The sequence below is a fragment of the Leucopleurus acutus genome, assembly GCF_964270905.1.
Source record: "Leucopleurus acutus genome assembly, chromosome: 17".
Lineage (NCBI taxonomy): Eukaryota > Metazoa > Chordata > Mammalia > Artiodactyla > Delphinidae > Leucopleurus > Leucopleurus acutus.
Window position 1 is genome coordinate 26,101,603 of NC_139159.1, and position 144,179 is coordinate 26,245,781.

The window sequence follows — 144,179 nt, forward strand, 5'->3', positions numbered from 1 at the left end:
AAAGTGTTCGGTGTTAAAGATTAATAAAATGTATATGCTTCTCTGTAGCTACATATGTCACAGCTTTTTCCTTTTCACAAGTTTTATGAAACACAATTCACAAGTTTAAATCTATTCAACTGGGTGTAGATTTGTTTCTACAATGTCATGGAAATGACAAACTGTACATGTTTTTCTAAGGTCAACACATGAAATATATATGGAATTGTGGATTCAAAATAATACCTTCTGTTTCTCATAAAGTGACAGTTTGTCATATGGTAACATGAATGCAACTAATCTTCTACTCCTCCCTCAAGAATGACTTGCTATTGGGAATATAGAATTTGGCAGCCACAGAAAATGTTGCCTTATATCTATGCTCTTTTCCTTCCCACACTGAAATTTTATTTTCACATGACTTTAAATGGTGGAAAATATTCAGTAAAAATGAAACAGGATAATGTGGAAGGAATTGGGATAATCCATTGCTAGTCACCATGCTGTATTTTATCAGTGGTAACAGATGATCCTAAACTTTGAAGGCCAGAGAAAAGTGCATATCAGTTTTTTGTCTTTTTTCTTCCAAGCTCATACACTTTAAAATCTTTGGGAAGTGCTTTTGTAGATAACATAAAGAAGGCCACTCATATATTTCTGCTTTTATACCAAACTCAGTTCTGCATTTTATTAATACAGAAGTAAAAAGTGAACTCCTTAATTATAAATTTGTTACTTTGTTAACTCTAAAACCCCTGATATAAATTATATATTTGACATTTCATATATAGTTTTTATTTTCAGTGGGAGATATTTATAAATACAATTTGGCAATTCATTTAATTGTTTTCAGTGAAAACAATGTGTGATGTCAAGATTTTAATTATAAAGAGAAGAAATTATATAAATATACAACTTAGGTCCTGAAAATCCCAGAGAACAAAACATAGGAATGCCTCACTTCCATATTATCTGTAAGTCTGAAGGAAAAAATAAGCTTTGAAATTCTGAAGGTGTAAGTGGCTGATGAAAACAAAATTGTAAGTGAGTTAGTTAACGATTATCATATAGCAAACATTAAGGAAAACCTGAAGACAAACTATAAGCCAGAAATCAAAAACCCCTAATGCACACCTCAAAGCATTAAGAACCACTAAAATGTCCTTAGATTCATGACAATTTTCTGAAATGCAGTAAACTCCCACTAAAGTAAGCAATGTATTCAGAAGAGGAGCATCCAACTAAATCAACCCTGAGAATTGGGAATATCCTTTCTGCTTTGCTATTACCTGTTATGTGTTACTTGGAGTAGCCCATCTGTTTGTAACAGATGCCTAGTCCCTTCACAGAGAATGGTGTGTTCTGCAGTCATCTGCAGTGGGACCAAGGGAAAGGAACAGTGACCTGGCTTGTCAGAAGAGGATTATTGGTCCCAGTAAAGCATCAGGAAAGGAAAACAGCTTTGATTGTCTTCAGCAGGGTATTTTAGAAGATGACTAATAACACCCGTTCCATCTCCCTTGGTGCTACATGGACCCAGCTTTCAAGCAGCATCTCTTTAAGGTACCTCTTAACCAAACTTATTCTAATTCAGTAGGTATGAGGAATAGTGAGGCTATTTTATATGTCAGATCTGGAATTACTGGTGAAACACTCCAGCTGTGTTTGACATGAAGAATCAATATCCTACATAAGCTCATTCTGTTCATGGCAAAAATGCTTTCATGACTCTCTTGACTGTGTAAGATGCTTTTATGAAAATTACTAATATTGACTCAGTAGAAAAGGATACAAAAAGCCATTTGCTTAAGCGTTTTGGCAAAGTGCCCGTGAAACGTTTTGAAGAATACTGTTAAATCCTTCCATTCTACTTCTTATTGCATTACAATTCAAAAATGTATACATATGCTTCCTGCTGGTTTATCAAGAATATGTGTTCATAACCATTTTATAGATGGTTGTTTAAAAATTTGTATACATCACCTAGGGAGGGATTACCATCAAAAATATTCTGAACTTTTCCATTAAATTACTGTGTGATTTAAAATTGTCCTCAAAAGAGACAGGATGAATAGACAAAAAAAAAAAACACAAAAAAAACTATATTTGGAAACATGAAGTATGACATGTGTTTGAGTTGATAATATAGCAGGGAGAGGGAAAAGGAATATAAAGTGAAGAAATCACTGAAAAATCAAAACAGTTTCAAGGTTTAAAGATTAACATTAAAAGGTCATTTAACCAACAAAAAATTTCTGAATACCTACTATGTGACTATAAATAGAAATTTAGTATAAATTCATAAAAGTGTCAGTTTCTCCTGACCTCCTAAAGCTTGCAATCTAGTTAGGAAATTCAATATAAACAATGGACTTTAATAGACTCACATATGAAGTGAGGCTATAAAATCATTTTATCATGCATTGTAACTGAGGAAGCAAACATTAATTTTAAATTTTGTAAGTTTGATTGATTGTAGAGCCATTTTTTAAAACAACTTTGATTTCATTTAATGCTTCCAAAATACATGGGTATAATAGAAATGTGTTAGAACTATATACATCTCAGAGACTTAAACCATTTACTTAGAAGCATAATTTTTTTTTTAACATCTTTATTGGAGTATAATTGCTTTACAATGGTATGTTAGTTTCAGCTTCACAACAAAATGAATCAGTTATATATATACATATATTCCCATATCTCTTCCCGCTTGCGTCTCCCTCCCTCCCACCCTCCCTATCCCACCCCTCCAGGCGGTCACAAAGCACCGAGCTGATCTCCCTGTGCTATGCGGCTGCTTCCCACTAGCTATCTACCTTACGTCTGGTAGTGTATATATGTCCATGTCTCTTTATCGCTTTGTCACCGTTTACCCTTCCCCCTCCCCATAGCCTCAAGTCCATTCTCTAGTAAGTCTGTGTCTTTATTCCTGTTTCACCCCTAGGTTTTTCATGACATTTTTTTTTTAAATTCCATATATATGTGTTAGCATACGGTATTTGTCTCTCTCTTTCTGACTTACTTCACTCTGTATGACAGACTCTAGGTCTATCCACCTCATTACAAATAGCTCAATTTCGTCTCTTTTTATGGCTGAGTAATATTCCATTGTATATATGTGCCACATCTTCTTTATCCATTCATCCGATGATGGACACTTAGGTTGTTTCCATCTCTGGGCTATTGTAAATAGAGCTGCAATGAACATTTTGGTACATGACTCTTTTTGAATTATGGTTTTCTCAGGGTATATGCCCAGTAGTGGAATTGCTGGGTCATATGGTAGTTCTATTTGTAGCTTTTTAAGGAACCTCCATACTGTTCTCCACAGTGGCTGTATCAATTTACATTCCCACCAACAGTGTAAGAGGGTTCCCTTTTCTCCACACCCTCTCCAGCATTTATTGTTTCTAGATTTTTTGTTGATGGCCATTCTGACTGGTGTGAGATGATATCTCATTGTAGTTTTGATTTGCATTTCTCTCATGATTAGTGATGTTGAGCATTCTTTCATGTGATTGTTGGCACTCTGTATATCTTCTTTGGAGAAATGTCTATTTAGGTCTTCTGCCCATTTTTGGATTGGGTTGTTTGTTTTTTTGTTATTAAGCTGCATGAGCTGCTTATAAATTTTGGAGATCAATCCTTTGTCAGTTGCTTCATTTGCAAATATTTTCTCCCATTCTGAGGGTTGTCTTTTGGTCTTCTTTATGGTTTCCTTTGCTGCGCAAAAGCTTTTAAGTTTCATTAGGTCCCATTTGTTTACTCTTCTTTTTATTTCCATTTCTCTAGGAGGTGGGTCAAAAAGGACCTTGCTGTGATTTATGTCATAGAGTGTTCTGCCTATGTTTTCCTCTAAGAGTTTGATAGTTTCTGGCCTTACATTTAGGTCTTTAATCCATTTTGAGCTTATTTTTGTGTACGGTGTTAGGGAGTGATCTAATTTCATACTTTTACATGTAGCTGTCCAGTTTTCCCAGCACCACTTATTGAATAGGCTGTCCTTTCTCCACTGTACATTTCTGCCTCCTTTGTCAAAGATAAGGTGACCATATGTGCGTGGGTTTATCTCTGGGCTTTCTATCCTGTTCCATTGATCTATCTTTCTGTTTTTGTGCCAGTACCATACCGTCTTGATAACTGTAGCTTTGTAGTATAGTCTGAAGTCAGGGAGCCTGATTCCTCCAGTTCCTTCTTTCGTTCTCAAGATTGCTTTGGCTATTCGGGGTCTTTTGTGTTTCCATACAAATTGCAAAATTTTTTGTTCTAGTTCTGTGAAAAATGCCAGTGGTAGTTTGATAGGGATTGCATTGAATCTATAGATTGCTTTCGGTAGTAAAGTCATTTTCACAATGTTGATTCTTCCAATCCAAGAACATGGTATATCTCTCCATCTATTTGTATCATCTTTAATTTCTTTCATCAGTGTCTTATAATTTTCTGCATACAGATCTTTTGTCTCCTTAGGTAGGTTTATTCCTAGATATTTTATTCTTTTTGTTGCAATGGTAAATGGGAGTGTTTTCTTGGTTTCACTTTCAGATTTTTCATCATTAGTATATAGGAATGCCAGAGATTTCTGTGCATTAATTTTGTATCCTGCCACTTTACCAAATTCATTGATTAGCTCTAGTAGTTTTCTGGTAGCATCTTTAGGGTTCTCTATGTATAGGATCATGTCATCTGCAAACAGTGACAGCTTTACTTCTTCTTTTCCGATTTGGATTCCTTTTATTTCCTTTTCTTCTCTGATTGCTGTGGCTAAAACTTCCAAAACTATGTTGAATAAGAGTGGTGAGAGTGGGCAACCTTGTCTTGTTCCTGATCTTAGTGGAAATGCTTTCAGTTTTTCACCATTGAGGATGATGTTTGCTGTGGGCTTGTCATATATGGCCTTTATTATGTTGAGGAAAGTTCCCTCTATGCCTACTTTCTGCAGGGTTTTTATCATAAATGGGTGTTGAATTTTGTCAAAAGCTTTCTCTGCATCTATTGAGATGATCATATGGTTTTTCTCCTTCAGTTTGTTAATATGGTTTATCACATTGATAGATTTGCGTATATTGAAGAATCCTTGCATTCCTGGAATAAACCCCACTTGATCATGGTGTATGATCTTTTTAATGTGCTGTTGGATTCTGTTTGCTAGTATTTTGTTGAGGATTTTTGCATCTATGTTCATCAGTGATATTGGCCTGTAGTTTTCTTTCTTTGTGACATCCTTGTCTGGTTTTGGTATCAAGGTGATGGTGGCCTCGTAGAAGGAGTTTGGGAGTGTTCCTCCCTCTGCTATATTTTGGAAGAGTTTGAGAAGGATAGGTGTTAGCTCTTCTCTAAATGTTTGATAGAATTCGCCTGTGAAGCCATCTGGTCCTGGGCTTTTCTTTGTTGGAAGATTTTTAATCACAGTTTCAATTTCAGTGCTTGTGATTGGTCTGTTCATATTTTCTATTTCTTCCTGATTCAGTCTTGGCAGGTTGTGCCTCTCTAAGAATTTGTCCATTTCTTCCAGATTGTCCATTTTATTGGCATAGAGTTGCTTGTAGTAATCTCTCATGATCTCTTTTATTTCTGCAGTGTCAGTTGTTACCTCTCCTTTTTCATTTCTAATTCTATTGATTTGGGTCTTCTCCCTTTTTTTCTTGATGAGTCTGGCTAGTGGTTTATCTATTTTGTTTATCTTCTCAAAGAACCAGCTTTTAGTTTTATTGATCTTTGCTATTGTTTCCTTCATTTCTTTTTCATTTATTTCTGATCTGATTTTTATGATTTCTTTCCTTCTGCTAGCTTTGGGGTTTTTTTGTTCTTCTTTCTCTAATTGCTTGAGGTGCAAGGTTAGGTTGTTTGTTCGAGATGCTTCCTGCTTCTTAAGGTGGGCTTGTATTGCTATAAACTTCCCCCTTAGAACTGCTTTTGCTGCATCCCACAGGTTTTGGGTCGTTGTGTCTCCATTGTCATTTGTTTCTAGGTATTTTTTGATTTCCTCTTTGATTTCTTCAGTGATATCTTCATTATTAAGTAGTGTATTGTTTAGCCTCCATGTGTTTGTATTTTTTACAGATCTTTTCCTGTAATTGATATCTAGTCTCATGGCGTTGTGGTCAGAAAAGATACTTGATACAATTTCAATTTTCTTAAATTTACCAAGGCTTGATTTGTGACCCAAGATATGATCTATCCTGGAGAATGTTCCATGAGCACTTGAGAAAAATGTGTATTCTGTTGTTTTTGGATGGAATGTCCTATAAATATCAATTAACTCCATCTCGTTTAATGTATCATTTAAAGCTTGTGTTTCCTTATTTATTTTCATTTTGGATGATCTGTCCATTGGTGAAAGTGGGGTGTTAAAGTCCCCTACTATGAATGTGTTACTGTCGATTTCCCCTTTTATGGTTGTCAGTATTTGCCTTATGTATTGAGGTGCACCTATGTTGGGTGCATAAATATTTACAATTGTTATATCTTCCTCTTGGATTGATCCCTTGATCATTATGTAGTGTCCTTCTTTGTCTCTTCTAATAGTCTTTGTTTTAAAGTCTATTTTGTCTGATATGAGAATTGCTACTCCAGCTTTCTTTTGGTTTCCACTTGCATGAAATACCTTTTTCCATCCCCTTACTTTCAGTCTGTATGTGTCTCTAGGTCTGAAGTGGGTCTCTTGTAGACAGCAAATATATGGGTCTTGTTTTTGTATCCATTCAGCCAATCTGTGTCTTTTGGTGGGAGCATTTAGTCCATTTACATTTAAGGTAATTATCGATATGTGTGTTCCTATTCCCATTTTCTTCATTGTTTTGGGTTTGTTATTGTAGGTCCTTTCCTTCTTTTGTGTTTCTTGCCTAGAGAAGTTCCTTTAGCAGTTGTTGTAGAGGTGGTTTGGTGGTGCTGAACTCTCTCAGCTTTTGCTTGTCTGTAAAGGTTTTAATTTCTCCATCAAATCTGAATGAGATCCTTGCTGGGTAGAGTAATCTTGGTTGCAGGTTTTTCTCCTTCAACACTTTCAATATGTCCTGCCACTCCCTTCTGGCTTGCAGAGTTTCTGCTGAAAGATCAGCTGTTAACCTTATGGGGATTCCCTTGTGTGTTATTTGTTGTTTTTCCCTTGCTGCTTTTAATATGTTTTCTTTGTATTTAATTTTTGACAGTTTGATTAATATGTGTCTTGGCGTATTTCTCCTTGGATTTATCCTGTATGGGACTCTCTGTGCTTCCTGGACTTGATTAACTATTTCCTTTCCCATATTAGGGAAGTTTTCAACTATAATCTCTTCAAATATTTTCTCAGTCCCTTTCTTTTTCTCTTCTTCTTCTGGAACCCCTATAATTCGAATGTTGGTGCGTTTAATGTTGTCCCAGAGGTCTCTGAGACTGTCCTCAGTTCTTTTCATTCTTTTTTCTTTATTCTGCTCTGCAGTAGTTATTTCCACTATTTTATCTTCCAGGTCACTTATCCGTTCTTCTGCCTCAGTTATTCTGCTATTGATCCCATCTAGAGTACTTTTAATTTCATTTATTGTGTTGTTCATCGTTGCTTGTTTCATCTTTAGTTCTTCTAGGTCCTTGTTAACTGATTCTTGCAATTTGTCCATTCTATTGTCCATTCTATCTCCAAGATTTCGGATCAACCTTACTATCATTATTCTGAATTCTTTTTCAGGTAGACTGCCTATTTCCTCTTCATTTGTTAGGTCTGGTGGCTTTTTATCTTGCTCCTTCATCTGCTGTGTGTTTTTCTGTCTTCTCATTTTGCTTATCTTACTGTGTTTGGGGTCTCCTTTTTTTTTTTTTTTTGCAGGCTGAAGGTTCGTAGTTCCTGTTGTTTTTTGAGTCTGTCCCCAGTGGCTAAGGTTGGTTCAGTGGGTTGTGTAGGCTTCCTGGTGGAGGGTACTAGTGCCTGTGTTCTGGTGGATGAGGCTGGATCTTGTCTTTCTGGTGGGCAGGTCCACGTCTGGTGGTGTGTTTTGGGGTGTCTGTAGACTTATTATGATTTTGGGCAGCCTCTCTGCTAATGGGTGGGGTTGTGTTCCTGTCTTGCTAGTTGTTTGGCATAGGATGTCCAGCACTGTAGCTTGCTGGTCGTTGAGTGAAGCTGGGTGCTGGCGTTGAGATGGAGATCTCTTGGAGATTTTTGCTGTTTGATATTATGTGCAGCTGGGAGGCCTCTTGTGGACCAGTGTCCTGAAGTTGGCTCTCCCACCTCAGAGGCACAGCACTGAGTCCTGGCTGCAGCACCAAGAGCCTTTCATCCACAGGGCTCCTTAATTTGGGATGATTCGTTGTCTATTCAGGTATTCCACAGATGCAGGGTATATCAAGTTGATTGTGGAGCTTTAATCCGCTGCTTCTGAGGCTGCTGGAAGAGATTTCCCTTTCTCTTCTTTGTTCTCACAGCTCCCAGGGGCTCAGCTTTGGATTTGGCCCCGCCTGTGCGTGTAGGTCGCTGGAGGGCGTCTGTTCTTTGCTCAGACAGGACGGGGTTAAAGGAGCCGCTGATTCGGAGGCTCTGGCTCACCCAGGCCGGGGGGTAGGGAGGGTCACAGAGTGCAGGGCGGGCCTGCAGCGGCAGAGGCCGGCATGACGCTGCAGCCTGAGGCGCGCCGTGCGCTCTCCCGGGGGAGCCGTCCCCGGATCCCGGGACCCCGGCAGCGGCGGGCTGCACAGGCTCCCCGGAAGGGCGTGTGGCTAGTGACCTGCGCTCGCACACAGGCCTCCTGGCGGCGGCAGCAGCGGCCTTAGCGTCCCATGTCCGTCTCTGGGCTCCGCACTCTTAGCCGCGGCTCGCGCCCGTCTCCGGAGCTCTCCCAAGCAGCGTTCCCAATCCCCCCTCCTCGTGCACCAGGAAACAAAGAGGGACGTAAAAGTCTCTTGCCTCTTCGGCAGGTCCAGACCCCTCCCCAGACTCTCTCCCGGCCAGCCGCGGCGCACCAACGCCCTGCAGGCTGTGTTCACGCCGCCAACCTCAGTCCTCTCCCGGCGCTCCGACAAAAGCCGGAGCCTCAGCTCCCAGTCCCGCCCGCCCCGGCGGGCGAGCAGACAAGCCTCTCGGCTGGTGAGTGCCGGTCGGCCCGATCCTCTGCGCTGGAATCTCTCCGCTTTGCCCTCCGCACCCCTGTTGCTGTGCTCTCCTCCGCGGCTCCCAAGCTCCCCCACTCCGCCTCCCGAAGTCTCCACCCGCGAAGGGGCTCCTAGTGTGTGGACACTTTTCCTCCTTCACAGCTCTCTCCCGCTGGTGCAGGACCCGTCCCTATTCTTTTGTCTCTGTTTAGTTTTTTCTTTTGCCCTAACCAGGTACGTGGGGGGTTCCTTGCCTTTTGGGAGGTCTGAGGTCTTCTGCCAGCGTTCAGTAGGTGCTCCGTAGGAGTTGTTCCACGCGTAGATGTATTTCTGGTGTATCTGTGGAGAGGAAGGTGATCTCTGCGTCTTACTCTTCCGCCATCTTCCCGGAACTCAATATCTACATTTAGGGTAGTTCCTGGGGCCACATGCTGTGGAGTTACTATATGTCAACAATTCTCCCAAAGATGTTATTCATCTCAAGTTCAATTGCATATCACCTGAGCACCTGAGCGCGGAGCCGCTATCGCTTCGGGTGCGGCGCCGGCACAGCCCGACGGTCCCAGTGTAACGGCGAAAGCGTCCTACTTGCGACCAATCCTGGTGCTGAAGCCGGTGCTATGTCTGGTGCCGCGCTCCCCTCCCTCCTCACGCTCGCGGCTCCTCAAAAAACCCGGAGCGACGGAGTTCCGGCCGCCGGCGCCTCAGCGTCGAGGAAGGTGAGACGCGTGACGGAGACTCAGAAGCATAATTTTTGAAAATAGAACTATCTTTATTTCAAAACCCCAGCCTGGGGACTTCCCTGGTGGTGCAGTGGTTAAGAGTCTGCCTGCCAATTCAGGGGACATGGGTTCGATCCCTGGCTCGGGAGGATCCCACATGCTGCGGATCACCTAAGCCCGTGTGCCACAACTACTGAGCCTGCTCTCTAGAGCCCGGGAGCCACAATTGCTGAAGCCTGCACACCTAGAGCCCATGCTCTGCAGCAAGAGAAGCCACTGCAATGAAGAGTAGCCCCTGCTCTCTGTAACTAGAGAAAGTCCATCAGCAGCAACGAAGACCCAACACAGCCATAAATAAATAAATAAATAGATAAATTTATTAAAAAAAAAATAGCCTGACAACTTGTTACTGTAGTACATTTTCTGGTTGGCAACCATGCCTAGCTCGCAGTAGCTACTACATGTAGCTATACTTGCTGCATAGACTTATAATTTTATTATTCTATAAAACAAAATAAAATCATAATATAATATAAATATGATTCATTTTTATATTTTCAAATTCCTAATTAAGGTTCCTAATAACTTCCTTTGTCTCAGTTCATTTCACCCTAAGTATATTTGAAGACCAACTTTAAAATGTGAAAGAGTGCTTTCATTTAATATTGAAGGTACTTCCCTTGTCAGATCTCTATTCCAGTATAGCAACAACAAAATAAAGGGAGGTGGAGGGCTTTCATGGTAAATCTGTGTTACTAGTTAGGAGATGAAAAAAAAATCTAAGGGAATTTCTGCAAGTCTGAGTTGAGAGCTGTTGGTAAAACTGACTTGTTTTGTGGTAACTTTCTTTTTGGTTTTAAGCCTGAGCTAGGTATAATATGAAAAATTAAGAGGTGAGTGGGAGCCTAAACTAATAGTCTCAGATATTGGTTGGTTTTAAAATGCTCTTATCTATAAAATAAAAGTTGGAAATGTATGCCGGTATCCTGCATTAACATTCTTTGAGGGGCTCCTGATTTCCAAATGTACGAGGATCATGGATTTATAGATGAGAAAATCCAGACACATTAAGTGAATTTTATGATTTAAAATAACCAGTAGAAATAGTGTAAGGCTTAAGTCTCTGAATTTGGCAAAAGTAATTCTTGAATTATTACATTTTAAAGTGCAACCCAGTGATACTGAATATGAACAAAAACCACCCTCCAGGAAATGCATTTACTTTGAATACACCTAAAGAGAAAGCATAGCCCATAAAGCCCATTTGTATGTTAGAATCCACAAGGAGGAGAAGTTGCTTTTGGCTTCCAATGAATACAAGAAAAAGGATATTACTGAACTTTTTCTGAGTCTACATGTGAATTTCTCCTTTCACTTTCCTTTCTTACCTAGCCTGTCATCAGACATGTTGAAGTATTGGCACTGCAACAGCTGGGCTCCTTTTGGAAGCACCTGAGCTTTCCTGTCAAGTTTTGTCTTTGTCACAGCATCTGGTCTTGCCTATGTGTTTAATTTAGTGTTGAGATTCTTCAGGTTGCTCTTCTTTCAAACTGCTATTAACATTGTCCAGAGACTGAAAAACAAGACGTTTATTCATTAGCACCAATTATTTTTCAACTCATCACGTGTTATCTCTTTAGATAAAGAACAGCACAAGGTAGACTCAAAGACGATTTAATTTGCTTTGGATGAAGCATCGTGTTTTGGAAATGACAGAGACAACTGAAAACATTAGATAGGAAGATTGTCCTAAGGGAAGGGTAATGCTCTAAAGAAAACATCAATTGGTCAGTTCACTCTGAGATAATTGCTCTTTTATTAACAAATGCATCCTAATAGGTATAATTTTAAAATCCTGTAGAAAATATCATGTGTGCATACAAGAGCTTTTTCAGTCCATCCTATCAATAATGGAAGTCTCTTGGTAAGACCTCAACCCCTCGCAGGACCTGTAACAATCCTGTCCATTGTGCCAACTTTTCAGTGAATCATATCTTAAGGTATTTTTTATGACACTTTTCTGATACTAAATGTACACAAAAGCATCTCAAATTTTCTTATACAGCACACATATCACATTCTCTTTTTCTCATCTTCAACTATTATGACTGGCACAGTTCCTTAGTGGTTATAGCTTACCCTCCTGTCCACTGGAGAGTTCTATTGTGAATTGCAGACTCCTTGGCCTGGAGCACAAACAAGCAAGTGGGATCATGAAACCTTCTAACTTGGAGGAATGAATCCTTTCTTATTGTACACAATCTATGATTAGAACCAACCTATGAATTATCTATGGCCAGATTACAGTATAGTGCAACAGATTTACCTGATTTTAATTAATAGCCAATATAATCTGTCTCAGCATATGGAAGTTCTGAATTAGACTTTGACTACAGGGTGGAGTGCAGGAACAGGCTTTTTCCTGTGTCTCCATGCAAGGAGTTACTAATTATAGTAACTTTTTTAAAGTTACTTTATTTTATATAGAATTAGAATTAAGAGGATTAAGTGCTTCTAAATAGATACATTTCTTAGACACATGTTTTGTTTGTTTGTTTGTTTTTTGTGGTACGTAGGCCTCGCACTGTTGTGGCCTCTCCTGTTGCGGAGCACAGACTCCGGACGCGCAGGCTCAGCAGCCATGGCTCACGGGCCTAGCTGCTCCGCAGCATGTCGGATCTTCCCAGACCGGGGCACGAACCCAAGACACATGTTTTGAAACAAAGAGGTAAGTCTGCTACCACTCAAAGCAAACAGTCAAGTTTGTTTGCAAATACGTCTTTCCTGAATAAATTTCATATTTTATTTTTACATCTTAAGATTCATTTTATACTGCATGTTATGTGCTTTTATAAGGTTTATAATGCTATTTCATTGCAATATATTCAAACCATCCTTGTATGCCGTTGCAAATGCTGTTGGTAATGTAACTAACTTATTCCAACAGACCTAAGGACACAGTAGCGACTGCAATCAGAAGTACACAGTTTCCCGACTTTGAAGTTTTTAACAAGTTGCTCTACAGAAAAGAAAACCTGCAGATCAGAGTGAGTGTCCTGTCAGTTTTTTAGAGACATCTCCTTTACAATTGCTTGTCCAATATTTCTGAATACTCTGGCTAATTTCCTGCTTTCTCATCAGGGGCAAATAACTGGTAATAACCTTAGAACATTTAGTACTTACTATAAAATGGAGAAATTTACATGGCATACCATCCCCTTAGCAAGCCCAAGTTTCAGACCTTCAGATATATTTTTATACCTTAATAATAACACTTTTATTAACTTTTTATAGGAATATAACATGCAGAGAATAAAAATACACAGATCTTAATATTTATGTATAAGTATGTATGTATAATGTATATGTATGTATAATGTATAAATCAGTTAAATTCTTCAGAGTGAACATATCTGTAACAGCACATAGATAAACAATTAGAGAATTACCAGAACCCCAGAAGGATCCCTCTCACCACTTTCCATTCACTAACCCTGAGGATAAACTATCCAGAGATCCAAAACTTAAATTATTTTGCCTTTTTTTGAACTCTATATGATGAAGGTTATATAAAATTGGCTCTTTTATGTGTATCTTTCATCTTTTTTTAACTTAATGTGTTTATGAGATTCATCCTGTATTTTTGTAGAGTAGTTTGTTAATTCTCAATACTTCAGTATCACATTGTAGAAATAAACTACTTTATTCAATCATTCTCATGCTGATGAAAAATTTGTTTTATTTCTAGTTTTTGGCTCTAAAGAAAGGTTCTGGAATGACTATCACTATACATGTCTTCTAGAGAACATGTATAGCCACCTTTGTTGGGTATATACATGAGTGAAATTATTCGATCATGGAGTTAAGTTCATCTTCAAAAGAAAAAGCAAAACCTTTTTATCATTCAATTTACACTCCTTCCAACTTCCAGAGAGAGATTGGGCATTCAGGTTTCTCCACATCTCTTCCAAATCTTGGGATTGTCTACATTTTTATTTGGTGGAATAGTGTCTTATGGTTTTAACTGACATTTACCTAAACAACTAGTCATTTTTAAGTAACTTTTAATATGTTTTTAGCTGATGCAGAACATCTTATATGAAGTGCTTGTTACAGTTTTTATTCATTGTCTATTTCTTTGACTTTCATTTTATTATTAATTTGTAGATTTTACACACACATACACACACACACACACACACACACACACACACACACACACATACCCTGGAAACATTATTTTTTAGCCAGGTATATACTTTGTGAATATTTTTTTCCACTCTGTGTTTGTTTTTCTCTCTGTTACTGTATTTTGCAGAGCAAAACCCTTAATGTTAATGCCTAACTTATTAATTTCTTACTTAGGGTCAGTGCTTTTTTGCTTAGTATTTCTTTACCTACCATAGAAAATAATAATAGCCTCTAATTTTTTTTCTTTTAACAGCTTTATTGTTTGCAGTTCACAGTTAGATGTACAATACATCAGAAAGCAATTTTTGTTTATAACGTGATACATTTTTTTTCTCATAAAATATTCAATAGACCCAGCATTCTTATTGAACATACCATTATTTTCCTAATGCATCACAGTGTCATTTTGTTATATATCAGGCAATGACCAATTAGGGTCATTTCTTAACTTTATTTGGTTCCAATGATCCATTATTTCCAACTTTGTAACAATACCATATTGTTTTTTTATCTTTATATAGATCTTGATAACTTTGACACCTCATGGATTGATCTTTCTTTGATACTTCATGTATCAATCTTGATCTTTGATATCTTATGGATTCTTAACTTTTGTCCTTCTTGAGAATATAATTGGCCATTCTTGTCCTTTTGATTTACATATAAATCTAGTATATCAATTTCTTCTAAAAGCTATCTTTTAATGTTATAATAATTAGACTTATTAAACCACTAATTATAGTTCTTTCTATTCACATATCTTGATAGATTGTATCAGTTGATTTTTTTTAAAGGCTTTAAAGGTACATCTTTCTAGCTAGATGGTGACAAATATGTATTTTTAGGATATGTATCCCAGTAAAAGATAGTTATTATCTTATATAAAATTCTAGACCACTGGTACTAATTGAAATGTAAGAGAAAAGCGTGTCCCTTTTGTATATGTGTATGTTTGTGATATAGAAAGAATGTATTCTTGAATACATTTGGAAATAAATTAAAGACTAGATTATAGGCTTACCATGTTCCAAAAATGAATATATTAAGATTTTATTATCAATTATTATCATAGTCCACTGACTTGATTTATTAACAGTCTTCTCCTGGGTTTTCACCTTATTAGATGACTGATGAAATTACTAATACTAAGAAACAAAGGCTGAATAAGACCACAATTGTTCACTGATTTCGGGTTTTTTTTTTTTGAGTGCCTTAATTTACTATTTTCTATTTATCTAATTAAGGTGGTAACTGCTAATTGAATACATGGCTACACATGGCAACAATAAAATAGCACATGTCTCATAGGGCTTTCAGTGTATTAAATAAAGTGAAGAAGCTAAAGCTTAGTACCGAACAAAGCATTGCTACTAAATAAATATTAATTCACATTCCCTTGAAAATAAATCAGCCATCTTGTAGACCATGGTGGACTGTGCATTAGTTCACATGTCATTCTTATAGTAAAATTGTGTATGTATTTGTAGATTCTAGAGATGGAGTAGATTAGTTTTGAAAAATGAAATATTATTACTAAGACTATTAATCCTCCTCTAATAATAAAATAGTCTTTAATTATTTGGATAATTAAGCCAAACCCTTGACTTTAGTTTTAATCAGAAATAGATATGTTTTGTTAATTTAGGAAGACAAAATTGTTATATATTTGGAAAGAGAAATATCAGAAATAGAATGAAGTGCACACAATAAAAACAAAAACTTTTCAATAAAGACATAAATATTGCAAGATTAATGTATTTTTTAAAGTTCAACCTAATGACCCATATGTCTATCCATGTAAGCATAGAACACAGAGTTTTAAATACAGCAGGATTTTTAATATGTATGAATTTTTGTATTAATGACACTTGCCAAGCAGTGTGTTGTGATAAGAAGCCCACATATATGAGAAAAGATTCTAAAGGTTTTCTATTTATGCGTGACAGTCAGAATGTGAAGTTCTGTTAAACTTTTACAGTTTTATGCACTCATAATTTCCTTCTTAATGGTTTTACTTAAAGAGTATAATTATTTAGGGAAAATATTCTTCCCTTTATCTAGTTACAAATAAATATGTCAAACTTTCCATTTTTTATTTCCAGTTTGAGTCAAAAACAATGGGCAAAGTACGACAGTGTGTTAATTCAAGATGTAGATCAACCAGAGAGAAAGGTAGCTTGCAACATTTTATAACACTTTTAAGTATTTTGCATTATTTATTATACTCTATCCCAAATCACTCCTGTTAAGCAGCCAAATGATTGTCTTCTAAAGACTTGACTCTATTGTGTTTGGTAAAGGAAACACCACAGGTTTTGAAATTTACCTTAGCTGAGCATAAATATCAACCTTTCTGCTTACTAACTGAGTAACACAGTATAGGGTAATTTCTTCACCTCTCTGCCTCTTATTTACTTCCTCTAGGAAATAGGAATCACACTCCTAATGATCTAGCTGTATTAAGAATAAAATAAATAAAATAATTAATGCACAGCATTCACACTGTTTTGGCAAAGTAGGAAGTCAACAAACATTAGATCCATTATTCTTAGTTGTTCATTTATAGTTAAATCAAAAATTATATTCCAAACCTGAAGCTCAGTAAAGTACATGATAATCCAAAATATGACTTAAAAATACATATGAGTTTAAACTGTAAACCTGACTTAAAATGGCTATTGACAGTACAACTAATGAAATACTGTTACAGATCATATCAACACAATTTTATGCATATACTCTTTGTTCAAACTAGCTTTTAGGTTGCGTGTTTGTTATAGCACTTCGTTATTTAGTAGGAAAATCCATTTTCTGACAATGTATCAAGACTTTATGTTTATTTTAACCTACCTAACTTTTTTCTCAAGATTTATCATTATCTCCAAATTAATAAAAATTGAAATGATCATTCTGATAGCTCATGGATATATTATAAACATTTATTAAGTCTCTGAATTCAATTCTATTTTTTCAACTGTAATTTTCTGAGTTGTTTGGGAAAAAAAAAAGAAGTTCTAAACAATCACCAAGTCTGCTTAAGATACTTGGATGGTAGAAAATATTGGACCAAATCTATTTCAATGTAGAATTTTTCCACTGCATCATTTATTCTGCACCTCACCAAGCCCGGATAACATTGAGAGTCACATGTATCTGCTTATATTTACATAATATTTTTACTTGACTATTTTACTGCTTTATGAATTTATTGTTTATGGAATAATGAGAGTGATATTGATGATTAAATATTTTGAGAGAGACAGAGTATTCAGAAAATGGAATTACTGCCATGCCACTGAGTTTTGGGGATAATAAGGATAAGCAAGATCCCTGGCATTATCGTTGAATAGGTACCTATAAATGCATGGGAGAGAGTAGAGCTCTGTTATCTGTACTGAGTAGAGTTGAACAGAAAGCACAGCTGGTGACATTAGTTCTAATAGACCAGCTAAAAGATACTTTGAAAAGCTGTCTCTCAGCTCTCAGAAATACAGCAGAAATCTCAAGTTTCTTGCTGAAAACCTGATATTATAAGCCTGGGTGTCATAGGTTTTAGTCAGTTCTGATTTGAACCTTGTGAGCTTCACATTATGAATTTAGAATCACATTGTGACCCAAAGGAAATTAAATAATTTTTAGTAAAGCAGCATATAGACAATGTTAGGATAGTCCAAATTTTCTCTGAAATTTGTTTCACATAGGCAAGTAGAACTTTAATAGGTCCTTAATATAAATCAGTAACTATATTGCAAATAGCTTTGAGATTTTAAACAATAATTTTATAAAACAACAAAACTGGTTTTAAAAGTTTAAAATGTATAGCAGCCACTGGTTTTTGGATTGCCTGTTTTTCACTTATTATTTAATAGGAGTTCATTATATGTTCTGGATATGAATCCTTTGTCACATGTAAGTATTGCAAGTATCTTCTACTATGCTTTTTATTTTTTTTTAATTTTTAATCTCTTAATGGTTTGTTTTCATGAACAAAAGTTTTTAGTTTTAAGGTAGTTTAATTTATTGATTTGTTTTCCTCTATGGTGCACTGTTTAAGAAAGCATTGCTTATTGCAAAGTTTTGAAAACATTTAGTAATGTTTTCTCCTAAAAATTTTATTGTTTTAATATTTATTTTTAGATATACATCTGTCTGTAGTTAATTTTTTATATTTTTATGATTTAGAGGTTTAAATTTATTTTTTAATATTGATACTCAACTGAACAAACACAATTTAATTAAAAATGATCATTTTTCCATCACTAATCTACACTGAGATTTTGTAATAGATCAGGTAACCATATAAGTATAGTATTTCTGGACTCTCTGTTGTGTAATATTGGTCTGTATGTCTACCCTATCAGTAAAACATTATCTTAATTAGTATAGCTTATAATGTGTCTTGATCTCTAGCTTTCTTCTTTTTATCCTTATTTTTTCTTTCTTTTCCTTCTCTTCTCCTTTTTTCTCTTCCTTTCTTTCCTAGTTTGTGGGGATTGCTTTGATTCATCTTGCCACTTAAATGTACATATTAATTTTAGAATCAGTTTGTCAATTTTACAAAATGTCTTCAAGAATATTTCACCAAAGAGGATATCTAAATGGCTAAGAGTCATAAGAAAAACATGCCCTGGGAAATGCATCAAAATGCTTGTGATAATTATCTCTGGAGGGTGGGAATTATGGGTGATTGTTAATCTTTACTTTATGCATTTATGTATTTCTAGTTGTCTGCAGTGAACATGTATTCCTTGTACAACTAGAAAGAAAACAATATATGCCATTAAAATTTTAAAAAAAATCACTCCATTTCATTGAGCACCAAAGAAATGCAAATTAAAATCATAGTGTAATACTACTACAAACCCACACACTGCTCAGTTAAGCTTAGATTAGTACAACCACTTTGGAAAGCAGGCAGTATGTAATAAATCTGAGCATATATTTATCCTACACCAAATATTTCAGAATTTGTATAGTGTCACTATTCATACTAGATCTCAAAAAAACCCAAAAATAAAGAAGCAAAATATCCATCAACAGTAGAGTGGGTAAAGAAAGTGTGGTATGTTTATACAGTTGAATAGTAAACAACAAAGTAAATGAATTAACTACATTTACACGCAACAAGGTGGTGTAAAGTAAAAGAAGCCAGGGATATGCACTGTATATCCATTTACATACTACTTGGTATCTTCAAAAATACTCAGAATTAATCCATGGGGACAGAAGTCAGGACAATGTTTTGCCTTAGTGGAAAGGAAGTGACTGTCATAAAAGAGCTCTGGCACTCCTGTAAAAATCTGCTTCTTGAACTTTGTGATTATTATACAGGGTTGTTCATTCTTTGAAAATTCCTCAAGCTCTACACTTAAGATTTCTGCACTTTACTGTATGTATATTATACAGCAATAAAATTCCAAATAAGTTATTAAAGGAGAAACACAGAATTGTGCAAGAGAAATTAGACACAGTAAGAACAGACAACTCTTAAAATCTGTGCTCTAAAAAGGAGTTAAAAATGTTACAGCACATATAGATTGAATGCTTCCTCTGCTTTCCATAAAACATGTCTGAAAGGAAATGTACAATGATCTCATTTACCTGGATTATGAGAGTTTATATATTTTCATTTTAAAAAATAAAGAAAATATTATATGTACCTATGATATATGGTAGAATCAGATGCAAAGAATATATCCCTAAATTATACAAACAAGGAAATTTGAAATGGTGATAGTTTATAAATATCAAGTTACTTTTCAAATATTGTAATAACTGTGTGTAAACTCATAGTATATAGGTATTTATATACATCTATATTACATATGTGAATGAAAAATATTTACTTTTATGCACTAACTATACTACTCTTGCTTTAAGCTACAAAATGGTAGTTTGAAACAGCAGCATGATTAAATTCTATCATCTAATAGTACTGTAACTATAAATATTCGTTTTACCTAATTTTATTTGAATTCTGAAACAAACAGTAAGATTCTTTTGTCCAAATTTTTTCTTACCAAGTGAAATAGGAAATAGTCCAACAACATAATAATGTGTTCTTATACTAAATAACAAAGTTTTATCAAATATTCAATAGCTTTACCTGAGAGTTAGCTTTTTTTCTTGTATTTGTAAGGCAAAATATCAGAAAGTGCTCTATATTACACATACAAAAGTAATTCTAATCAATAAAATATTCTCACATAGATTTCTTTATTGTTCCAATAACTGAAAAAAAATGCAGCGTTTGGTGTCTTACATGTTGTAGATGATCAAATGTTTTTGATAAATATCTAATAATGATAAATATTCTTTATTTGTATCCATTCAAACTGTTCTTGCTTAAGTATTAATTTATAACCAATTTATAAATGCAATTTATGTTATGATTATTTCATATAACAAGTCTATCTAGAAAATTCTTTAATCACCAAGAAGATGATTCATAAATGATGTCCAATAACTAAGAAATGGGAGAAATTTATCATCTTAGGTTATAAATAATGCTAAGAAACAATAAAATTAATACATTTTTGTAAGGGAGGAATATATGTGGTAAAGAAATATATGAATTGATGTATTTATTACAAAAAGAATAAACATTTAATCAATAGTACATAGATACAATAAAATTCTAGCCTATGAGGAGCAGAAGATAAAGTTAGTAGCAAAATTTATGGAAACTAAAATATTTATGTGCGAAAGTACATTTTGTTTAATACCGTTATGTACTGCTTATTGAAATGGTGAAGTGTGTGATACTAATTTAATATCATCGGAATATTAGTTTTGTGTAGACTTTCAGTAAATAGATAGAATATTTATTTTGATAATTAGGTGTATATTGATAGTCAAACCTGATGTAAAATGTTGTATTAAGAATATAAGCTACAGAAATTTGGGACACTTAAAGAAAAATACTGGTTCAGAAAAATCATGAGTATATACATGTATACTCATGTAAGTATATATGAGTATATAGATAGATATAATATACTACAGTGTATATTAAATACACACTCATATATATATATACATTATTTTTCAATGTGGTCAATGCACTTTAAATCTTAGTTCACTAAAGTAAGTTGGGTTACATCCAGAAGAAGACCTAGAATCAGAATTTTAGGGCAAGTGGATTGTTTGGGCTATGATCCCAAGAAACCCATGAGAGGAGTGGAAAGATGAGACAGGAAAGAGAAGAAAACCTGTTCAGGGTGTAATGTTAATAATGAAGTTATCTCTGTGGACATCTAGTGTTCAACATCTTTAAAAATTCAGGAAGATTGTATGAAACATTGATTATTTATATTTGACGACCACATAAGTGTTAGTATTTGTAGTTTAACTCCCATTCATCATTCACTGAGAGCAGCAAATGAGGGTGCTAACTCCTAGGAATTCTAGTCTACCCAATAAGTGGACCTAAATATAGAAACCTGGCAGAAAAAGTACTTGCTGTAGGACACTATCTGCAGGTAGTAGAATAATGGTGAATTCTGAGAGATATGAGAGGGGCATTGAGAGTGTCTACAACAAGAGGCAATCAGAGTGTGGCAGACAGAATTCTAAACTAGCCAGCAAGATCATCAACTTTTGGGGAAAAGGCCTTGTATAATTCCATCCCTTGGATTCACAGAGATCTTGTGAGTAAGGTGGTTCTCACCCCATGCTTATGTTACATGGCAAAAGGAATTTTACTATGTAATTAAAATGACAAATCATTTGATTTGGAGTTAATCAAAAGGGATATTAACTAGATAGTCTGATTTAATCAGCTGAGATTCCTTAAAAAAAAAAGAAGATATTCAAAGAATAATTGAGATTTTCTCCTGTTCATCTTGAAGATATGGAAGTTGCCATGAGTTTTATAGATGTAAGGGACTGAATTCTGCTAACTAATTTAATGAGCTCATGTGAGACCCCAAGACCTGGTCAACACCTCACCTTAAGCCTGAGACACCCTGGGCAGAGAACCAATTTAAGTTGTGCCTGGACTTCTGAACTACAGAAACAGTGAGATAAATTTGTGCTAAGCTGCTAAGTTTGTGGCAGATTTTTTTTTATCCAGCAATAGAACAGTAATACAAATAGGCATATGACACACACACATATAAATCTTATATATTTGGTGTAAAAATCAAAGGCCTTGAAGTTTCTTTTCTCTCCAGCTCAGACTGATTTAATACTCCTGTATACCAATTCTAAATATTCATTTCACTGGCAATGATGCTTTTACTAAATACATGTGTATATGCTTGCACAATGTTGGTGGTTTCCCAAACTCAACTTTTAAATACTCAATCATTTTTTCAAGGCTAGAGCCACCTTTTTTCTTTGTTGTAATATTAGTATTACTGTTTTGCTTTGATTGCGACTATTTTATAAACTGCTATCTACATCAACAAAATTCCAATCACCATCCTCTCCACTGTAACATTTAGCATCCTCCTCTGATTTTTTTAGATTTTTAAAAATTTTTAATTTTATATAATTTTAAAGGTTACACTCCATTTACAATCATTACAAAATGTTGGATATATTCCCTGTGTTGTAGAATACATCCTTGTAACCTACCCAAGAGTTTGTACCTCCTACTCCCTCACTCTGATATTGCCCACTCAACTGGTAATTACTAGTTTGTTCTATTTGTGAGCCTGCTTCTTTTTTTGTTATAGTCATTATTGTTGTATTTTTTAGATTCCATATATAAGTAACATCATAGAGTATTTCTCTTTCTCTGACTTATTTCACTTAACATAATGCTTTCCAAACCCACTCAGTTGCTGCAAAATGGCAAAATTTTGTTCTTTTTTCTGGCTGAATAGTATTCCGTTGTAAATATATGGTACATCTTTATCCATTCATCTGCTGATGAACAGTTAGGTTGCTTCCATATTTTGGCTATTATAAATAATGCTGTTATGAACATTGGGGTGCATGTATCTTTTCAAATTTAGTGTTTTTGTTTTTATCAAATATGTACCAGGAATGGAATTACTGGATCATATGGTAGCCAGCCACTGTGGAAAACAGTATAAAGGTCTCTCAAAGAACTAAAAATGGAACTATCATATGACTCCTCCACTTTTTCTTGATAACCACTTCCATTATTTTCTTTACTCTCTTTGTCCACTCCAACACAGTAATCTATAATATATATTAACTCTCTTGATGATAAGTGCTTTAGTTCCTTCTCTGTCTAGAGCAACTAAATCTCCACAAAATACTATATGTAACACATACACATACAAACGTAAACACTCATACATACATACTACACGGTTGATATTATTGATGAATGTATTAATCTGTTCAAGATGACATATGAATAAATACATTAATGTGTACACATGTAAGAGGATGATTACATAAGACAAAAGAGAGCTAGTTTATCTGAGAATCCAATTCATCTACTCTGATCTCCCCTCAGGAAAGATCAACATTATGTTTCTAAGTCCTTTGAAGAAAAAATAGATAGAATTTTCCAGATTGGAAAATGATAGAGGGAAGTTAATGGAAGACTAAATGTAGATACCTCCTTGAAAAATGGTTGGTTTTCAGGTATGCAGCAAGAATTTAGAATAATCCACAACTTTGTATATATTTTGAGCAATGAGTCCCATAAACCCTACTCCCATGCAGAATCTCATAGAGAAAAAAGATCTCAGAGAAAAATTTCACCTGGAGAAGCTGGCCTCTAGACCCTAGTGCTTCAGGTATCAGTAAAACTTCCCACTCCCTATTAGCACAGTCTATGAGGCTTCCTTCCTTTTAAAAGGATCATGTAGGCTTATATAGCTAGCCTATCAACAGTGACTGCTTGAAACAAGAGAGTTCTAATCAAATATTCTAGATGGAAATATAACTCCTGGAAGCTCTAATGACTTTAGGGCTGGGTTCACAATGAATGGAATGGGAGCTCTCTACCATTTCAACTTAAGTGAGAAAAAATAATTACTATATGTATTTATTTATATTTTATTTTAATAGTTGAATAATAGTCATGTAATTTTACACTCATTCATAGAAAGATAGATAAATCATAGATTGATCAATCATTTATCAAACATATGGATAATTAGTAGACAGATGAGATACTAGTTAATCAGGGGAGTTAAAAAGGTAGATGAATAAATTGATAAACAGATATAGAATATGCAATTAGATAATTTTCCTAAGTATAGCTATTTTTAAAAAATCCTTATAGTGATTACAAGAATAAGGCATAAGCCCTTGCACATCTCTTTACCCATCACTGAATAATGGTTAATTCAGGGATGCCTATTTAACAGTCCTTTAAGGAAAGCTACAAAACATATTTAACCAACCAAAGCTTCAGGCTAAATTTGGGCAGGGAGTTCATAATTACACAATTAAAAACAGGCCAAGATGATGAAGTTAATGTCTCTCCCAAATGAAGGAAAAAGTTAGTCAACTAGTGCAAAACTAGAAAATAACTTAAGCTACTAATTAACAATAGTCTCAAAATGTCTTTAATGCTAAAGAATCATTTAACTCTTACTGAGTGACTCTAACCACATCAAATCATTTTAATACACACTGAGTAAACTATTAAGACATGATTTCTACCCTTATCCATCAGAGTAAAAAGATAATGAATTCATGTGCACAAATAGTTTTACTATAAAGCAGAATATAATAAAGGATTAAAATAAATACAAATCAAATTATACAAAGGACACCAGTGTAAATATTTTATTGTGGCTGAGAAGCTTTGTAGTTGATGTGACAGAAGATAGCTCAAAGACCTTGACAATTAGTTTCATCTTTATGATTTTAGGCAAGTTACTTAATTCTTTATGAACCTTTATTTCCTCACATTGAACATGGTTTTAAGAATGCCGTGTATCACATGGGGTTACAGAGAGGATTTAAAAAGATAATCTGAGTAAAGCAGTTAAAATTTAAGATCATTTAATACTGTTAGGATTTCCATGACTTTATCTACTTTATCAAAATTATGGAAGATATTTTGACAGAAAATATTTTAAGGCAAGAAGTCTTGATTGTTCAATAGGGAAAGTAAGATGGAATGAGTTTCTATTTTAAGACAGTGTCATTGGAAATATAATTAAAATAGTAGATATAACAGATACTTCAGAATTTGAATAAAATTTTTGAGTGTGTTAATTACTCTAAGCTTGGTGTGTGGAAAAGTGGAATTGTAGGAGTTATTGAATATGACAGCCCCTAAGAAAGCTGATGAATAGATGTTTGGAGTAGAGAAGGGAGTTATATGAGTTAAAGAGATGGACAGTTTGAGTTAGTTAGGTCAGTAAAAGGGTTTTGATGGCAAATGAATGACCATTTTAATGATACGAGTGCAGGGGTAAAGTGAGCACGGTAGGAAACTGAAATGAAGAGATGTAGACCACTGGATTTGAGGTGGATTAAAGAAAAAGTTGAGTAATGTGCTAGAAAGTTTGTCAGTGAATTATCTCTATTTGAGGCAGTTTATGGGATAGAAAAAAAATAGTCAAAAACAGAAAAAAAATACTCAAAAGTGGTATAAAATCCCACAGAGAAGGAAATGTAAGCACATAAAATTCTAAAATGCCTATGAAGTTTTATTTTCCCTTAGTAGATCATATATATTAAGATTGAAAAAAAAAGTTTGTGTTTTTTTAAAAAAAAACTAAATTATATATATTAAAGTCGAAGGAAAGATGAAATTATCACTTAACAGCAAAATGTATGTTACGTTTAGTTGTGAAATTTCCCAACTTCTCCACATATAGGTTGTCAAGAAAATATAAAAATGAGCAAACTAAAAGACATGCAACTCTACTGAAGGCTAGATAAATAACTTTATGGAACAGAAGCAGAATGTTACTTGAGGTTGAATTTGCATGACTGTTGGTCTCTGGGATCCAACAGAGATATTTAAGCAATTTCATTCTCTTAGGTAACAGGAATTAAATGTTCTAAATGACATAGACAAATAGAACCGGAAAGGCTTTATGAAATTGGAGCATAGAATGAGTTTCCCACATCCATAAAATGAAGACAAATAAAACACTGGCACTGACTTGTGTCTGGAAGTTCTTTAGTGAGGGCACTAGGGAAAGTAGACACATTTTTTAAATGAAAGGATGAGTCAAATTTCCCACTGGCATTTGGTCTTTCTCCCTTCCTTTCTTCTCCTTGGCTCCATCCCTCATCCCTTTTCTATTTTTCTTTCTTTCTTTCTTTCTTCCCTTCTTCCTCTCTTCCTCTCTTTCTCTCTTTCTCTCTTTCTCTCTTTCTCTCTTTCTTTCTTTCTTTCTTTCTTTCTTTCTTTCTTTCTTTCTTTCTTGTTTTCATTCTTTCTCTTTCTTTTTCGTTCCTTTTTCCTTTTTATAAATCACCTATATTAGCAAGGTACAGAAACAATTATCCACCCATATACTACCTGCTTTGGGACTGTGTCTTATGGAAGGACAGAATATGTCAACAAAATTTCCTCTCTATATAATTTAAGAAAAGCAAAAAGAGGTAAAGAAGGAGAGGAAAAGCTATAGGGAAATATACAGAGAGAGACAGTGACAGAGAGAAACAGAGACAGAGAGACTGAGAGAGAGAAAACTATCAAATACAGTTAAACCTATTTTAAAATACATGGAGATAAACTTCTGGCATGAAAGCATAAGAAGTTCTGCTGACTGATCACTCAGTGAAACTGGTGTAAACTCTGGAAAAACAATAATTTAAGCCTCTGGAAGTGGTTTTAAGAGCAGCTGGTTAGTGAAGAAACATCTAATCAAGAAAATCTATGAAAACTTGGTAAGAAAGATAAGAGTCTGTGGTAGCTGAACAAAGAATAATCTTCTCCTCCCCACCTCCTTGGCCAGGGAGGCACAGCATCCACTCCTGACTGCTGTAGACAAGAACACAGAGCTCCCTATCTCCCCATTTCTCAATTGTCTTATCTGTTGCTGAGGCTAAATTCCAGTGAATACAATGGAGAAGCAGGGCTAACTTTTTCTGCCCAGCCACCACTCATGGAATGGAAGCCCTATTTTAGGCATTTCACCATTTTGAATACTGGGACCCTGATCATCCTTGCCTCAGCTCATGAGACAGTGATCCCACGTCAAGGGAGATAAGCTGAGAGGCTTCCCACTTCAACCCCCCATCAAGTGCTTTGCTTCTAGCAGGTGGGCATCACTCAGTGAGAAGTTTGCCATTGTCTCCATGCCAAGCTCCAGAGCCTTGGATGTAGGGGGAAAGCACGTCATGAAATACATAGTTCCCAATGTCCTCCCAAAGGAACTATCATCATTTGTGGAATTTAGCAGGTGAACGCAGTCAGGGAAAGAAAAGAAGAGATCCCTACCAAAATCACTGTTATCTCAGGATGACTGTGAGCATACCCAAAACTGTGCCCTACTAAGGATCAACTCTGTGTGAAGAGAAATAGACTTCATCAAAATAATCCAGTGAGTCACTAATATAATAAACAAAACAATAACAAGACTGGAGGAATGGTGGGGCCAGTACCCAGAGTTGCTAAAATATATATCTAAAATGTTTAGTTTCTAACAAAAAAATATGAGACATGCTAAGAAACAGGAATATTTAACCTATATGCTGTAAAGGTAACAGAAATATCCTATGAGCATAAGCAGATGTCCAGATTTATTAGAAAAAAAAATCTTCAAGATGACTATTATAAGCCATTTTATGGAATTAATGGAACTATGATTAAATAAATAAATCAAAGTATGATGACAGTGTCACATAAAATGGCGAATATCAATAAAGAAATTGAAATCAGAAAAAAAGAACATGAAATTCTGGAGTTGAAAAGTAAATAACTGAAATGAAAAATAAAATCACTGGGAGGCTTTTAAGTAGCTATTAATTGACAGAAGAAAGAGTAAGTGAACTGAAGATACAAAAAAATGATGGGAAAAAAATGAATGAAGATAAATGAGGAGAGCCTCAGGGAAATTTGGGACACCATTAAGCATGCCAAAATACACGCAATGGTAGTATCAGAAAGAGAGGAGAGAGACAGAAAGAGAAGAAAAATATTCAAAGAAACAATAGCTGAAAACTACCCAAATTTATTGAAAAATAATTTACATATCTAAGAAGCTCATCAAACTCCAAGAAGGATAGCTCAAAGATCCATGTAAATGAAGGCGAAATAAAGACTTCCCCAGATAAACAAAAGGTGAGAGGATCTGTTACTAGTTGAATTTGTCTTACAAGAAATACAAAAGGAAGTTTATCAAGCTGAAAACAGCTGGCACCAGACAGTAATTCAAATACACACACACACACACACACACACGAAGTGTCAATAAATATAATTATATAAATAATTACAAGAAAACAGTAGGATTCCATATTTTTTCACCTTTTCTCTTGACTAATTTAAAAAGTAATCACATAAAGCAATGTGAATAAACTTGAACAGGTTTATAAAAGTGTGGTTAACAGAACAATGCCCCCTCACCCAAGAATTTCACATTTTGATTCTTACAACCTGTTAATATGTGCCTCCTTCTACCTAGATTACAGTATAATGACAAAGATGGCAAGAAAATATCATAAATCGGTGGAAAATCATGGACTATTCTGTGAGTGACACTCAGATAATTGGCTACTCATGGAAAATTAGATTAGATTATTACCATATTCCATAAACAAAAATGCACAGAAGTTATCACTAAAGTGCTATATGTATCTCTAAACCATAATTATTTTCTTTACATCTCTCCCTGTTCCAACAGGTTTATAAAAAAGACATATCCAAAATTCATCACGGAGACAAGAAAATGTGTTATGTCTGGGGCATCTAGTTTTAATAGTAAGCCAAATTTCTGTCTTTCTTTTGTTCAGTTTTTCACTTATATGCCAGATGTAGAAAAGTATCTGTATTTGGGGAACCATGTCTAAAACATTCTGAGACAACATTTGACTGATGCCATCTTTTAGAGAATTTTCTATGATAGGAACATTTGTACAATCTTCAGTTTTGTATTCCTACCAAACTTAGGGCTCAAGGGAATGGCCAGAAAGGCTGTGATTCAAAATTAAGAGGGATATATCGGATGACAAAATCATGATGCCAAAAAATCTGAACAGTCTGGATAAATGGGTTCAATCTAACTAGATACAATTTAATACGAATAAACAATTTAATACGAATATTCTGTTTTTAAGGTTTAATGATTTAAATGCAGAAAAACAGTATGAGGACAATATAAAATATTAGGCTTTTAAGTTGAACTTATAATTACATGTGTCAGTAATATAATATGATCTAGGTGATTAGAAAGTTAATATGTCTTAAATTTCATTAAAAGACAATGTATAGTCCAGAAGGAGTGAATTTTAAGGCATATTCTACTCTTCTCTGCAAGAGTAACTCTCAGTACAATGGATGCAAAAATACGTTTTTCAGAGGCAAATTGTTAAGGAACAATAATATTGGAGTAAGCAGAATGTTGAGAGATAAAAGCCATTGACTCAAGACATTTACCACCATGTTCCAAGTATAATATTTGGCAATGTCTATAGAAGCAAATAATTAAAGAAACTAAAGGTTGCATATTTTCTTATTGCTCCCAATTATTATTATTATTTTTTTTACCTCTCCTTGTGAAGTGATTAAACTTCATATTCCATTTACTCCAGAATTGATCATTTGGCTCTGAAAGCAACTTGTGCAAGTGACAAGTGCTAACCCTGAGCAAAAACGTCAAAACCTGTGTGTGCTTCCCCAATATTTTTGTCTTTCATCCATACAGTCCCTAAAGGGTTTCTCTTTCATTGAAAAAGACCTATGCATCAGAGCCACTGCCACCCTACAGCCAAACTGACAGGTGCTGGGAGAGAAATAAATTTTTGTAGTTGCAAACACTGAAATTTGGGAGTTGTTTGTTATGACAACATCATTTAGCAGATCTGACTATTGTTTTAACATTGCTTATCTAGAACATGACACTTAGGGAGGTCATTGTCCCCAATTACCTGACCGAACCCCACATGGAAAAATTATTAGACTTCATTTCTGAGGTTCCAGCAAATGCCTTAGGCAAGAGATTGTAGGATAGGTTAGGATATGCTCAGATATGCTACAACAGCAAAAAGCCTGAAAGTCTCAGTAGCTTAACCCAAAAAAATGATTAATTGATCCTAATACTTGTCAGTTCGTGTCTATGAGGGCTCTGCTCCATGTGGTCATTCAAGTACTCCTGCTGATAGATGCTCTCTACCATTTTGTAGACACCCGTCTGAAACATGTGATCTTTAGGTGCCTAGAACAGAGGAAGAGAGTTGGAAAATCATGCTCTGACTCTTCCATGCATTGGCCCAAAAGGGACACACTATTTTTTTTCTGCCCACAGCTCATTAGCCAGAGTAGCCACAGAGCTATATCAAACTTTGAGGACACTAGGAAATGTTAACTATGGAGTGCCATATTTGGTAAGAACTATATCTGTGTCATAGGAGAGAATGGCATTAGAAGACAGAGTTGAACTCTATATATTAACGAACTTTATCATGATTTTAGAAGACACTGAAGTGGAACGAATTATCTTGTTGACATAAATTTCCTGAGGGATTAATCAAGAGGGTTTATGGTCATAAATAAGAAATGTGACAGAAGATATTTAGGGTCTACATCCCTTCTAGTGTTTAGGTTATATAATCCTAAAGTTGAAGATTTCATAGGCTTAAATGAGATAATCACAGAATAAGCATCCTGCATTAATTTTTGTTAATACTGCAATAGGTAATAAAAAAGTTTCACATTGTACTAGATCATTATAATTCATCTCTTTAGTTCATCTCATTCTGTGTTATTGGGAAGACTTAGCTTTCTCTCTAAATTTTAAACATCTTACTCTTTAATTTTTCTTTTATTTATAAACACTATTCTAGTCTCATATTTCTATGTAAATATGAGATTATATACAGAAGCATTCTAATTTTCCTATCTTTTCATAGATCATTTTAGAGTCAAAAATCTTCACAATGCTTTCATGAGGTGACGATTTTCTGGTTGTGTTTCAAATGCTGTTTATGGAGGGATTGACTCTATTGTATGTGATCGTTAAGAGTTGTTTTCTGATTAGAAACATTCATATGACTCACCAATCTTGACTCACAACCTAACTATTGATAGATTTAGAAGAAGTCTTCTGTATAATCATTTTGTCTGGCTTGAATTAAAGGCTAAATATTTTGAAGCAGAACATCAATTCTTTACACAATCTTACAGGTTTTAATGAAGCAAATATGTCAAAGAAAAATTTAGGAAGTTGATATACTTCTGTTATTAAAGGAAGGATCATTCTGCAGTTTATGGAACATCAGAATATATCATTATCCTTGGGTCAGAGTAAGATAATATTTATCTACAAGATTTTTAGGATTCATTTAAAATATTTAACTCTATTCTCTTCTTCAGGGAGCATGAACATCAGTGCAATGAAAATAAACACTTTAACTTTTGAATTAAAATCTTTGCTCATCAAATTTAATTAAACTAAATAGAAATGTTTATAATAAAAGTGTGTTAAAATTAATTGATGATGTTTATGGTAAAAAATATTTTTTGGTAATTTATGCTTACCATGTGCTTGCCATGATATTGAATATGCCACATGATATAAAAATTAAAGTCATTGTAAAATATTATAAAAACTTTTTACTCTAATATTCAGTGAGGGCTTATTTTGTAAAACCCTAAATAAGAGTAAATCTAAATTTACAGAGACAAATTGAATTCAAGGTGAAGTCATTCCATGCTAAAATTTGAATGATCTGCAATCAAGTTTGCAAAAAATATGTTTTATTTATTGGCCCACACAGTAACAAAAATAGAGAGAATTCTAATGTCTACAGTTTTAGTCAGTGTGGTATTAGGAGACACCTGTAAGATTAAACCACCTCTTCACTCCCCAAAGCTCACAGATTTGTAATAATGGCATCAATGAGAATATATTTTTCATTATGAATCATATGGCTTATCAATAAAGACACAAATTGATTAGTATTAAAAGAAAGACTGTATCATATTATTTGTAACATAAATTACCGTGTAGTTGGATAGTATTCTGCGAATCAGTGTTTGACAGTTATTTATGAGGTTTCAGTAGACCTTCTGTGGTCAATAGCAGAAAGAAATCAATGATCTAACTTTGGCTAATAGTTAATATTTTATTCTTCACATGTGACAGAAGAGCTTTATGTTTCAATGGTCTTTATTTCAGACATTATAAACTCCGAAAAACCTCTGCTGCCATATTGTTAAAGCATAACTATATAAATCACGGCTTATTTATTCCTTCATTTATTTATATGTTAAGCATCCAAACCATTCTGGTCACTGTGTTAAATCTGAAGATATAAAAGCAGGTAGAATGACCTGCAAGAATGAAAATTCCTTAAATAAAAGAAATGAATCAATAATGCTAAGTATATGACAATTAATTTTGAAGAATTTACTGTTTTTTAACAAAATGAAAACCCAAACATCCAAACTATTTAAACTATTGTACATTTAAATATTATGATGGGAGATGGTGAGAGGCTTATTGGGACTTTAGAAAATGTAAGAGATATTCAAAGAATACATTTTCTCACTAGATCACAACATTGAGAATAATACTATTAATAGCTTATTGTTTAACAAATACATACTATTGGGGTAAACCTATCTTGACCTTAAATGTAGTTTTAAAATAAATTCTAATGTATTTACAGGAAATACAATTAGAGAAACTAGAAGGAAGTCTGAACTCAACTCTGCTGAAAGGACAAAGTACAGTGAGTGTTAAACTCTGGGATGAGAGGGAGACCACTGGGCATCCAGTTTTGCTAATTGGATTTACCTAAAGGAAAAGTAAACTGTCTTCTGTTGTTATGATAGGTGATGGTTTTACAAGTTGGAGTAGGACTCTAAAAGAAATTAGACTTTTACCATCCCAGAGAGACTGGGAAACAGGGAAGCCATCTTTAATAACTACCTTTCAAATAGATGGCTACCAGGTCCTTGAAAGACATCCTTGGGTTGTAAAACTGACAAGAGGCTTTTAAAAAATTTACATTTCAAAGATGCAGAAAAATAATTTACAAGCTTTTTAAGGTAAATGTCTAAGAAAAGTAGAGTCAAGGTCTAGAGGCAGGAAGACTGTACAAAGTTTAGTCAATCTGAGGGAAACATTAAGGACCTCTTGGTCATAGGGCAGATTAAAATCTGAATAGTATTAACAATAAAATGTCCTTTAACAGTGAAATGGCAAGGATCATTCTGATTCCATTATTGATTCTCTACATAATTACCCTTCTATTTTAAGCCTGCCACTCCTGTGTACAATTTATTAACAATTTGGACTACAACAATTTAGCCACTTTGAAAAAAGAGGTTTCCAATGTCAATCATTATTTTCCCAAACTGACTTTGTAAATTTAGTCATTATTTTAAATTATTTTATTTGCTTAGTTTTTACAACACTTAAAATAGTTCCTGATGCCATAGTCTATTTCATGTGATATGGTATTAAGTGTACAGGAAATAAAATTTAGCGACAAAAGGGAAAATGTGTTAAATTAAACACAAAAATGAAACAGAATTTTTAAATTGTTGGATTATTCTTCCAGTTTCACTAAATCATATCACTGTAAAGGGACTTAAGTGGTGTCTAGACAACTATGTGTCTATCATAGGCAAAATGTCAAGTAATTTCTACAAAATGTCTACCAGTGTAATGCTGAAGAATCAGCAGTGCTGTTCACCAATCTTTCTGGTTTTCTACTTCAATACACAACCTGGGGTTGGAATTTCCTGAACCTTTAGAGTTAAGCATGGCCATATGACATGCTTTAGCCAATGAAATATGAGAAATATAAGTAATATTTGTCACTTTTGAGTGAAATCATTTAAGAAGTGAATAATTTTCCATCATTTTTTTCCTTTGCTGAGGAAGTCATTATAGCATGTGTTGACATAGGGACTTTATCTGCCTACCCTTTAAGTGGTTAAGATAAGCAGATGCCCCAACCAACCAGCATTGCCTATGTAGTTATAAAACCTGTTTTAAGCCATTGAGCTTCTGATTGTGTATTATTACATCATCACCTAACTTATCCATTAATAACTTTATCTTAATTATGTGTTCTTGAAAGCCAGAAACAATGCTACAATATCTGTGTTCTGAATGGAATAAGCCACCCGATATATAAAATCAAATCCTCTGTAATCAACCTATAGGTACATGTGCAAAGTCCAAGTCATCAGGTCAGAACATGTCTTTTGTCCTGATCAGTTACACTTTAGTGCTCTTTGTGTTCATTCCTTCTAGGAGAATTTTATCACAAGACTCATGTTTTTTTCTGAAAGATTTTTTTATTAACTTTAAATTCTAGAAAGCAAGGGTTATGTTACTGCCCTTTCTCTCTTAGAAGGCCATTGTTTTCCTTAATCAAATCATCTATTTTCTCTGTAATCCACTGGACCTTGGAGAACTACAGCCTTCATAAAATTACAAAAGATTTGGTTTCAACATTTAAATAACATAATGGGACATTCCTTTATTTTACTTTTGTTTAGTTAAGAGAAACATTTACATGATCCTTCTCGTAGTAAAGAATATCTACTCAAAGGTGGATTTTTTTTCTCCTCTGTATATATTTAGCAGCAGTAATTTTGTCTTAATTCTTCACCAAACAGCAGGAATATAGCACTCATATAGGTGTAGACATTATCAGGGGTATTTTGGAAGACATGTTGCATTATACCATTCAGGATAATTCCAAAAATAATTACCTTGGTAAAATCATGAGGATACACAGAATATGTTTGTATCAAAAAAGTCCTTCCCAAAATTACTATATCAAGTGTTCTCAAGACAGAAATTTCACTTCCTTATAAGTCTGTTTTATAATGTTATTTTTAATTAGACTATGTAGTATAAACACTAATCAATAACAATAATAAAGAATAGGGACATAAAATTTTAACATTAGGAAAATATAAACAAAGAGTGAATAACAGATGCCCTGAGGTGAGCTACATGCACAGGCAGGGCCAAATCCAAAGTTGAATCCCAGGACCTGTGAGAACAAAGAAGAGAAAGGGAAATCTCTCCCAGCAGCCTCAGGAGCAGCGGATTAAATCTCCACAATCACTTGATGTACCCTGCGTCTGTGGAATACCAGAATAGACAATGAATCATCCCAAATTGAGGAGGTGGACTTTGGGAGCAAAGATATATATATTTTTTCCCCTTTTCTCTTTTAGTGAGTGTGTATGCATATGCTTCTGTGTGTAATTTTGTCTGTATAGATTTCCTTTTACCATTTGTCTTAGTGTTCTGTCTGTCCATTTTTTCTTTGTTTATTTTGGTATTTTTTATTATAGTTTTAAGTGCTTGTTATCATTGGTGGATTTGTTTTTTGGTTTGGTTGTTCTCATTTTTCTTTCTTTTTTTTTTAATTACTTAAAATGTATTTTAATAGGCATAAGGGGAATGGTGCAGGATGAGAAGTATAATAATCTTGCAGACGCTGTCATTTCTGTCAGTGGGATTAACCAAGATGTCACTTCAGGTGACCGTGGAGATTAATTCTAGCTGCTGCTTCCAGGGACCTACACTGTCACTGCCACAGCACCCAGGTTTGATCCAGAGACAATGAGTGTGACCGTGGGTCCTGGGGAACCCAAACTGTTTAATTTCCAACTCAAGAGAAGCACCCCTCAAACAGCCCCTAGGAGGAGAGGCCCCAACTCAGGGCATAGAGGCAGAGACTTACCAAAGAAAGTGCAGCCCCAGGCAGCTAGGAAAAAATGAATGATGACAACAGTCCCAGAGAGTCCCTGCCAGAAATCCACAGTGCCCGGGGCAACAATTTAGAAAGACTTTGTTCCCACTTTGGCACCAGATGAAGCATTCTTTCTATTTTATTATCTGAGACATATTTAAATATAAACATATTCAGAACAACAACAACAAAAAAAACCCCAAAACAAAACAAAAACAAAAACAATGCCTCTGGTTGGAAATAACATAACTTTTTGGGTCAATGAAAAATTTATAGAAAGGGAAGATAGTAGGTGATCTATAGATTTAAATAAATAAAATAAACAAAGCACACACTTTCTAACATATAATCAACAGGAAAGGGGGAAAAACCACAATCTTATGGATAATATTTTTCTTATCCATAGTAGAAAGGTAAAAATATCCATAGTAGAAAGGTAGAAATATGGAAGAGACAACATGTATTTTAAAAAGACCAGGCAAATTGTTTGTAGGAGAAAATAAATTTTATAAAAAAGAACAATGAAAAAATTAAATTGAAAGCAATAATGTAGATTCCTGGGTTTATTAGAATTACTTGTGGCAGAAGAAAATTATAATACATAAAATATTTCATTATAACAATAGGATAAAACATTTATTTGAAATGGAAATGCTTTTAAAGTTTTAATTCTGTTCAAATACAAGAATTTATTATTCTTATTGTCACAAATGGATTCCTTTTAAATTGCAGTTACAGCACTATAGATGTCAAATACTTTGGGGAATGAAAATGAGTAATAAAACAAAATGAAAAAGCCTAAGGAAAGTGTAATATTCCAGGCAAGTTTTGCAAGATATTAGTTGGCATATAACATATCAGAAATAATTGAAATACCAAACCACCCAAATGCATGACAGAAAAAAGTAAAATGAAATTCTATGTATTTATTTCTGGAAATGTTTAAACAGCATTAGTAATTTTCATATTTTACAAACCCCATGAAAATAAAAAATAAATGAGATTTTTTAAACTTGCAAACATGTTTACTCTCTTTTGATTCTATGCCAATTTAGTCATTAATTTGAAAATTTAAAAAATATATTAATATCCCTCAACTCTAATATTGTTAAGGGGTGTGTGTGTGTGTGTGTGTGTGTGTGTGTGTGTGTGTGTGTATTGGTTCTCTAACATCTACATTTAATAAAAACTAACCTGCCTTAAGTCATTACATTCACATTAAAAACTTCTAGTGCATTGACTGCATTGAATCCAGAAAAAAACATTTAATAACATTGTTTTATGCCACTGTAGTCCATTTTGGTCTTCTGAATTTAAATTTTTGAAAGTTGTAATTATAAACTTTTATTTCAAGCTCTTGAAGTTATTTAATAGAGAAGGACTTTTATCCAACGTTTGATATTCCCCATATATTTTTCCTTCTTCAACACCAAATGTCATCCAATTCTTGATTTTAATGATATCCAGCTTCAAATTTAATGATTCTCAGTAAGATAAATTATTTGTCAATAAACTTGACCTTGTGATACAGCAAAATATCAACCAGACAAAATTAGTTTCAGTGAACTGTATTATTCCTGTGTAGAAAGGGAAGAGCATTTAATTCAAAGATCATCTGCCTTTGATATACTTGCTGATAGCTTAATTTACTTAATTCTTAATGGTGCTATCATTTATTAATATTAGACTGCATTCTTTTAGTTCTATAATGGAAGAACTGGGTGAGGTAAATTATGCAATGAATATATTACATATTTTACCTCATTTGATTTTGACCTTAAGATAACAAAGCCCAGATATAATTTTTGTCTCGATTTTAAAAATAAGTAAGTGGAATTGAATTATTTTAGTTCAGACCAGAAATCCTAAATCTGGTTTTGTATATGATGAAGTGTTGAATATTGGTTAAGGAGAAGTAAGTAGAATACAGCGAGAGTCCCAGATACCCATAAAGCTACTCTTACTTTTGAATCAGGCACAGTTATCTTTACTAACCAAAGCATATTAAGGTCATTAATACATCACCGTGAGTGCTGGATATCCTTGTCTACCACCCCTAGATCCACTCTCCACCTTTTCCTCTCCCTACTTTGTGCCATGAGATATTGATCTATAAGAATTACATAGGTGAACTTCTTTGCCCTCTGGTTCTTCACTGGGTTCAGCCTTGGGGAGGAAGGAGAGTGAGATCTGGAAATGTATTTCTCCAATTCCTGCAAGCAGGCAAGATTGCAGTAGCCTGACTGAGTCCCCTGGTGAGTAGGAAAAGCTTCAGGCCAGGCAGCCCTCTCTACACAGCTCTCCCTGACTGTGGATTCCAGTTGCTGCTTCTCTCCTTACCCTGGCTTGAAGCCTAGCAGGTTAGTGACTTCTGGGTTTCAATGTATTACTTCTTGTAGATTCCCTCCACCTTGCCCAAACCTGTGTAAATAGTAATTTTCTTAAATTTTCCTCCAAATAGCCATTTTTAGCTTATATCAATCAGGACTCTGAGTGATACACAGTAGAGGAAAAATGAAATGACTCTTCTAGGCTCTTCAATAGTCTATAAACTCCTTAAGGACAGAAAGTATGCATTTTTGTCTTTGAGGATTAGCCTTTGTCTAGAACACAAGAAATCAATATATTTTCTTTCTGTTCAAATGTTTTTGGTTTAAGTGGAATGCTTAAAAGTTCAAAGGATAGAGAGTAAACCTGTTAAAACAAGTTCATCAAGACCATGATATCATTATAATCTTTATGTAAATAATATAAAATGAACATTTTATAACTATACATATCAAGATTCCAAATAACACTTTTAAGCACCTTATGAACATTACACTTGAATCATAACATAAATATCATCTGATCATTAAATCGATACATTGCAAGGTTAATGCCTTTTTTATACTAGTATCATGGAGCTTTTTAGAGTAGGTCTTTTGAACCTTTTAATGCCTCTACAGCTTCTAAGATAGGGTTGGGCAAAATAAGTAGAATATTCATCTGAACATTGTCTTACTTGTTTTGTTCTATTAATATTCTAGCATGGAAATGGAAACATAATAATTTTCAGGTGTATTTTGAAAGAAAATGTACTTGAATTTGGTATGTATTAGATTAGGGTAAGTTTAAAGTACAAACTTTCACATCTTTCAAACTACCATTATATTTATTAATAATACTTTGGAAAAGCATCATAATATTTACATACTTTTAAAAGAAGTTCAAATATTTTCAATTCAGTACAGTAAATTATTTTCCCCATTTCTATCTTTTTTAAAAAACTGGTAAATTCAATTCACCAAGATCAACCTTCTTTTTCTTTTATTTACAGACACAGAAGAGGAATACTTCCTGAAACTCACAAATGAATGTCTTTTTTTGTTTTTTTTAAACTTTTTTTGTTTTATTCAAACAGAAAGTCACAAAAATTATAATCATCCTCATCAGTTCACTCAGTCCAATGAAATTAATATTTCTTTTATCTTGATCTTTTGTTAGCACTTTTATAAATTCATTAGTTTTCCATTAGAGTTCTGAAAATGCTTATTCATTCAGTTCAGCAGTAGAGTCAGTTACCAGAAACCCGTACTTGTCAGAGTCTTTTCCATGAATTCCTTGAAGATGTAACCCTTTTACAGGAACATTTTTGCAAAAGCATCAGAGTACACCCAGAACTGTCTGTAAATGACAAAAGACTTAAAAATGACCACAGATAAAGATTTGATGAAAGTTCATAATAATGCAATTGACAAAGAAATTTAGTTATTTCTGATATACATTTTAAAATAATAACTAGAATTATGACTTATAACATTATACCAGAACATATAAGATTTTTACAAATTTCATGTAATGTCTGAAACATTTATATTAACATATTTCCATACAAATAACCCAAAGAAAGTTTAATATTAGTTTAGTTTAGTTTTGTTTTTCTATACAGCAGGTTCTTATTAGTCATCTATTTTATACACATCTGTGTATACATGTCAATCCCAATCGCCCAATTCAGCACACCATCCCTACCCCACCCCACCTCGGTTTTCCCCCCTTGGTGTCCATACATTTGTTTTCTACATCTGTGTCTCAACTTCTGCCTTGCAAACCTGTTCATCTGTACCATTTTCCTAGGTTCCACATACATGCGTTAATATACGATATTTGTTTTTCTCTTTCTGACTTACTTCACTCTGTATGACAGTCTCTAGATCCATCCATGTCTCAACAAATGACTGAATTCCATTCCTTTTAATGGCTGAGTAATATTCCATTGTATATATGTACCACAACTTCTTTATGCATTTGTCTGTGAAAAGGCATTTAGGCTTCTTCCATGACCTGGCTATTATAAATAGTGTTGCAAAAACACAGGGGTGCACGTGTCTTTTTGAATATGGTTTTCTCTGGGTATATGCCCAGTAGTGGGATTGCTGGATCATATGGTAATACTATGTTTAGTTTTATAAGGAACCTCCATACTGTTCTCCAAAGTCACTGTATCAATTTACGTTTCCACCAATAGTGCAAGACAGTTCCCTTTTCTCCACACCATCTCCAGCATTTGTTGTTGGTAGATTTTCTAAAGATGCCCATTCTAACTGGTGTGAGGTGATACCTCATTGTAGTTTTGATTTGCATTAGTGATGTTGAGCAGCTTATCATGTGCTTCTTGGCCATCTGTATGTCTTCTTTGGAGAAATCTCTATTTAGGTCTTCTGCCCATTTTTGTATTGGGTTGTTTGTTTCTTTACTATTGAGCTGCATGAGCTGTTTATGTATTTTGGAGATTAATCCTTTGTCTGTTGATTCATTTGCAAATATTTTCTCCCATTATGAGGGTTGTTTTTTTCATCTTGTTTATGGTTTCCTTTGCTGTGCAAAAGCTTTTAAGTTTCATTAGGTCCCATTTGTTTATTTTTTGTTTTTTTTTCCATTACTCTAGGAGATGGACCAAAAAAGATCTTGCTGTGATTTATGTCAAGGAGTGTTCTTCCAATGTTTTCCTCTAAGAGTTTTATAGTGTCCAGTCTTACATTTAGGTCACAAATCCATTTTCAGTTTATTTTTGTGTATGGTGTTAGGGAGTGTTCTAATTTCATTCTTTTACATGTAGCTGTCCAGTTTTCCCAGTACCACTTACTGAAGAGACTGTCTTTTCTCCATTGTATATCTTTGCCTCCTTTGTCATAGGTTAGTTGACCATAGGTGTGTGGGTTTATCTCTGGGCTTTCTATCTTGTTCCATTGATCTATGTTTCTGTTTTTGTTCCAGTACAGTATTGTCTTGATTACTGTAGCTTTGTAGTATAGTCTGAAGTCAGGAAGTCTGATTCCTCCAGCTCCATTTGTTTCCCTCAAGACTGCTTTGGCTATTCAGGGTCTTTTGTGTCTCCATACAAATTGCAAGGTGATTTGTTCTAGTTCGGTAAAAAATGCCATTGGTAATTTGATATGGATTGCATTGAATCTGTAGATTGCTTTGGGTTGTATAGTCATTTCACAATATTGATTCTTCCAATCCAAGAACATGGCATATGTCTCCATCTGTTGGTATCATCTTCAATTTCTTTCATCAGTGTCTTATAGTTTTCTGCATACAGGGCTTTTGTCTCCCTAGGTAGGTTTATTCCTAGGTATTTTATTCTTTTTGTTGCAATGGTCAATGGGAGTGTTTCCATAACTTCCCTTTCAGATTTTTCATCATTAGTGTATAGGAATGCAAGAGATTTCTGTGCATTAATTTTGTATCTTTCAACTTTACCAAATTCATTGATTAGCTCTAGTAGTGCTCTGGTGGCATTTTTAGGATTCTCTTTGTAGAGTATCATGTCATCTGCAAACAGTGACAGTTTTACTTCTTCTTTTCCATTGTGTTCCTTTTATTTTTTTTTCTTCTCTGATTGCCATGGCTAAGACTTCCAAATCTATGTTGAATAATAGTGGTGATAGTGGACATCCTTGTCTCGTTCCTGATGTTATAGGAAATGCTTTCAGTTTTTCACCATTGAGAATGATGTTTGCTGTGCGTTTGTTGTATATAACCTTTATTATGTTGAGGTAGGTTCACTCTACGCCCACTTTCTGGAGAGTTTTTATCATAAATGGTGTTAAATTTTGTCAAAAGCTTTTTCTGCATCTATTGAGATGATCATATGGATTTTATTCTTCAATTTGTTAATATGGTGTATCACATTGATTGATTTACATATATTGAAGAATCCTTGCATCGCTGGGATAAATCCCACTTGATCATGGTGTATGATCCTTTTAATGTATTCTTGGATTCTGTCTGCTAGTATTTTGTTGAGGATTTTTGCATCTATATTCATCAGTGATATTGGTCTGTAATTTTCCTTTTTTGTAGTATCTTTGTCTGGTTTCGGAATGAGGGTGATGGTGGCCTCATAGAATGAGTTTGGGAGTGTTCCTTCCTCTGCAATTTTTTGGAAGAGTTTGAGAAGAATAGGTTTTAGCTCTTCTCTAATATTTGGTAGAATTCACCTGTGAAGCCATCTGTTCCTAGACTTCTGTTTGTTGGAAGATTTTTAATAACAGTTTCAATTCCATTACTTGTGATTGGTCTGTTCATATTTTCTGTTTCTTCCTGGTTCAGACTTGGAAGGTTTTACCTTTCTAAGAATTTGTCCATTTCTTCCAAGTTGTCCATTTTATTGGCATAGAGTTGCTTGTAGTAGTCTCTTAGGATGCTTTGTATTTCTGCTGTGTCTGTTGTAACTTCTCCTTTTCATTTCTGATTTTATTGATTTGAGTCCTCTCCCTCTTTTTCTTAATGAGTCTGGCTAATGGTTTATCAATTTTGTTTATCTTCTTTAAGAACCAGCTTTTAGATTTATTGATCTTTGCTATTGTTTTCTTTGTTTCTATTTCATTTATTTCTGCTCTGATCTTTATGATTTCTTTCCTTCTGCTAACTTTGGGTTTTGTTTATTCTTCTTTCTCTAGTTCCTTTATGTGTAAGGTTAGATTGTTTAATTGGGATTTTTCTTGTTTCTTGAGGTAGGCTTGTATAGCTATAAATTTCCTTCTTAGAACTGCTTTCGCTGCATCCCATAGGTTTTTGATCGTCATGTTTTCATTGTCAGTTTTCTCATGTATTTTTTATTTCCTCTTTGATTTCTTCAGTGATCTCTTGGTTATTTAGTAACGTATTGTTTAGCCTCCATGTTTCTTTTTTATGTTTTTTTCCCTGTAATTCATTTCTAATCTCATAGCATTGTGGTCAGAAAAGATGCTTGATTTGATTTCAATTTTCTTAAATTTACTGAGGCTTGATTTGTGACCCAAGATGTGATCTACCCTGGAGAATGTTCTGTGCATACTTGAGAAGAAAGTGTTTTATGCTGTTTTCGGATGGAATGTCCTATAGTTATCAATTAAATCTATCTGTTCTATTGTGTCATTTAAAGCTTGTGTTTCCTTATTTATTTTCATTTTGGATGATCTGTCTATTGCTGTAAGTGAGGTATTAAAGCCCCCCATTATTATTGTGTTACTGTCAATTTCCTATTTTATAGCTGTTAACAGTTGCCTTATGTATTGAGGTGCTCCTATGTTGGGTGCATATATATTTATAATTGTTATATCTTCTTCTTGGATTGATCCCTTGATCATAATGTAGTGTCCTTCCTTGTCTCTTGTAACATACTTTATTTTAAAGTCTATTTTGTCTGATATGAGTATAGCTACTCCAGCTTTCTTTTGATTTCCATTTTCATGGAATATCTTTTTCCACCTCCTCACTTTCAGTCTGTATGTGTCCTTAGGCTGAAGTGGGTCTCTTGTCGACAGCATATATATGGGTCTTGTTTTTGTGTCCATTCAGCAAGCCTGTGTCTTTTGGTTGGAGCATTTAATCCATTCATTTTTAAGGTAATTATCGATATATATATTCCTGTGACCATTTTTAAAATCGTTTTGGGTTTGTTTTTGTAGGTCCTTTTCTTCTCTTGTGTTTCCCACTTAGAGAAGTTCATTTAGCATTTGTTGTAGAGCTGGTTTGGTTGTTCTGAATTCTCTTAGCTTTTGCTTGTCTGTAAAGCTTTTGATTTCTCCATTGAATCTGAATGAGATCCTTGCTGGGTAGTGTAATCTTGGTGGTAGGTTTTTCCCTTTCATCACTTTAAGTATATCATGCCACCCCCTTGTGGCTTGTAGAGTTTCTGCTGAGAAATCAGCTGTTAACCTTATGGGAGTTCCCTTGTATGTTATTTGACATTTTTCCCTTGCTTGTTATTTGTCATTTTTCCCTTGCTGCTTTCAATAATTATTCTTTGTCTTTAATTTTTGTCAATTTGATTACTATGTGTGTCAGTGTGTTTCTCCTTGGGTTTATCCTGTATGGGACTCACTGTGCTTCCTGGACTTGGGTGGCTATTTCCTTTCCCATGTTTAGGAAATTTTCGACTATAATCCTTCAAATATTTTCTCTGGTCCTTTCTCTCTCTCTTCTCCTTCTATGACCCCTATAATGTGAATATTGTTGTGTTTAATGTTGCCCCAGAAGTCTGTTTGCTGTCTTCACTTCTTTTCATTCTTTTTTTCTTTATTCTGTTCCCCAGCAGTGAATTCCACCATTCTGTCTTCCACATCACTTATCCATTATTCTGCCTCAGTTATTCTGCTATTGATTCTTCTAGTGTAGTTTTCATTTCAGTTATTGTATTTTTCATCTCTCTTTGTTTTTTCTTTATTTCTTCTACGTCTTTCTTAAACGTTTTTTGCATCTTCTCAATCTTTGCCTCCATTCTTTTTCCGAGGTCCTGGATCATCTTCTCTATCATTATTCTGAATTCTTTTTCTGGAAGCTTGCCTATCTCCCCTTCATTTAGTTGTTTTTCTGTGGGTTTATCTTGTTCCTTCCTCTGGTACATAGCCCTCTGACTTTTCATCTTGTCTATCTGTCTGTGAATGTGTTTTTTTGTTTTGTTTTGTTTTGTTTTTTCCCACAGGCTGCAGGATTGTAATTCTTCTTGCTTCTGCTCTCTGCCCTCTGGTGGATTACAAATGAATGTTTTAACCATTTTTGATTGGAATATTTATCATGAATTTGACATGAGTTCTTGAAACTTTGTATGGGAAATTGAGAATTTTTATGATATATCTCTATCATAAATTTATAGCAACAATAAAGTATAATTTCCAAATAAAGCTGAGAAAAATAGGAAAAAATATAGTATCCTAACCTCAGTGACAAGTAGTCATATCCTTGGAAGTTTATTTGCTCTAACTTCAATTGTATAAGAAATAATTCACGTAAAATAAGTTCATAGCTGTCCAAATCCAGCAATCTACAGGTCTACAATAATGTGGGGAAAATCTTATTACAGACACCTGACATGATGAATAAGATAGAACAAAAACTATTTTAAATACATAGCTGAATTAAAGACATATGAGATAAAGCTACATGTCTCAGAGAGAAGAATGATGTAACAATTAGACAAACAGACACCTTGTTGGAACCTGTGGCTGAATTGGATATGTATTTGGGAGGAACGGCAAACTTTACCTATTCCTATTGCACAAGATACATGTTTTCACAGCAGGCACATAAAGGAGACATGGTTTTATATATTTTTCTTAATCTTGAGATAATTTTAAATTCACATGCACAAAATGTAATTTCACAAGAGGGATATTGAAAGGGTACAGTCAAGATACACAATATTTCCATTACCATAAAGGTGTTTTATGTTGCCTTTAATACTCTTTTTCATCCTGCTTCTATCTCCTCTAAACCCTGATATCCACAAAATTGTCATCCATTTCTATAATTTTATCGTTTCAAGAATCTTACATGAATGGAATCATATAGTATGTAACCCTTTGAGACTGGCTTTTTACACTTAACATGATTCTTTGGAGTTTCAGCCAGGATGTTGCAGGTATCAATAGTTCACTCATTTTTATTGTTGAATAGTATTCTATGGTTTGACATATCATAGTTTGTTTAATCATTACCCTGTTAAAGGACAGTTGAATTGTTTTCAGTTTTTAATTATTATGAATAAAATAGCTATAAACATTCATGCACAGATATTTGTGTGAGTCTAAGTCTTTAATTGGGATAAATGCTTAATAGTGCATTTGTTGGATTGCATAGTAGTAGTATATTAATTTCATTAAAAGCTCCCTATAATTAACAATAAGATATTGTGCACTTAACTTTTCTTTAAGAGGGTAGATCTCATGTTAAATGCTCTTACCACACACACACACACAAAGCAACAAAGACAACCCCAAAACCCCAAAGGTATACAAGGAAACTTTTGGAAGTAATGGATATGTTTATTACCTTGATTGTGGTGATGGTAATAAGAATTTATACATATGATCAAACTCACCAAACTATTTACATTAATCACATGCTGTATTTGGTTAAACAGTAAATCCTCAATAAAACTGAAGAAAAATAAAGAAACTGCCAAACTGTTTTACTGGAGTGGCTGCACTATACAGCATACATTAGCAAAAGCATTCATAATCTAGTTTCTTTGCATCTTTGCCATCACTTTTTTTTTAATCCATCCTGATAGTTATGTAGTGATATCTCATTTTGGTGTTTATTTTGCATTTCTCTAATTGCTAATAAAGATGAACCTCTTTTATGTGCTTTATTTTCATCTGTATGTCTTCTTCAAGGAAATATCTTTTCATATCTTGTTTCTAATTTTAAAGATTTTTTTTGCTTTTTTCCTTTTATACTAGTGAGTTTTGAAAGGTCTTAACATGTTCTTGACACTAGTCTTTTGTCAAATATGTGTTTTGCAAATATCTGCTTCTTCCACTGTGTATCTTCTCTTTTCATTCTAAGAGGTCTTCTTCCATTTTTATAGTGATATAATTGACACACATCACTGTAAAAGATTGAAGTGTACAGTATAATGATATGACTTACATACATCATGAAATGAGTGCCACATTAAGTTTACTGAACATTGATCACGTCATATAGATACAATTTTAAGATAAAGAAAATATATTATGTGAACTCTTAGGATTTACTCTCCTAACAGCTTTCATATATAACATGCAGCAGTGTTAACTTTTTTAATCATGTTGCACATTACACCTCTACTACTTGTTTATTTTATAACAGAAATTTTGTACCTTTTGACCACCATCATCACCATACAATATTATGTAATATTGAACAATATTCCACACAATGTACATTTTGCCTCTTTGATTCATTTATTTTATAACTAGAAATTGTACCTGTTAATTCCCCTCACCTATTTTACTCATCCCCCCACATCCCTCCTCTCTAACAACCGACTGTTTGTTCCCTGTAACTAGAATTCTGTTTTTGTTTTGTTATGTTTGTTAATTTAAAAAAATATATTGTTTACTTAGATTCCATATATAAGTGAAATTTTACAGTATTTGTCTTTCTCTCTATCAGACTCATTTCACTTAACACAGTATCCCCTAGGTCCACCCATGTTGTCACAAAAGGCAAAATTCCATTTTTTTTATGGCTGAGAAATATTCAATTGCATATATATAATAAACATAAGAGTGCATATATATTTTCAAATTAGTGTTTTAATTTTCTTCAGATAAATACACAGAAGTGGAATTGCTGAATTGTATAATAGTTCTATTTTCATTTCTTTGAAGAGCTCCCATAGTGTATATCACAGTGGCTGCACCAATTCACATACCAAGAAACAGTGCATAAGTATTCCCTTCTTTCTATATCATCATCAACACTTGTTATTTATTGTCTCTTTGAGGATATCCATTCTGACAGGTGTGAGGTAATATTTCATTGTGTTTTGATTTGTATTTCCATTATGATTAGTGATGTTGAACACCTTTTCATATGTCTGTTGACCATCCATATATCTTCTTTGGAAAAATGTCTATTCAAATCCCCTGCTCATTTTTCAATGGGTTTTTGTTGTTATCTATTTGTTTATTTTTTGATACTGAGTTGTAGGAATTATTTGTATATTTTGGATCTTAACCCCTTATCAGATATATCGTCTGCAAATATCTTCTCTCATACAAAGTAGATGACCATTTCATTTTGTTGATAATTTGCTGTCAAGAGCTTTTTAGTTTGATGTAATTACATTTGTTTAATTTTGCTTTTTATTCCTTTCCTGATGACACATATCCAAATAAAATACTGCTAAGACCAAAGTAAAAGAGCATAGTGCCTATGTTTTCCTCTGCAACATTTTTGATTTCAGATCTTCCATTTAAGCCTTTAATCCATATCAAGTTTATTTTTGAACATGCTGTGATAAAGCAGTCTAGTTTAATTCTTCTGCATGTAGCTGCCCAGTTTTCTCAATATCATTTATTGAAGATGCTGTCTTTTCCCCATTGTATATTCTTGCCTCCTTTTTTGAAAATTAATTGACCATATAAGTGTGTGTTCATTTCTGGGCTCTCTGTTCTGTTCCATTGACTATGTATTTGTTTTTGTTCTGGTACCATACTGTTTTGATTACAGTGGCTTTGTGGTATAGTTTGAAATCAGGGACAGTGTTACCTCCAACTTTGTTCTCCTTTCTCAAGATTGTATTGGCAATTCAGTGTCCTGTAATTCCACACAAAGTTTAGGATTATTTGTTCTAGTTCTGTGAAAAATGCCATTGTCATTTTGATAGGAATTACATTGAATCTGTAGATTGCCTTGAGTAGCATGGTTATTAATTAATTTAAAATATTAATTCTTCATTTCATGAGCATGATATATCTTTCCATTTTTATTTATTGTTTCCAATTTCATTCATCAGAGACATAGATTTCTGAGTACAGGTCTTTCACCTCCTTAGTTAGATTCATTCTTAGGTTGTTGGGTTTGTTTTTGGATGCAGTTGGAAATGAGACTGTTTTCTTGATTTCCTTTTCTGATCATTTGTTGTTAGAGTATGGAAACAAAACAGATTTGTGTATGTTAATTTTGTATCCTGCAACTTTACTGAATTCATTATGAGTTTTAAGAAGTTTTTTGGTGGTGTCTTCAGGATTTTCTATATATAATATCATGTTATATGCAAACAGTGACATTTTAATTTCTTCCTTAACAGTTTGGATTTATTTTATTTATTTTTCTTGCCTGATTGTTGTGGCCAGAACTTCTAATAATATGTTGACTAAAAGTGACAAGAGTGGGCATACCTGTTTTGTTTCTGATCTTAGAGAAAATGGTTTCAGCTGTTCACCATTGAATATGATGTTGGCTGTAAGTTTGTCATATATGGCCTTTATTATGTTATGTTCCTTCTATATCCACTTTGTGGAGAGTTTTTTATCATAAATGGATGTTGAACTTTTTCATAACATATCTACTGAGATAATCATGTGATTTTTATTCTTTAGTTTATTAATGTGGTGTATCATATTGATTGATTTGTGGATAGTAAAAAATTCTTGCATCCCTGGGATAAACCCTACTTGATCATGATGCATAATTCTTTCACTGTATTGTTGAAGTTGGTTTTCTAATATTTTGTTGAGTATTTCAGCATCTATGTTTATGAGTGATATTGGCCAGTAATATTTCTTTTTTATGGTGTCTTTGTCTTGTTTTGATATCAGGTTGATATTGGCCTTATAGAATGAGTTAGGAAGCATCATATGTACATGCTGAACAGCCAAATGTAAAATGGAAAAGGACAAGTGTTCCTCCATTTTATGACATTCCCAAAACAATCCCACTTCCATTTCTATATTTCTATATGTATACATCTAACATAAGGGAGTGGGAAAAGTATTATTTCCAGCCAATGTAAATATATCCAACTAAATATTGTAGTTTATTATTCTGTTATAAGGGAAGAGAAGGGAGTAAATATTTTGAAGAGCTAGCATAATTTCTGCTATAATATTTTTGGAGAATTAAATTCTGAGGGGATTATTTTATTTGTCCAATAGGCAATTCAATAGCATTACCTTTTCCAATATGTAAAATTTCAATATTGCTGAATCATAAAATTTAATTTAAAAATACATGCAATAATACTAATTACTAACTACATTAACCTGTAATATGCATTGTGTTATCTTTTACCTATAACTAAAATGATTTAAACTACAGTTTCCAAGAAATGGCAGGTGTTCTTCTTTGCCTAAAGATTAAAGAAAATATGAATCCCAGAAGCATATTATTGGTCCTATTGATTTTGTTTATGCACTTGTTTTTTCAAAAACCCCATCCACCAAAAAACAGTCATGCATCTAATACAAAGGTATTTTTTATTAGTTTTGAATAACTTTTCCTGTAAAAATATTGGCACTGTTGTGTGAAAGTCCTATAGTTATGTATGTTTATGAAACAGATGACTTTAAGAATATAGATGAAAATAAATGAATTTTATATGTTTTTACAATCTATCAATAGGTCAAATATGCTATAATTTAAGGGAGAATTAATTTTGGAATCAGACAAACCTAAATTTGAAATAAAGTTCTACATGTACTATCTGTGTGAACATGACCACTTAAAGCCTTATGCTCTTCATTTCTAAAGTGGGGGCAATAGAACTTACCTCATAGGTTGTTGTAATAATTAAATAAGATAATTTATGTAAAGCATCTAGTACAATACTTGGGATGTCATCCTTCCCCTAATTCTAATAATTTAATTAGGAAAACAAATCAGAGTAAGGAACATTTACTTTGGTGCTATAGTTTAGTCAAGTATCAGGTATGAGTAATATCTTTGTTGACTTCTTTTTGAAGAAATGATTAAGAAAACAGCTTTATGGTAAAACATCCATACATTCATTGGTATTGCTGGCTTTTAATACCTAACTCACACACACAAAAAAGAAAAAAAATACATGACTAATTTAAATATATGTGTCAACATCAAAGTGTATATTTAAAATATATTCATCTAAATTAAGAACCCCTATCAATCTAACCTCCTGAAGGTTGGAAGAAAAGTGTTAAAATTGCAGTGATTCTTGTCACTGGTTTCACCTCAGACACCAGTATCTATATCCTTAAAAAGAAATAATAGAGTGTTTCTGCTGGCTAAGATGGATTACTAATGATTGGATATTCCCTCCTGTCTCAAACAACCAAAACAAAAAATATATAAAACAATGGTTTTCAAGACATCGGAACTAAGTCAATGAAAGTTGGTGATTTCTGAAGTATGAAAAACAAATGAGAGGATGAGTATGATTGCCACAGTTTGCTGCCTTGAGAGGGTTTCCAGGCCATGACATAGGACGGTCAAACCAAAAAGAGCATGGCAGACTCCCTGAGTTGAAGAGACAGAGCAGAAAGTCTGGGGAGACTAAATTGTCTAGAGTTTAGAGGATGTATTATGGTTTAGGAGAGAACCAAGCAGAGAAAGAACTTGAAGTCTACAAAGCTGTCCTCCTCCCTCCAGGGTTAACCCTATCTGAAAAGGTGCTTAGTGCTCACACAGGGTTGGGAAAAATGTCTATTCCCTTCAAATAGGCTAGAAAATCTCATGATTCACAGGACATTACCGAGAACATTCAGAAAGAAAATAATGAGCTCTAGGATGAGCTCTGCTCTGTCCTGCCTTCAACATAACAATTCCTCCCTCAACTAACAAATCTTAAAAGGAAGACATAAAAAGATAACTGTTTCCAAGTAAGGTAAAATCATTCCACAACAAACTCAATAATATAAAAATTTTTAAAAAATATAACACCAATAGTGGTAAAATTCACAAAGTCTGCAAAACAAAACAAAAAAATGACAAGGCAGGCAAAGGTAAGGGAAAATAATACCTGTAATGAGGAACAAACTTAGTCAATCTACTGATAAATCAAACCTAGAACTGACACAAAATTTAGACTTAATAGAAAAGAGCATTAAAATTATTATTATAACTTACATAGTATGTTCTAAATTTTAGCAGAGGCATGGAAAATAGTAAAATGTTCCAAATCAATTGTCTCAAATGAAAACAATGAGTATGATACAGCATACACTGATGGAATTAACAGTAGATTAGACATTTTAAAGATTAACAAACTTGAACCCACAGGTCAAAAAAAATCAGAAGATATATTAGAAAGTATTTTAAATTGAAGGAAGATGAAGCATCCAAATTTATGAAATGCAATGAAAGAAATAGTAAGAGGAAAATCAAAAACTTTAAATGTATCTCTTATAGAAAAGAAGAAAGGTATTAAATCAACATCTAAACAGCCCCTTAAGGACTTTGAAGACAAGAGCAAAGTAAAACCAAAGCAAACAGACAGAAGGAAATAATAAGGGTCAAAATAAACAAACAGAAAACAGAAAAATTATATAGAAACTATGAAGACACAATGAAACTAAAGTTTTATCCTTGGAAATACTCAACAAAATCAGTAATCATTCAGCTAGAATAATCAACAAAAAGTATGATACATGTTTAAAAAATGAGGAATGAGATAATATCTCTACCTAATTTATAGTAATTAAAATTATCATAAGAAAATATTATGGACAGATTTATGCTAAATAGACAACTTAACCAAAGTAGAAAAATTCCTAGAAAGAAACAAATCATTAAAACTAAAAAATGAACAGAAAATTTGAATAGACATAAAAAATAATGGAATTGAATTTAAAATATTCCTACAAATAAGAGCTTGAGCCCAAGTGGCTTCACTGTTAATTCAATGAAGAAATTATACAGATTATATACAAATTCTTTCAGAAAATATAGACACAGTAAACACTCTTTGTCTTAAACAGTTTGGGCTGCTGTAACAGAATTCCATAGACTGGATGGCTTAAAAGGTCAATATTTATTTCTCACAGTTCTGGGGGATAAGAAGTCCAAAATTAAGCCACAGGCAGATTTGTTATCTGATGAAAAGCCCACTTTCTGACTCATAGATGGCTATCTTCTCACTGTGTCCTCACATGGTAGAAGGGCCAAGAGAGCTCTCTGGGGCCCTTTATAAGGGCACTAATCTCATTCATTAGGGTTTCATCCTCCTGAGATAATCACCTCCCAAAGGCCTCTTCTAAATACCACCACATTGGGGGTTAGGATTTCTACATGGGAAGACAAACATTCAGCCCACAACACCATCTTATTCTGTGAATCTAGTGTTACTCTGATACCAAAACAAGGAAAAAAGACAACAAAAAAAACAAGCACCTCAAGGGAAAAAGAAAACTACCTCTCATGAATATAAAAACAAAAATTCTTAACAAAATATTGACACACTGAATATAGGAACTTATAAAAACTATTATATGCTTCTCACAGAAGAATTTCCAATAGTGTGTGTATATATCCCCTCAGCCAGGGCCTGGGCTTATCTGCCTGCACTCTCTTGAGGCTGAGTTTGACTTTGTGGCTCAGTTTCAAAGAAGAGAGTAGGGAAAGGGAAAAAGAGTAACTTTACAGCAGAGAAACCTAGTAAACACTACCTTAACCAAGTGATGATAGTTAAGCTGTTTGCAATGTCATATGTGTGTGTATGTATATATATATATATATATATATATATATATATATATATATATATATACACACCATGTACCCTCTGATATTATGCAACAAGAATAGCCATTGATATTGTATAAGAAAACAGTTAACAGTGAGCTTGTAAAATATTTCATCTGGCTAATTGCTTTTCTTTATTAGTGATTACAAGAGACCTTTGGCTACTTTAACAACCCTGAAAATTTCAATAGCCTAACACAAAGATATTAATTTATATTCAAGGAAAGTCTACTGTAATTACAAAAATTTTTCCATAGCAACTATTCTTTATGCAGAAACTCAGGCCCCACTGATCTTGTGGTACTATCATCCATCAAGAATCTTTTCTGATTTTTGCAGAAGTGAAGGAAATAATAAGAATATTTTACTAGCAATTACATGTTTTATAAAAACAACCCATTGGCCACATACATTTACAATGGGAAGAGTAAATGTTTTCTTCCTGTGTTCCCATAAAAGAGAGGACACCCGTATCTACTAAAAGTGTCCTTAAAATTCTGTAAACAAATGACCAGATAAAATGTGTCTGGTATTTAGTTGTCTCATAGAAACCTTTCCTGGCCAATTTTCTTCTTCCTCTACATAGCATTGTTTTAGCAGTACCTTTTGTTTGAGTTCTAACTGTTTTAAAATGTTATTCTGGTTCTTAGGTGGAGGTATTTGGCACTCTCGGAATCCCTCTGGGATTCTGTATCAAATCCAGTTTATTGTTAATCTGGCCTTGACTTCACACTCCATTTTTTAGATTTGAATGTCCCTTTTGTCCTTACACCCATTTTGAGAGGATGACTGCATTAATTGTTCTCAATATCTCAGGTAACACTGTATTCATCCTCTTTAGTATTGGCCTACCACATTTTCTCTGGGATTGGCCATATGTGTTGGCAAATGGGACAATAACAAAATTGACACAAGTAGCAGCTTTAATAAGCACTTATGAGTATCTGCTTCCACTCTTGGATCTCTGCCATTAACACAAAAATAAATCTGGGATTGTTTGCTGGAGGGGTCTAAGAAAACCTCTCATGGAAAAATGTCAAATTGTCCTAGGTGAGGCCATTCCAGACCAGCTAGCCCTCAGCCTGTCTGCCAGCTGACTACAGGTACATGAAAGAGCCTGTTTGAAATCAGCTGAGACAGGCTCAGATGTGTAGAACTGCTCAATCAACACATAAATATGTAAGCAACAATAAATTGTTGTTTTAAACTGCTGGGTTTCAGGAGTGGTTTATTATATACTGATAGCTACCTAATATACACAGCCACCTCTTATATATCAGCACTAATAATAAAACTTCTCACTATGTTGTTGCCTGTATAGGTATTTCTTCTTTATATAGAGAGTTCCTGTTTGATTGTGGTCTTTTCTTCTTAACCCTCCTTAGGAACTGTACTCTTTTTTTCACTTCAAATTAAATGTCTAGAAACTGCCACTTCCTTATAGAGTCCTGATACCTGTCTACCTAACCACATTTTTTTCTATGTTTAGATTTTTTTTTCTTTATCTATCAGTGATTTTTAGGATGCATACTCACTCCCATATTATGAACACTATGATCTCTTCCCACTACCCTCTTTAGAGATATTTATAAGGATGGAATTCCACTTAGTAATTTTAGCAGAGTTTCATCCTTGTCTTTTAGTTTCCTCATACATCCAACATAGATTGAAGTGCACATCTCATTCTCTCAAAATACCCCCTTTTTGTAAAATATTTGGATTATATTAGGTACAATAGTAGGCAATAAACTTAATAAAATGTAACACTTTTGAAGAAATACTAACTTGTGTCTCAGTCTTAACACAGTGTTGATAAGAGACTCCACTTCAAAAATGAAAAATATTAAAACAATATACACTCTTACAAAAGACTTTGAATAAAATGCCAAAGTGTGATGTCATTTAATAACATGAAAGAGAATTTATTTAAAATTTTATTTTATTTAAAATTTTCTCTAGTATCTTTCTTTGGTTAGAAATAGGTATATGAGAAAGATAAATCAAGATTAGACAGAAGCAAAACATAAATAAGAGATACAAAAAAGCCAAGATTTACAGTAAAGTCTACTCATCATTTGATAAAATGATTATGAATATGTCCTAAGTGATTTGTGCCTTTCATTTTATTGAAACATCTTACCATACTGAATGTGATCCTAGTATTGAAAAATTGGCATTATTCACACAATTTTAAATTCTAGCTGTTTTAACAGGTACACATGTTGAAAAATTATGTTCCCTTTCAATATTGGAGGGAAACTTCAGGGCATTTGGATTTAAGAGGTGATTTTCATCCTCCAATGTTATAACTTAACAAGAAATATATAAAAGGTATTTAGACTCTACATAATGTTGCATTATAGATTGACTTCTGAAGTGAACATCAAATGAGAGGCAATAAAATGTGTGTGTGCATGTGTGTGTGTGTGTGTGTGTGTGTGATCTGCCTTGAAGAGCATTTTCTTCCCAATTCTCCCCAAATATTCCAAATATCTAAAATATCTTCCTCCTTATCATCTGTATTGTATCTTCCTTCAGGTAATTTTCTGCCCTTTTTTAATGTGACTATGTGTAGCTATTTTTAGACCATCGCATTGTTTTTCTGCCCATTAATGTTATTTTGCTAAATAAAGATCCAAAGACTTTATCTGCAGAGCCAGGATTCTATATAGCTGACAGCGTCAGGAGAGAGGACATAAATACTAATTTGATAATATAATTTTTAACTTTCAGAAATCCAAATTCCTTGAAAGTTGTTTACATTTCAATTCTGTTGGCAAAGTTCATTTTTATCTTTTTCAACTTAACGAACCTCATTCCTCATTTATTTAATATAGCCTTGTTTTTGCCAAAGGTTATAAGATAACTTTTCAAAATATTGACTATTTTCTTATACCCTTGTAGTTTCTCAAATTAAGTACCTGGTTTAAAATGCATGCAGTCAGTTTTGTTATTCAATATTGAATATAAATCACACATGACTCATTTTTCATGTTACCACACTCTCTGATGATTGAATTCATCATGTTCCCTTTTGTTTGATTTTGCATAAAGTCAAAAAGCCGCTGAAAGTAAAATCCACCTGCATGATTACTGTCACAAATAGAATGCATTCTGAGAATAAAATATAGTCACTTCACACTTATTTAGTTCTCTTTTAAGAGTAACGGTGTGTAAAAGCAGGTTAATCTCCTCAGTAATTCCAGATAATGGGTGAACTGAGCTATTCATGAGGAAAATAATACTATAATTTTGATGGCCTAAATGACAACCAACATCACAGAGTGAATGAAGACATGGTTATCAGAGCACTAGGGTCACAGGATTCTCAGAGCTCACTGAATCAGGAGAGAAATAGGTATGCTGGTTAAGCCTGAGTACTTAACGTTATTGCCAAGGTAACACCACTCATCTTTTAGTAGAATGAATATGAATACATGTATATATAATATAGTTGCATATATAGGTTCCCAGCAACAGAAGTAAGGAGGTATAAGGCAAATCTGGATTAGTAAAATCTGGATCATGTAAGTGAAGCTTCTAGAATTCTCTCTTGGTCCAACAAGATGTGCTTTGTCTCCAGATAATAGGTCATTCAGATAAGTGCATAAATTTATCAGCCAAAGCTCAAGTTATTGAGGGGTCATTTATACTGCAAAACCAGGCAGTGTGACTAGATATAATAAAACGAATATTAACATCAATCTACACATTTTGAGTAGACAATGTTAACAAGCTGGTAGAAAAAACATCCTAGGGTGTTTCAGTATTTAAATAGAACATTATGAATCACCAGTTAATATTTTTCATTCCTGTTATGTGCAAAGTTTAGTATCATGGCAACAATCATCACTGGAAACTAGCACAGAGTCCCCATAGACCAATAGTGAGGTAACCCTTACCTTATACACAAGCTGTCTTTTATAAACGGGATCTTCACCCCATTCTATCGCTGATGATATCGACTTCTTGTAAGCAGTTCAGTTAGTAGCTTTTGCCTGTCCATTACATTCTAAAAAGTCAAGTTTTACAGCTCACACAGGGAAGAAAAAGCACAATATTTTATGCTTCACACAGGAATTCTATTTTATAGCCCCATTCTGCATCTAATACTAAGAAAGTATTTGATTTTAATTGGCTCCTAGATGAGAAGCAATTGGCAATACTGATGCTTAGGTTGGGCTCCAAATGGCATTCTCTGTGTAAGGTTAATATGGTTTGAATTGAATGAATGCTTTCTGTTATAGGAATTCATTTGAAAAAGAGTTACAAATCACCTACTATATGCCAGATATAACGTTAGGTACTAAGGATGCGAACACAATAAAGAAACAAGTAGAAAGTTAACACATATATCTAAACATATACACACATACAGAGGGAGACAGAGAGGAAAACTGGAAGGTCTGCTAAGGCTATATTACAAGTCTCTTGAGCCACGTTGAAGAACCTTGAATTTATTCTGGGAAAATATTCAAAAATTTTAAAGTCTAAAATGAGATGAATAGAGTACGTGTCAGAAAAATAACTCCAGAAGCAATGCAGAAAGTGGATTGGGGGACTTCCCTAGTGGTGCAGTGGTTAAGAATCTGCTGGCCAACGCAGGGGACCTGGGTTTGAGCCCTGGTCTGGGAAGATCCCACATGCCACAGAGAAACTAAGCCCCTGAGCCACAGCTACTAAGCCTGTGCTCTAGAGCCCATGAGCCACAACTACTGAGCCTGCTTGCCACAACTACTGAAACCCGGACACCTAGAGCCCGTGCTCCACAACAAGAAAGGCCTCCACTCACTGCAACTAGAGAAAGCTCACGTGAAGCAACAAAAGACCCAACACAGCCAAAAATAAATAAATTATTATTTTTTTAAAAAAAGGAAAGTGGATTGGAGTAATAAGAAAAAGAACACAGTAGAGGAACTTACAAAAACATATCTCTTTGTCATCAATTTTGACCAGGTGCTGCTTGCACAATGATCAATAATAAAACATAGTTATTAATATGAGGAATTTTTTTTTTTTTTTGTGGTACGCGGACCTCTCACTGTTGTGGCCTCTCCTGTTGCAGAGCACAGGCTCCGGACACGCAGGCTCGGCAGCCATGGCTCACGGGCCCAGCCGCTCCGCGGCATGTGGGATCTTCCCGGACTGGGGTACTTTCCCATGTCCCCTGCATCAGCAGGAGGACTCTCAACCACTGCGCCCCCAGGGAAGCCTGAGGAAGTATTTTTATTTTGAAAAATAAAGTGGTTTAACACCTTAGATAATTTCTCTAAATGAAGTATAAATAGAAATGTATAAATAGAATTATAAATAGACCTAGGATCATATATGTGGGAGTTAGATATCATTGAACCAAATTGGTTCTGAAAATACAACAGATTTTATATTTTGTATTCCTGTGTAAGAAAACAAACTGAAAACTGTTAAATATAAATGTAATGTGCTGTATATTTTAAAAATTGGGCAAGAAGAAGTCATTTTTCTCAGAGAAGAATAACTTTGGAATCAGAGTAGCTTTATTTATATTTGAAAGCTCTGCTACTTACTTGGTGTGTGATCATGAGTAGCTATTTTACCTCTATAAATCTCACTTTCTGCATATATAAAATAGGATAATAATCTTACTTAAGAAGATTAATGAGATAATCCATGTAAAGCTATTACCACTGGATCTGGCACATAGAAATTTTTTTAACAAACACCATGGTTACATCAGTTATGATCTTTAGTAGTAAGTTTCTTAGTTCTTGATTAGAAGTGGCTTAAGTAATAAAGTTTGTTTGGTTTTATTTAATTGTAAATAATAAATTCAGAAGTAATCTTTGTCAGAGATGGTTAATTCTGTGGAATAGCAAAATTATCACATACCTTAACACTTTACCTTTTTCTGTCCTGACACCTTCAGGGTGTTTTCCTTTTCTCTCATGATAATCTTAAAGTGCCTGTAACAATTCTTAACTAGAATTTTTATCCCCTCCTCTTGGGATTACATACCTAAACATAAAAGGAAGTGTTCCTGTTTTTGTCTTCTTCAGAGTAGGGAAAAAACACTTTCAGTAAGTTATCTGGTAGACTTCCCCTAACAAATTGTTACCCAGAGTAAGATCACAGACCTATGCCTAGACAACCAATGGCAAAAGGAACAGAATTACCATGATCGGTATATTACAACCATCTTACACTTGCCAGCATTCACCCCTTAGGACTAGGGATAGACTCACCTTCTATGAGGGTATTGACCCCTGAGAACTGAGCAAAATTGAGATTCATTAGGTATAGAAGAAATGAGAATGGCTCTTGTGTAGGTAGATAATGGTGTTTTAGATGATAATTATAATAATGTAGATGCTGATGCTCATGTTAGTATTTAATCCCCAATTGTGTCACCAAAAATCTTAGGATGTACATAGAAATATGGCAGTATCACCTGATATCCCTTCAGATCTTTATGGCATGCATTTTTTCATTGTTCTTAACTTTTAAAGATATATGCATATTTTAATCTGTTCCATCTAATAAGGTAATAGGACTAATATAGGAAGTGTATGTATACATATATATATACATCCACATATATATTCACTTATACTAACTATAGATATTATAAACATTAAGGTAAGTTGCATTACTTTAGTGTCACAATGTCCTGAAGTACCTTTATTTTCTAATCTTACACTACTACTCTACACTTTCCTAAGTGTAACATTCATAAAGTTATATGATAATTGTTTTAAACATACCAACTGTGGAGTGCTCTAAGGTCTTAACTAATTAATAATGATTAGAATAGTTAAACATGAGTAATTACAATTTTAATAGTAATATAAATAGAATCCCATGAATTGGTATTATAACTACTTTCAAATAATAAGATAAAATTAATTTTAAGCTAATACATTTTAAAAAGCTTCCTATTTTATTTTATTTTTTTAACTTTTAATTTTATATTAGAATATAGTTGATTAACAGTGTTGTGTTAGTTTCAGGTGTACAGCAAAGTGATTCAGTTATACATATACATGTATCTATATGTTTTTGAAATTCTTTTCCCATTTAGGCTGTTACATAATATTGAGAAGAGTTCCCTGTGCTATACAGTAGGTCCTGGTTTGTGACACATTTTAAATATAGTAGTGTGAGCATGTCAATTCCAAACTCCCTAACTATCCCTCCCCACACACCTCGCCCCTGGTAAACATAAGTTCATTCTCTAAGTGTGTGAGTCTGTTTCTGTTTTGTAAATTGTTTCATTTTTATCATTTTTTTTAGATTCCATATATTAGCGATATCATATGATAATTCTTTTTCTCTGTCTGACTTACTTCACTCAGTATGACAATTTCTAGGTCCATCCATGTTGCTACAAGTGGCATTATTTCATTCTTTTTAAGGACTGAGTAGTATTCCATTGTATATATGTACCACATCTTCTTTACCCATTCTTATGTAAATAGATATTTAGGCTGCTTCCATGTCTTGGCTCTTGTAAACAGTGCTGCATTGAACACTAGGGTACATGTATCCTTTCTGACCATGTTTTTCTCTGGATACCTGCCCAAGAGTGGGATTGTGGAATCATATGGTAGCTCTATTATTAGTTTTTAAAGGAAGCTCCATACTGTTCTCCATAGAGGTTATACCAATTTACTTTCCCTCCAACAGTGTAGAAGGGTTCACTTCTCTCCACACCCTCTCCAGCATTTATTGTTTGTGGATTTTTTGATGATAGTCATTCTGACTGGTGTGAGGTGATATCTCATTGTAGTTTTCACTTGCATTTTTCTAATAATTAGTGATGTTTAATACCTTTTCATGTGCCCCTTGGCCATCTGTATGTCTTCTTTGGAGAAATGTTTATTTAGGCTTCTGCCCATTATCTGATTGGGTTGTTTGTTTTGATGATATTAAGCTGAATGAGTTGTTTGTAAATTTTGGAGACTAACTCCTTGTCAGTCACATCATTTGCAAATATTTTCTCCTATTCTGTAGGTTGTCTTTTCATTTTGTTTATGGTTTCATTTGCTGTGCAAAAGCTTTTGAGTTTAATTAGGTCTCATTTGTTTGCTTTTGTTTTATTTCCAGTACTCTGGGAGATGGATCAAAAAATATATTGCTGCAATTTATGTCAAAGAGTGTTCTGCCTATGTGTTCCTCTAAGTGTTTTATAGTGTCTGGTCTCACATTTAGGTCTTTAATCCATTTTGAGTTTATTTTTGTGTATGGTGTAAAAGAATGTTCTAATTTCATTGTTATACATGTCACTGTCCAGTTTTCCCAACACCACTTATTGAAGAGACTGTCTTTCCTCCATTTTATAGTCTTGCCTTTTTTGTCATAGATTAATTGACCATAGGTGCATGGGTTTTTTTCTGGCCTTTCTATCTATTTCATTGATCTATATTTCTATTTTTGTACAAGTACCATACTGTTTTGATGACAATATCTTTGTAGTATAGTCTGAGGACAGGGAGCTGGATTCCTCCAGCTCCACTTTTCTTTCTCAAGATTGCTTTGGCTATTCAAGGTCTTTTGTGTCTCCAACTTTTAAGATTTTTTGTTCTAGTTCTGTGAAAAATGCTATTGGTAATTTGATACATATTGCATTGAATCTGTATTTGCCTTGGGTAGTATAGTCATTTTGACAATATTGATTCTTCCAATCCAAGAATATGGTATATCTTTCCATCTGAAAACATTTCCTCTAAGATCAGGAACAAGACAAGAATGTCTACTCTCACCACTTTTATTCAACATAGTTTTGGAAGTCCTAGCTATGGCAATCAGAGAAGAGAAGGAAATAAAAGGAATCCAAACTGGAAAAGAAGAAGTTAAACTGTCTCCATTTGCTGATGACATGATACTATACGTAGAAAATCCTAAAGATGCTACCAGAAAACTACTAGAGCTCATCAATGAATTTGGTAAAGTTGCAGGTTACAAAATTAATACACAGAAATCTATTGCATTTCTATACACTAACAATGAAAGATGAGAAAGAGAAATTCAAGAAACAATCCCATTTACCATCACATCCAAAAGAATAAAATGCCTAGGAATAAACCTACCTAAGGAGACAAAAGACCTGTACTCCAAAATCTATAAGACATTGTTGAAAGAAATCAAAGATGACACAAATAGATGGAAAAAGTTTCCTATTTTAATCTCAGTCATGCTGTACTTCTCTCTTTGCAACACATCACATTTTTGTAACACTTTTTGTAATGCTAATAACACAGTACTTAAATATCATCTGTCAGTCCAACTCCAAGCGGGCAAAGGCCAATTTTATTGTATTTACTGTTTTGGATGCAATAACAAGAATGCATCCTGACATGGTAGAGAAATAATACATGGACTATAGTAGTAAATTTGTGAGAAGAAAAGAGAATTTCTGATTAATCAAAAATAATCACAACATAACTTCTTACTTAAGAATATTTCTCTACAGAAATAACATTATCTTCAGCTTTCTTAGAAATAAGATACCAGTCAAAAAGTTACTTTGAATGAAGGTTCAATGATTACAGATACATCTTCAAAGACTTTAGTCATTATCTAGAAGCCACTTGAGTACAGAGAATTATTCAGCAATATATGAAGATATGAACCCACTGTAAATGGATATATGTAAGTTTTACACTATCTTAGGATTCAGTTAAATCTTAACAATATGTAGTTAAAAATCTATATACAGTGTACCCATTCCACAAGAGAATAGCTCCTAATGATCACTTTAAACATTTAGTGCTATTAGGTCTACCATACAAAGCATTCCACCCTCTACCCACTGACCATATTAATCAGTCTGGGAGTTGATAAATGTCTCAAGTTAGTCCAGAGACCATTTTTGTGATTTCAAAAATCAGAACTAAATTAAGAAAGATGTCCTTCTCTGATGGTGGAACTGTGAAGGAACCTAGCCTCTGAGAATGATGCTGACATCCAGAGAGAAACATGCAAGAGAGATGGAGAGTGAGGAGGATGGAGATGTCCAATTCTCTTGGTTCAGGTTCATGCAACCTATTCTTCTTGTTGGAGAAAGTATTCCAGCATCCTTCCAATAATTTATTCTTCCTAGAACTAAGCCAATTCACATTATGTTTGACATGTGAAGCAAGGGCCCACAGACCGTATTTATTCTTTTCAAAAACCTATTCTCATTTTTCTAGATTTCTATTGTTACATGTTGCCTAGTATATACCCCTTGCACTCAGCTCCAGCCCCATTGAAATTTGTTATTTTCTGAACCTGCCAGACATGTCCCTGCCTCAGGACTTCACTTTCTGGTTTTTCTGTCTGGAAATCTCTTTTCCTGGACAATTGCAGAGCTCCTTTCCTTGTCTTCATCAGGTCTTTTCTCAAATGTCACCTTCTCAGCAAGGTCTTCCTTGACCATGATAGAAAAAATTGTAAAACATACACTAAACCCACAAAGAAAATAAACAAAAAAACAGCATCTCTCCCTTTCACTGTGTATTAACCATTGTTTATTTGGCTTCTCTTTCACTAAAATATAAGATATAGGAGGTCAGGGATTTTTATGTTTGTTCTTTAGTGTAAATAGCACCTAGAATAGTGTCTGGCACATAACCAGCACCCTAGTGAATAAAAAATAAATAAATAAATAAACAAATGAATAAATTAAAAAATAAATAAACTTATCCCTAGTAGAAAATAAAAAATAAAATTGGCGTGTAGTTGTCAGTCTCTTCCATGTTAAATATTGATATTGAGTTCTCCCAAAGAAGTAGGTTTATCTTTATTTATTACTGCACATCTAGAAAAATTAAAATCATCAGCTGGGGAGGGAGAGAACTTCTGTAAATAATTGACTAATTATTGCAAGGGGTCCATTATTAAGTTACCACTTAAAAGTATATTATACACATACAGTAACAATTTGGGGAATATAATAGAATAAAATATTCAATTCAAAATATGTTCAAAAGCATAAAGATTTAGCAATAAAACTGAATGAGAACCATGAAGCAATTTAGAGGGGAAAAAACTTTAAAGCTCTACTGATGGAAATGAAATAAAACTTGAATAAATGTAGAACTATATCCACTTATTCAGGAGGTAGGAAAAATATTATGTACTAGTAATTTATCCTTATATTGATCAATATATTGAAAGAGAGACCTCTGGTGTTCCTGACAAAATGGTGATTTATTGTATATTGATGGCTCTCTTCGTCAAATCCAAGTCAAGGGAAATAATGAAAAACAAGAGGATTGTTGCAACCAAGATTGATGGAGATGAGCTTACTTTAATACTGTGAAGAGCCCTAAAGGCATGGAGGTGGTTGATTCCTAGTGTGGTAGAGAAATAGCAGCCCAGATCAGAAAGGGGAAGGGTATTCAGGGAAGAAGGGTGTTTGTTTTGCCTCTGGGTAAAGAAGTCTGAAAGAGTCGCGTCAGAGAAGGATTAGGTTTCTTTTTCATTGTTTAGTGCTTATTCTGTTAGACTATTACTAAAATCCATGTGTGGATTCGTTTTTCAATTGCAAATAAAATATAGGTTAAATATTCTAAAACATAGACATAGTTTTGTGATCTTTCTCACTTTTTTTTAAATTATCCTTTGTTGTGAAAATTTTGTTTTTGTTTTGTTGTTTTTTCAGTCCCTTTACATGTGGCTCAAGGTAAAATTTTATTAAGTTCTTGGGTTATTGCAGAATTGAAACAAAACACAAGCACTGCTGTTACCTTATATTTTAAGGTAACTATTAACTGAGGATGATATGACCGGATTTAACATTTGTTTAAGCACAGAAGCCTTCTTCCTCAGTTTGGTAAACTTTCATTTTCACACCCCTGATCTACAGCTTGCTAACCAAAAAAAACGCTCAAGGGAAGAAAAAAAATACAATAAATCGTTCTTATATTATAGTTATAGACTCAGGTTACTCATTATATTTCATTCTCTGCTAGGAATCCTCTCTCCAATGTCTGAACACTTCATTTAAAATTAGAGATTTCTCAGTGTGGGCCTATTTGCTTGCTTATAAGAGGATGCATTTTCTCCCTTACTGAAAATATTTAAAAATCAGATTTAAATTTTTGCATCTATCTTGAAATGAATTTCCTTAAGTAGTCTAAATTATTTAAAATAAAAATCACTAGCTCTATATTAATTTTCATTGTCTTAAGAACTTGTCAGTTTTATCCTTCAAACAGACAACAAACCAGACAGGAGCTTTTCCTGATATCTGGATAAGATCATGAAGTCCCTTACTGAAGGCAGAACACATTCTGATGTCTAGATCTAATTGCAGATATTTTAATTAAAAAATCATTTTTTCCCATAAGAAATATAGTATTATCTTTGAGAAAGAGCTTTAGGGACATTAATACTTAACTTGTTAGGAAAATGACATTATCTATGACAAGTGGATAAACAGAACAGCAAGCCATATTCTGTCCCTGAGTCCCACATTGTATTGTTCTGAAGCTATTTTGCTTACTTTCACTGATTTTTGCAGAATGCACATTATTTCACAATTGCTGGATATGTTATCTTTCAAGTTCTGCAAAAAGTCTTCATTAACACAGTGACAGAGTCCATTTTTGCTGTCAGGTTTGCATTATTAAACTAAAAATTCACAATTACAGCTCTCTGAAACTCTACCAATAATGGCAAAAGAGAAGATATAACTTTATACGTTACACTGGTATTATATGTACTCAGCTGTAAAGAATAAAGTCAAAGCTTTTTTTCTTTAATAATCAGTCCTTCGTTTTCTCATAGTTAGCTGTATCCTTAATTATTTCATAATATTAAGGAAATGAGAAATTCATTAATATGTATCACCTCATTTTTTCCAAATAGAAATCAGCCACGCTGCAAACTCCTTTAAAAACACACACACCCAAGTCAAATAATTACAAGTCAAACATTTGCCACCTTATTCCAATTAAAACATTTCCTAACATTATTTACCATAACCACCACTGCATTCACATGTGTAAGATCCCTCGTATATACCATATATGTGCATCTATATATACATAATTTTGTGTTATAGACTTTCTGAATCATTATTCTTTTACATATATTAAGGTAAACTATAAGTTATAGAGCAAAATTGAAGGGAGAGTTCTATTCAGCAATAAAAGAAAAATGAATTATAGAGGGAAAATGAACTGGATTTAAGGAGAAATAAATCAATTTGCATTTGGCTTCATAATTTGCTTTACATTCTTTTTTTTAAGACTTTTTTTAACAGCATTTTTAGGTTTACAACAAAATTGGGAGGAATGTATGAAGATTTCCCATATAACCTCTGCCTACATACATGCCTAGCCTCGCCCATTATCAACATCATTCAACAGAAAGGTACATTTTTTACCAAAGATGAAGCTATAGTAACACATCATGTTAACCATAGTCCATAGTTAATGACTGCAGAATTGTTCAGAAATATAATAGTCTGTCAAGAGGGAGATCCCTTTATATTTCTCCTTTCTCCGGTCTTTTAAATCAATGATCACCTTAATTCTTTTCTCTGTTTCTGCCCTTGGTCACCTGCCTGAAACTGAAATCATGCTTTCCCTTCCTGGTGCTAGAGTTCTCCCTGTGATTCCTGGTTAAGTATTGAGGTCAGGGAGACCCATTGCCTGATGCTGAGACCCCAACTGCTGACCTGAGCAGCACCTATTACTAGATTTTACCCCTTAACTGTAAGACTGCTTTGTGTCATGAGACCTGCCTTCTGATATCACATGCTACACATTGCTTGCAGCACCTACAGCTAAGGGCATCACCATAACCCTGACACTGCTTTCAAAGTGGGCATTTGGGGTTTCATATCATGGAATCCACCAATGCCTTTTACTCTTCTGCCTCCACACATGGGCCGCATAATGCTTCACACTAATCTGCAATAACCACACAGTCTGAATTTTGATGCAATCATGATTTCAAATATTTTGTGTGTTGCCAAACTATGTATCAGTCTGTTTGATCAATTTGAAAATATATTTCCAATATATTAGTATAGTTCAATAAAAGTTGGCCACATTTAAGGAAAATTTTGCTTATAGAATATTTTTTTAAGTCTGCATCTTATAAGTCTTAGGCTCTTTGGCATATAAATAATAATGGTTAAAGTGAAATTTCTTTTTTCTTCTTTTAAATATATCTCCCTATTTATTCTTCTGTTTGAATCCTCTCTTATATAACATAAATTGCAGAGTTAAAAAAGGTTGTTATTTCTACAAAAAATTCTATTCATATTCACTCTATTCATCCAGAAAGCAGCTCACACACAGTGAAATTGCTTTTTTGTAGCACATCAGAATATTTTATCATAATTATATTAAGTGAAGAAAAAAGAGAACTGTGATATTCACTTCGATTGATTTATTTCATTTGTTGATAATAACATCAATTACCAGTTCCAGGTTGCTTTACTAGAATAAGACGTATTAGAAGGCATTGACTGACTCAACATGTGCACTGCATGTGAAAATGAAAATGTTATTAAGAACATGTAAGAGCTTAATATTCTGAATATGTACATCAATCACTGAAAGACGATTAGAATTCACTGTACATTTTGCTAATCTGCATCTTTAAATTGCTAACAGAACTTTTATTGGATTTCATTCTAATTTAATTGTTAACACAAATCAAAAATGTTTACTTAAATATGAGCATTCAAGAGATTTGATGGTCAAGTAATGGATTCTACTTAAACTATTAATTAGACATAAGTCCCTGGTTTCTAGGGACTAAAATTCTGTTCGGAATACTATACTGCTGAATAAATTTGAAAAATATTTTTTCTAGTCTGGCAAGTGAAATCATTTTATTCATTAGAATGGTGCTGTTCAATGAAAAATAATCAGAGGGAAAGTTAAAATTACACTAGTCTATTTTATACAACAGTCTCCAAACAAGAATTGAAGACAAAGTAAAACTTAATAATTTAATTCCCATCCCCTTTTTTTTTTCTGAAGACATAATCAATTTTATTTAGGTGGCTATAAAACTTTGTCTAGCTTTTTTTGTTTTTCTCCTTTGTAGTCTAAGGATCTATTTTTACAATCTTATTAACAAATTCCTTAAAGGTAATAAGTAAACAAATCTTACTGGGTATTCTGCCTATTCAAGTCAGCTTATTTAAAACAATACATTAATATGAATTTATATATTTAAATCTTACCAAATCAGCTTTCTTATTTTCCAGAATCTATTCATCTCTCAATTACAACTGATAAGTTTACCTAAGAATTTCGAAGTATACACTATTCCAGCTACAAAATTTCTCCCCTTTGAACATATTTTTTGTAATATTAAAACTTCACCAGAAATGTTGACCCAGAAATTTATAAAAATGATGCTATAATTAGGAAACAATAATTATATTATTGAGGAAAATTAAATTCATAATTTCAACAACACAACTCTTAAAATAGCACTTTCCTATTTTATAGATGAGAAAACTGAACCTAAAAAAAGTTAAACATGTCTAAGCTTATGAAGCTGATGCAATAACTACCCCATCAGACCCTGGCCATGTTCCAGAGTAAGTTCATTTTATTATGTGGAACAAATAAGCAAGGATGTTTCCTTATGAATTATGAGCTAGTCCACATAAGTAACAGAAACTACCAATAATCTCTATCATAAACTGACAGTTTCAGTAATGGTGGTTAGTATTGCTGTTTCAGCAGTTTGGAATTTTTTTCTTTCCTTTTAGTAACTTCCAGTCTCCTGATGCATTATTCAGGTACATACCGCTGACAGTGTTTATGATCTGTGCCATTTAAGAGGAAAGTGCCTAAGCAAGGCAGAAAGGTAACAGAATAGTTCAGGATGCATTTGGCATTTCACTGCTGGTTTTGTTCTGAGATCAGGTATACTATATCTTTCACTATTGTTTATTTAAGCAAATTTAGGCATTCAGATTCTGCAAAATAGTTAGGTATGTTCTCCAAAGTAAAGCAGTTAAAACTTTGCCTAGTCTAAGGTTGATAACCATGGTCGCCATTCAGTCACTCTGCTTTGAGGAAAACAATACAAACAAACAAAAAAAAGTATTACAAAAGTACAGCCCACCCCAGATAACATACAAACATTCACAACTTAATAAGCTTTTGAAAAAAAAATGTGTACCAGATAGAAATTCATAGCCAAATAGTTTATGCATGAGAAAAACATAAAATCTCTAATTTTTTAATGTCCCAATCCTTTCTTGAAGCTAACATTCTGCCTAGTTGTAAATTACCGAGTCTCTAAGCTCTTGAAAGGAAATTATATCAGAATGTGGTGGTTTTTCTGTCATTTCAGTCAAATGAAGATTCCTCTGTCACTATTTATCAGGGAAGTACCTGGTTCACAGCCATCTTATGCTGACACCTGCCAAAATTTACAGTGCTCTTCTCTGGCTATCATTCATCAGAATACACTCATGCTGGAATCTACAGGAGTCAGAATCTCAGTGCACTGCAATCTGGATGAAGAAGCCTTGTCCTCATGTGACATTCAGTTCTCATGTTCTATTTGATTGGATCATCCTTGTCACACTGTGGGACACATTTTCCAGTCAACTTCTTTGCCTTTATTTGGGGCAAAAAGAAAATGTCTGACTAGCAGCTTGGGAGCACAAATTTCTATGAGGATACCTCAAGCCCCTCTGTCTAGATAATTCATTAGTCACTGTTATGTGAATGTTCTGGAGCAATGCTGGGCCCATTGTTTGGTCAGTGGGCTTGCTGTTCCCTGAATCTCCTGTTAGTAAACAGGCCCAAACCCCTCTACCTACCTAGGGTAGGCACCTACCTACCAAATCCCAATTCCCTGCCTACCTAGGGGTACAGTCAAAGAGCCACTTTTCAGGCATGAAAAAATATGAATCTCTCTAGCAAGTCTCTTATTGTCTTGCCTCTCTTATCCCAGGGAACTCATAGAGTTCCCTGGACAAGAGAATGTTAGAAATGGAGGATTTAACCTTCTTACACTCTATTGTATATGTTAGGACTTCACTCATTTATACTCACAAAGTGTTTTCACACAACACTAATAATTACAGGCTGAACTGTGTTCCCTCCAAATCCATGTGTTGAAGTCTGAGGTATCCCTAGTACCTCAGAATGCAGCTATATTTGGAGATAGAGCCTTAAAAGAGGTAACTAGGTGAAATGAAGTTGTACGGTAGTCCCTAATCCAGTCTGACTGGTGTTCTTGTACAAGGAGGAGAACTGAACACAAAGAAACACCTGGTGGTTTTTTTTTGTTTTTTTTAATTTTTGGCTATGTTGTGTCTTTGTTGTTGCGCTCAGGCTTTCTCTAATTGTGGAATGCAGGGGCTACTCTTCGTTGTGGTGCACAAGCTTCTCATTGTGGTGGCTCTTGTTGCAGAGCACGGGCTCTAGGCACACAGGCTTCAGTAGTTGTGACTCATAGGCTCAGTAGCTGTGTCTCGTGGGCTCTAGAGCACAGGCTCAGTAGCTGTGGTGCACAGGCTTAGTTGCTCCACGACATGTGGGATCTTCCTGGACCAGGGCTCGAACCCATGTCCCCTGCATTGGCAGGAAGATTCTTAACCACTGCACCACCAGGGTTTCTTTATGTAAGAACATAAAGTAAAGGCCATGCGAGGACAGCCAGAGGGTGGCCGTCCGCAAGCCAAGGAGAGGTCTCAGGAGAGACCAAACCAGCCACACCTTGATCTTGGACTTCTAGACTCTAGAAACAAATTTCTGTTGTTTCAGCCACACAGGCTGTGATATTTTGTTATAGGCCCACTATCAAACTAACAAACTAATATTTCATTCTTGGATTTCCTGAATCTAATTTGAACCATAAAAACTGAGCATTGACAGTCTCTTTCTTCAAATGTCTGATATATCATTCTTAAGCCTCTACGAATCTGTAAATTCTTCTAAATAAATAAGGACTAGATTATATACCAGGAAATGGGAAAACATAAAATAACTATCATTTAATATTTTATTTCAACACATTACCAATTATGTACAATAGAGTTTTTATAAGTAAAAATTTGCAGTTGAATGTTGAGTTTTAAATATTAAACCAAATTCTGTAACCAAAAAGGAGTATTCTGTTTATAGGACTAAATTTATAACAGGATTAGAAATTCAACAGGATTTAAGTTAGCAATAAAATTTTGGGGTACTGAATAAAATTTACTAATAATCTAGCAAACACCACCTCATCAAGATTGTAAAACAATATGCTGGGCTCACATTCCTGCCTCTATAGTACCCCAACTAACATATAAAGTAAGCAGAAGAGAATGAGGCAGCATTCAAATGCAAATCGATAAAGAAGGAAGAGCCATCTGTGAAGATTAAACACTAGAGAAATATTTAAATTATGTTGAAGAGATAGAAATACAGAAGACTTTAGAGGGAAGTTTCATATATTATTTGATCTGTCCAGTAGTTTTTAGGGATTATGTTTTGGCTTCGTAATTTTGACTCTTCTGTACTCACACATGAACTTCATCTCAAAGAAACCATATTTGGTAATTTTAACAAATCATATCTGGTTAGCCTCTATGAGCATGCTGACACTTGTTACATGACATTGTGCCCTAAAATACAGCTTTAATATTTATACTGTTTTGTTTATTTTTTTTAATTTTTGAATTTGGAAGCATAGAATATTGTACTCCAAGGAAACAAGTTACATCTAAAAGTGGCCTTGCGGCTTGACCAGGAATCTCAGCCTTTAAGGAATGACTGCCCTTAGTGTAGCATTGGAGGTTATTGAAAAGCAGCCTTTAGAAATTCATCTCTCATTAACATGGAGGTAATTTTTATGAGGTCAAATATAAGCACTTGCAGGGAGCACTGCACCATTAAAAAATAACAAGAAAAAATATTTTAAAGGAGCAAACTTGATTTTTAGGTATTTTCCCAACAGAAATGTGTTTCTTTCATCTCATGTTTGATTTAATTACACTCTAGAAATGTGATTTTCTCAAATGAAACACAAGATCAAATCATTTTTAGTCTAAATGAGTAGCAGTGAGTAACAAAGTGAGACAAAGCAGATTTTTCTGGGTTTTACTTTTTGAAAATAGAGATAATAGCTGCCTTACTTCAAATAGAAGGTTAAAAGGATGATTTTTAATGACTGAACGCTCCAAGAAAGCTGAGTAATTTTGCATTACTAAAAGTAAAAGCAATCTAGAAAATGATAATCATTGGTATACTTATAATTCAGTTTTTCTGTACAAAGAATATATGCTGTAGGAATAATGTGATAATATTTAATATAAACCCTTGACTTTCAATTACCATAAGATAATTATTATAAATGCAAATAACCGGACCTATAATAAAATCCTGTCATACAGGATCCATTAACTATAGATTCACTATTAAAACCTAAAGAAACTTGAAACAGAAATTTAAAATTTCCTAATAATGCAAAATTATGAAAAAGGTTGAATAGGAAGGGGCCTATATATTTTCAGCAAAAATATTTTTTAAATAATTTGTGAAAATATTGGATGCTATGAAAAGATAAAAACAAGAATTAATTTTAAGGGTACTGTGGTTGCCCTTTTTCAATTTAGAGTCACCTCAACTCTATCACCTAATATAGGGCTTATCCTATTTTTTACATATACATATCTATATTTATATACATAGGTATATGCATGTACGTATTTGATCTTTCATCTCATGTCTGAACATGTCAAGCATGAGAGAAACAGGACTAGAAACCACAGATTTGGGTAAAAGTCATGAATCTAAAAATGAACAATTACAATACACTGAGATAAATGATATAAAGGAGGATAGCAAGGGATTCTTTATAACAGGGTTCCCCAATCCCTGGGCCACTTCCCATTGCTCTGCATCGCTCTCATTACTGCCTGAACCATCATGCTCCACCCCGTCTGTGAAAAAATTGTCTTCCAGGAAACCGGTTCCTGGTGCCAAAAAGGTTGGGGACCTTTTTGGTAGAAGAATGAAGAAGGACATCAAGTTTAGACTAAAAGAAACAAGAAAAACTGCTTGGAAAAAGCATAGAGACATGTAAGATTAGCTATATAAACAGGTGAATCATTCCACTTTGAGTAGCAGCAAATGGGAAAGCTCAAAGGCGAGAAGGAGTAGGAACTGTAGGTGAAGACACCCTTGGGCTTTAAATATTTACCACTTAGAGTTTGACTAGAATGTATTTCTGAGCAAACCCAAAGATCTCCAGATGAAAAACTCTCCTAGTGTCTAACACTGTAGATTAGTTTTGCCTGTTATTGGAATTCACATAAGTGAAATCATAAAGCATATACCCCTTTGGATTTGGATTCTTTTGCTTTAGAATTTATCCATGTTGTTGCATGTAGCAGGCTGTTGGCTCTCATTGCTGTACAGTATTCCATTGGGGGCACATACTAGTTTATTTACCCTTTCTAATGTTGATGGACAGTTGGGTTATTTGCAGATTTGGGCTATTATAAATAATGATAATATAAGCATTCTTATACATTTATAGTGAGAACATGTTATTAAAGTGTTTCTTAAAGAAGAATTACATTGTTGGGTATAAGATAAATAATGAAAGTGCCTAATGCTAATTTTGATATTGTATTATGATCCTGGTGAATCACACCTAATTTGTGACCTACTGTCAGGAATCTTTTTCTAGATGAGTGACATTGAGAATTCAAGAATAGTACATATTTTATTTCATAGCACTCAATGTGTAAGTTTTAATCTAGTCCAGTATGACTTAAGTATTAAACTAAATGGGAAGACTTTCAAAACAAGAGAAAAGACAAAAATAATATCAAAATCATACAGATCTCTGACTATGTGAAAGGTTTGGGCTATATCTTCAGTGATTTGTAGTATATCTTTGGACATTGCCATAAACAACCATACTTTTTAAAACTATTGTTTAATGGATGTGGGAGATAAACTGAAGGATATGCCAAGAAGTGTTTCACTAGCTCTGGAGAGAACTGAGTAAAGAAGGGCAGAGAAGTAAATAGTCATCAGTGGTTCAGAAAAATTTGTGGATTTCTCAATAATTTGAAAATTTCATGACACTATAAACTCTTATCCAGGAACATACTCATAGAAGTAGAAATAAATTTTACACACTGTCAAGGGGATCAAGACCTTATGAAATTCACCAATAAACCCTAGGTTCAGAACCTCTAGATTGCATCAGCATAAATTAATATTAATGGAATTTGAGACAAATGGGAGAGAGGGAGGTGTCAATATGCTGTTTGGCTTTTAGCAATAATAATTATTCACACCTTTCTTTCTCTTCTCTGGCTTTAAAACTAATAGAGAAATAAAACATTATAAGCATATTTAAATGTCAATTATTGAAATGTCAAGTATTTGCAAATAAACTGTTTGGAAAATGAAACATGGATAAGAGGTCACACTTCGATTCCTTAATACTGTCATTGCATTAAACTTAACTACTTGGTCACAGGAAAAACACAGACTTTCTAAGCATAGACAACACAATTTTGTGTCATTTTGCACATAAAAATCTGTATGTCTTATTGACAACTACCTCTGGAAAAAAATTCTATTTCTAGAAAGAACTCAATTGAAAAATGCTTAGTTCTTCCTTTCAAACTCGGAAATCAGAAATTTTCTTGGGGCTATGGAAAGGCTATTCTTCCTAGTACTCAGAAAGTGAAGGTGCTCTTAATTTATGTGCCGAGGTAGAAACACTATTAGAAAAATAATATGCCCTATTAGAAGCCTCCATCATCTTTCTTAAAGAGGCAACTGGGAAAGGGCAGTCAAGAGAAGAATTTCTTCTGGGAAGAACATTGTGAAAAGAAAAAGATAAGTCTAGTTTTAAGTTTAGTTTTAATTAAAGTTGCTGGATTTAGCACATAAAAATACATGATATCGAAATAAATTTGAAGTTCAAACAACAAATCGATTATTTAGTGTAAGTATATCGCATGCACTATTTGGTACATATTTAAAGAGTAGGTTTTTGTAAAATTTGAAATTCAGATTTAACTGGGTGTCCTGTATTATATCTGGCAAACCTAGATTAAGAGGTAGATAGTCATAGAAAAACTGGGTACTTGACAGAAAACAAATAACATAATGGGTATTGACATCAGATTTGATGCTTAATTTGATGTAAACCCTTCTGTAGTGGGTAGATTTTCTAATGTGGACCATTCTTCAAGATGGCATGTGTGCTTGCCAGGCCGTGTCTTATCAAGGGGACCTTGCTTACAAAAGAGAATCTTAGCAAGCTTAACCTCTAGGGAATCACCTGTGTTTAGAAAAATAAACACTAGAACCCCCAGGATAAGTCCACGTAGAAGTTTAATGGGAGTATATCAACTATGTTATGAAAAGAGTTTCTGTTTGGTTTCTGTTGCTAAGGGAGCTAATATCTAAAATCCTTTCTAATTCTCAGATTCTATGATGCAAAACTAGAGATAATTCCACCAAACTCTTCACTTTAAAATGGTTAATTTCATGCTATGTCTCCTCAAAAAATTATTATTATTTTTTAATAAGTTTATTTTATTTATTTTTGGCTGCGTTGGGTCTTCTTTGTTGCACATGGGCTTTTCTCTGGTTGAGGCGAGCAGGGGCCACTCTCCATTGCAGTGCATGGGCTTCTCATTGCAGTGGCTTCTCTTGTTGCAGAACACGGGCTCTAGGCTTGAGGACTTCAGTAGTTGAGGCACGAGGGTTCAGTAGTTGTGGCACATGGGCTTAGTTTCTTCACGGCATGTGGAATCCTCCCGGAACAGGGCTCGAACCCACATCCCCTGCATTGGCAGGCAGACTCCTAACCACTGTGCTACCAGGGAAGCCCCTTCAATAAATTATTAAATAGATATGAAAAGTCTTTCTCAGTCTTCATTCTGTGAGTATGGCCACTATGACTGATCTTTTCCTCAAATGCCCTTTCCCCAAGGATATCGATAACATTTGTGGTTTTTTTTTCTTTTTAACTTTATGATTTGTAATTCAGTTTTTCTCATCATGTGCTCCTACTTTTATCCCCTATATACTGTGGTTTCCTATTATTCATCCTTAGGATGTTTTGTTCTCTCATTTTTATGTTCTGTCCTTTGGAAATATTTGCTTGCTCTATTTGAATTTTAAAAATGTATTTTATAAAAATATTGACACTGATATAATTTAACTTGGTGTATACTTATAAAAATGTTTAGTAAACTTGTCATTGTCATTAATAGCTCTCTTAAGAAGATAAGAAAAAGAGAGGCAGTGTCAACTTGTGTATGGAGTTTTGTGGAAATCTGTGTGGCATTAACTGAGAGTTACAATGAATATATTAACATAGATGCACTGAATATATCTTGACTTGATAATGTTTAGTCAATCAGATTTAACTATTATGGGAATTTCTGGCTATAAAATTCTTTAAAACAAAACATTTGTATACTTTGTTTTCATAAGTAAAATATAGTATTAGTACCAATATTATAATACAGTAGTTTGCTCCTTAAAATAAAACAGTAAACGCTATGCCTTCTGCTTCTGTTGGAACGACTTAGAGCAAAAGAGCCAGTAGAACTGAGGCATCGCTCTGATGAATGGGAGCCTGACTCAGGAGGAACTATATACAGTGCTTCAGTAGGAATATCACATTCATCCTATTTTTGCAATGCACTGGGAGACTCAGAAGTACTCTTTAAGCTCTCCCTGGGAAATAAAGTTGAAATCATTTGCAATGATGCACAGCAGTCAGCAACACCATATAGGACATCAATCGCAATCATTCAGGTAGAAAGAATGCCCTGACTTCTGGGGTTGGGGATGAATAAGTGGGGTGGGTTATGTCACTTCCCCTTTTGTTTGTAGATCTCCAACAGTGTCTTTCTTTATATGTGCCTGTTAATAAGTGCTTGGTTTATTTAGTATATTGTGGCTGTGTGAGTATTAAAATCTCCCTTTCTCCTAAAAATTCTGCTCTTTAAATTGGAAGGCACTTTTGAACAGGCTCACAGTCATCTGCTCCAAGGATTGTATCTGGAAAGATCCAGACATATATCCCATTTTTCCACATAAACACTGTAGCTCAGGCAAACTTCTGTTTCATTCTTTAGGGCAGCAGTCCCCAACATTTTTGGCACCAGGGACTGCTTTGGAGGAAGACAATTTTTCCACAGATGGGGGTGGGGGATGGTTCAGGCGGTAATGCAAATGATGGGGAGCAGCAGGTGAAGCTTCGCTCGCTGGCCCGTCACTCACCTCCTGCCATGCAGCCTGGTTCCTAACAAGCCGTGGACCATTACTGGGTCTTCAGCCTGGGAGTTGGGGACCCCTGCTTTAGGGGGAAACATCTCAGCAGGCTTTCGCTGTCACCACCCACATCCTCTACTGTTCCAATTTCAACCCTTCTTCAAGACCCCTCAATGCCATTTGTTTTCAGGTAACCTAATTCAGATGACCCTCGTCTGGAGTGATCATTTTTTCCTCAGAAATTTTAGGAGAATATGGCAGATAAATTTCTGAGATACTTAATAATTAGCTTCAATGTGATAGATCTTTGGAAATTTTCTCCAGAAAAGAGGTATATTTGCTGCTGCCTTTAAAAAAGGAAAAAGAAGAGTTTGCTGAATATAGTTGTGTTGAGACTATTTCATACCAACCTTTTGTATAATTGATATTATTTTTAGTGTTTGTCAAAGTTGATTACAAAAATGTTTGAATTTCTGCTTCGCTGGTTATTGCTTTTGTCGCAGATTAAAACATTTGAGGCAGTAATGAGGAAGTCTCTGGGGTTCTGCCTATTCCCTGTCCTCTTTTTCTTGGCCATTCCTATGTCAAGATGTTGCCCCATCCTCAACTCCTTTCTGTCCTTTAAACACCTCCATCTTGTTTCTCTCTCTGGGTCTTTGCATTCAATATCCTTTCTCTTTAGAATGCTCTCCCCATGGCTGTTTCGATTGATTCAAGTCTCAGTTCAGAGAAAAATTCCCTTACCATTATTAGCTAAAATAGTTCTCCATTCTCTTTCATTGCTTGGCTTTATCTTCTTCATAGAATTTATCTTTCCCACCCTCCCTTCCTCCCTCCATCCGTCTCTTCTTCCTTTCCTTCTTTTTCTACATCCATAGATTGGAAGCAAAGTGAAAGCAGGGACTCTATCTTAGTCAACATTTCACTCTCAGCTTCTAGAACAGTGCTGGGTGTCTGATAAATGTTTTAAAATATTGGCTGGATAGCTGATAGAATGAATAACTGACCCAATGATTCTGAGGCAAAAATCAGCCAATGATAAGCAAAATCTTTTTGTGATATAACAGCTTTGTCAAGAACATGTTAGTGAAGTACAGGCCCTTCTTTATGGATTTGTTTAAGGAATAAATTGGTGTCTGGCAGGTCTATAATAGGGCTGAGGCAGGAGAGTCAAGGGAAAGCAATAGATCATTGAATATATTATCTGTAGAGATGACACTTTGAAACTTCACCCCTTTGACTCCTCCTATAGTGTAAATTTTGGGGTTTCTAGGAGCTACTGTTTATAACACAAAGTAGACAGAACCTAAGTGTTTGTCATTAGTAATGTGTATGCTACTTTATGGGCAAATAAATCCTCTTTTGGATAGTGTTTTTTGTGTGTACATGTGTGTGGTTATGATTCTTTAAGATTCTAAAAGTCACTCTCAGCTAGGATACATATAAAACCAGGCTACAAGCTAGAATAAGCCCAAAGGTCATACTTTGTTGACAATTTGATCTACCTCATTCTTCAGTTCTTGAAATGGGATTACTGTATTGATACCTGATTCTCATTTGAACTTATAAACTCTCTGGTACACCAATACCTCTTGGATTACTCACTGCTTTATTTATTTATTTTTTTAATTCTAGAATTCCTTCTTTCTGTTGTCCAACAACCTATCTTGTTCTTTGCTTATCTTCTCATTTTCTGTCCTCTAGCAAATAAATATCAAAAGTTAAAATAGTGAACAATGTTTCTCAAAACTTGAAGCCTTGTTGACAACTTTTTCCAGGATTCTGCTGTCTACTGAATTCCAATAATCAGGTTAATCAGCATTGAGGACAGGTTGATTATCCATGTTAGACCCATGAAAAGGCTATGGCTGTCCTAAACTTACTCTTTGTTTACATGTTGTTTTGTTACCGCATTCTGGCTTCCAAACTTGGCTTCTTCCAAATACATGTAGATGAATCTGTAACTTTCTTGCCTGCCTTCTCACTATTGGTGGGTTTTTTTCCAGACAGTGTTTCCTTCTTGCCTTACCATCTCATTTCATGCCACAGTGTCTTGCCAGTATGCACCTTGACATATTGTATAATCTTCATTTCTCTACTCTTAACATTGATCTAATCTTGAGATCCTGGGACTATATTCCTTCCTTGATTATAAACTTATTTTCTCCTGTCTTCATTTTCATCACTATGATTGATCCTTTCATATCTATTTACAAATATAGTCACATCTTCTTTATTAAAAAAATACACAATATATCTTCCCTTTATAAAGCTATGCCCTCAAGTTCCCAATAAATATCTTTCAACTCTAGCTAAAGTTGTCAAAAATATTGATAGGTATTGGTGAGTTCAAATTAATTTGTATCCTTCCATTCTATCCAGCGATTCCTTAACTTTGTCAATATAAAACTTGCATGCTTACTCTCATCTTACCTAGACCCCCAAAAAACTTTAAATAATAAAATCTTCCTCTGAATTTCCAAATCATTGGATACTGATCAATTATCTAGATATAGCCATTCAAATATTTTCCATAGCTTAAAATCACATCCAAAATATACTTATAATACTCAAATGCAAACTAAGTTTTGTTACTAGAAATATTTGCAATATAGAATAGAATATTTTCTTTTAATTAAAGTAGATATACCAAAAATTCTCTGCCAAGAGAACTATAGGTAAGTAGTCTCTAAATTTTTATTTAAATCTTATACAACTTACAGTTTCATTCAGTTAACATGCACCAACCCAATGCCTACCATGTTATAAGAGCATATTTTATATATATATATCAGCACTCCTAAACTACTGTATGCTAAATTCAAACATCCATAAAAAAGTGATTCTTAGTTATTCCTTAGTGACAATCCTTCCCAGGCAATACTTTAATTGATTTGAATTATGTTTGGATACCCAACAGTGTTTATAAAATATTTGCAAGTTTTGGTTTGGTGTACCATTTCTACTAAAAGGAATCAAGTCTTTTTTAGAATGATAAGCAAAATCTAGGTCTGGAGAAGAGAAAGCATAAAGTATAATACCTTAACATGCCAGAAAACAAGAAGGTGTTGGAGAGAAAGATAGAAAGAGAGAGACAGAGACAGAGACAGATGGAGACAAAGACAGAAAGGGAAGTGGGGAGGAGGTGGAATTGAAGAAAAGAAGAAATAATAAAATGGAGGGGGGAAGGAAGGGAGGGAGAGAGGGAGATTTTGAAAGATAAAAGCACCAACTTGAATATATTCCCAGTGAACAATTTTGGAAAATTAAAGTACCACAATGAATATTAAGAATGGATTTTACAACACTGTATTGTTGCGAGAGAATTCTCCATGAGTCACTTGCATTTTTGCACACCTTTGAATAAAGGCAATGACAGCTTTTATTCAGAACTATCTTTTTAAGAATATTTGTATAGCAAACTGCTTTGGACAATAAAGACAATTCTTCCCTCTGAGGCAGAAGAAACGTTTGTTTCCTGACCAAAATAAAAAGATATAATCTCATTCTAGAGGAAAGTTATACAGATTTACCAGCAGCCCCCTTATAATGTTTGAGGTTTTCTAAGCTTGAGATTCCTCAGCTGTGAGGCTCGTGCTATCAAATGTGCTGTGTTTTTTGTCTTTGGACTAGGATTTTCCTGGTTTTTGCCAATATCTATGAAATTGTGGATCTTACATAGTTTTTAGCAGGATACAAAAGAACTCATGAATTCTCAATGATACTCAAAAAGTAAGGGAGAGGCACTTCTTTACTTAAGAAATTTTGCATAATAAGACCTACTAGAGAATGGACTTGAGGATATGGGGAGGGGAAAGGTTAATCTGGGACAAAGTGAGAGAGTTACATGGACATATATACACTATAAAATGTAAAATAGGTAGCTAGTGGGAAGCAGCCGCAAAGTACAGGGAGATCAGCTAGGTGCTTTGTGACTACCTAGAGGGGTGGGATAGGGAGGGTGGGAGGGAGAGATATGCAAGAGGGAAGAGATATGGGGATATATGTATATGTATAGCTGATTCACTTTGTTATAAAGCAGAAACTAACACACCATTGTAAAGCAATTATACTCCCATAAAGATGTCAAAAAAAAAGAAAAAGAAATATATAGAAAAAAAAAAAGAAGCTATAAAAAAAGTAACTAGGAAAGCATCAGGACCAAAAGAGTTGGATTGCCTTGGGAGCCAGAAACTGGGTATGGGGAGGGCTAAAGCAAGAAAATTGCTGTGTATTAGAAGCCTAATAAAACGATTTAACTTAAAAAAATAAATAAATAAAGTTTGCATAATAAATCTAAAAGCAATGACAAAACTAGAAAGTCACAATTTTGCAACCCAAAAGTGGTAACAGTTTCCAGCAAGGAAAACTAATAGATGGTAAAATCATTGAATGAAAGTTCATTAGGGAAAAGGATATTCACATACTCATAAACACAAAGAAAAAATCACAAGATTTCTCATCTCTTAATTACAAGAGGAAAAAAGATATATTTCTAGTGGAGAGGTGTTACAGATGCACCCTTATCCAGTTGTTCAAACTTAGGATCACTAAAAATGGAACAAACTAACATTATGAACCCTCTGATGAGATGCAATAGAAAGTACACAAATCTCCCTGGTTATATTATTTCCCAAAATTTCTACCCTGAATCATATTGTAAGATAATAATCAGGGGATACAGATTTGACACATTCTACAAGAGAACTGATTTGGGCCTTTCAAAAATATTGATATGATATTAAAAAAAAAAAAAACTTGGGGGCTTCCCTGGTGGTGCAGTGGTTGAGAGTCCACCTGCTTATTCAGGGGACACGGGTTCATGCCCTGGTCCGGGAAGATCCCACATGCCGCGGAGTGGCCGGGCCTGTGAGCCATGGCCGCTGAGCCTGCGCGTCCGGAGCCTGTGCTCCACAAAGGGAGAGGCCACAACAGTGAGAGGCCCGCGTACTGAAAAAAAAATTTAAAAAAATAAAAAACTAAAAAACTTGGGGACTCTTCCACACTAAAGGAGATTAAAGATACATGGCAACCAAATGTCACTGCTCATATTTGATTAAGTTTTAAGTTAAAAATATGCCTAAGAACACCTTTTGGAATATATGTGTAAATTAAAATTATGGATTTTAAAATACATTGTATTGTCATATTATTGTTAAATCTCTGCATTGCAATAATGATACTATGATAAGAGATAAAACAAATGAGACAGACTGTTAACCATTGGTGAATCAAGGTACAGGGTATGTGGGTGTCCCTAGTACAACTTTTTGTTATAGATTTTTCAAAATAGAACACAGGGGACATTCTCTAGTTTTAAGAAGTTTTGTCATCATATTTTTATAATTTGTCAATTATTAAATTAGGTATTTTGGCTGAAAAACTCACATCTGTATTGTGAATATGTATAAAATTAAAACATATATATATATATATATATATATATACAAACATAATCACTCTTAATAGTAGAAGCTTATCCAAAATATAATTCAACATAACATTTCTCTATTACCATAGGAACTTGCTCAGCCTAAGTTTAGGAACCACCAGGCTCCAGAACTAGAGAAAAAATAAACCATTTTCTGAGTCCATAATATGAAGATACACATTCTACCTCAGATCCCCCTTAGGATTGAACCTCAGTTTTCCACAGTGACAACCCACTCATCAATGTGCCCTTTGTTGGTCTTTCTCCCTACCTTGTCTCTTCTTCTCTACTTCCTCACTTGTGACTCCTGGGATTTGGTCCCTGATAAATTACCAACACCTGGAACTTGCCTCAGGCTTTGCTTTTAGGGGAACTCAAATCAAGACCATTTTGACAAAATACCAGGAATTTCTAATAATTTATGTAAGAAATGATGCTGTTATTGTAATTTATTAATATGGAAAGTATATTGTTATAAATGAAATGCTGACGTGATAAGCCTACCCACAACCGAAGTCATATCCTACAGAAGTAAATGCTCTTGCAGAATTCCTGAGTGTAAAATTTAAGTGTTCTTACTTCTTTTCTAGCTAGGGAAGTTTTGTCATGCATGTTAACGAGGAACTCAGTGGTTATGAACTTAGGCTCATGTCAAGCACAGATGGAGCATTGTAATTAATACATTAAAAATGATTTCTGTGGAAAATTTTATTCCCCACAATAACAGTTTTATTATTTTTCTATCAAACTGTCCACTTCAATTCCCCACCTTATTTTTTTCTTAAATATATTTCAGGTATTGATCCTACATTTCTCTAGCACCAAGCAAGTGCTTTATCAAAATATTTTTATTAATAAAAGATAGTTGTTTATGTTTTTAAATCAAATATTTGCCACTGTAATAGGATTCTTGCAAAGATTTTTTCTATGTTTTTTAAAAAACTTAACTACCAATGTTTTCTGATATTTACTTTCATTACTACATGCATGCACAAGAAAGAAAATTGAAAACAAAAAGATGGACAAATTGTAATCAAAAGAGCAGGAGGAAGAAGTAAATATAATAATAACAGTTCTTTAGTGTGAAAAATTTGGCTCAATTTTTTTTTTTTTTTTGCGGTACGCGGGCCTCTCACTGTTGTGGCCTCTCCCGTTGCGGAGCACAGGCTCCGGACGCGCAGCCTCAGCGGCCATGGCTCACGGGCCCAGCCACTCCGCGGCATGTGGGATCTTCCCGGATCGGGGTACGAACCCATGTCCCCCACATCGGCAGGTGGACTCTCAACCACTGCGCCACCAGGGAAGCCCTGGCTCAATTTTTAATACAGCTTTTCTGTACATGAATTACAGAAGGGAGAAAATTCTGATATATGGATTTAAGTCAAAGTAAAGCCTATATTGACATAAAATATTTGTTCTAATGTAATTTCTAATTTATTATAATTTTTTTCTTTAACAAAATTGTAGATATCCAAATGTTTAAATTTACTACCTTCAGTCCATGGTAATAAATATACATCTGGAGATGGGAGATAGAAAGTTTTTCCTTCGGCAGAAAACAATGAGTTTAAAATTGGGGAAAGCCTTCAGATTTTAAACTCTTCTTCAAGAGACAGTGGGAAAAAAATAAAATATTCAAGCCAGAAATAAAGCTTTCCACCAAGCTGCATGACCGTTGCCAAGAATTATCTGTGAAAAAACTGAGATGGACAATATAACTTGTTATTAAAAGAAAATTTGATGGTGCTATAATCAAAACTTCCTCCTACTATGGGAAGAAAATATTAGCACTTTGCCAGTTTCATTTTTACTCTTCTTTTACATGTCCCTTAATTCATATAAATAACTTGTTATGCAAGATACTGTAGCTTTCATTTCCTTGGATCCTCCTCTCACTTTAAAGCTAAGTTGTGAATGAAGTTCTAGATAGTATATTTGAGATTTTACAGTACACTCTGACAAGCTATATTTATATTACAAGAAAAACTGAAAATATGCTTTTAATAACTACATACTCTATAAAAGCTATAACTGCTCATAGTTTATATTTTCTCCAGTGAATAAAATTAAATATATATAGGTATTATTTAAAAAGTAAAACCATCTATATTTTTTTAAAATTATGACAGTAAAATATGTCATATTATAAGGCTATTTTTTTTCCAAAAAGCAATATTGTACATTTTGAGTAGATGCCTGTTTGTATAATTTTGAATACATTAAATTCAAAATAAATCTGAAGAATTACACTTCCAGGAATATAGAATAAAAAAATATATAAATGAATACACATCTTACATACTTACTCAGATTTCCTTGCTGCTCCAAGCATGCATTTTTAAAACAGCCTGGTGATTTTGAAGTTCTAGACTGAGAAATTGAATAACTAAGATTTTGGAATATCACTTAAAGACCCAACTCCTTTAGTGAAATAATTTGAAATATTTAAAATGCTGCCTAAGTTTATATTTTTATATAATCACAAATTTTCTTCCAAATACACAAAAGGATCACTGTAAACTACTAACCAAGAGAAACAACTATTTCTTATAATGCTGCTGGAGACTTCTGTAGTAGAGAAAGGGATTTCAGCTAATAATTTACCTCCTCAGTGTAGCCTGAATCCTGTCTGCTGCTCCCTTATAATATGATTTGACAGTATGGAAAGAAGTGCTGGAAAATTAAGGAGGAAACCTACTGCCGTTCTTCAACTATTGACATGTAGGTGGAAAGGGAGAACAGTGGCTCAGTCACCAGTGAGTTTGAAAAATATACCTAGCCATGACTGAGAAATGATACTATTGTGATAAAGAGTAAAGAAAGGTGAGATAAAATGGGATTTGGTAGAAGAGATACTAAAAGATATTTGGTAACTAAAGGAAAATCATTTTTTCAGATTCTGAAGCCACAGAAATACCTCTGAGCCAAACAAAGTAAAAAATACAATATAATTTTTAATAGCCTAATTTTTCATGGGTCGCATGGAATCTGGTCCATTTATAACTTTCATTTGTAAATTCTCAACTTTTCGAATAATTGTTTGTTTAAAATAGATTTTCCTATACTTTAAATTTCCTCATAATGTGATTAAATAGTTTATATTAGAAAACAAAGAAACATTGCTATATGTTCCTAATTTGCAACATTTGATAATAAAGTGTTCCATTGTTCTAAATTTAAACTTTTAAAAAGCATTTTAATAAATATTATCCACTTTTCCCTCATGAGTTTTTAAGGCAGTTATCTACATTTACAGTCCATTATTTTCCATCCACGTATTTATGGAGTGCCTATTCCATACCAGGCACAGTGATAGGTTTTGTTGGTATATTTTTTGCTAGAGGGAGACTTTCACTCTAGCTTGAAAATTGGGCAATTACACAGCAACAGCTATCAAGAGTGTACCAGCCCTTCCCCATCTCAACGTAATCTCTATCAGAGAAACATATTTATTTTCTCCTCCCACTTCTCCACCTCGTCCTGTCTCTCCTCTTTCTCTTCCTCCTTGTCCTGCTGCAGGACCTCCTTCTCCTCCCATTTTTCTTCCTGTCTCCTCCTTTTCTTCCTCCTCTTCCTTTTCCTCCTATTCAAATTTTCCAGTAGGATCAAGCTCAATTAAATTAGGGACTACTTTTTTATTTTTTCTGATGTAATTATAAAAACCTTTAAGATGTTACAGAGAGCCAGATGCTGATTATTGATACATAGGAACCAAAATAATTAGTAGTCATTTTAACAACTTTCTGAGTTATGTACCTATCAGGTAGTAATAATATAATGTGAAGGGAACTAATCTCTGAATTTAGACAGAAAAGCATTTCAAGTATAAAGAAATATAAGAACAAATCATGCGTGTGTATATGTGTGTGTGTGTCTTCCTTTAGGGATCTCTGGCTTTGTGATATAATTTCCTTCACCTTGCTACCTCCTCAAAGAAACTCATGAAATTATAGCACCAACTGTCCTCAGAGGAATCTCTTCACATTTATTTCAGTATATTTTTTGGATTTCAGTTATCTCTCTATCTTGCTCTCATTCTTTATCTGTTTTGTGTGATTTTGTTTTGTTTTTCTTGGTTTCCTTTATTCAGTGGTTAGTAATGTATTAAACAGTATGTTTTAAACAGACCTAGTAATTTTATAGAGAAACAGCCTTTCAGAATATTTGGAATATTTAGTTTGCCAAAAAGATAAGTTGAAATTCTAACCCCTCAGTCCCTGCGCATGTGACATTATTTGAAAATAGGGTGGACCCTCATCCAATATGGTTGATGCCGGGTAAAAGGAGAAGAGACACTGAGATGCAGTCTCACATGCAGGATACCCTATGAAGACAAAGGCAGAGATTGGAGCAATATGTCAACAAGACAAGGATGGTCAATGCCTTATCTTCTGCCTACAGCACCAGAAGCTAAGAGAAAGGCCTAGGCGAGTTATTTTCTTAGAGTCTTGAGAGAGATCATGGCCCTAGTTTTAGACTTCTACCCTCCAGGACTGTGAAAGAATGAATTTCTGTTGTTTTAGGCCATCTAGTTTGTGGTATATTTTTACAGCAGCCCTATAAAATTCATACAGCTGGCCTCTGGTAGCTCAGTTAACTAAAATGGAGTGAAAACATCTGAATTGGAAAATCAAGATGTCCCTCTACTCATATATATATATATATTTTTTTTCTTTTGCGGTATGTGGGCCTCTCACTGTTGTGGCCTCTCCCGTTGTGGAGCACAGGCTCTGGACGTGCAGGATCAGCGGCCATGGCTCACAGGCCCAGACGCTCTGCGGCATGTGGGATCTTCCCGGACCAGGGCACGAATCTGTGTCCCCTGCAAGGGAAGCCCCTACTCATATATATTTAATATATTTAATATATTATATATATTTAATTTAATATTTATTTAATCTATATATTTAATCTAAATATATTTATCTAAATATATTTAATCTAAAATTTGTGGGTTTGAAAAAAAGATTTAATCTAAAATTTATGGGTTTGAAAAAAAGATTTAGAAAACTTGAGACTGTTATCCTTATAAAGGCCTACTTGCAAAGTTGGCCTACATCTGGCATTTGGAAACTTGGCTCTTGGAGTGTTCCCAGGCAACATTTAACTAGAAAATATTGATGAACGTGGCTCACTCTGCCGATTCTGTTTGTGTAAACAATATGGTTAATGGTGAACATATGGCTTATTCCAAATGCCTGCTTTATTCTGGAAATCTGGAATTTTGGTACCTGCTAGACAGTGGGTGCCTATGTGACCAGACCTCAGTCAAAACCTTGACAGCTGAATCTCTAAAGGTCTTCCACGAGTATAGCTACTGTACATATGTTGCTGCATTTTTGTTGTTGGAAGAAAAATGTACTCTATGTGACTCCTCATGGGAGGGAGGGATGAAGCATAAGGAAGCCTTCAAATAGATTTCTCCAGACTTCACCTTTGTCTTTTTCTCTTATGAACTGGATGTGTGTCCTTAAACTATCCCTATAGTAAATCTTAGCCACACATATAGCTATATTCTGAATCCCTTGAATTATTCTAGCAAATCTCTGAACATAGGGATTCTTGTGGGAAGCCTAGACACCATGAGACATGAAAAAATTTTAAAACACACTCTTCTATTTTATCTCAAGAAGCACCCATTTAATTGTCTATCACATATAACCCAAAATATAGTTATGTGCCTGTAAGTTTAAATGAGTATTTAGAGTTTTGTTAAAACTACAAGTTGCTTTTGGTTAAATTCTATTATATGTCGTTTAGTTGTCTGTTCAGTTTATTTATTTTCTAATTTTAATATAATCTGAATAATGATTAATTAAAGGATATATGACTTTTAATATTTGAATCCTAATAAGAATATTTAAAAAGTCCTTTAATATATAATTAGCCAGTAACAGCAAAAATTAGCATAAGGTGTATTTGTGGAGAATAAAATTGCTTTCAAAGGATAATCATATTAAAACTAATGTAAAAATACATTTCTTTTAAATTCCCACAAGTAAAAGTCAGTTGAAAACTAGTGCATTGAGATCCTATTAGATTACAAAGTCACCCATGATCCATTCATTTCCTGACCCTCAATTTTATATATGATGCCATTCATGCTTCAGCAATCTTGAATGCTTTCATGGTATATAAATCTCCTTGTTATTTGCTGTAGTCAAAACTTTGTCAGTTCTTTTGGTCCCTTCTCCTCTCCTATCTCAACCCCACTTTTGGGTATATTGCCACAAGGAATATACTCCATGTTGTACTGAACTTGAGTTGGCCTGGTAGACTACCTACTGTGTAACTTGGGAAGATTTTTTTTCTGTTTGTTTTCTCATTATATTTAAGACTTAAGTTAGCATCTTTCTGTTGGCTTGACAGCATAATGTTTTCTCCACTCTGTTAATTTGTAATTAAAAAGACAAAAATAATATCAACCAAAACCCATTTAATTCCTTGTGATAATTTATTTTCATTTTATAAATGTTAATATTTTCATTTAAAAATATTTTTTTAATTAAAGCTCTCTTTGTAGTTCTAGGTTCTTCTATGACTTGAATGTTTTTTTGTGGTTTTTTTTGGTTGTTGTTTCTGTTTGTCTGTCTGTTTTGCTTTGCGTTATATTTTCCAAAATTATTAATAAAATTATATAAAATTAATGAACAATTAAGAATTAACAAATAGACAAATACATTATTTTTAAGCAATATTTCTAAAGACACACATCACCATTTCATCTTGATTAGCTCCACCATGGTTATTCTAAGTATAGATACGAGGATAATAGTAAGTAAAGAAGCAGGTAAAGAAAAGAGAATGTTTTGACAAATAAGGTAATAAAGGGCATATTTGAGGAAGAAGAAATTTCCTTATTTGAGTAACAGTCAAAAATACATTAATGAAAAGAGTGTTGTGATTAGATGAACTGGTCAATATGAGGTAAGATACTCTCTAATTAATTATTTTATAATAACATACACTAATTGGGAGGAAAAAGGGGAAGCATTGAATAGTTTAATACAAAAGTTCTCTTACAAGCTGGCCTGTAATTTTATGAAAAGCCTAAATTAAACCCTTCCCTGATGTTTGCTCTTACAGGTTAATTCTTTCCCAAACATTTTACTGTCAGTACCATTTGGCTTTGCCAGTGTGATAAAATTTGAAAAACTAAGCCTGTATCACTATATAAATACTGAATTATGTTTTTGTTTGTTTTTTTGTTTGTTTGTTTGTTTTTGGTTTGGTTATCACCTACTCTGCAGTGAGCAGTGACATTACATAGTTGAAGAAATTTATCTGGTATAAAGATAAAAATGGAACTTCTGTTTTTACTTTTTATGTTTGAAGTTCAAGTTAGAATAGAGATTATTATGAAATAATTACAGCTAAAAAACTTGTGAAATTCTACCTCAAAACTTTCTCTATTGGGCTTCCCTGGTGGCACAGTGGTTGAGAGTCCACCTGCTGATGCAGGGGACACAGGTTCGTGCCCCGGTCCGGGAAGATCCCACATGCCACGGAGTGGCTGGGCCCGTGAGCCACGGCTGCCGAGCCTGCGTATCCGGAGCCTGTGCTCTGCAATGGGAGAGGCCACAACAGTGAGAGGCCCACGTAATGCAATAAACAAACAAACAAAAAAAAAACTCCCAAAACTTTCTCTATTCATTGGTTTTGAATTTAATTTGATCTCTTCTCTGTTACATTGCATGATCTCCTTGACAGAAAAGAAGGGGGGAAGGTAGACACTTCAGTTTAGTTTTGACAGTTTATGTTAGTATGATCATTTGTAGCTCAGGTAAAAGCCCTGGAAAGTTTGCAACTTTCAAGGGACGAGTGTTTAGCATCTGAGAAAAGAAGGTGACCAAATTCAAAAGAAGTGAAATGGTTTGTGAAATGAATTGGGAAAATGTTCAAAAAATTAGGAAGAGGTGATTTTATGTATATCAAGAGGTTTCTTTCAGAGAGAATGGAGGGTTATACTGTAGAAAGCCACATAAAGTTTATGTCAGAGTTATACTGAAACACAGATCATCATTGACAGAAAGTCATATCTAAAAGCCATTTTTTGGTGGATGAGTCAGAAAAGAAAGGTAGACTACTATCATATCAAAGGCAGCTGTGATTGGAAAGATACAACTAAAGCCACAAGTAGGTGTGGGAACAGGTTAAAGGATATTATTATTCTATTTTCTTTTGTTTGCTCTTAGCAGGACAAAGACTTAAGCATGTTTATAGATTGAAAAAATATGTAGAAATAAGGTTTTCTGTGGTTAAATATATAAACCTGAAAAGTTAATCAACAGAGAAGGCTCTGTGGTAGATAAAGGTGTTAAGGTCAGCACTTATATAAGAATCTATTCTTCTACCCAAAGAGCAGTGATATTTATTTCTCTGAAAATGCAAGACTACTATAAAACAGATATGGAAAGGAATTTACAAAGAGTTTCAAATCTGGTCTGATCTTATGCCTCAATATTTTGCTCAAAATGTATAGTTGTCATAGACACAGCTCAGTGGAGTAAAATCTTCCAAAAATATATTTTAATTTTTTCCCATTTGGTGTAGTAAACACATTTAAAAGCTAAATAGTGAAGCTATAGACCTTTGAATAATGGCTCTAAAAGCATGTGTGTTTGTACCACTCAGATAATATGTAGTGTGTAAAGTTATTATGAACATTAGAAGTACTTTTCCTTTGTAAGAATAATGCTGGCACATAGGAGCAATTAAGCACATGACTCTTATCATGATCTATTTCTAGAGAAATATAATGTGATGGTGATATTTCTTTTGGGTACACTAATAATGTGTCCAACCCTCTCCTGTTTCAATGGTCTGCTGGCTCTTCCTCTCCACTTTCTACCTTCCTCAGACATAAGAATTATCATATAACTTCATAGTCAGGGTAGTATTTAAATATCCTCAAAAAGATCAAAGCTCCATTATTTGTATCCAAGTTATAATTTATTGAAAACAATACTTTGCTTTGAATAATCCTCGACTGTCTTTCTCTGCACCCACTTCATTTTATTCTTATATCTGTTCTCCACTAGAGATAATTCAGAAATCCCCTGTCCCACTCTAAACCACATCTTATTCTCAATCTTATTAATATTATGAATTCATAACAATATAGAAATAAAATTAAAATAATAAAACATTAATTGGATATTAATATTTAACTTTTGAAATACTTTCTCTAATTTAAATTAATATTTTAATAATCTAATTTTACTATTTTAAAATGAAACAAGCTATTTTGAAAATTTTCTAAGTGGTTTTAATTCTCTTCAAAAATCAGTTATTTTCTCAAATCAATTCCCTAGATTCAATATTCTACTGAACATTTACTGCAAGTTTTTGATAGTCATACATACTTATATAATTGTATACCATACTTAACTATCCCTGTAAAAGGATTTGCTTTTGTTTCAAATGTCACATCTTCTACTATATAGTAAGCTGCTAGCTTGGAGTTGTCTGTTCATATTTGTTTGCCCAGGTCATAGTCAAATGACAAGCACGTAATAGGCACTTAATTAAATATGTTAAATAAAACACTAGACTCAGTACTTTTGTAATAATTTAATTGTGTTAATTTAACTCTTTTTCCCAATGAATATTGTCAAAATTCTTCTCTTCCTTATACTCTTTTATATATCTTATATACCAAATGAGTATTAATATCACTTTCCTTTCTTTTTTGTTGGTTTCACCTTTTGTTTATTATCACTTATATATCATAATGATGATATATAAGTGATAAATAAAACTAAACTTTTAAATAAAAACTAAAGAGAAACAAAGAAGTTTTTTTTTTAATAGAAAAAATAAAAAACAAAATCAAGAGAAGAGGGGAAGGTGGAGGTGTGCATAGTGCTTCTCCACACAGGTGCAAAGAACCAACACCCCAAAGCTCCCAGGGCAGCTATGCCAACCACTGAGTCAGAGCTGTGGAACCCCAATACCAAGTGGGCCACCATCCAAGGGCCAGAAACCTAAATCCTTTGATTTTCCCATCCTCCAGCCATGTGGCTGATGGGGTCTCAGTGCTCTGTCTGGGTGTCAGGCCTGAGTCTCTGAGGTGGGAGAACTGAGTTCAAGACATTGGACACCCAGAGACCTCCCTCTATGTAATATCAATCAGCAAGAGTTCTCCCAGGGATCTCCATCTCAATGCTAGAACCCAGCTCAGCAAGCTCTGGTGCTGAACATCCCATGACAAACATCTAGCAAGACAGGAACACAACCCTACCCATTAGCAGAGAGGCTGCCTAAAATCATAATAAGTTCACAGACACCTCAAAACACACCACTGGACATGGTCCTGCCCACCAGAAAGACAAGATCCAGCCTCATTCACCAGAACACAGGCACCAGTCCCCTCCACCAGGAAGCCTACATCACCCACTGAACCAACTTACCCACTGGGGGCAGACACTGAAAACAATGGGAACTACAAACCAGCAGCCTGCAAAAATGAGACTCCAAAACACAGTAAGTTAAGTAAAATGAGAAGACAGAGAAATGCACAGCAGATGAAGGAGGAAGGTAAAAAGAAACCAGACCAAACAAATGAAGAAGAAGTAGGAAGTCTACCTGAAAAGGAATTCAGAGTAGAGTAAAGGTGATCCAAAATCTTGGAAATAGAATGGAGAAAATACAAGAAGCATTTAACAAGGAACTAGAAGAACTAAAGAGCAAACAAACAACAATGAACAACACAATAAATGAAATTGAAACTTCTCTAGAAGGAATCAATAGCAGAATAACTGAGGCAGAAGAACGGATAAGTGATCTGGAAGATAAAATAGTGGAAATAACTACCTCAGAGCAGAATAAAGAAAAAAAAAATGACAAGAATTGAGGACAGTCACATAGACCTCTGAGAAAACATTAAACACACCAACATTCGACTTATAGGGGTCCCAGAAGAAGAAGAGAAAAATAAAGGGTCTGAGAAAATATTTGAAGAGATTATATTCGAAAATTTCCCTAATACGGGAAAATAAATAGTCAGTCAAGTCCAGGAAGCACAGAGAGTCCAATACAGGATAAATCCAAGGAGAAATATGCCAAGACACATATTAATCAAACTATCAATAATTAAATACAAAGAAAAAATATTAAAAGTGGCAAGTGAAAAGCAACAAATAACATACAAGGGAATACCCATAAGGTTAACAGCTGATCTTTTAGCAGAAACTACAAGCAAGAAGGGAGTGGCAGGACATATGATGAAAAGGAAAAATCTACAACCAAGATTACTCTAAAGAGCAAGGATCTCATTCAGATTCAGTGGAGAACTTAAAACCTTTACAGACAAGCAAAAGCTAAGAGAATTCAGCACCACAAAATCAGCTTTACAACAAACGCTAAGAGAACTTCTCTAGTCAGGAAACGCAAGAGAAGGAAAAGACCTACAATAATAATTCCAAAACAATTAAGAAAATGTTAATAGAAACATACATATTGATAATTACCTTAAATATAAATGGATTAAATGCTCCAACCAAAAGACATAGACTGACTGAATGAATAGAAAAACAAGACCTGTATATATGCTGTCTGCAAGAGACCCAGTTCAGACCTAGGGACACATACAGACTGAAAGTGAGGGGATGGAAAAACATATTCCATTCAAATGGAGATCAAAAGAAAGCTGGAGAAGCAATTCTCATATCAGACAAAACAGACTTTAAAATAGACTATAGCAAGAGACAAAGAATGACACTACAGAATGATCAAGGGATCAATCCAAAAAGAAGATATAACAATTGTAAATATTTATGCACCCAACATAGGAGCATCTCAATACATAAGGCAACTGCTAACAGCCATAAAAGGGGAAATCAACAGTAACACAATCATAGTAGGGGACTTCAACACCCTACTTTCACCAATGGGCAAATCATCCAAACTGAAAATAAATAAGAAAACAGAAGCTTTAAATGACACATTAAACAAGATGGACTTAATTGATATTTATAAGACATTCCATCCAAAACAACAGAATACACTTTCTTCTAAAGTGCTCATGGAACATTCTCCAGGATAGATCATATCTTGGGTCACAAATCAAGCCTTGGTAAAAGGACTTTTCATAGTGGAAATTTTTAATAAATAATACAGAATTTCACATTAAAATTATGTTCATGTAAACCTTGCTTAAATAGATTATATTGTGAATAATTATTTATACAGTGAAAGAATAAGGAAGAAAAGACTCATTAATGAATGAGGAGAAACTGGTTCAAACTGTACTTTCAATATAGTGAAGAAAATAACCAAATACCTGTTTTGTCAATTTTGCTGAGATTTATATATATATATATATATATATATATATATATATTCTTTATTGCCATTCTTCTGTAACAGGATAGAAATAGATTTCAAATGGAGAACAATTACAATAATACAGTCTTTGGTATTTGAAACAGCTTTTCAAGTAAATCATTCAGTGGGTCCCAAATTTCCATTTTGTTTTGCAGTAATTTTCTATTCACTTATTTCAATTATTGAAGTCTTGTGATTTTGAAGATAGATATTAGAATAATTGTGAAAGTTATTGATCTATGTCATCCATGCCTTTCTTCTAACAAGACATGGAAGCAGGAAGTTTCTTAGGACTTTTTTCCATCTGATTTGATCACTGTCACATTGTAAATAAATAAATATCAATGGCTAATATGTAAAAAATTCATTTTTATCTAATTTAGTACAGTACTAAATTTGTGTATTTTGCTGAACTAAAATGTTTTACACTTTAAATATATTTATGTGTTATTTCATTAATATCTAATTCTTGAATAAATATTCATATATGCATTTTACATTGATTATGAAAAAATCATTTTTCCATAGACAGAAGAAAGAGAAAACTATCTAAAATTTTTTTCACCATTGGATAATACCATGCCTTAATTGAGGAGGAAATTAGGGCATTTACAACTGAAAATGTTTTATTTCCTATCTTAAAAGTTTTCAAAATATGTGACATATAATTTAAATAATAGTTTAAATAATTTAAATTTATTAGAAACCTACTGTCATCATTATGACTATAGTAAATTGTAGTCTAACAAAATTCCTTATTTGATTAAAGTGGTATCTACATTGCTGACAGGCTAAATTTCTATAGACTACTGTAAAATTTTCTATAAATGCCTATAGCTGCTATTCACGAAATTCATCCTTGCTGCCCATGCCTAATTTGACTTGTTAAGGGAAGTGAAGGGGAAATATCAGAATCATTATTTTTGTGGCTAGAGGTTGAGAATGGGGAACTTGTAGGAGAGAAATGTGTTATTTGTTGTTTCCAAAATTCTATTTAGTATTATACTTTAGAAAATAAAAGATTTCAAAGCTTTTCTGTAATAGGGAAGAACTTTTGCATTCTATTACAAGTTAATCACTAAAGGTTTGCTGCCTATATCATACATAATGGCCCATCTCTGGGAACCCTGCCTCCCAGGTAATGAGCGTTAAGCTAAAATACTTTTGTTTAGCTCACAGGAAACATCCTGATCAGGCCTACCCCTGAATGGATGCAGGAAGGAAAAAATTAACACATACTTTCTAGAGTCTGGCTGGAACCAGAACTTTACCTCCTCACTTTTCAATATCAAAGAAGGCTGGATTCTGACTCAGGGAAGATGGTTCTTTAGGACATTAATCCACCATCTTCTTTGTCTGCTGGCTTTCCAATAAAGTTCATCTTCCTTGCCCCAACAACTTGTCTCTGTCTTGTGGCAAGCAGTATGTACCTGGACTTGTAAACATTTTTATCTTGAAGTACACAGAAGCATGATTTTCAGTCCGCAATTGGAAAGCTAATATTACTTCCAAAGAGTTGAGTAACATTTTTCTTATATGATATTCACTACAACCTATACAGAAAGATAATAAAATAAGTAATAAACATAGAGGAATTACATTTGCAAAATTATAAATCCAAATTTGAAACTCTAGGATTCAGATTCAGGTCTAAAGATAATAAAACATTTATAACCATTAAGTTTTATAATATTTTTCTCTTTTATTTTAGAAAATTATCTCTTATATACATGTGCCATTTTCCAGAGATCTAAGCAACCAAGACTTAAAATTTGCTATTATTCTATTTTTTTAAACTTCTACTTTTCTTTGGTGATTACATATTTGTCCTACATTACTTTTTCTATGTTTATTGAAATTATGACTAAATGGTCAGTTTCACTGGTAGCATGTTTTATTTAGTGTATGTTTTATCTAGTGTCTCTTCCAGGTATGCAAGGTACTCAACCAGACCTGGGAGCTTTGTTGCACTAACATGGAGGACTGCCCATTTATTGTTTATATTTGTGTGCCAATGAAGTATCATATTACACATACACACTGTAGGCTACAAAAAAGATACACGTATCTCTTCTATAGGCCACCATTTCCCCTAGCTTTGAACTTCCCTGCACTCTAGGAAATGTTATTGTAAATTGGCCCATATTACTGACATTCTTCAATGAGGATCCACTTTACCATATTTAATAAAATTTCCTCATAAAGTCAAATGTACTTCAGTAATGATTATAGAATTTATTTATTTATTTTTATATTTTATTTATTTTTTTGCAGTACACGGAACTCTCACTGCTGTGGCCTTTCCCGTTGCAGAGCACAGGCTCTGGACATGCAGGCTCAGCGGCCATGGCTCATGGGCCCAGCCACGCTGTGGCACACGGGATCTTCCCAGACTGGGGCACAAACCCACATCCCCTGCATTGGTAGGCAGACTCTCAACCACTGTGTCACCAGGGGAGCCCTATAGCATTTATTTTTCTTTCATCTTCATAGTTTCAGTCAACTTTTAGAAATAAAGGTAGGAGTGTTACTATTATATTTTCACTCATCTCATACTCTTTAAGTTTTAAGTACTCAACTTGAGAAAGATTCTAAACATAAAATCTCTTCCATTCTAATTTATTTATGTGTTACAAATTACAAACTCAGCCATCTATGTAAGAGTAATCTTATTACAAAAGCAAAATAAACATTTAGGAAGGAGTAAATTAGTTTGTAATTTATTTTCTTCTTTCCAGAAGGTTGCCCTAATCTAGTTAGCCCCTTGGTGATCTGTGAGATCTCTGATGAAAGAGGCAAAAAACAGATTTGTCTTATTTTGACTTTTATTTAGTTAATTTTACAAAGAGTTGCAAAATAAGACTATTCTTTTTATATCCAATACTGAATCTTTATTTTAAATTAATAATGCAAATTGTTACTGAGATAAATGGAAGATTATTATCATCTATTAAGTATTACAACTTTTTAAGAGCTATACAAAAGATATTCATAACAGCCTGGAAATACATCATCAAGTTTTACTTCATTGGTTCAAACTGCTGCTTAATTCAATGATTTAATAGTAATTAACATCTTTGGCAACTTATAACTGTGTGTTTTTATTAAATTTATCTCTGTTGATGTTATATTCATGTCCCTTCTTTTTGCTCATTCAATTCTTATGACTCCATACAAACTGGACTGAATTTTCTATGTGTTTTATGTAAAATGATGCTCCACTGAGATCCCCTATTTTGGGCCAACACACTCATCTGCCAGCTGCTGGGAATGTCAACTGGTGATTAGTCAAGGCTTAGCTCCTCATTAGGCATTATTCTGGGATTCAGGGAACTGCTTCACCTAAGGTTTCTACTCATCCTAAGAGATGGCCTGCAGCTGAGGGCTGGTTAATGAGAGATTTAAAAGTCCCAGCCTTTGCTTCAATTGTGGAAAATTTTGAAGGGTCACCACAGCTTCAGAGTTCTCAGTAGGAAATGCTGAGGTCTAAGCTGCAACAACAATGTGAATCAACATTCCTCTCTGTCTAATTCTACTTTCGTTGCATTTTTATAGGTATATCTCCTCAAAGCACTTCCCAGTAAACCTTTTGCATGCAACCCTCTGTATTTTGCCAGGAAACCTAACTAGACAGTCGCTACCAAAAGTCATCCTGGGAAGCAGATTCCACAGTGGGATTTTACAGAGAGATCCCTTGATGGCTGAAAATGAGGGTTTTATCACCAGTCACAGGTGGACCACTGATAATCCTTGTAAAACTGTAATAGAACATCTGTTAAAATTTTCATTGGTGGAAGTGAAAACACTGACTGATGCAGTACTTTTGACCCCTAGGATATATAGGAATTGGTAACTCTAAGGACAACAGAATTGCACGATTATTTTTAGTGTCATCAATTCATTAATGAAAGATAATAACAGGCTGAGCAAAATTAATCACAAATTCAAGGCAAAATGTTAAAGCCAAAAGACTTCCTTGGTAACTATTAGTAAACTTTTGTCTGCAGCCAGAGGGCAGACAGAAGAAAAGACCAGCCTTGGGAAGTAACAGAAAAAGTAGCAGTAGAGAAGGTTGAAATCTCAGGCCATGTAGCTTTCCTATGCCAAGGTAAGGGCACCAATAGGGAAGAAGACAGATAATAAGACTTAGTAAGAAAATATCTGAGTAGATGCAGAAAGAACATGAACTCCCAGGTTCTTCTGTACCTCCTTGGTCTGCAAATGTAGACATTCACCCTTATGAAGAGATAAAATCTGGCCAACAAAGGTTAAATTCCAAAACATCCAGAATGAGGAAGTTCTAGACCTACTAAGGAAGAAGAGAGATTATATGCCAAAGAAACAGCAGAATCTGGTTAGAAGGTACTAGCAGATGGGAAAGTAAAGATGAGACAGAATCTAGAGATGGCATATGAAGGGGGAAAAGAGGTAGAAACAAATTTGGTTAAGGGACAGCTGATAGATCCAGGAACACTTTCTTATGTTATAGAATTTAACAGCCCAGAAAGGACTTCGAGAGACAGTGCTAACATACCTCTAAGATGGTTATTAATAAAGGCAATGACCCACATTAAGTGAATTAGTAATTTCAGAACCATCATGGGAGAGAAATAGGATACACTATTTAATATAAGAATATCACAGTGTTCCACAGGAGGACTCTGAGTACTGTCTATTACTAAAGTAATTAGGAATGCACTGGAAACAAAAACAAAAACAAAACAAAACAAACAACAGCAACAAAAAATAAACGGCACCAGAAACATGAAGAAATTCAGTGGTAACCTTCCTCTTTAGATTAGGATTTATAATAGAAAAAGCTATAAAGAGCTTGATAGCAATGATAATAAGATTTCAATCAGAGATAAGTGGTGCTAAAATGGCAGGAGCAAGGTGAGCACAATTACTGCAATGAGTGGTAAGATCAAAGTGATTGTCAGAAGGGATCCAGTTTGCACCAAATAATGAACTGGTTGACAGAACATACTGTTTCTAGAGGAAAGCAAATATGTGGTCAACAATGGACTTGCTTAATTTATACAGTCAAAAAAACACAAGGATGGATGAGCAAGGGCATAAAGGTATTGTACCTAAATATATAGATAGATAGAGAGATAGATTGATATAGATAGGTAGAGATTTTATCTTCACCTGTTTTTTTTTTTTTTGAATTGAGCCTGTTTTCAGGCTTAGAATATGCTGACTAAAGAAGAGGACAGATTCCTATGTGGAGGGACTCTACAACCAGCATGGCAAGTACATTCAATATTAATCACTGCAATCATTTCCCCAAAAGACTTAAGAATATTTGCTTAGATTATCAGGAATTGGGGGACCTTTCTTAAATTGTTTAATTCAGGGATAGAATTAACATTGTTACTCATATACCCCAAGCACAACTATGGTCCCTCTGTTTGACTAGGGCAATGGGAGTCAAGTAGTAAATTGAGTCCTGTCTCAGATCTTGTGGCTATTTAGGGTCTTGAATAAAGAAATGTGTTGCAAGATTAGTAACGTAGAGGTCTGGAGTAGAGAAATGTGGATTGACCTACAGGAGTCAGTAGAAATTCTGAAGATTTTGATTATGTATTAATCCTGCTTGGAGGTCAATCACCAAAGGAGAGCCACTAAACATCCAGTAGAAGAATAACTTGATCAGGTAATGTCGGCTGGGCTCTGTCATCAATAACCCAGTGTGGCCAAAAGTGTTCATGGGTAGAGTAGCAATGCTGAAAGGAATTTAAAAACTATGTGTAGGACCAATAATATGAGCTTTACTCAACAAGTCTGGTCTAACGACTGCTGCTACTGAATGTCCAACCTTCTAGCAACAGAGACCAATGCTCCATCAATATAGATGTCTTTTATCTTGAAAGAGACAGTAATTCATCTTAACTAGAATTGGCACATATTACAAATATGGAATTGTCTTTTCTGCTTTCAGTGCCTTAATCAGCACCACTATCCTAGTGCTTACAGCATGTTTGGTCTCTCAATAGAGAATTTGTGTAATCACTCCTCTGACCAAGAAAACTATATTACACAAAAAGAGGTGTGACAGTGGATCCAGGACTATGGAAGCTACAGTTACTATCACATACTGCACCACCACAAATTTACTAGTCCAATATGTGATGGAAAAAAATTGTGATGGCAGAGCTGAAGCATCAGCTAAAGAAAGATACCTTGTAAGAATTGGATGAGATATAGATGATAGGTTGATAGATGATAGTTAGAACACATGATGCATGGCTTAGGGAAATAAAAGGAGAGTGTAGGAATGACTTTGCCTATTGTCTTCTTTTAAAATTACCCAGAGAAAAAGTCTATCCAGAATCCTGGAAGAATGTCTCTGCCCAATTGAGAACTTACAAGAAGTAAGTGGATCTAATGGTATAAAAGATGGTGTATACTAAGGCACTGTGCTTAGATCCTCTCTTCATGGCCAGCATGTCCATCCCCCATATCCTGGGAATATTATAACAACTTCTTTCCCTAGGAATTCCCCCAGGCACAGGGAACTGCTTCAAAAAATCATACCCTCTGTTAGGGAGGGCCTGGGGCAATGACAGGTGCAAAAATGCAATTGGAGACAAGTCTACAGGACCATCTAAGCTCTAGCACTCCATATAAGATTGGGTGAAACTTCAGCTGCTATGACATTGAGAGTCAGTTTCCCTCTTTCCAATCTTGACTTCATTGCTTCCTCACATGCAACTACCTCCTTCGAGTCTATTTCTAGGGAATTCATCCTAAGACAATCTGCTTGAAAAATTCTTTCATAGCTGATCTTCCTGCTGTCATTCTTAAAAAAAAAAAAAAAAAAAGCACTATTTTTTCCACCCACCTTAATATTCTAAATCAAAGGAAGGTGCCCATTCTAAAATCAATGTGCTCTTCTTATGCTTGCCTCCATGCCTCCTGGTGGCTCTTCTGAACATGCAATTCCTTCATTTGTTTGTAAAAATGTTTTTTTTTAATTAAAATCATTAGCTTCTTAAAATCAAGGATGTTTCCCCCTAGAAATTGTCTAATACCTAGCACAGTTCTTAGTACATAATTAAAAATGATTCTTAATTGAATAAAGAATTTACTAAAATATGTATTAGTTACCAGGAAAGGGCCAGTAGCTCTAATAAGCTTGTTCTTAAAACATTCAAGGGGCTTCCCTGGTGGCGCAGTGGTTGAGAGTCCGCCTGCCGATGCAGGGGACACGGGTTCGTGCCCCGGTCCGGGAAGATCCCACATGCCGCAGAGCGGCTGGGCCCATGAGCCATGGCCGCTGAGCCTGCGCGTCCGGAGCCTGTGCTCTGCAATGGGAGAGGCCACAACAGTGAGAGGCCCGCGTACCGCAAAAAAAAAAAAAAAAAAAAAAAAACATTCAAGGAGAAAATATCATGAAATATTTAGGACAGCTCAATTTAGCACTATCTATTATTCAGTAATGAAACTATATCTATCCCTTTGAAATTACGGGATAGAAAAAGAAAAGACCAATATAGCCGGGTAATAAAATATATATATATATACACACATATACACACACGTATATATATATAAAGTATCTAATTAAAAAGTCTATAAAAGTGTCTAATAAAAAAGACACTTTTACAAACAAATGAAGGAATTGCAAGTTCAGAAGAGCCACTAGGAGCTGTATATATATATATATATATATATATATACACATTTTAGCTTCTCTTAAGTAATATTGTCAAGGCATATTTCATTATTTTGATGAAATGCAGATTCTTAACATATGGGTATTTCACATTCTTTTGTAAGTACAAAAAAGTATTTCATTGCCTTAGTAAGAAATTATTTTAAATTATCCATAGAGTCCATTAGCATAAATAATTTAGTTTTCACTAGATATATAATGGCAAATATGTATGGCATGAGTCCAAAATCATACTAGAGTCAATGTCTCTTGCCTTTACTATTTATTGAAAAGCTTTTTCTTGGGCTATCAGCTGCTTTCCAACTCACTTTGCCTTTTATCAATCCAGAACTTCAGCACACCACCGATATCCTCTCAGCCTTTCATTTATTCATTCAACATTTATTTTCAACCATTTACTATAATTTCATGAATTTTATAGATATTGGGACTATAATTTTAAAAAGACATAGTCTCTCACTTTTAGAAACTGGAATCAATCAAAATTGTCAGAAGAAACTTGAGGAGAATATGATAATAACATAGAAGCATAATCATTTGCAACTTTTGCTGTGGAATTACCTATTATAGATATATCTGGCTATATAGATAAACAAAGAAGATGATCTGTTATCATGAGAGGCATGATGCAGTTAGAAATGTGTACTTCATTTTCTTCTATGATTTTACACTTGAGGGAAAACAATTTTTAACAATTGTATTAACTGAAGAATTAATTTTTAAGCTTTCAATGATTCTCAACTTAGTTTAGTTTATGGGCAGTAGGGTTTTTCAGCTCATCCTTGCAGTGGAAGTTGGTAAGAATTCCATATTTTAAATGATTTTTATTGACTATCTTCCCCAATAGACTAAAAGATGTCTTGACACAATTGCCTAGCACACAGTAGATTTTAATTAGAAAATGAATAATAGAATAGATTTTAGAAAGAATTAAAACAATGATCCAGACAAAATGAACCCATGAATCTTCTTGACTCCATCTTAGAGTCAGGGAATAATTATTCTCGTAGTTATTGCTTGGAATTCGAATGGAATAGAGAAAGCAAATATTTCTGTACTTGGAATATACATATTTTCTTCCTTAATTTATTTTTAGAACAAATGGACTCTAATTCAATTTTAAGTGATAAAATCCATTTGCTAGCATTGCCACTAATTTACATTTTATACATTATTAGACATTAATAAATTTATGTTAAATATGTTCTGTATATGCTTCCTTTGAAGCATATATATATATATAGCTATAATGAAATTTTATGCAATGAGAATATTTTTCTATCATCCAAATATTTTAAAGATATATTTTCAGCAGTTTGACTTTCATTCCTTTACATATTTACATACTCAAATTTAATAACTTTTTAATAAAATATTTCAGCACTGAGTTATGCATCTACTGTGTGTAATCTTTCAATTTGCCTGCTTCTGCTACTTTATAGAAGTAACCAAATTTATTTTTTCTGAATATTCTCTTCCTCAGAAATATTTCTAATATTATTTTATTGTTTTTCATGGACAACTATAACAGACACTTTTGGCCTAACAGCTATTCTCCCCTTCCCTAATTTTAGGGCAGTACTATTTTCCAGCTTCCTCTGTAGCAAGGGGTTGCTACAGAATACAATTCTGAGTAATTCGATATAAATAGAAATTGCTTAGTGTGGCTCCCAAGAAAGTGCTTTAAAAGAGGGCAGAGCCAAGAGTCTGTGGTAAAACCATCTACTTCACTGGCTTGCAAGAACAGTATTTATATCAATGAAATCAGCAAATGCTACAAATCAGGGACATCCCCATCCCACCTCCACTCCAAATGTAGCTTAATGTAGCTAATAAACATACCATTGAGGCAGACTCTTAGCAATTGCCTCTTGCCCTTCTCATTCTTTCTTCCTAAAATTCAAATAGTAATATAGGAAGCAAAATAATCAGTTGTGGCTATCTAATGGCATAATGGAACTGCTGTAACAGCCCTGGATTGCCTACTTACAAAATTTTTGTTAGGTGAAAAAATTAAAAACACTACTTTATATAAGCTACTGTCACTATGCATTTTGCTGCAATTAGATACAATTCTAATAAATATAAAAAACTTATTTTTGCAGATGATGTATGTTTCTTATAAAGCAAATTTTCCAGACAATATTTAGATAATTATTATCTCACACATGAATTAGTGGTTGAAAGAAACATCAACAAAGGGTTGGTGAGTTTTGATAGCTAGAACCCACTTTGATAACAATCTGAATGATATGATGAAACTCTTTTATAAGAGTGTAGATTTCACATGGAAGTTTATTGAGCATTTGAGGATGTAGGACTCACCCAAAGTACCTTATGGCACAAACAACTTCATAATAGAAATATGGAATGAAATTGCTATTCCATCATACAATGCCATCTGACCCTCCTTTCCTGGTACAACTACTCCCAACCTCCCACAAAAATTTACAAACAGCCAAAAATATGTAAAAAGCACAGAATACCAAACTGACTGGCAATGAACCTATTGCAGAAATCTGGAGGGAATTTCCATTACTCACAAGAACAATAGATTTAGAATGTGAAGCAGATTAGTAGCTCTTGCAGGGTATACTGCTAAAAGTAGAGCAAAGTGATTCATCTAAAAGACAGTATAAAGAAGCTACATCCAACTTCCCTGGCGACACAGTGGTTAAGAATCTGCCTGCCAGTGCAAGGGACACGAGTTCGATCCCTCGTCCAGGAAGATCCCACATGCCGTAGAGCAACTAAGCCCGTGCACCACAGCTACTGAGCCTGCACCCTAGAGCCCATGAGCCACAAGTACTAAGCCCACGTGCCACAGCTACTGAAGTCCGCACGCCTAGAGCCGGTGCTCAGCAACAAAAGAAACTACCACAATGAGAAGCCTGTGCACCACAATGAAGAGTAGCCCCCACTCATTGCAACTAGAGAAAGCCCACATGCAGCAACAAAGAACAAACACAGCCAAAAATAAATACATAAAATAAATAAATTTATTTAAAAAATAAAAGAATCTACATCCATCTTGTATTGTGTGGTTTAGAACAAGGATCCCCAACTCCCAGGCCACATGGCCCGTTAGGAACCTGACTGCACAGCAGGAGGTGAGCAGTGGGCAAGAGAGCGAAACTACATCTGCCGCTCCCCATCACTCACATTACTGCCTGAACAATCACTTGCATTATCACCTGAACCATCCCTTCTCACCCCACCTTTCCTGTCTGTGGAAAATTGTCTTCCACGAAACCAGTCCCTGGTGCCAAAAAGGTTGGGGACCACGGGTATAGAAATGCAACTTTGTATTATTCAGAAAACTGGTATTGTAAATTAAAAAACAAGATAATGGATTAAAATTTAGGAATATAGTAGCTATTTAGTAACTTAACTAATATAAAAATACTCCAAGTTTGGCTTAGGAAAATTTTGTACAATAGATAAATGCATTTTGTCATTTGATTTATAAATCTACATTGTGTGTATTTGTGCTCACCAACTTATTATATTGTTTTTCTTTATATAAAATATTCAGTGCTTTTTCTGTGTCTATACTGCCTTGTTAAAGATTTGTTTTTTTAATTTCCTACAGAAAATTATACTATAAACAAAAATAATAACAGATGCTTTCAGTGAATTATATTACTAATAATAAAAAGTTGATTCTTCCAAAACATTTATTGTTCCTTCTCAAGTAGTTCTGATTATCACCTCTGAAATAGGGAAAATAATTTCTTTCAGATTATGAAAAAATAGAACCAGATATACAACAAGATCAAGGATACATTTTGTTAGAAAAATAAACTATTTAGAGGAAAATAAAATGAACTTCTGTAGAGTTTTATATATATTTACATATTTCCCAATGGATTGTCTATATGAGAATTACACTTTAACATGCCTAAGATGTGTTATAATGACCTGGAGAACTTGTCATTAACCCATATTCTAATCTCCTTATCAAAGCACTACTGATTCTGATGTTAGTATAGGCCAGTAATGTTAAATTTTCCACAGCATTTCAGGTGTGTCTGTTGCAAGTGATCCTCAACCCATGGATCTCAAAAGGCTAAATTAAAGGGACAATTGAAACTCCGAAAATAAAAAATATATATATTGTTGAAATTCTAGATGTTTTGGGTGAGGCAAGACTATCAAAACTTTTTTACAACATGAATATGTATAAGGTATGAGCCATCCCATCAGTAAAAGAACCTCACTTGTCTGACTCCTGAGGGAAAATGAGAAATTTTGAAAATACTTCTCAAAAGATTTTGATATGGCCACCAAAAGTGTTTAGGATAGGGATAGACATAGATGTAGAAGAGTGTAATTCATGACACATTGTTAAACAAGAAAGCAACATGAAAAAATAGGGGCAGAACATTGTATTAATCTGTTTGGGTTGCCATAGCAAATTAACACAAACTAGAGGACTTAAACAAGAGAAATTTATTTCTCACAATTCCAGAGTCTGTAAAGTGCTAGATCAAGGTGCCAGCAAGGTAGGTTTCATTCTGAGGCTTCTTCTCTTGACATGTAGGCAGCTACCATCTTGATGTATGCTCACATGACCTTTTTCTTTGTGCAAGAGAGCAAGAGCCAGCTCTCTGATGTCTCTTCTTATAAGGACACTAATCCTATGAAATCAGAGCCTTACCTTTATGAACTAACTTAACCTTAATTACTTCCTTAGAGTCCCCATTTCCAAATATAACCATACTAGAAGTTAGGGTTTTAGTATATGATTTTGGAGGAAACATTTAAGCATATGAATTTGGAGGAACATTGAAGGAAAAAAAAACATTCAGTCCATAACAGTTATTCATTAATTTCCTGAATATCAATCATCAGTTACTGTATTATCCAAATATTACAGGAAGATAAAAAACAAAGTCAGAAAATTATTTCTAACTCTAAATTATTTCTAGCTATTTCTAATATCACTCCAAAATGGTTTATATCTTTAAAAAACAAAGTCACAAAAGGAAATTAGAAAAAGACAAAAATCCAAGAGAATAAACAATAAATATACTTTTAAAAGAGTTTATAGTGTGGAAGAAGGGAAACATAGAAAAAGGAATTAGGTGCATAACACTGTGCCATTTAGGTGAAGTAAATTAAATGTACATGTATAAAAGACACTTTATGACTTCTAAGGGTGTTAACAAATGAAAAGAAACATACCCAAACACTAAAATGGTACTTTATCATGAGGACTAGAGAAAAGAATAGAGATGCATTAAGAAGAATGATAAATAAAATTTTAAACAATAGAGACATCAACTGAACTGTTAATAATAATATTTCATCATCTGAGGTAGATGATTAATTTGTTTAATTCAACTGTTGCTGAGAACCATTAATAAAAGAAAAAAGAAAACAAATTACATGAGCAAGTAATTTGCTCAATAAAACCGTTGCTATAAAACTTGTGAAAATATTCTTTATTTCTTTAAAAGATGATGAGATCAAATATTTGTTTATAGGATTGAAAAAATTATTTAATGTATATTGTTAAATGAGTAATTATATAAGGCAATGGGAACTTAATTGTTGTAATCCTTATAAAATAATTTTTGCTGTATGTATCAAGAGTCTTAATAAACTTTACTACCAATAGTTCCTATTCTAAACATGACATTAAGAAAACAGAAATCTTTGAAAAAATAAGTATAAAAATTTGAACCTCAAAAATTAATTAATATTAACATCAAAATAATAACAACAGTATATTTGGTTATGTATGTATTTTATGTATCTATATTTATATGCTTCTGTATGCATATATATCAGAAATGAATGACAGCAATGACACAAGGGACAAGTGGAAGGAATTAGGATTATTATCTAAGATATTTACACTACCAATGAAGTGATGCAGTGGTATTTGAAAGTAGATTTGGATTAACTATAAGTATTGGAAATTCCAAGACAAACACAAAAGTAAGAAAAAAAGTTAAAAAAGAAGCATAATCAATATGTTAAAAAAGAGAAAAATGGAATCATATAAAATGCTAAATTAAAATCACAAAAGGCAAAAAAATATAGGTGGAAAACAAAAAATAAGAGCAAAGAACTAGGGCGATAAATAGAAAACAGTAACAAATATGGTAGATATTAATCCAACTGTATTAATAATCACTATAGATGTCAATGGTTTAAAGAAGTCAATTAAATGACAGAGATTGTTAGAGTGGACCAAAAATCAAGACCCAACTATATGTTGTCCATAAAAAACTCACTTAAAATATGACACATATGAATTAAAAGTAAATAGAGAAAAATATGCCAAATTAACACTAATCAAAACAAAAGGCAAGAGTAGCTTTATTAATTTCAGATAAAACAGATTTCAAAGGAGGGAAAATGATCAAGCATAAAGAAGGACATTACACAATGATAAAGAGGTCAGTTCTCCAGGAAAACATAACAGTCCTTAATATGTATGTGCCTGACAACAGAGCATCAAGCTACATGAGGCAAAAACCAACAGAACTGCAAGGAGAAATAGATGAATCCACTATCATAGTTGGAGACTTTAACATTCTTCTCTCAGAAATGGACAGTTCCAGCAGACAGAAAATCAGCAAGGACATAGTTGAACTCAACAACACAATCAATCAACTGGATGTAAAAGACATCTATAGACTACTTCATCCAACAACAGAAGAATACACATTTTTCTCAAGCTCATATGAGAAAGTCACCAAAATGGACCATATTCTGGGCCATAAAACACACCTTAACAAAGTTAAAAGAATAGAAATCATACAGTATGACCACAATGGAATTAAACTAGAAATCCATAACAGAAAGATAACAGGAGAATACCAAAATGCATGGAGATTAAACAACACGGCTCAAAGAGGAAATCTTCGGAATAATTAATATTTATATTTATAATAAAATGTATTTATAATAAAATGAAAATATCAATTGTAATAAATGTACCACTCTAGTGGGGGATATTAGTAATAGGGGAGGCTATGCATGTGTGGGGACAAGGAGTAAGTGGAAATTTGCCTTATCTTCCCCTCAACTTTGCTGTGAACCTTAAACTGCTTTAAAAAAAAATCCGTAATTAAAAATTCTGTGGAATGTTCTAGGTGGACCAAAGAATTAAAATGAAGTTCTTGACAAAGAAATGTGGCTCATGAAACATATTTACTGAGAAAGAAATTTAAAGGAAAAGATAGTCTGGCAATATATTGGAGAAAATATGGCTGTGGATTACCATAAAAATTAAACCTGGTACATATATAAAATGGAATATTACTCAGCCATAAAGCATGGCTGGACCCAGAGATTATCATACTAAGCAAAGTAAGTCAGAGAGAGAAAGACAAATACCATATGATATCACTTATATGTGGAATCTAAAATATGGCACAAATGAACATATCTATGAAAGAGAAACAGACTCATAGACATAGAGATCAGACATGTGGTTGCCAAGTGGGGAGGGGGCATGGGGGAGGGAAGGATTGGGAGTTTGGGAATTAACAGATGCAAACTAGTATATATAGGATGGATAAACAACGAGGTCCTACTGTATAGCACAGGGAACTATATTCAATATCCTGTGATAAACCATAATGGAAAAGAATATGAAAAAGAATGTGTGTGTATATATATACCTGAGTCACCTTACTGTACAGCAGACAATTCACACAACATTGTAAATCAACTATACTTTAATATTCTTTTTTAAAAAATTAAATCTTTATTTTCAATACTATGTGAGAATTCATGTAACATAGATGGCATTGTACAGTGAAATAACATGGGGTATTGAATCCTCTTAACCATTTTTCCATGTTTTGTATGACTCTGGGAAGGTAACTGAAGGTATAAGATCCTCATGTTCCTCAGATGTAATGTTGGGGCAAGAATACCTACCTACCATAAGTTGTAAGGATTAAGGAAAAACAGCACTAAGCTTCCCACAGGCTACACTTTCAGAAAAAATAAAACACATATTTTTTCTGCATTCTTCCCTTTAATAATTTGATACAGCATATTTTTATGACTTTTTAAATGTTGATCTTGTAAATTTCTTTCTGACGTTGAGTAGGTAAAATATCACTTGGATATCTAGTCACTATTCATTTCACTATTTTCCAGGAAATACCATGGCAAAGGAATTAAAGTCTATTGAAAAATATTCATTTCATTAACATATATTATAGAAACTCATTAATAAATAGCACATTTCTGGTTCTGGATACATCATAAAATGTATTTCACAACACTTGGAATACAACATTGATATTCTTTACGCATAAGTATGCTCTGTTTTGCTCTTTGCAGTTCCGTAGAAAAATCAGATAACTGAAGTGGTAATAGAAATAGATTGCCAACACATAAAAGATTAATTTTCACTTTAATTGCTGCATGACATTTCAGTTTACAAGTAAGATGTATCTTTAATCTGAATAGCACAGAGTTTAACTTGCTTGAGTTAAGCATTCAAAAAATGAACAACCTTACATTTACCAGAATCTAAACTGGGGAGAGAAGCTCAAAACTGAAGCATTCATCTTGATAATAGCCAAGAAGTGAATTGAATTTCTTTTCCTAAGAAGAACTGAGTTGCACAGAACTATTTTCAGTAGATTTTATGTTTGTTCATTCAAGTCAAAGTCTCAAAGAGAATTGTTTATATATTGTAAACACGCAACTAAAAACATTTAATGGAGAGAATATCAGAATGACTCCATATTTTTTACATGCCCTAGTAATCTTTAAGGAAAATATTTTTATTCTTAATTTTTTTTCCAGCATGTATCACATATCCACATACATCATAATAAAAACTATTTCTGTTGCTTTGTTTTCTTTTATATATTTAAAGCTGATTAATGTTTACAATTTGCTATGTTTTTTTCAGTCTTCTATATTTTTCAAAGTATATGTACTTTTAAATGAGTGACGTGATGTTTTGATTGCATTATATTCAGGCAAAATCTAACTTTAAAGTGAGATATAGTGAATATCAAACGTAAGGTTCCCTAAAAGAAGCCATCTTCAAAGTTGTAATCATGAAACAGAAGTAAAAAGACTCAGAAAAGCAGTAGAGTTTTCTTTCATTTGTTTCATTTGCAAAGTTTAAATTACCGAATAGTAATGAATCAATCTACCTAGTTTTTTTTTGAAAGTTACAAGTTTAGCAAGTACTCTAGGCCTAGGTGATGAAACGGTAGTAGAAGGACAGGTTGTCAAATTGTTGGAGCACTGCATACTGTTTAATGCAGCACGTAACTATTTGGCAGTCACTTCCGTTTGTTACAACCTACAATAAAGTATGTTGTTTTTTTTTAAAAAAATAATTAATTTATTTATTTTTGGCTGTGTTGGGTCTTCGTTGCTGTGCACAGGCTTTCTCTACTTGTGGTGTGAGGGAGCTACTCTTCGTTGCGGTGTGCGGGCTTCTCATTGTTGTGGCTTCTTTTGTTGCGGAGCATGGGCTCTAGGTGCGCAGGCTTCAGTAGTTGTAGCACGTGAGCTCAGTAGTTGTGGCTTGAGGGCTCTAGAGCTCAGGCTCAGTAGTTGTGGTGCACGGGCTTAGCTGCTCCGCGGCATGTGGGATCTTGCTGGGCCAGGGCTCGAACGCGTGTCCCCTGCATTGGCAGGCAGATTCTTAACGACTGCACCACCAGGGAAACCCTTAAGGTATGTATTTGATCCTTCAAAGTGTGTATGCAATATAAATAGAATGAAAATGAATGTTAGAGAATTATAATATTTTGAGCACCTACTCTGTAAGTCCTTCAAATTTTAAATCTACTTTTTGCAATATTATATTATTATCCTGATCTTACTGTTTAGAAAATATAGGTTGAGAGAAGATGAAACAGTCAAAAATCTTTTTGTTTCTTGGGCTGTGATTTGAAATTACAATTCCCTAACTTCACAATAATATACTGTACATGGGTTCAATCACAGATAACTTCAGTCAAACATGGAAAATGTTTTATTTTTCAGAAGTTGCCCTATTCCCCTTATAATATTGATCTGGGAAGTTCTTTACATGAGGAGTGAGTTTTTCAATAAATGTCATTTACAAGGTGCAAGGACTTTCACGGTACATCTTGCGAGATCTTATATCAAGATTCCAGCTAGTAGGCAGGGGAAGGTAAAGTAAGGAAGTCTCACCTCTTCTCTAAATGATCCCACGTTGTAAAGATACACATCAACTTTTCTCATATTTCATTAAAGATGACATGGTCAATGGACACTTAAACTGCAATGAGATCAAGAGAAGGTAATCCCCAGCTAGGAGCTCTCAAGCCCAATTCAAATTTATTAGTATGGAAAATGAAGAAAATGGGTTTTACTGGACAGAGTCACTGCATGCCATGACCATTCTCTAACCCACACAAATCTATTCTTTCCCAGAGAATTATTTTGATTTTTTTTATCTTAACCTTATTTTGTTTTATCTAGTGTACTCCCTTTTGTTATGTTTTGTTTGTGTGCGTGTGGACTGATAGGGTAGCAACCAGTAAGTTTCACCATACCCTTCCAACTAATTCAAATGGGAAGAACACATGGTACTCTGAAGTGATTGCTGTTCTTTAGATGAGCCCAAGAAATAAAGTAAGAATTAGGACTTTCTCAATGAATTGCTGAAATTTCAGGGGGAATTTCAAAGTTTAGATCCCCCCAAAACTATTATAGAATGAAGAAATATTAGTTTTGTGCAGAGTAGAGTGGAGTTGAATTGAAAGACTGCATAAATGGGCAAAGTAAAGATCTCATGGGTTCACTTTGATGACATCCATATAGATACCCCTATGAGCATTCACAGTAATGCATTTGAGATGTATCATGTCATTTTGTGTATCAAGTTTGTTCCTTTTAATTTAGTAATATTTTATGTGAATATTATTTAAGTTTTGATAACTATTCTCATGTTGATGCAAATTTGGGTTGTTTCCAGTTTGAGGATATTACAATATAGCTCTTGTGAAAATTCTTGTGTAAGTAATTTGTTATGGTTAGTTACATAGCCTGAAGCAGAATAACTGGGTAGTAGGGTAATGATCTTTGGTTTATAATAAACTGCCAAGGTGATGACATCATCTTATTATATACACATCAGCAGTGTGGGAGAGTTCTAGTTGTTCAAATTCTGTAACTTTTGATATTGAGTGTGTGCATGTGAAAGTTTTAGCCATTTTAGAGGATGTTACAGAGCATTTTTGACCATTTAAAATGCATTTCCCTAATTGCTAATGATCTTGATCATATTTCATGTACTTATTGGACATTTGTGTATTTTCTATCCTCTTTTGCTCATATTTAAATACATTATTTTCATTTTTGAGTGAATCTTTATATATTGTGCATGGAAATATATATTATGAATATTTTACCACTCTGTAATTTGCCTAATAATTTTTAAAAGGTTTATTTTAATAGGAAATTATTTTAATTGGAATGGGATTCAGTTTTTCATTTGTTTTATTTTATGATGTGTCCTGTATGTCTTGTTTAAGAAAACTTTGCCCATCTTAAGGTTGTGAAGATATTCACTTATCTTTTATTCTACAAACTTTATATTTCTAGCTTTTATGTTTAGGTCTATGGTTTGTCTCAAAGTAATATTTGTGTTTGGGTGACTAGCAGTCTAGGCTAATAATTTTCCATAAATATCCAGGTGTTTTGTTATAACAACATTTTTTTAAAAAGACTTTTCATTTTCCATTGAGTTTAATTACTGCCTTGGTTGAAAAATATGCTTGACTAAACATCTGTGGGACTACTACTTGACTCTCAATGTGTTCCTTTCATTTTTATGTTCACCCCTACACTAGTAACACACTAATAATTATAGCATTATAGTAATCCTTAAAATGAAGTATTTAAGTCCCCAATTTTGTTTCTGTTATTCAATATTGTTTTGGATATTCTTTATACTTTCCATTTCCATATAAATATTAGAATCAGTTTCCATGATTTTGCTGAAATTCCTATTTGTGCTTGCACTTTATTATCTTTTCAATAGATTATTTAAAATAATTAACATGATTATTTTAAAGTAGGTTTACATTTTTCCATAGGTTTAAATTTTTCCATAGGTTTAAATTTATTTAAGAATAAATTTTCCAAATTTATTCCTAAATTTTACTAGTTTCTGGATATGATCCTAGTGACTGTTTAATCTGTTGTCCGTATAGACATGGTCTTGCTTATTCATGTAGACATAAAATTTTTGATTGTTTGATGGGTATAAAAGAACATTAGAGATTAAAATAAATAGCATCTGTCCCCCAAAATGACAAGTATCTTTTTTTTCCCTTAGGTCACTAGTACTGTGCCCATCTAATCTTTGGTGGAGCTGTTTCTTGGTTTTATTGAGCTTAAGTTAGAGTCAATCCACTACTGGCTTCAAATATTTTAGGAGTAGCATTAGGATTTTCTCTTCAAAACTCTTAGGCTCTGAATACTAGAAAAGTTCTAGAGAGCCTAGCTACTTTATAGCTGGAGAGTTTTTGCTTCTGGCCAAAATAGAGTAACATGGACTAGATTTACCCTCTCATCTCTAGCAACCTGAAAAAGCAAAACACATATTTGAGACAGTGACTATCCAAACACTAGATATCAGGCAGCAAAGTATAGTAATCCCTGAAAGACAGGGAACAAAGCAAGTGAGCCTTACAATTGCCCAGTATTATTTTCTTAGGAGAGTTTCCAGGCTGTGGCAAAAGAGGGACAACCCAAGTAGGTGTGAGCAGACTCCCTGAGTTGAGGAGACAGAGCTGAGAATCCAAAGAGGCCAAGGTGACTGGTGTTTTCAAGCTAGAACGTGAGAGGAAAGAGTTGCATAAAGAAAGAACCACAGAGATCTACAGAGGGTCCCCTCTTGAGAATTCGGGTGAGTATTGATCAGCAAATGCACGTGAGGAAACTAGCCAATGCTTGAGAAAGAATTACCCATAAGTAAAGAGGCAGCAATACCTGACACTCACACGGCACTGTGAATACTGCTTTTACCCCCAGCAAGACAGGAAAACCTCATGATGTATGAGATACTCAAAAGGGTTGCCTCAGTAGTGGGGAATAATTAACTCTAGGCTAAACATGTCTTTGGTCCTGCCTGAGAAACTTTAAAGACAAGAAGTAAAAGGATCAAGTGTCTTAATTGTGTCCCATAATATCCGTATAAAATTAAAATTGTCTGGCATCCAAAAATACCAAGAATGCATAGAAGAAGTAACTTATGCCTATAATGAGAATAAAAATAAATAAATTGAAACTGACATTCTGTATACTACTCTGGTCACTAAACACTATATTTTAATGATTTATCCATGTTGCTATCTTGCATATATTCTGTTGCTTCTAACTGTTGTTTAATACTTCCTAGTGCTCATCTAACATGTTATGTCTACCCTTTATCTCTGTGGTGCAAAATAGATCGTCACCAAGTCACTACCACCACAAACAATGTTGCAATGCATATCATTGCATATATCATCGCATTCACCTGTTCCACAATTGCTCCTTGATTCTTAGTAATCTATGCTCATAAAGAAATCATTCTTCATGTGTATTTCTTCAGTGATTTATTTTATAGTCTTTAGAGCTCTTGTTCTCCCAATGTTTTAAATCTCTCATTATATAATCAATGCTTGTAAAATTTCAATGGAATTTTTCTCATTGAAAATAGAAGATAACTATATGCCAAATCTGATTTTCTCCAATCAAAATAAATACATGAGTCTAAAAGTAAGTCATGGTAAATAAAATTAAAATGTGTCATTTAGAAAGAAGGTAGTAAATTCAACCAAAATTTACAAGAACGGCTAATGTATAAAGCACTTAAATAATCTATGGGAAAAGGCTGACACTGAAAATTATCTATGTGAGGGGTATTTAATGTCCTTGTGTTCTGCAGTTAAACTTAGGTTTGTGCCATGCTTTATATTTTTAATACCTTTCATGATAAAATTTACAGAAAAGCATTTCCAATCATCAGAGAAACTGTCATCTTTTCTCCAATATGTAAATATTTCTTACAATAATGGAAATTGCCTTAAAAATTCATTTAATATTCATATTGGAATAAAGCATCTGTTGTGGCAGATGGGGCAAATGACATCAAATTCAGCTGTTTAAATAACCCTTAAAGATTAATGTGTAGTTTACAAAAATAATTTGTAATTCATTTTGGATTAAATTAATTTGAAATTATTGTGTTCCATAAAGGCATACTGCAGCTGCTCCCAGCACTGAATTGATTGTTTTCAACTGGTTACTCCTACTAAAACATGCATTTTGACAGCAAGAAAACAATGCTCCCCATTATTCATTCTGTATCTTTACCAATAAACACAATCTTCAAAACAATCTGAAAATATAACATACCTGAACTGGATGACTTATTTGCATAATTAACTAGCGATTTACATTTCTATACTGTGAAATTTCATCAATTCAAATGCAGCAGAAATAGATACAGATACAAGTGAGTTTATTGAAATATCTCTGAATACATGTTTGTTTGTTTGTTTGTTTTACTTTTCCCATTGACCTCTATCCCTGTACAAGATGTGGAGAAAAATAAATGTGTATTTTGCACTCACAAGAAAAAGACTTAAGCCAATTTAATTCTATTTTTGGATGAGGTTTAAGAGGAATGATAGCTATAATTCAGCTCAAGATTTATAAGATACAAATGCAATCGTATGTAAAAAAGACACTGTTGGCTCTTGTGAAAATTCATAAACTATTAGATCTACTTTTCAACCCTCGCTGGCAGAGGTTAAAAACTTCACAAAATTCATAGAAATTTATTCTCACATGATAATTCAACTATTTTATTGAAAAAGAGTTCTGTTGGATAAAATAAATAATTTGACTTTTGATTGAATGGTTATAATAATTATTGGCTGGATTCTGCAATGAGTTTTTTCATATTTTTATTACACATTTTTGGCAGGTTTATTTGTTTTTTTTTTCTTTCTCTCTATTTTGTATTTCTACTTAAAAAATAGAAATACTTTAGTTAGATCAATTCCAAACAGAGTAAATATTTGAATAAAATGAAAAAACATGTTTCAGTTTCCAGCAGTACTAAAATTTGCCCCTGATGATTCTCTTGCTAGGACATTCTCAGAATATTCCAAACAGGTCATAATCATAAATGCAGGAGAGTATATCAGTTAGTGGCTTACACAATAGCACAGAAATTCTTATTTCAGGGGGAAAAAAGAAGTTCACCATACCAGTATTATTACAATCATTTAATCTGTCACAGTCTTTTTACTCACAAAGCCTGCAGGGCTACTGGGAGCATGTGTGTAATTTTTATTCTTTTTGGAGCTATAAAATTCATATCTTCCCTGAAAGAGGCCCTTTTACAGAATCCCAGTCCCTTTGTCGTAAAGATACACAAGAAAACAACTCACAGCTCCTTGTAGCTAAGCTTATTTAATAATGTAGACTTCATTTTCTTCACAGAGTTTTGTTTCTGTTTTTGTTTTTCCAGTTAGACTCTTTTCTCTGATAATGAAAAGGATTAATATTAGTATCCAAATCAACAATAAATCACCACTACCTCTGATTTGTTCTAGAAGTATATGAGGATTACCTATCTCAGAAGATACTGTTTCACATTGAGATGACTCTTGCTATGGACCCAATCGTAATTACTTGGTTGTGGTTTTGCAATGGCTGGTTTATTGCCATTCTATATGCTAATTTTTCTAGTATTGCTAACCTCTTGTGTGCCCATACACACAGTCTTTTATATATATCCTTTGGCTAGGTCTTTGCTTCTGGATCTCAAACATTCCACAATTGTCTGTGCATATTTAGCTGTTAAATCCTGGCTTATAATCTTATCTAAAGCCTCCTTTTTTTTTTTTTCCTGTCATTCCCTACAGCAATCTTCTAAATTTTCTCTCCTCCTCTAGAGTTTTAACAGCAACAGTTCTCTTAGAGATCACCTTTGATTCTATTTAGAGAAAAATTACATATAATGTGGCTGTAAATTTCATTTAGCAGAACACATAATTTATACATAAAATAGTCTTTCTATTCAAGTACACACGAACCTCACAAGAAATTTTGTTATTTTTCAGGTCACAAAGTAAATCTAATTAAAGTCCAGAATCTAGTCAACATACATATGACATTTATTTACAACAATTCAATAAAATGTTTAAATTAATAAGACAAAATGGGCAAATATTATGAACAGACAATCTAAAGAAGAAGGGACTGCAAATGCCTAAGAATCAGATACAAATGTTTTCAACCTCCAAAATCATCTGAAAAGTTAAACAAAGAAATATTTTTACCCATCAGTTTGGTAGAAATTTAAAAGAAAAATATATCAATTATGTTCAAATTTGGTGAGAATGTGAAGAGACAAGTAATTCTATACACTCTGATAGAAGCAAAACTTTATAGTCTTTTAAAAATAATTTGGTGGTATCTACTGCATACACCCTTTAACTCAGCAGTTCTATTAAGAATCTTTGTTCTACAGAAATATGTGTTTAGGTACACTATAACTGTCTACAAAAATGCTCATTACAGACTTGTGCATATTAATAAGTAACTGGAAATAACCTAATGAGTACCAATAGAAGAATTATTAAATGAGTTACATCCATGTTATGGAATATTATACAGTGATCAGAAAGTACTACATGCACTGACAGGGGTTGATCTCCATGGCATATTTTTACATGGAAAGAAAATTCTGGAATGATACATGTGACTTGACCCTATTCACGAAAAATAATACAAACACATGTGTATACAAGCATATATTTTCTGTACATATTTGTAGGTACACACCCATATATAGTCAATAGATAAATGATAGATAAATAAATATGTTGAAAGAAAAAATATCTGGAAAGATACAGAACTAGCAATGCTGATTATCCTTGGGAAAGGAAGGTGTAGAATTGGCTAATAGGAGAAAAGAGGTAGTGGTTCAGAAAAGGGTACAATTTTAAATACTATTTTATTAGTTTTTAACAAGGCAAGTATATCTATTCTCACCATTTTTAAAAATTTATTTATTTATTTATTTTTGGCCACGTTAGGTTTTCATCGCTGTGTGCAGGCTTCCTCTAGTTGCAACGAGTGGGGGTTACTCTTCATTGTGGTGTGCAGGCTTCTCATTTTAGTGGCTTCTCTTGTTGTGAAGCATGAGCTCTAGGCTCATGGGCTTCAGTAGTTGTGGCACACGAGCTCAATAGTTGTGGCTTGCAGGCTCTAGAGTGCAGGTTCAGTAGTTGTGGCACACGGGCTTAGTTGCTCCGCGACATGTGGGATCTTCCCGGACCAGGGCTCAAACCTGTGTCCCCTAGATTGGCAGGTGGATCCTTAACCACTGTGCCACCAGGGAAGTCCTTAAATACAATTTTAAAATAAACAAAAAAAAAGGAGATAATGGGTCCTTGACTCAGAAAAAGATTTTTAAAATATGAGACAGAGAGAAAGAAAGACATACATTTATCGTTTCCTTGGAGCTCCTTGCTCATTAGATGATACTTGTGCTTAAAATGAGTGATATCTTCCTGATCACTTTTGGCGGAAGACCTATCACTGTTGAACGACAACAATATTTCCCTGGCACAGGAAGGCTTGCATGTGTAAATGTCTGCCCCTTGGTGGTGCTGTATGCAGGGATCATGTGCAGTACCCTGCTTTTGCTCCTGGCACCTCAGAAATGGCAGGTGGTTTGTGGCCTTTCTGTATCTTATTGTTCATAATTTGCCCCAATTGCCACAGAGTGCAGTTATTTTTGGTCCTTCATAAATTTATTTGTATTTTATTGCTCGAGGAGACATTTGTCCAGGTGCAAGCACTGCAGCAAAGGGTCCCACATCCCAGGTCCCAGCCTGTCTCAGCTTCCTACCAAAACACCAGCTCTGAACACAGAACATCTGCCTCTCATGTCCTTTTCTCTCCTATTCCAGGTGCAGCTAAAAGTCAACAGTGATTATTCTAAAAATAGTGAGATTGCTTTAGAAGGTCCAAATATTTTACCAAGAACCCACTAGGAATCTTTGATTTTCTCATTTGGCATAGCTATTGTATCTCTGGACTGAGAGATGTCTATTTCTTGTGTAAATGCCTGCTGGTTGGGACGGTTGCTTTTGCTTTTGGCAAAACTCTAAACAAGAAGAAAAAACTCACGGGGTCTGAAGGAGAGGGATTAGGTCAAATACTGAAACCAAATCTTGACTCTTAGTGACAAGGAAGAAATTAGAAAGGAAGTTCTTGCTGCTGTGATTTACTTAATAGTTCCTGAAAGGATTCTATATTTAACTCCAACTCTTAACCACATTTGCCGACAATGGTCCCTTGCCTTTATGCTGGAAGAAAAAAAATCTACAAACCATATTGTTTCAAAAGATCAGACATAAAAAAGAATACATAGTCTCCAAAAGAACACCATCAATGCTCTAACCTTCAGTGTACACACAACAAATATTTTTGAAGCTATAGAATTAAAGAGGATTTATTCAGTCCAAGCCTCCTCAGTTATATTGATTGCAAAGCAGCTCCATTTTTTAAGACTCATTCCTCAACAAACACTAGTGCTGCTGCAAAAAAAGTACTCTCTGCCAATAATTCTGTTAATCTTTAACTGGTACTCTACTAGCATTGCCATCTAACTATTAGAAATATCTACAATATTATCACTTCTATGTGAGAATTTGACATGTATCATCTTTGGGTAACTGATTATCATTTAACTATTTTGCTTCTCTGAATTTGAATGTGCTGGGACAAATCATGATAACAAACATTTTAACCCTTCTTTCAGGAAAAATAAACATTACTGGAAATGCATTTCCCACTCTAATCTTTTCCACATATAGAAAGTTTTCTTTTTAAGGTACCTTTTATGTGGATATCCTTTATCCTAGACATTAAAGTCAACATTTCAAACTTAGATACAAATCTCCAAGGGAAATTAATTTCTTTAGGACTCTCCAAGGTCTTTAGACCGAATAACTGCTAAATGTCCTTTGTTGTACTCCTATATGGATAATGGAATACCATTTGCGATCATCCCATTTGAGGATTCAAAGGCACAAGTATTCTCCATCTACTAGTCCCTCCTAATAACAACTTTGTTCTTTGAAAATTTCCAATTTTAGAAATCAATTTCATCTTCTCTACTATAGACACTCTTTTATTTTTTAATATAATCTTCACAGGTATATACAGTTTTTAAACAGAATTCAACCTAGTTGTATACTCTCCGACATTAACATAATTTATTATCCATTTATAATATATAGCCTAGATTGGGATTTTTACTAAGTTCATGTTCTCTAATGATTGTGAGGAAATGAATATGACCAAAAGCCATAGTATTGAAATAGGATAAGAGGACGAAGTCTTGAACATATTAATTGGTCTTATTATGTCAGTTACTTCAAAAATTTTAAAATCACCACCTATAGTTTTCTTTATTACTTGGTAGAAAATATTGCTCCATTCCCAGTTTCCTTTATGTTTGTCCTTTTCATCACAAAAACTCCAGTTGCTTAATGTCTGTATATTTTAATCTCTAATTTTTTAGTGGAATTTCTACTGCTCAATTTAATATATTAATATTTGATTACCATAGAAGAGCTGAATCTGACTAGTACTCTGTTGTTATATATGTATTCATTTTTTATGAAGTGTATGTGTCAAATAATATTTATTATTTTATAGCTATTACCTTTTTTTAATTTTAAGCAAGACATTTACTTTCCTGGTATAACCTTATTTTGACATATTCTCAGTTGCACACCAATTTGTGGGAAGTAAATTGGGACAGATTTTTTTTTCCATTTCAGTTGTCTCTTTTGGTTCCTTAGTTGTTCTGAGCTTCTTTTACATTTCTACCATCAGTAATCTTTTAACATGCTGACAGAGGAAGCTATTAAGAGGTATTTTTATCTATCCTTATATGATTTCATTTATTATGTGCTGTGATATAGCTGCAGTAATATGCTTGTGCATCATTTAAACTTTTGCTGTATATAAAAACAGAGATTCAGAACCCATAGAAATATCTCATATTACATTTCATTAGCTATTATGACATTAAATGTAAAAGTTCTACATTGCTTAAGATATTGATAGGCCACATTATAACAGATGGAACAGAATACAATTTCACTCTAACAAGATCTTCATGTGAAAAATGTGCCTATTTCTCTCAACACATTTAAGTAGTACTCCAGAAACTGAATTTTAATAAATATTTAAGAAGAAATTTGTAGACTTACACAAATAGGGTTTACTGACGTTATGACACCAGATTTTATAATATTGAATTTTTATCTTATATGTACTCATTATTATATTTTTGTTAGCACATACAAAAATCAGTACCTTTGATCATTAGCTATAAGTGTTGAAAGCTAGCATGTACATCTGAACTACAAAGTAAAAATTGTTAACATGTTTATAACAAATTAATTATTTATTGAGTACTCATTTATTTGAGAACAGCTCCACATATAGCTTCTGATTATGTTGACTTTATTCTCCTCTTTGATTCATATTTGTGTCATTTGAACTAAGATTCAACAAATCCAGTACATTTCAGAGGTGAAAATGTGGAATTAGCCAGAGAACATTGAGATGGTCAAGAATTATTTTTTAGCATAACAAAGCTATAAATTATTGTTGTATGATTACATTATCATTAAAAATTACATGCTTATTCTGGCCCTCAATGGACTTACTCTCTAGCAGGGAAAACACAGTACACATATGCACATTGTTTTACCAGAGAGAAGTGACTTCAATTCATTTAAACTGTGATCACATGCATAATTTGTGCACTTAATTTAGGAAAACAGGACAGATGACTTCTAAACCACATGAACACAGCACAGGCTAAAGGAAATAGTTTAAGGACCTCAGACACTAATATGGTACAGCAACTGTGTCTTCGAACTCTCATTTTTCTCAATTTCTATTGCAAAGCTCATTTTTAGGTCACCACCCAGAAGATGCTATAATTTCTTCTACTTAGAGATATTCAGATACATTCATTTTTTCTTCCTCCGTATTTTCTCTAGATCTTGCTTTCTCCTTTTCACTCTTCTACTCTCGTCAACCCTAGCTTCAAAGAACATAAATAATGGCATGTATATGTGTATTTTTTTTCTAATGGAAAAGACAGATTAGCAAGCACAGATGGTCTTATATATGCTTAAAGAACTCAGGATAAACACATGTAGTCTCTCTCTCCCTGTCTCCTACGTAGCTCTAAATACAAACAAGAAAATGAAGAATATTTTTCAATTAAGAATCTATTTTTAAAATTAATTCCTATTACTTCCTACATCTACCTATCATCTCTCAATTATCTTCTCAATTATCTATCATTATCATTCAGTCAACCTATCATTGCACTACATATTATTTGTCTTTACTTTCCTCCTGACCACTCACCTATACACAACAGTTATCTCCTCATTACTTTAGTAGTGCTTTAATTAGTAGATTTATTTCCTGGAGATTGTTTAAGCATGCTTTCCCAATGTTTTAATTACTATAAATAATTTTTTTCTATTTAAACATAATTTTCTGTACATCTACAAATATGAATTTATTTTATTATAGAACTTACATTTTAAAACTCTGTAATTTGTGTCTTCAGTATCCTATTACACTGATAAAATTAGCTGCATGGACAAACTAAATGGACTATAAATATAAAATAGATAATGTAAATGTACTAAAATGTACAATGTAAAAATATACTGAATGGATCAAAATTTTCCACATATTTCTTTTTATAATCTTATGCTTGATAAAGGAATTATTCTTGCCTTTATGTCTACATGAACAATGACATGAATCACTTGTAATAGTTTCAAACAATAATTTATACTTACATGGATTGCTATTTGTCAAAACATTGGAGAATAGGTACATGTGTTACAAATAACATACCAGAACTGGAAGATATATTGATTTCTGTATTTCAAATAAATAACAGGCTGTATTTTCTAATATAGGTAAAATCTTACAGTGATAGGAATTGGCTGATTTTAGAAAAAAACAAACAAACAAACTCAAAATCACTCATATTAATAGGGCTGGCAGTTTGAGTCAGTCAGTAAGACAACTGAAGACACCAAACTTTTCTGTAGTTGAGAACATTTCTAAACAAAATAGGCAAACAGTACGTGTTGCATTAATGACTATATGAACATGCTATTCAAAACCAAAGGACTTTGCTTCATTAGGTCAGCCAATGCTTACCATTTTCAAGGCTTAATTTCCAGTGTTTAGTTCCATAATTATTAGCTCTGATACAGAAGTTCTGTAAGTATTTTCTGGTGTGTTTATTTCAACTTTTTCCTAAGAGATGGCACCTCTGCTAATTGTATCATTCTTGCTAAAACAATAAAAATCGTAAACGTATTTATATCAACATATCCATATGTAATAAATGAGAAAATTGTTGATGTTCAATCTACTGGACTACAAAATGTTGAAGGAATATCTCTCACCAAAATGTTTGTTTTGAACACAGACCACCACTGCATATCTAAGTACATATCTGACAATTACCAGTTTAAAGGAATTGTCAGATGCATGCCCCATAACACACCTCTCCTGGAAAAAAATCAAAAAAGTTAAGTATGGGAATTCATCCTAGGTTGAGCTGCTCTTCTCCCAATGGTGTACCAATCACCAGGGTAAAGGCAAAACCTGCAAACACACACATATTGTCAGAGCTGGTGTTTGAATGTAGACACCAGGTTCTAGATGTTAGGTTTAACTTCCATGCTTTGCTGTGTGTCTGAGCCTTAGGATCCTCCTTTGTTGCTGGAAATGAAATAATAGCTCCTTCCTTTCCAGGTTTATAGTGAACATTCAGCAATATTTCCCCCCTAGGACAGGGTTAATCACATTGAAATAAATAAATGATTGTTAAATCAACCTAATTTTGTTGTTAAAACAAACATTACATTTTGAGACACTTTATGCATATTTTTCAGTGCATGAGAATAAGTCCCCTATTATATGTAGGTTTCTTTCAAGCTGCTGAGCTGCAAAAAAGACTTACTGCTCTGGGCTCCCAAACATATCTACTGAAACAATATCTGAACTGTAGCCAAATATGCTTATGTAGATTCCCACCTCTAAATCTGTTAAGTTACTAACCTCCCTGTGACTTCTCTGCCCTCACTTCATGCACGCATAACATTCTTAACTTGTGTTTTTATGCCTTTAGTAAATTATCTATTTTGTAAAATCCACTTATTTCTTCCACACAATAATTGAATTTGAATAGTTTTCATACATTCCCTTGCATTCTTAATCGGGAAACTGTAATCACTTTGAAAACAGGATTCATATCATATATTGTATTAGTTCTTACACACAGCACATAGAACTGTGTCAGAAACAATAGGTGTCAAAATATTTTGCATAAGGGAACAAATGAATACCTGAAAAGAATTGATGGGAGATGTTGGTTTGCAATAACATAATATGGCATTATATAAATTACTTACTTAAAAATCATTTAAAAACAAAACATTTTTAAAATAAGCAGACATCACTCATATAAAACAAAACATGAGGAGTTCTTTACTATCTTAAATATATTTGGAATTAAATTAGTTTATTAATCTTGTCTTTTTTTAATACTTACTGGGAATGGACATTTTTTTAAACTGAGTATATTGTAAACATATGGACATTTTTCAATATTATAAAATTATGAAAGAGATTAAGCCGTTTGGTGCACAAATTCATATGTTCATAATACAAGTCCATCAATATCCAGGGTCATCTATACCAGAATAAATATCTATCTATAATGATCTATTTATGTATCATTCTTTTCAAAAGAAATATGTCCTAAAATTCAAAAAGTTTAACTTTCTTAGTAACAAAGACACACTGATCAAAATGAGAATGAAATAAACAGTATACTGTAATAACATAATGACAAATCTGAGCCTATGAATAAAAAATATGAAAATAAAACTACAAACTGTGATAAATAAGACCATCTTATACACAGTCTTAACATCGCATAGATACACCTGTCATCAAAATGACTATTTTGTGTATTATTGATATTTAAATGTATGTTTCCCCTAAAAAAACACGTTTTTAGTTTTTTTGGTTTGTGTTTATAAAGACACTTCTAATATATTTTTGTCAGTATTTAACCCGCTCATTATTATTTATTCTGCTTGTAAAAATGGATTAATGAGTGAGTGGTTAAGAAATATATTTAAAACCAATGAAGTACATTCTTTATATTTGTGGGTCTATTTCTCTTTTGTTATATTCATTTGTTTTATTTTCTAGATTCCATGAATAAGTGATAACATACAGTATTTGTCTTTTTTGGTAAATCAACTATACTTCAATAATAACAAATAAAAAATAAAATCAAAGCAGTGGGGATTTTTGAGGTTCACCAAGCTGACAAAATTACATGACAGCCAACCTCTTACAGGAATAACTCTCAAAAATAAAAAAAAAATAAAATAAATAAAACCTCAACTACTTGAGGACTCTGAAAATTAAGCAAAGCAGATGGATTGGTTGCAGGAAGGGGAAACTTGAATTAAGTGACTTGTACTGGGGAGATTTTCATCTTTTGTTTATTTTTGTTTTTACTTTCTCTTCAGGCATTGACACAAGGGTGAGCCCCATGCCAAGTAATGACAGACTTTAAAGCACCAAAAACTGATAGAGTTGCCAGCCTCTATGGGGAAAACATGGCTATGTTAGCTGCAGACTGTAGGAAGAATTCTTCTTATTATTATTATTTTAATAAATAGAATTTATTTATTTACTTTTTAACATCTTTATTGGTGTATAATGTCTTTACAATGGTGTGATAGTTTCTGCTTTATAACAAAGTGAGTCAGTTATACATATACATATGTTCCCATATCTCCTCCTTCTTGCATCTCCCACCCTCCCTATCCCACCCCTCGAGGTGGTCACAAACCACCAAGCTGATCTCCCTGTGCTATGCGGCTGCTTCCCACTAGCTATCTATTTTACATTTGGTAGTGTATATATGTCCATGCCACTCTCTCACTTTGTCACAGCATACCCTTCCCCATCCCGATATTCTCAAGTCCATTCTCTAGTAGGTCTGTGTCTTTATTCTTGTCTTAACCCTAGGTTCATTATAACCTTTTTTTTTCTTAGATTCCATATATATGTGTTAGCATAAGGTATTTGTTTTTTCTCTTTCCGACTTACTTCACACTGTATGACAGACTCTAGGTCCATCCACCTCACTGCAAATAACTCAATTTCGTTTCTTTTTATGGCTGAGTAATATTCCATTGTATATATGTGCCACATCTTCTTTATCCATTCATCCATTGATGGACACTTAGGTTGCTTCCATGTCCTGGCTATTGTGAATAGAGTTGCAATGAATATTTTGGTACATGACTCTTTTTGAATTATGGTTTTCTCACAGTATATGTACAGTAGTGGGATTGCTGGGTCATATGGTACTTCTATTTGTAGTTTTTTAACCTCCACACTGTTCTCCATAGTGGCTGTATAAATTTACATACCCACCAAAAGTGCAAGAGTGTTGCCTTTTCTCCACAGCCTCTCCAGCATTTACTGTTTCTAGATTTTTTGATGATGGCCATACTGACTGGTGTGAGATGATATCACATTGTAGTTTTGATTTGCATTTTTCTAATGGTTAATGATGTTGACCATTCTTTCATGTGTTTGTTGGCAATCTGTATATCTTCTTTGGATAAATGTCTATTTAGGTCTTCTGCCCATTTTTGGATTGGGTTGTTTGTTATTTTGTTATTGAGCTGCATAAGCTGCTTGTAAATTTTGGAGATTAATCCTTTGTCAGTTGCTTCATTGGCAAATAATTTCTCCCATTCTGAGTGTTGTCTTATGGTCTTGTTTATGGTTTCATTTGCTGTGCAAAAGCTTTGAAGTTTCATTAGGTCACATTTGTTTATTTTTCTTTTTATTTCCATTTCTCTAGGAGGTGGGCCAAAAGGATTTTGCTGTGATTTATGTCATAAGAGTGTTCTGCCTATGTTGTCCTCTAAGAATTTGATAGTGTCTGGCCTTACATTTAGGTCTTTAATCCATTTTGAGTTTATTTTTGTGTATGGTGTTAGGGAGTGTTCTAATTTCATACTTTTATATGTACCTGTCCAGTTTTCCCAGCACCACTTATTGAAAAGGCTGTCTTTTCTCCACTGTATATTATTGGCTCCTTTATCAAAGATAAGATGACCATGTGTGGGTTTATTTCTGGGCTTTCTATCCTGTTCCATTGATCTATATTTCTCCTTTTGTGCCAGTACCATACTGTCTTGATTACTGTAGATTTGTACTATAGTGTGAAGTCAGGGAGACTGATTCCTCCAGCTCCAATTTTCTATCTCAAGATTGCTTTGGCTATTTGGGGTCTTTTGTGTTTCCATACAAATTGTGAAATTTTTTGTTCTAGTTCTGTGAAAAATGCCAATGGTAGTTTGATAGGGATTGCATTCAATCTGTAGATTGCTTTGGATAGTAGAGTCATTTTCACAATGTTGATTCTTCCAATCCAAGAACATGGTGCGTCTCTCCATCTATTTGCATCATCTTTAATTTCTTTCATCAGTGTCTTATAATTTTCTGCATACAGGTCTTTTGTCTCCTTAGGTAGGTTTATTCCTAGATATTTTATTCTTTTTGTTGCAATGGTAAATGGGAGTGTTTTCTTAATTTCACTTTCAGTTTTTAAATCATTAGTGTATAAGAATGCCAGAGACTTCTGTGCATTATTTTTGTATCGTGCTACTTTACAAAATTCATTGATTAGCTCTAGTAGTTTCCTGGTAGCATCTTTAGGATTCTCTATGTATAGTATTATGTCATCTGCAAACAGTGACAACTTTACTTCCTCTTCTCCCATTTGGTTTCTTTAATTTCTTTTTCTTCTCTGATTGCTGTGGCTACCACTTCCAAAATTGTTGAATAAGAGTGGTGAGCATGGGCAACCTTGTCTTGTTCCTGATCTTAGTGGAAATGGTTTCAGTTTTTCACCATTGAGGACGATGATGGCTGTGGGTTTGTCATATATGGCCTTTATTACATAAAGTTCCCTCTATGCCTTCTTTCTGCAGGGATTTTATGATAAATGGGCATTGAATTTTGTCGAAACATTTCTCTGCATCTACTGAGACGATCACATGATTTTTCTCCTTCAGTTTGTTAATATGGTGTACCACGTTGATTGATTTGCGTATATTGAAGAATCCTTGCTTTCCTGGAATAAACCCCACTTGATCATGGTGTATGATCCTTTTAATGTGCTTTTGGATTCTCTTTGCTAGTATTTTGTTGAGGATTTTTGCATCTATGTTAATCAGTGATATCGGCCTGTAGTTTTCTTTCTTTGTGACATCTTTGTCTGGTTTTGGTCTCAGGGTGATGGTGGCCTCATAGAATGAGTTTGGGAGTGTTCTTCCCTCTGCTATATTTTGGAAGAGTTTGAGAAGGATAGGTGTTAGCTCTTCTCTAAATGTTTGATAGAATTCATCTGTGAAGCCATAAGGTCCTGGGCTTTGGTTTGTTGGAAGATTTTTAATCACAGTTTCAATTTCAGTGCTTGTGATTGGTCTGTTCATATTTTCTATTTCTTCCTGGTTCAGTCTTGGCAGGTTGTGCATTTCTAAGAATTTGTCCATTTCTTCCAGGTTGTCCATTTTATTGGCATAGAGTTTCTTGTAGTAATCTCTCATGATCTTTTGTATTTCTGCAGTGTCAGTTGTTACTTCTCCTTTTCCATTTCTAATTCTATTGATTTCAGTCTTCTCCCTTTTTTCTTGATGAGTCTGGCTAATGGTTTATCAATTTAGTTTATCTTCTCAAAGAACCAGCATTTAGTTTTATTGATCATTTCTATTGTTTCCTTCATTTCTTTTTCATTTACTTCTGATCTGATCTTTATGATTTTTCTCCTTCTGCTAACTTTGGGGCTTTTTTTGTCCTTCTTTCTCTAATTGCTTTAGGTTCAAGGTTAGGTTACTTATTTGAGATGTTTCCTGTTTCTTAAGGTAGGATGGTATTGCTATAAAATTCCCTCTTAGAACTGCTTTTGTTGCATCCCATAGGTTTTGAGTCGTCCTGTCTGCATTGTCATTTGTTTCTAGGTATTTTTTGATTTCCTCTTTGATTTATTCAGTGATCATTTCATTATTAAGCAGTGTATTGTTTAGCCTCCATGTGTTTGCATTTTTTACAGATCTTTTCCTATAATTGATATCTAGTCTTATATCACTGTGGTCGGAAAAGATACTTGATACAATTTCAATTATGTTAAATTTACCAAGGCTTGATTTGTTACCCAAGATATGATCTATCTGGGAGAATGTTCCATGAGCACTTGAAAAGAAAGTGTATTCTGTTGTTTTGGCATGCAATGTCCTACAAATATCTATTAAGTCCACCTTGTTTAATGTATCATTTAAAGCTTGTTTTTCCTTACTTATTTTCATTTTGGATGATCTGTTCATTGGTGAAAGTGGGGTGTTAATGTCCCCTACTATGATTGTCTGACTGTCAATTTCCCCTTTATGGATGTTAGTGTTTTCCTTATGCATTGAGCTGCTCTTATGTCGGGTGCATAAATATTTACAATCGTTATATCTTCTTCTTGTATTGATCCCTTGATCATTATGTAGTGTCCTTCTTTGTCTCTTGTAATTGTCTTTATTTAAAGTCTATTTTATCTGATATGAGACTTGCTACTCCAGCTTTGTTTTGATTTCCATTTGCATGGAATAACTTTTTCCATCCCTTCACTTTCAGTCTATATGTGTCCCTAGGTCTGAAGTGGGGCTCTTGTAGACAGCATATAAATGGTTCTTGTTTTTGTATCTATTTAGCCTGTCTGTATCTTTTGGTGGGAGCATTTAATCCATTTACATTTAAAGTAATTATCGATATATATGTTCCTATTCCCATTTTCTTAATTGTTTTGGGTTTGTTATTGTAGGTCTTTTCCTTCTCTTGTGTTTCTTGCCTAGAGAAGTTCCTTTAGCATTTGTTTTAAAGATGGTTTGGTGATGCTGAACTCTCAGCTTTTGCTTTTCTGTAAAGGTTTTAATTTTTCCATCAAATCTGAATGAGATCCTTGCTGGGTAGAGTAATCTTGGTTGTAAGTTTTCCTCCTTCATCACTTTAAATATGTCCTGCCAGTCCCTTCTAGCTTGCAGAGTTTCTGCTGAAAGATCAGCTGTTAACCTTAGGGGGATTCCCTTGTGTGTTATTTGTTGTTTTTCCCTTGCTGCTTTTATTATGTTTTGTTTGTATTTAATTTTTGATAGTTTGATTAATATGTGTCTTGGTGTGTTTCTCCTTGGATTTATCCTGTATGGGACTCTCTGTGCTTCCTCGACTTGATTAACTATTTATTTTCCCATATTAGGGAAGTTTTCAACTATAATCTCTTCAAATATTTTCTCAGTCCCTTTCTTTTACTCTTCTTCTTCTCGGACCCCAATAATTCTAATGTTGGTGTGTTTAATGTTGTTACATAGGTCTCTGAGACTGTCCTCAGTTCTTTTCATTCTTTTTTTCTTTATTCTGTTCTGCAGTAGTTATTTCCACCACTTTATCTTCCAGGTCACTTATCCATTCTTCTGCCTCTGTTATTGTGCTATTGATCCCGTCTAGAGTATTTTTTAATTTCATTTATTGTGTTGTTCATTGTTGCTTGTTCTCTCTTTAGTTCTTCTAGGTCCTTGTTAAATGTTTCTTCATTTTCTCTATTCTATTTCCAAGATTTTGGATCATCTTTACTATCATTATTCTGAATTCTTTTCCAGGTAGACTGCCTATTTCCTCTTCATTTGTTAGTTCTGGTGGGTTTTTATCTTGCTCCTTCAACTGCTGTGTGTTTTTCTGTCTTCTCATTTTGCTTATCCTACTCTGTTTGGGATCTCCTTTTTGCAGCCTGCAGGTCCATAGTTCCCATTGCTTTTGGTGTCTGTTCGCAGTGGATCAAGTTGGTTCAGTGGGTTGTGTAGGCTTCCTGGTGGAGGGGACTAGTGCCTGTGTTCTTGTGGTTGAAGCTGGATCTTGTCTTTCTGGTGGGCAGGTCCACGTCTGGTGGTGTGTTTTGGGGTTTCTGTGGCCATATTATGATTTTAGGTGGCCTCTCTGCTAATTGGTGTGGTTGTGTTCCTGTCTCTCTAGTTGTTTGCCATAGGGTGTCCAGCACTGTAGCTTGCTGGTCGTTGAGTGAAGCTGGGTGTTGGTGTTGAGATGGAGATCTCTGGGAGATTTTCGCCGTTTGATATTACGTGGAGTTGGGAGGTCTCTTGTGGACCAGTGTCCTGAGGTTGGCTCTCCCGCCTCAGGGAGACAGCACTGAATTCTGGCTGGAGCACCAAGAGCCTTTCATCCACACTGCTCAGAATAAAAAGGAGAATAAGTAGAAAGAAAGAAATAGAATAAAATAAGATAAAGTAAAATAATGTTATTAAAATAAAAAATAAAAAAAAATAATTATTAAGAGAATTTTTTTTAAAGTGAAAAAATAAAACCAAAAAAAAAGCAAAAAAAATGGATGGACAGAGCCCTAGGACAAATGGTGAAAGCAAAGCTATACACACAAAATCTCACACAGAAGCATACACATACACACTCACAAAAAGAGGAAAAGGGGAAAAAATTAATACATCTTGCTCTCAAAGTCCACCTACTCAATTTTGGATGATTTGTTGTCTATTTAGGTATTACACATGTACATGTGCAGGGTACATCAAGTTGATTGTGGAGATTTAATCCGCTGCTACTGAGGTTTCTCAGGGAGATTTCCCTTTCTCTTCTTTGTTCGCACAGCTCCAGGAGTTCAGCTTTGTATTTGGACCTGCTTCTGCATGTAGGTCAACTGAGGGCATCTGTTCTTCACTCATACAGGATGCAGTTAAAGGAGCTGATGTTTCAGGGGCTCTGGCTCACTCAGGCCAAGTTGAGGGAGAGGTATGGATGCCGGCTGAGCCTGCAGCAGCAGAGGCCAACATGACATTTCACCAGCCTGAGGCATGCTGTGCATTCTCCCTGGGAATTGTCCCTGGATCATGGGACCCTGGCAATGGTGAGCTGCACAGTCTCCCTGGAAGGGAGGTGTGGAGACTGACTTGTGCTGCACACAGGCTTCTTGGTGGCAGCAGCAGCAGCCTTAGCGTCTCATGCCTGTCTCTGGTGTCCGTGCTGTTAGCCGCAGCTTGTGCCCGTCTCTGGAGCTCCTTTAAGCAGCACTCTTAATCCCCTCTCCTCGCACACCAGGAAACAAAGAGGGAAGAAAAAGTTTCTGGCCTCTACGGCAGCTCCAGACTTTTTCCCGGATTCCCTCTCTTCTAGCCGTGGTGCACTAACCTCTTCAGGCTGTGTTCACGCCACCAACCCCAGTCCTTTCCCTGGGATCCGACTGAAGCCCGATCCTCAGCTCCCAGCCTCCACCCACCCCAGCGGGGAAGCAGACAAACCTCTCAGGCTGGTTAGTGCCAGTCGGCACCGATCCTCTGTGCAGGCATCTCTCCGCTTTGCCCTCCACACCCCTGTTGCTGCGCTCTCCTCCGCGGCTCTGAAGCTTCCCCCCTCTGCCACCTGCAGTCTCTGCCCATGAAGTGGCTTCCTAGTGTGTGGAAACCTTTCCTCCTTAACAGCTCCCTCCCACTGGTGCTGGTCCCGTCCCTATTCTACCCTGGTACATGGGAAGTTTCTTGCCTTTTGGGAGGTCTGAGGTCTTCTACCAGCGTTAAGTGGGTGTTCTATAGGAGCAGTTCCACGTGTAGATGTATTTCTGATGTATCTTTGGAGAGGAAGGTGATCTCCACGTCTTACTCTTCTGCCATCTTCCTCAACTCCGACTTTATATTTATAGCAGGTTAAGTCCTCCTCCTCCCATGGTCTCTTCTATTATTAACCTCTTGCATTTGTGTACTACCTTTTTTATAATTGATGAGTCAATATCGATACATTATTATTGACAGAACTCCATAAATCACATTTAGGTTTATTCTCTGTGTTGTACATTATATAGGTTTTGACACATGTTTAATGACATATTTCAGTTATCATACAGAATAATTTCACTCCCCTAAAAATCCCCTGTGTTCTACATATTAATTGCTTTTTCTCTCCCCAACCCCAGTCCCTGGCAACCACCAGTTTTTTTCAAGTCTCCATAAGTTTTCTCTTTTCCAGAATATTACATAATTGGATTCATTCAGTATGTACCCTTTTCAAATTGGCTTCTTTCACCTAACAGTATGAATTTAATGTTCTTCTACATTTTTTGTGACTTGGCAGTCCATGTCTCTTTTATGGCTGAATAATATTCCACAGTATAAATATTCCTCCGTCTATACATTCACCTGCCAAAGGACATTTCAGTTGCTTCCAAGTTTAGGCAATTATAAATACTGCTTCTATAAACATATGTATGGGATTTTGTGTGGATATAAGTTTTCAACTTATTTGTGTAAATACCGAGAAGACTGATTGCTAGAGACTCTTATAAGGGTTTGTTTTGTTTTGCAAGATACTGGGAAACTGCATTTCAAAGTGACTATAACATTTTGCATTCCTTCCAGCAATGACTAGTATGTCTTTATGTTTCACATCCTTGCCAGATTTTGGTATTGTCAGTGTTTTTGATTTTAGCCATTCTAATAAGTGAATAATGATATCTCATTATTGTTTTAGATTGCAACTCCCTGGTGACATATAACGTTGAGCATATTTGCATATGCTTAGTTTCCATCTGTATATATTATTTGGTGAAAAGTCTATTCATATTTTCTGCCCACTTTTAAACTGTATTGTTTTTTCTCTTATTGTTGATCTTTAAGAATCTTTGAATACTTTGGATACCAGTCTCTTATCAGATATGCACCTTGCAAATATTTTCTCCCAGCGTTTTTATTATTTTAAAAGTGTCTTCTTCAATTTTTATTAGTTTTTTCTCTTAATTATTCTTGCCTAATCCTGTCATAAAGGCAGGCCCTAGTTATGCACTGTAGCCAGTTATAGCCATGAGAGAAACTCCAGGATTTAAGCTAGTAAACTGGAAAAGAGGTCCCCAGTGAGCAGGATATTATGCAGTTATTCACAGAGAAGAGAAAACAGAAGTTGAGACAGATCCAAAACAACATAGCAAAACAAGAGAAGTTCAAACTACAATATAAACTATTTAAGCAATTCACACGTTAATCTCTGAATGGCATATATCAAGGACAAACTCATAGCATCATAGAAGAGTCATTGAAATCACATCTACCAGATGAGACCAAAATTATATGTTCAGCCCAAATGGATTAATTGCATACTAAAACAAACAAGCAAAGAAACAACAGTCAGTGTTTTTCAGATTTTAACAGAGCCCAGTATCTCAAAACATAATATTAAAAATGTTCATGATAAAATTCATAACATCATTTAAAGAAACAAGAGAAAAGACAATGAGCATGCCAACACTTTAATGACTCAAAATTGGGGATTATAAGACAAACATATTAAAGCAGCTCTTATAAGAGTACTCAATGAGATAAAAGTAAAGGCTTTCAAAATGAATAAAAAAGATAGACATTCTCAGAAGAGAAATAGAAATTATGTGAAAAAAGAACCAAATAAAAATTTGGAATTGAATTATATAATATCTAAAATAACACATTTACTCAGTGGACTAAATAGTAGAATGGACATAAATAGAAAAAATGGAAATGACAGGAAAAGATTCCATTAAATAAAGGAAGATAGATAATAGTAATTATCTATTAAGAAGAACAGAGAAAAACAACTGAAAATATTGATAAGAAGTTATGGGACAATATTAAAAGATCTAATATTTATATTGCATGAGGACCAGAAGGAGAATATGAAAAGACAGGTTCTGAGGGCAATAGTGGAATAAGTAATCTCCAACGTTTGTAATTTTTTTGTGAAAAATATAAAGTTTCGGGTAACTCAGCAAACCCTAAATAAGCTCAACTCAAATAAGTACATTCGCATGTATCACAAAATAAAATTTCTGAAAGCCAAAGATAAGGAAAAAGTCTTGAAAGCAGCCAGAGAATAATGACGTTTTACATAGAAAGGAACAAACTTTCGATGAGTAACAATTCCAGTGACAATGGAACAACAAATTTAAAGTGTTGAAAAATAGAATTGTCAATGCACAATTCTGTATAAAATGATAATATCATGTAGAAATGAAATTGAAATATATTATCAAATAAAGGAAAACTAAGGAAATTTTTCCCCAGATGAAGTGTTCTTTCTCTCTCCACAGACACACATACACACACACAGACCCTACTTTTCAGACAAAAGGCAAATAAAACCAGAGATAAACTTGGAACTTTAAACATAAAGCATGATATGATATAGTAATATCTGTGTAAATATAAAACACTGATTTTCTTGTGGCTAAAATGTGTACAACAATTGAAACAAAAAAATTCAAACACAGGTAAATTTCCAGTGTGTGTAAATACAATAATTATGACAACTATAACGTAAAGATGGGATGACGAGCGCTGATATGGTTTTAAGGCTTTATATTTTAATTATTTTGGTAAAATATTAACTAAGAAATCTGTGAATGATTAGATATTTATATTGTGAGGCTTACAGCAACCACTAAAAACACACATTACTAATTTATGCAAATAGAAAAATTATAATAATAAAAATATCCAAATAATCCAAAAGTAGGTAGGAAGGAGGAACCATAATAAAAACCAAAGGGAACAAACAAATTTAAAATAATAAAATGGTAGCCCCAGATTATATCAATAAACAGGATGTATTAATTGTATTTGATTAACTATAATATTTAAATGCAACTTATGTAAATATACGAAAATAAAAGAAAAATTACCAAATTACATAAAAATTACCAACTATAGGCTATCTAGAATAAACTACTATATATATATAAAGACCTACATTAAAATTACAAGCTTGGAAGAAGATACACCATGCAAACACTGGTCAAAAGTAAACTGAATTGGCCATACTAATATTAGACAAATTTTCTTCAAAACAAGGAATGTTTTCAAGGATAAAGAGGGACATTACAGATTGATAAGAGGGCAAACTCAGTAATGAGACATAATAATTCTAAGCCATTTGCACCTGACCACAGAACTTTATAAAGAAACAATTGTTAGAACTAAAAGAGAAATAGATATATTCAAATTAGAAGGTCTGAATGACATTATGCACCAATGTGAAACATATGAAATTTATATAACACACCACCCAACAATAGCAGAATATATATTCTTTTCCAGTTCATATTCTGTACATTAAAATTTATAGCATGCTGATATTCAATGCTTATATGCATGTATTAAAACTGAAATAAGTTCTCAAGTCAGTGATATAAGCTTTTAGCTTAATAAACTAGAAAAAGAGTTAAATCCAAAACAAGAAAATGATAAATATAAGAGCAGATTTCGATGAAAGTGAAAAGAGAAAACAATAGAGAAATCAATGAAATCAATAGGTTATTGAAGTCCTTAGCTAATATTGTTGAATTTTTCTTATCTCCCTTCCATTCTATTAGCTTTTGCTAAATGGTTTTTATTATTTATGTCTCTTTATTGATATTGTCTATTCGGTGAGACATTGTTCTCTACTTTCATACTGTGACCATGATTTCCTTTAGTTCTCTAACCAAGTATATAACAACTGATTTAGATCTGTCTCAATCAATTTAACATCTGGGCTTTCTCAAGAGCAGTCTCTATTAACTGATTTTTTGCCTGTGTATTGATCATATTTTCCTATTCCTTTAAGTTACTCTTGATTTTCGTTAATAGGACATTCTAAATAATATAATATGGTGACTCTGGAAATCAGATTTCCCCTTGCTCACAGTTTATATTTGTTTTTTGTCACTATTACTATTTATTTGTTTAATGATTTTACTAGAATAATTCCATAAAGTCTGTGTTATTTCTCAGTGTGATCACTGCAGTCTCTTCTCAGTTAGCAGAGTCAGTAATAATTGGACAGAAATTTCCTTTAATTCATTGACTTAATAAATCTCCCATCTTTTGAGGGGGTGGGTGTAGAGGGACTCTGTGTACGTGTAGTGACATATGTTCTTTGCTCCAGCGGGTACTTTACAACTGTGACTTAGACCTCACTTTCTGCTTGTGCATATTCTTAAAGTCAGCCAAAGGTGAATAATTAGGATTTTCTCAAGTCTGTCCTAAGCATGTGCACAACCCTGCAAATTTTTATGGTCTTCTAGATTCAATAAATATTATAAATATTTTCCAAGCTTTCTATGCCCATCTTATTCTCCTATTTTTTTTTATTTATCTTTGTTGGTCAGCCTCTTCTTAGCCCCAACTGGTCTCACTGTTTCAGTCAGATGTGATTTTGAACAGTTGTCTCATTGTTTTTTGACAAGTGCCAGGGAAATAGGGCCTTTTACACAGATGTGATTCTAAATAAAATCAAATAAAGACAAATTCTGAAAACAGAGCTTTTCATAGAGCTGCCAGAACAGTGAAATAGTGACAATCTGGGTATGCAAATTTGCATGAACTTAAAACCCATTTATCCCCTCCTGTGGCTGTCAGGTTGTTCTTTTTCACAGTCATGGATGTTGAAAAATTATTGATTTTCAAAGCTACCATTAATCTGGATAGAAGGAAGTGTTAATCTGACAAATTAATAATTCCACGAAGCTCACTGTTCTTACAGCAATTAAACCATTTTTCTTAACTAATCATTCTTGGACTGTGACAAATCTGGTTAGTTCCCAGGTTTCTTAAAATGTTGATGATAAAAATTGTTGCCTATGTTTTTATTTTTATGCAGTAGCAATTTTAAAGGATATTTACTCCACTACCCCGGAATTGTTTATGCCCAATTAATTTTTGAATAACTTGAAAAAAAATAGTGGAGGCTGTCTGGCTTTTTAAAATTGTGCTGAAAAAAATGACTATCTATATGCATGGAAATTAATCTCTAATTAAATCACACACCACTTAAAGTTATTTCACCAAATTATAGATTCACTCAGTAAATAAATAATTTTGTTAGTTGTGAAGATGGTAAATTTTATCTACCTACTGAAATGCAAAAGCTATGGACTTTCTTCCTTTAAAAGTTTCTTATATTTTTCAAAAGCCTGAATTTTAAACCAAAGTATTGTAAAAAGTAGTAACTATAATAATTGACAATCATTGAATGCCTTTCATCTGTGAAGCACCTTGATATGTGTATTTCATTCATTAATGAATTGTATAGACACCATCAGTTTCCTCACTTTATAAAGTGAGTTTAGAAATGTTATGTAACTAGCCAAATGTCACACAACTAATCAGTTACTGTAGTTTAAAATTTAAAACATAAAATGTGTCTTGTATCAAAGTTTATGCTCTTAAAAATGGTGCAAATTTCCTCACTAAAATAAATATTACCATATGTGTTCTCAGATTTCGCATATATGAGCAGTTCTGCTAATCCTTGTTGCTTTACTCAGTGAGGTTTTGTCAAATACTTATGCATTATCTATAAAGAATATTCTTCTTTCTAAATTTCTAGAAGTATTTCCTAACCTTATATTTAAACTCTGTTTTTCTGCAAAACAAACTAAATGAGACAACTTTTTATCTAGAGGATAATACTAAAAACTTAATTGTGTTATTAGAGAAAATTGTTATAATGATTTTAGAAAACTCCATCCTTCACCTGGAAAACATATGAACTTATAGCAATTTTTAAAAAAGAATGATTTTGAATATATGTCTAAAATTTCAAAGAAAGACACATGAAAATGTTGCCTGACTGAGTTTTTGTTGCTGCCTATTTATAGAGGCTACTAATGGAACTCGTTAAATTGGAAGTGGAATATATGGAGCAAAGATATTAGAAATAGGAAAATATGAGAGTCCTTGGGCCTGATTAGGAGAATGCAATGAATAGGATCAACCTATTCAACCTTTTTATTTTATGACAGAAAATAAATGTCAACATTAATTGACTAGCTCAATTTTTATTAATCAGGGTCTCATAGTGATGATGTGTCTGAAGTGTTCATTTTCCTTAAATCATAACTTTTGCCTTTTAACCTCTTTCAGCTCATTTATTGTCATTATGAGTGCAAGAAATCAATAAGTGACATCTAATAAGAGATTATAACGTTTTGACTTCATATACAGATCATTAAATTGGCTAACAAGTTTGCTACATTTTCATGGAGGGGTCAGTTTTAAGGTCATTGGTCTTTTTTAATGTGAAAATCAAATGGAATTTGCCTTTATTTAAATGAACAACCAGTATAAATAAGCATAATTAATTATAGATTTAATTTGTGTCTTTTTTGCACTTATGGTTTCTTTTATATTGCTGCCTGGTATTTCAATTCCATGGAAATTTTCTTTCAGTTTCAAATTCCTTAATGTAGTATATTTCATAACATTTTATTCTTATATTATATATGATGCCTTACATCACTTAATATATTATTTTTCTTGTCAAATCAAATTAACTTTACATTTACAACTCCTTTGAATGTTTTGATGCCCCCAGTTCTGATTAGCTTTTTTACATAATTTCAATAAGCACACACATAATTAAACAGGTTTAGTTTAGCTTATTTACATATCAAGCCAGGACAAACTTACTCTGTCCAGCTTACATATGTCTTATAGGGATAAAGGCAAAGTGCTATAAAACTTATATTAATTTATAAACACGAACTGGTTTAATAAACTAAGGTTTCAGTGAAATTACAGGTATCTGATATTTATTTTTTATTATATGATTTTTAAGTTTTTAAACATAAGGAAACATTCATGTGTAATCTAGAATTGAATAACATGAAATTAGTTGGCTGTTATTCTTATAATGTCTTATGGCAGAACAGGTGATATTAATAATTATTTTTTCATCCAGGAGTAAAGATGTTTTAGCAAGTCCAGAGTGGCTTGATTTAGCATATCTTGAAACTTTTCTCATAGTCTCTTTAACATTACAACAGAAAAATATGGTTCATATTGAGTGCTAAAGCTTATTGGTAATTTGCGACTGCATAGACTGTGGTGCTGAGGAAAGTTCTTATGTCTTAGCTGAGTTTAATGGGCCATAGATTAATTAATACTTTGAGCACAGAAGAGGCAAAAGTCAGTTCATATGTCACATATTTGGGGAGCATATTCTCAGGTGAATTACATCAGGTAATTACACTAGATAAAATCTAAATAGGCAAAGTTTAAAAATTAATTCACACATAAGAACAATGATAGTCTCTTTCCTATTGGATACACAGCAATTGATAGGTTGGTATGTGGGCAGGCCCTATGAGTTACCACATAGACACTTTTTTGTGTTTGAAAAGATGTTTATCACTAGACTGAAAATAAGCCTGATAGATAATATGATCCTTTTTTGCCTCCATTAAGAACTATATTTAAATTATTAGGTCTAATCCATCTTTTGTTTCTTTAACAAGTGAAATACATGAAAGGGGAATACTTACCTAACACCTGGGTTAAGAGAAGCAGAACTCTGTACACAGTCGCCCTCCATGTGGGTCTTTCACATGGATTAGATAGTTCATCAAATCACATGTCACTTACTTATGGAAAAATAATTAATTTTATATGGGCACTCAAACCTAGCATTCTAAAGGAGAAGTATCTACTCTGCTCTGCTTCATTCTAAAAGGTTTGAAGTCAATTATACATATAAATCCCTTAACAAAAGTGCTTTGGCTCTAAAACCTTATAGATAGCAGTTTCTAGAAATGTGTTCCAGTGTAATTACTATACAAATTTATTTACTGATTTCACAAAAATTCCTCATGAAGAGAATGTAACTGAGAGGCAATTATAGAAACAAATGTTAGGTCCTATTCCAAATGTTCAACTTAGAAAATTCAGGTAATATAATTTAATCTCACTATTAGCCTTCATTTCCCATATTCTTATCACAAATAAAGAACACAGGTTGCAAGTTGAAAGATTTTCCTTACTATAAAATCTTATTGTACTCTACTGTCAAATTCCCTTTTAGAAAAATATCTCAGAGTAAGGAACATAAAATGATATTCTCTATGAGGATTGCTATTTACTAAACCAGTTAATATATTACTTTTCTCTGCAAATTTAAGGAAGCAAGATGGACTAGATGTTCTGTGTTTTTATTCATTCAGACTTCTTCTTTTATCTCATTACTGCACAGGTGTTCTTTTATACCAATCCTCCATTTACTTTATATTGCATTCCAAGCTCTGGAGGAAACAAATGCCCTGCTTTAAAGAGGCTAGTGAAATGTAACATATCAAGGAAATACAGATAGAAGGTGAGAGGTAAGAAAGAGAACAGTTTTTATGAGGCCAGTGAATTAGGAACAGTTGGTTATAAATTGCATGGCAAAATAATTTTTGACATGTTTAAAATAGAATTGGAAACAGAGGAAATGTTACTAAAATATAATGAATCTTTAGATTAATAGAAATATACATTTCATGCTGCTCAAGAGATTGCTCATATGTATAAATGCATATTCTTTATAAATATACTGCTTATTTCATTCATTTTTTCATTCCTTTGTGGTACACAGATAGCAGCAGTTATATCAAGTGACTCCTTTATCACACTGTTCATTGGTAGTTACTCATGCGAGCATCCTGTGTTACTTTTGATTTAGCCAATTATTTTATTAGGTTAAAAACAATAAAAATATGGCAAACTTTTTCTATAAGTAAAGTTATGATTATCATAAAATTATTTTATGCAATGTACAAAATACTATTAGTATAAAATCCTCCAATATATATATATGTTTTAGTTTTGGCACAATTCAATATGAATGATATGCATCAATACAACTCATTGTTGTATTGATGCCTTTCAATCAACAATGAGTTGTATTGTAGGGAAAGGCAAAAATGCCTTACCCTACTCATACCCTCTGCTTTAAGCCAAGTCTCTCACTTTTGCTAGAGTTACTGTCTTAAAAAATAAACTGAGACAGGAAGATGGATCAAGATATCAGAGTAGGAGGACACTGGGCTCATTCCCCCTCACAAACACATCAAAATTACAACCTCATATAGAACAGCTTTTGCTGAGAACATCCTGTAGACTAGCAGAACAGTTCTTCTACAATCAAGGTTGTAAAGAAAGATCCATAGGAGGTCTGGTAGAAGGAGAAATAATGTAGTCAGGACCCACACCACTAGTAGGGAATATAGAAGAGGAAGGTGATAACAAAGGCTCATGGATTCTCCCTGGGGGGTGAAGGATTTGAGCCACATATTAAGCACCTCAGCTCTGAGG